Consider the following 120,702-nt stretch of genomic DNA (forward strand, 5'->3'; position numbering starts at 1 on the left):
CTGAAAACAAAGGTTGCTCTTCTAAAAGTGGTAGATGGCGCCATTGTCATGATCAAACATGCACCAACCCTGCTCTGCTGGCATCAGCCACCTTTAAATTGTTCAAGTTTTTCTCAGTTGTGGCTTACCAACCATTGCAAGGCCAAGTGACCAAAGCTGCATGCTTAATGTGTGGTATACTTTTCAACGTATTTTGACGAAAACTATTGGCTGTAAAAGATCTTCCGGATTATCCTAAACCCAACAGTAATTTTCCCTAAACACTGAGACAGCTACTCCTACCACTCTTCCAGTCTACAAATGTTTACTCTGTCACCCTGTAACACAATGTGATCTCCATCACTCAATATATGGTTTTCATCTTGAATCTTATTTTAATCGCTGTATAGGTTAGGTCAAATAAAATGTAACACAAGCCGCTGAATAAGAGTTTTTCCTTTAATGTGGGCATGGACAAGCACATACACAAAAGATACACTAGGTAATTAATAATTCACGATTTTATTACTTGATGTTGATAAATACCATGTTTGTATCTTGTAACCTATTCACTCCAATTCTCTGTGAACAGGTCTACAATTGCCATTTACAACAATGGGTTTGGACCAAACCATGCTGGTGAACGGGTTAAAAGACAACTAGACTATATACTCACATTGCTACAAATACACTATGCTATGAAAATACATTGTACGAGTTGCTTCATCACAAACGCAGACTACTGTGGCAAGCATTGAGAAAATGCACATGATGGACAAGATTTTGGTTGGGTTGTTTAGGTGAATAACAGAGGGACTTGAAATAGAAGATGAGTCTAATTACGACAATCACTGTGACCTTACACTACTGTTAAAAGCACAACCTCTTTAAATACAAATAAGTCCTTTCACATTCAGCATAAGCATGGCGCTATGTTTCTTAGCATTGTACTCTCAGGGCTTGTTGTTGCCTGTCCAGTTCTTCTTCTTGTACGAATGCAATCATATTGATACAGAGAGCAAAAAAGTACCTCATTGAAATATACATGTATTACTGAAATGAACAAGAGCAATGCAATTTGTTTTGAAATCACCATAAGATAATTCATTTTTGGTAGGCTGGACATCACCTACACTACATATGGAGTGATCTGCCTCATTCTAAATTAAATGGCAATCGAACCATTTGAATACAATACTGTCACTCTGACAAGGAGAACAAAGGAGAAAGAAAACACTGTACACTTCGGTATATAGGATGTGTGTAATTTAAAGCATTATCTGCAACAATGAGGACTTGAGCCATGAAAATGCTTAACTGAGTATAAAATTCATCAGCTTGTTGCAACTTCATAATAATTCACATTTATAATGTGCCATTGCTAACAGGAAATAACTTTTTAAAGCTATTGTCTTGAGTTCCTATGGGTTTCCCTGTCATGATTCCAGGGGTGGTGCAGCTAGCTGTAGTTTGAAGCTCTCATTGTGCAGTATGCTGTCTGAGCTGATGATTCCTCTCTGGGCTGGGTTTCCTCGATCTGTTCTTGACAACTCACACAAGATGGCCAGCTGGAACACAGAAATAAGTCCAGTTGGTGATGTGGTCTTTGGACATACAGGTACCACTAACAACAGATTTACAAAGCAACAATTGCATCTCTCCTGTATGTGCCTCCATGAAATATGGAAAGCTAGCTAGGCTAAAAATTCACCATTACCAATATAAAAACTGTAATATTAATAGTGAAATTGAGGATTAGTTTTGAAAATGCTGACATAATTTAAAGTCAGCCAGTCCAAATATGGTAGGTAAGGTTGGTTGAAACACTTTAAATTGGCACTATTCTGATCAGTGTATATAAGTTTTGAAATATCTATGGAATGGTGCTGTTGTTTTTTAAAATGAAAAACTGAATAAATAAACTGACTGTCAAATTTAATACTTTTAGTGTAATGAAATCTGTTTGGGTATGTCTGGAATACAGGGCAATCATCATCTAATGATACGATGGCAACTAATTTGGGATAATTGGATGGTGAAGTAATGTCGATTCAGGCTGCAAATATAACCTTATCTCCTTTTCTTTTTAAGTGACACACTTGTTTTTACAAGTAATTTGTAATATCGCAACATTCAGCTATAGTGCACCTTACACTTTTGAGAAATTTGAAAAATATAAAGATCCAATTATCCCAAATTAGTTCCAATCAAGTTTAAGACGGAATTCTTACTTACCCTGGATGGTCCCCTGGTATTTTTTCTGAGTTGTTTTAGTGACTGTTCCTGTGTTTCATCTAAGTGTGTTTCCTGAAAGAAAATATTCTACATACATATAACACATGCAAAACTCCAGTTAATATTTCATCAAATACGAAATCCAATTGGCACTTGTTGAGCTGACGACAAAAACTAATTTAACAAACAATGTAATTTCCACTCTGGTGATCACAGTGAAGGACATCAACTTCTTACGTGTTCATCTGTCTTCCCTCAGTTTTACCTAATTAGTATTCATATATGCAAATTATATTACATTAGTGCTGTTTGTGTTTGCACATCTCATCCTATCAAAGTTGCATATTCATGTACCTCAGATAGTGCACTGCATAAATGGTTTTATTTCCTGTGTTTTCAAAGTTAACTCTTTCATAAGCCTTAGTTTACAAACTTTGCAGATGTTGTTCAAACTATACCCCTAAAAGCACTCAAAATTGAGAAATTTCTGGTCAATCCAACATGCCAAAATGTCATTTTTTTTATAAATAAAAGAAAATGCCATGAAAGTAATTGTGCTGCTTTTGGTCATTCAACCCTGCCTTCTCCATTAAGATCCAGAATTACCATGCAAAACAATAGGGTTGAAACAAAATTAGGTAGAGTACGGCGGTGTAAATCACAGAAAGATTAAGTCTTCCAACCTGTGACTTTTTCTTCTTATCCCCTGCAACACCAGCAGCATTTTTACCACCAGGGGGTGACGTAGTTGTTGGTGACAGCTGTGTAAGGCTCTTCTTTCTATCCCTCCTACCCCCTCTTTTATTGGTGTTACACTGATAGCAAAACCAGTGCTGTTGCCCTTCGATCATGGTGCAGCTCCCCACTGCCCGGAGACACAGGAGGTGATACGCATGGCCACAACTGGAAAATTGGAAAACATATCAGTCATATAATACAACAGAAGGTGAAGTGAAACTGAGCGTTGTCTTTTAATGTCAGTGAAACTCTGCTCAATCTAGAATAAATGAGTTTTTGATGGAGGGTACTCATTATGATTTCTTTCCCTCTATGGGAAATGAAGAACACCTTAGACAAACAAACTTTTCACACTGCGTCTAAATTGTACATATTTGAAATAACGGCTTTTATATTGGGATCATGTATGAGCATAACCCGTCAGTCCAAGATCATGGGCTATTGCACTCTTGCTTTGGCTACCTTGATGGACTAAGGAATCGTTCAAATGTTCAAAATATTTTGGCTTTGGACTCGTGGAACCTGAGTACGATGTAGTGATCATCTTTTGGCTACTTGACGGGCTGGTGGTCCTGAAAATAATTTGCTCTCCCCAGTAGAATTCAAAATACAGTTTTGATTTTTTGTAGCTACCCCGTACACATTTCATCTATGGTCACGTCCCTACTGTATGTTAACCATACTCAATTGGTCAACATATATCTCTCTCATCGATAGACTCTTACCTGAAGACTATTATGTTTTCATCCTCTTCAGGGTACGTGTAAGGTTTGTTGCAGACATGACACACATCACCCTTTGGTACCATGCCCTTGTTGACAGACTGTTTCAGATTGGCTAGCGACCAGTGCAAATCATGATTCAGCAAACTATTTGTTGTTCTCAGCAGAGTCTGTGTAATGTCAATAAAATAGAGATGTCAACTTAATAGCATTAATCCATGGGTCATCAAACTTTCCATGATTTCTGATTTTTTTCCAGTCAGTTTTGTGATTTCTTAAAATTTCCTCGAGTCAGCCCTGTACCAATAAATGTAAATGTGTGATCGATCAAATTTTCCTGAGTAAAAAAACACAACCTTGAGTCGATAGCTGATCAAATAGCGCTGATCGCAAATGACGTCACTGTTCTCTCTCATTAATATGCATAAATAAACATTTGTCTGCATTTTCCGCATAAACGACGAAAATAAAACCTGCGAGTGTTAGAAAGGCTATTTAGCGTCACACTTATTCGTATGAATTGATGACTGAGACTACAAGCTGCAACAACAGCCGTGCATACAACGACAAAATTTGTCCGAATTTCAGCTTATTTGTCCGAAAGTCGCACGCGTGCAGCTATATTTAGTAACAAACCCGAAATCGCGATCAACGCTATTGAGCAAAGGCAACACTGGCACACAAGGAAGAAAAAACATGAAAACTCAAAATATTCGGAAATATTTTTAAATATTTATATAGAAACTAAATAGATTTAGATGTAACAATGTAAGAATGTCAAAATGTTACAATCTCTATTGTCTGTCAGAACACTTATGATGATGGGAGAATGTGCCTAAAGAGACTGCCGAGTTTAAGTAATATATTTTATGAAAACAAACTGAAAAATCTGATCATCTCTGGGACATAGGGATGTCTTTAGAATTTGACACAGATGACCCTAACATCTAACAGTCTGCAGATATGTTTATTTGACACAAGTTCATCCTCCCATCTTATTTAGAAATTTGTTGTCAAGCGTAAAATGTATACTGTTAAGTTTATCAGGTAGAAGTAGAAAACATTTTTGCGATATATGAGCTCCATTTATGGTTTATGTGGTCTGACTTTCAACAACAACACAGCAACTTTAACATGTAACCATGTCAGTTCATGGTAAATCACGCAGTAATTTGAATCAGTGACACTCATTTCTTCCACTTCCAGCTCACATTTCTCTTTTTCTACATGCAATCACATCAATGCAATTCAAATTCATTTGGCAAACATGAAAGAAAAGTATAACCAATATGATACTCACCCGTTCATAGTTGTAAGTGTCTAACATTCCCAGAATTAGTTCTCTCATGTCACCAAATTTTCCACTACTGTAGGTAGGATCCTAACGTGGTAAACAAAGCAGATTCATGGGGTTGGTTGAAACACTTTACATTACGACATAAAAGGAACAAATGTGTTACACTCTGGGCCTATTTAGATTTGGAGGTAAAATTGTATGCACAGTCCCAAATGTGTCCTATTGTCTTGCAGAAATCCCATGGCAATCCCACAGGTTTTTCTGAGTCTAATCCTGGTGTATTTACGGAACTCATAGAATTCCTGTGGGATGTTTTTGTAAGGAGAGAGAAGTTTGTAAGCTGATATTTTTCTATTGAAGCCAGATTCTATGAAATCATGTACAACTTTGCGGGAATTCAAATATGCTGCTTTCGTTGAATAATAACAGTTATTACTCGGCCATTCAGTTATTTTCAAACAAATTTTTCATGGTCATTTTAAATCCCATAGTGATAGTACCATGAAATTTTACTGGTGGATAAAATTGCATTACTATTTCTGTAAACAAGTGTGTCTGAGACAAAGTCCTGTCAAAAGATCCTGTTTTTAAGGTAGTAAGATGAATGTCAGATTGATACAGTTCAGTGACCTATTTTTTGAAATGATCATAACTTTGAGGGCAGTACCTGCATCGTCTTCTGAAGAATTGCTGGCAGTGCTATGTATCCCATCATGCTGTTCAACACATGCTTGGTCAATTCCTTGAACTCTGCAGCAAAAAAATTACACAGCAATTGCTTTGGTCACGGCACTGCATGTACAAATTCTTCAACAGTATTTTGGTTCAGTCATGCATGGTCACCCATCTATTCAGTATCTTTCAACATGTCAAACAATTTAAGTAGTGTCTTGTATCAAATAAAATTCATGAAAAATGGCCGACTTTGTCCCTTTAAATTGTGTGACTTTCACATGTACAATATGGCACTGGATTTTTCATTTTTGTGAGTATCATCATTAGATAAATATTAAAGGAGACATGATGAAGGAATATCAATATTGTGCAAATTCTTTACATTTGCAAATGAGCAGTCAGACATCCATGTATCCATTTTATTTTTGGAAGCTTGTCTTGACTTAAGATAATAAAGGGAGATGTACAAATTTTGACTACTGTCTCGTATCTTTTTAATACAAATTTCACCTTTGGTATTTCTGACACTTTCGCTCATATGGAGAGATCATTTAACTCACCATCTAACTGTGCATCTGGAATAGAGCCTTTGATTTTCCTCTGCGCTGCCATCATTAGGTCCAACAGTGGAAACCACAGACCCTGGTGATGAAAAGGATAGGAGATCAACAAGCATTAGACAAACTGAAAACAGTGATACGGCAAGGACGGCACCCAAAAAGTAACGGAAAATTCCATTATTTTCTGTGAGTTGTTTTGACAATTTTGCTGGATTTATCTAGGGTTCCAAATTACCAATTTCAGGAGTATATGCAGATTTGACATGTCACAGGGGCTTCAGATGTGACAAACATGTTTGACTTAAACTTGACATTTCACGATGGCATGACACATTTTGTATGCTGCAGGCGGCTAATTAATTTTCAGTGAGTTTCAAAGAGTCAATTAAATTTTTCCAGAACTCTCCTGAAGTGTATAAAAATTCCAGGAGTGTGCACATCCTGTGAACCAGTCTTTCCACATCATAATGTATCATCACTGTGATGGGTAGGGGGAGCTTCTGGATTTTGGCAGATGTCATCAACTGTACATGGTAACAACTAAGCCCATTAGTGAAAATTTGTCACTGAACAGATTGTGTTACCATTTGTATAAGTAGAGTGTATCAGCAAATTATTCATAATTAAGCTGGACTCTGATTCTGCAGACATTCATGATGTGGTGTGTTGATCATGTACATGGACATACTGTACACCTACTGTGTATGCCTTGACCATACGGATAGAGCAGAAAACAAGACAAATGTTTTTGACTTTCATCTACAATGGAATAAGATTTCATTCCTTAGTTGATAAATGTGAGTATAGCTGGATGCTATCAAGAACAAAACTTAAATCCAAATATTACAGCAATCATAGCAAGAAAAATTATATCAGCAGGGTTGATGTTACATACCTGTCTTTCAGTTTCATCAAGCCTTGGTGAGTTTCTCTGACAGAGCTGAACCAGCACCATTAATGATGCCTTGACTGCACTCAGAGATACTGCAAGATCTTCATATCCGAACAAAGAGAAGAAAATACAATAAAACATATCAAAATAAAATACATCAACTCCAGAAACACATTTAATTGAGTATCATCAATTCTAACTCTGCAGTGCTAGTGAGATGTGCCAACCAGTGTGACAGGGCAACCAGTGTGACAGGGCAACCAGTAAGACATGCCAACCAGTATGACAGGCCAACCGGTGTGACAGGTCAACCAGTGTGATAGGCAACCAGTGTGACAGGCCAACCAGTGTGATAGGCCAACCGGTGTGATAGGCCAACCGGTGTGACAGGGCAGCCGGTGTGACATGCGGCCCATGTGACATACCACCCGAGTGACATGCCAGCCAGTGTGACGTGCCAGCAGGTGTGACATGCCACGTGTGACAGGGCAACCAGTGTGACAGACCAACCAGTGTGACATGCCGGCCCATGTGACATGCCACCCCGAGTGACATGCCAGCCAGTGTGACGTGCCAGCAGGTGTGACATGCCACGTGTGACAGGGCAACCAGTGTGACAGAGCAACCAGTGTGACATGCCGGCCCATGTGACATGCCACCCGAGTGACATGCCAGCCAGTGTGACGTGCCAGCAGGTGTGACATGCCAACCAGTGTGGCATATCCAATTGGTGTGACATGCCAACTGGTGTGACAAGCCAACCATTGTGCATCATTTGTAAAAATATAATATATAGGATTTATTATGTGTAACATAGATATTGATGTGATCTGTACCCCTAGTGCATATCTGCTTGCTGACTGACATCTGCATTATGGTGTTTTGACCAATTACAGACTTGTTTGTAAGAAACATTATTGACCAATCACAGACTTCTTCACAAGAGTCCTTTTGGTCTAATCACAGACTAATTTATGAAGATGATGCATGTCACTACACATGACAGCAAGTTAAAAATTTCAACTTTCTGCCGAACACTTACCAGGCTTATCTTCATTATTTTGAGATGTGATTTCCGTAAAAACTCTCACTTTATTCTGTAAAGTTTCCAACATGATTCCGAAGGCTCCTTGGACATCTCCAGCTTTTTCCAATAGGTAGGCTGTTGCATTGGTCAGTTTGTATCTACGAACAATCTGAAATATAAGATGAGAAAACGATCAATCACATTGTATGATATATGACACATTTGCAACAGCATTTCATATCAAGCAGAGTTGTAAATTAATTTTTAGTAACCCTTTTCCTGCCAGGCCTGTAAAATGCCATCTGCCAAGTCAGTAAAATATGAGCTAAAAATGATATTGGCCCTCAGACCTTCACGTTCTCACCTACTTGGCATGTACTGTATGGTGGTATGTTACCGTTGGTTGAGTTGGTAAAAGTCATGTTTTACAGTATCTCTGTCTTCAAATTTTCAAGATTTTGTTTAAATGCAACATACAGGATGTATTATGCCATATTAGTTTCAACCAACTTGACCTGATGGTGACATATGAACTTGGCAGGATTAGGGTTAACTTTGCACTGTGAGAAAATGAATGTGATGTCCAGACAGATATGATATGGCAACTGTGTCTAGGATGAATCAATGCCTGTTACACACTTTCTCTACCAGACTTAATGGTATGATCCCATAGTTTTCAATAGGCTGGGTGAACCCATGTACTGGAAATAGGGGGACAAAAGGGTTACAAATATGGGGCAATCACCTGAAAACATTCACAAAACTTAAACTTACCTCTAATGTTTCTTCTATTCTATAGTTTTCAGTATTTCTGACATAGTTATAGACATTGTTGATGTGGTACTGACACATCAGTTCAATGTACTTTTCTTGGACTTCAGGGTCAATGATGGCCTGCTCTCTCACATATATTGCACTTCCCGATGATTCTTTGTAATCAAACACACCTTTGAGAAATTCGTACAGGACAACTTGACTCTGCAGAAAACAAAAATAAGACAAAAACCTGTTGAGTGTTTCCTTTCCTGTATGGTTGAACCCATTCATGAAGAAAGCTTTGTTTAGTCCTTCTTGTATGTGGATCTTGAATTCAGAGTAATTCAGCATGCCAGAAAATGCCAAGACATTTTGACCGGTTGACCTCGCTGTTAATTTTATGCAGGAAATTACAATAACAATGCTTGGTCGAATGACGCAGTGCCTTGAGGGTGGGATCGCCAGTGGTATATTGGGAGGAGTACCTTCCCGATGGTGATAAGTGGTGCAGATTACCGTCGCCTAGGTGACTGGCGTATACGCGTGCCAAAAGACACCTATGGTTGATTTCCTGTTGACCAGTCGGATGGCAGAGTTGCAAATACCTGGACTGAACCATTTGGTTTTTTGTGGGTGTCGGTGGTACTTTGACAATATAAGTAAAGATGCACATATATTGAGTTTATTGTCTTGTTTATGAGCGGCCAGTATTTCCAACAGCATAAATTATGTGCATTTGCCCTTGAAGAAATAAATAATTTTCGAATAAAACATCGCGAATGTAACTACATTCCTTAACCTCGACGTACACTTAAGTGCCCCAAAGAACCATGAAATCGCCCGACTTTCGATTGAAGAGATGAATTTTGCCAAACCGCGTATACAGAAAAAGTGGCAGATGACTTTATTTTTAGAATCATAGACAGTATAGCGAGATGCAAAAAATGTGAAACAGGCTCCCCACCTAACTATCCTAAATGTTTTTGTGTCGAGTTTGTGTTTGATTCGTTTCGAAAATGTGTTCCTACATTCTTATCCGATTGTTTGTGTTAATGAAATGTTTGTTTCGCTTTGGATATTTGTAGAGAAGTTTGGATTAGTGTGTACGGTAATGTTTTGTTTGTGTGGGGAAAGCTTATGGCGAGACGCAGCCGGACCTATGTTGTTACAAAAGTTGATAGAGTCGCCCTTTGACGCTTGCGTTTCGAAACCCGAGTGTGGTTTCTCATCAGTCGCAGTGTAGATTCTTTCCTTAGTTTGTGTTTGTGAAAATTTATTTTAATGCATTTTAGTGGTCTTGCTTTCCGAGTAGCGAGGCAAGTACATTAATTTTGGTCACGTTGTGAGTCCGTTTGGTGGTTCGGTTTGCTTGTTCTATATTTCTTTACTTCGGTAAATTTTGTTTTGACTGGTGTGTCTTTTAGATTTTTGCGGAGGTTTGTGAATTTTTAGGCAATAAGTACCACTGCGGGGTACAGATTTTATGTTTATTGGATCAAGATACTTACAAGTGTCCTGGTTGATGTGCTTGTTCTCTTTCATTTTAATTAATAGTTCGTTTACTTTGTTTACTGTTTGTTCTGGCTTGTTGTGTTACGTAATTGCCTTTCGCATTCGAGTACGTAATCGTTTGTGTTGACAATAACGAAAACCGACCCTTGTCGAAGGGTTATTTTCCCAAAATTTGTCCATTGTTTGCAAGCTGGTTTATCGCGATTCTTTTGGCACGCGACATGTTTTGTTTCCTTGTTTGAAAGGGTATCTCTAGAAGTGCGAGTTTAGAAGCTTCAGATAGCTTTCAAGTTTTTGTTTTTTGTTGTTCGTGGAGTCCAATTTGACTTTTCTTTGAATTGGTGTTGCGATTGTTTGTGTCTTACGATGTAGCGTAGTAACATTATACGACTTTATTTGTTGAAATCCTGAGGTGGTTTTATTCTGTTTGTTTTGTTGGTGTCCGAATGAATTTTAAGGCTTTTGCCTAGTACTATTTTTCGGAGTTTCATAGTTTGAGCGATGATAGGTTGTTGTTGAATTTCATGTTGTTGTCGGCTTTTCTTGGAAATACCTGATTTTCTGTTACGTTACTGTGATTGTTTATTTTGTATTTAATGTTGTGGTTCAGTTGTTTGTTATGTGTACGATTTTTGTTATTCAATGTGCTTGGTGAGTAGGTGTTTGCCGCCTTCTTGTCACTGTGTGTGCGTACATGGACAGTCTGCATAGCCCTTGCATGTGGTCTCGATTTTGATCAAACTTACAATTTAGGAGTATATATCAAAACTGATAAATGATTTATGTGATTACTGTAGCTATAGATAGGCTACATTCAGGATGGGCAGCGACGGGCAGTAATTAGTAGGCAAAACAGGTGGTTTTCACCGTAGGCAGAACTCGGTGCAATGATACTGAACATTAATAGTAAGCATGTCACTTGAAGGTAATGCTGTAGGTGAAACAAGGACTTCAAACGCATGATGGTACAAACAACACCACAAGTGAAACGTACACATAGAAATACACGCGTTCCTACGTTGTGCCAACCCGGGCCACGCGATTAAAATATGACTGATACTGCTGGATAGTGTTAATTGGGTCGGTAAACAGTCAATTAATAGTTTAATTGACTACCTGGGTGATTGGCAGGTCGTGTCCAACGACGCATATGCAAAGCAGGCCAAAAGACAAAAGCCCCCAAAGTTATTGACAGCTGGCCAGGGGTCACCATGAATACGTAATGAAGCTTCACTACGCAGAACTGCGTAGTCAAGCCCTTCTTAACCGGTCAAACCCTCTTGGCATTTTCCCTCATGGGCTAAAATAGTTTTAAGAATACTTCAAACTACATTATGTTCTGGTAATTATCCATTGCCTCAGTATACATTATGGTGTATTGTTGTAGATTTCCGTCAAAACACCTCACCAATAGATGAAAATTCTATCTTTATGACAATCAGAAGGAGCATTTTAGATCAAAATGACTAGAATGCAAATAACTCAACATGTACTTTTTTGAGAAAATGAAATTGAAGAATTCATTGGAGCAAAGAAAGTTCAGCATAGAATTCAGTGGAGTGGGGTGTAAAGTGGCTGTGCTCAGTGAATTTTTTACCATAACATTATCACTGTACATCACAACTCAAAGAACACTTTTTGAAAACCATCAGTATGTGACAATATGCCACTGAGCTCTGCCTTTATGATGATGTTTGATTTGCCCAATGAACATGCAACAGTAATAACACGATTATCATTCAATATTGGCTGCGACAAGAGTCTCAATATGCAATGGGTGGCATTCCAAATATCGTAACTTTTGGAAACCAATCTTTGCTTCTTCAACAGGACAGTCTTGTAAAAACTTCTGAGCTGTGTACTCACCTCTAATTTTTTGGCGATGTCAGTGATTGAGTGAGTGAAGTCATCCAATATCAACTGAGCGGTTGTTTTGCTGTCCAGCGTCACCAATTCCTTCGAGAGCAGATACACAACACATACAGTAAAATTCTTCTTGAATATCATGAACACTAAATGTGGCCTTTCACCCTTCCATCATCAAATTTGGAACATTCCTATTGTTTCTGAGGGTAAAACCTGGACCTCTACATTTGGAACTGGGGTGAAAGATTTAATTTTTGTGATAGCACTGTTAAAGTCAGAAGAATATGCAATTACGTAAATTTTACCTTTGGACAGGATGAACCTTTCATGTATTTGTTTTTGTTAATCATTTCAAATAACATAGGGGACTTAAAATGTTGCATTTGAGATGTGACACTGGTATTACAATTATGTTTTCAAGGTATCAATTACCGGTAAATCTTTTCAAAATATCAAAACACTGATCCAGCATTCTAGTACAACCCACTATTTGTCAGCCCGAAACCCCATGGGTAAACACACTGAAAGTGTTTTTGTTAAGGTTGATACTGAGTAAACTTTACCGGGGCTTCCCCGTCATATTACCGAAGTTCCCCATGCAATCACATAGCAGGCATCAATTTGTTCCCAACCAATGCTTGTACCTACGGTATGTTCTTAAACTGTAGTAAAATACATGAATTTACTATACATTTTGCAAAACTTTCACAAACTAATTGAACATTCTCTCTATCTTCCATTCTCTGAACAAGTAATACTGATCCAACATGCCAGCACAACTCACTATTTGTCAGCCCCTCATCCACAAAATAAATACATAATGTTTTTGTTAAGCTCTTTACCAAGGTAATGGGGTTTTCCAGTCATATTCCTGGAGTTCTCCATGCAATCATATAGGAGACATTCCCTTCGTTGCAAACTCATGTATGAACCTACGTTCCTAAACCTTTAACAAAAATACTGATGTAGTATACATTTTGTAAAAACTTCAAAAATATTTAAACTTTCAACCTCTATCTTATATTCTCTGAACAATAATTGTAGATATAGTACAATCACAGTACATTCTCACAGTACAATCTCAGTCCATTCTCACAGTACAATCTCAGTACATTCTCACAGTACAATCTCAGTACATTCTCACAGTACAATCTCAGTACATTCTCACAGTACAATCTCAGTACATTCTCACAGTTCAAACTCAGTACATTCTCACAGTATAATCTCAGTAACATTCTCACAGTACAAACTCAGTACATTCTCACAGTACAAACTCAGTACATTCTCACGGTACAATCTCAGTACATTCTCACAGTCCAATCTCAGTACATTCTCAGAGTCCAATCTCAGTACATTCTCACAGTCCATTCTCAGTACATTCTCACAGTACAATCTCAGCACATTCTCACAGTCCATTCTCAGTATATTCTCACAGTCCATTCTCAGTACATTCTCACAGTAACAATCTCAGTACATTCTCACAGTACAATCTCAGTACATTCTGACAGTCCAATCTCAGTACATTCTCACAGTGCGAACTCAGTACACTCTCACAGTACAATCTCAGTACATTCTGACATCACAATCTCAGTACATTCTCACAGCAAAATCTCAGTACATTCCTACAGTCCATTCTCAGTACATTCTCACAGTACAATCTCAGTACATTCTGATATTACAATCTCAGTACATTCTGACAGTACAATCTCAGTACATTCTAACAGTACAATCTCAGCACATTCTCACAGTCCAATCTCAGTACATTCTCACAGTCCATTCTCAGTACATTCTCACAGTACAATCTCAGTACATCTCACAGTACAATCTCAGTACATTCTGACAGTACAATCTCAGTACATTCTCACAGTACAATCTCAGTACATTCACACAGTCCATTCTCAGTACATTCTCACAGTACAATCTCAGTACATTCTCACAGTACCATCTCAGTACATTCTCACAGTACAGTCTCAGTACATTCTGACAGTACAATCTCAGTACATTCTCACAGTACAATCTCAGTACATCTCACAGTACAATCTCAGTACATTCTGACAGTACAATCTTAGTACATTCTCACAGTACAATCTCAGTACATTCACACAGTCCATTCTCAGTACATTCTCACAGTACAATCTCAGTACATTCTCACAGTACCATCTCAGTACATTCTCACAGTACAGTCTCAGTACATTCTGACAGTACAATCTCAGTACATTCTCACAGTACCATCTCAGTACATTCTCACAGTGCAAACTCAGTACATTCTCACAGTACAATCTCAGTACATTCTGACATCACAATCTCAGTACATTCTCACAGCAAAATCTCAGTACATTCCTACAGTCCATTCTCAGTACATTCTCACAGTACAATCTCAGTACATTCTGATATTACAATCTCAGTACATTCCTACAGTCCATTCTCAGTACATTCTCACAGTACAATCTCAGTACATTCTCACAGTACAATCTCAGCACATTCTCACAGTCCAATCTCAGTACATTCTCACAGTCCATTCTCAGTACATTCTCACAGTACAATCTCAGTACATCTCACAGTACAATCTCAGTACATTCTGACAGTACAATCTCAGTACATTCTCACAGTACAATCTCAGTACATTCACACAGTCCATTCTCAGTACATTCTCACAGTACAATCTCAGTACATTCTCACAGTACAATTTCAGTACATTTTCACAGTACAATTCCAGTACATTCTCACAGTATACAATCTCAGTACATTCTCACAGTCCATTCTCAGTACATTCTCACAGTACCATCTCAGTACATTCTCACAGTACAGTCTCAGTACATTCTGACATCACAATCTCAGTACATTCTCACAGTACCATCTCAGTACATTCTGACAGTCCAATCTCAGTACATTCTCACAGTGCAATCTCAGTACATTCTGACATCACAATCTCAGTACATTCTCACAGTACAATCTCAGTATATTCTCACAGTACAATCTCAGTACATTCTCACAGTACAATCTCACCTCTAAATGCTTGATGGCTTCTTGTTGTAGGGCGTCCTTCTCTTCCTGTGCGTAAAATCCCTCTGACATAATACCATGGATAAATGAAAATGCTTGGTGCTAAAAGGACAGCAAAAATGAGTCAGTCTTCTTTAAGGGACAATAGAAGCATTTTTGATGAAATTTCTATTTCATGTAAACAAATACATTTTTGTATTCTTTGCCCAAAGTATATAGACATACAGAAAGTACTACCATTTCCAACAAAAATGCATTGTATGTAATATCAGTGTTTCATCTAGATAGGAAGATGAGGGGATTACAGAAAGTACTACCATTGCCAACAAAATGCATAGTATGTAATATCAGTGTTTCATCTAGATAGGAAGATGAGGGGATTACCCCTCTAAAGACATTTTGGCAACCCCTAGTAATTTGTCAAGGGGGACAACCCCCATGAAATGGTGCCAGTCACACCTTAGAGACACAAGTAGAGCACATGAACTGGTGAAATCCCTCCTAAATTTTCTTGTAAAGGGGAAATGCCCCTGTTGATGCCATGCTGGATGAAACACTGTAATATGCAATGCTACTGTTGACAAATGAATTCTAGTTTAGACTGGAATCCGTTTTGTGGTACCAACGTTTGATAGTACACACATACACGTTGCATCGACAAGCAATTCAAGATGATCATAGAAGTGGGAGCAACAAGGAACTGCATTTTACTTGTAGAAAATAAATCATGGGAAAATACATCATTGGGGTTACATCTGATGGAGCCCTAAGATTTAATACAAATCTCCAGGGTGAAAGTTTAAAACTTTTGGTTACAGTTTGCTTCAATAACCAGTGATTAAATAAATCTTTCACCCAGCAAATTTTGGCACTACAGGAGCAAATGATTTTAAAATTCACTGATATTAAAATTCAAAATGTGTACCGCTTTCATAAAAATAACTGTTTCTATGGTAATTGATATTCCTGTTCTCAGAAAGTAGCTTCGAAAGAATTAGCTTCTGGAGAAACGTCCTTTCAACAGTTCAGTTCAGCTATGTCTCATGGTCGATTTAAGAGCTATAAGGAAGTTAATTACGCCTGTGTACAAGAACCACTTAGGAATAATGAGCTACAGTACAATGCAAAGCTTGTTTTCCACACTATATATTTTTTCACCTATTGCTTTCACCATGTACCCCTTGACCTCTGTAAAATAAAGTGGAAAATAGTTGCACGAAAATTGAAGACTGAGTATGAAATCACGTTTTATGTTATAGTTTGATAATGATTAAAGAAGTTCGTCCAGTATTTTACAACAGACTAGGAATATTGTAGTTAAGTTATGATGTCTATTAAAACAGCTGGACAATAGCTATTCTCCTTTCATACATGTATACTTGAGTTCACTCTGAACTTCTCTAAACTTTGTTCCTACCTGTCTGGCAGAATCTTTTAAATAGCAGTCTAGGATCTTGTAATACTGTCTCCTCTTGTCGTACAGCAGTTCACATACACGATAGCTGAAATAGAATGAGAAAAGATCAACTGTTGAAGATGTTGGAAAAATAGTAGACGTAATAAAATTGGGTATTACATGTACAGTATGTACATCTTACAGTGTGCCTTTTGAGCCAATTTGACAAACTACAGATGTAAAGCCCGAATAGCTGCAAATGTGTAACAAACCTGTCTAAAAATATCCTGTTTTTTTTCAAGAGTTTTCTTGAATAGGACCCATTTAAGACTGAAAAAGTGTATAAGACTGTCATAAGTGTTGAAGATGGCATGTAAATTGAAAGGTTTTAACATCATTTTAGATTTCCCGCCATTTTCAGACTAATCACGTGAAAGAGAAAATAAAGATGACAGCAACAAAATGTTGGCCATTTTGTTGCTACCAAATAGTAATTAAAGAAATACAATCATGAAGACAGTCATGCCCCTAAACGGGTGCACAGCATTAAATGGATAGAAATATGGTGGCAACTTTGAGTCACTGAAAAAATCTTATAGTAAAGGACTGACACGTGTGTATCAGAAAGCTGCTGGATAATGCTTTAAAGGCCTGTGTCAGGTGTCAGATTGTCTTGCCTGGAAATTTACTTACTAGATTACAATTTCAATGGAAAACAAAAGGCTATGACACCTTCATAATCCTCTTATAGACTAGAACAAACTTGATCCGGGGGATTGAGTTCCCTGCCTTTAAGCAGCCCGCTGCACAAGCTATTATTGACAGTAATAATGATGATACAAAACTCATTTATTCATGCCACAGGTTCACTTTCCAATCGTGAAAACAAGCATTTTCACTAATCAATTTTGTCTGAATACCCGATGCATGATGATGATACATCATACATCATGCCTTCGTACAAAAGATGAAGCTGTAACAAAAGACCAAATATATGAGGAAATAAATCACAAAACTAACTTGACTTCCTTAATACTTTAGATTATTTTGGTTAAATGAGGAACAATATTTTGCCCTTTATCTGAAGCAAGTATTCAAGTACAGTCTGATTTAAGATTATACCAAAAGACATTTGATGTAAAAATCACAGACTGACTCATGTGTCTTAAAAAAATAAAACCTTTTTGCCAACGCAAGGGTTGAATGTGAGGAAAATATTCACTTCTCTTTGAAACAAATTATTTACATTTCATGACTTATCTGATTTGAGGAATTCATCACGTTTGATTAGGCAAATAGGTTAAGTCAGTTGGGAAGCTTTATTTTTTATTTTGAAAGGAGTGAGAAACATCTCAAAAAAGGAAAAATTTGACAAAATCATGCTTGACTTTTAAAAGTACTGAAAAAAGTTTAAAGTCAGAGGGTATTTTGGTCCAGTCATCTGAAACGCACTCCTCTTTTTTCGTTGGATTAATATAAATGTGACTGCTTGAAAGAAAGAAGTTAAAAACAGCATCAGAAACATTTAGTCGGTCAAGCCTTCAAGGGCAGGAAATGTTAGAATTGTGAACAATCACCTGTATCTTTTCACAGCACTTGTAAACTGCCACTAATGCATGTATGCCCTGAGGCTCTGTCCAACCCTTTCTCTAGAAAGTGGGAAAATTTATGACATCATCCGGTCTGATCCATTTTTTCCACAGTCACTTCTGCATTTAAAGTGGGTAAACCCCTCTGCCTCACCTACTTAAGAACTTCATTCCCAATTGAGCAGAAAATTATTTTCTACAATACGTTTTATGGTGTGCGTGTGTGAGAGTGCCCAGGTCTCTGACCTCTGACCTGTACAATGCTTATTTAGTGGAGCATAGAATTTCAGAACCGCTTTTAACTTTTCTTCAAAATACACCTGCTAGAGTCAACACCTAACTATCATATACACTTCCTAAAATGATTTTAACAATCATACTCCTGTAAAGTTACAAAAGATTTCACATGTAGTGCATGCTGTTGACATTTGTCCTGGTATAAAATATCAAGGGGAGTATGGTAGTATACATAGTGTATTTCAATACGGCCAAAAAAACTCAGATTTTGTGACTAGAAAACTTAATTTCCTACCACTTAAGGCCTTTAGAACCACCATACTATACTGTCTGGTAGCCGGATCTCCAGAATGAGAAACACATACCATATTTTAATATCCACATAAACACCAATGCTCGACCAATTACCCACCCAAGCTTTCCCTAAAACTTTTCAAATTGCAGTGACGTTTGGGTAAGCACCAATCCTAACTTTTAAGGTTTTCAGGGTGAATGGAAAATAAAAAATTTCAAAATCATTGTAACGGTATATTTTTTGTCGTGCCAGTAATTCTCTTTTCACATTTGGTGGCCCTTGAAAGATCTGTTTGCTGTGTTTGACATCAGACAAAGTTTATGACAAATTTTGAATGTAGCGTATGTCACATTTTCCAGCCTTCTTTTCGATGAAAATGAAACTGATCATATTTGGTAGGGTCCAGGTAAGCACCCATCCCCAATTTCTGATGGAAATTAAATGCCCCAGACCCTGGTCTATTACACAGATAAATACGGTTAACGTAGAGGTGTACATTACCCTGACATTGGTATAGATTAAATAGTTCATGATCAAATTCAGTAATTGCTCTTTTTTAAAGCTCTTTGCATACGTCGACTTTTTATTTCCTTTCTGCCTAAATCATTTAAGAATGGACCATCATTCATGAAAATTTTAAATGAAATTTTATGAACTTTAGCTACGTCCCTCATGAAACTCTCACATAATGAAGTGATGGATTATTTCTCGAGAGAAGAATGCCCTATTTAAGAACTGACAGTACTACGCTAGCTTCATGCAAACTTCCTATTTTGACTATTGACAATAGCATAAAAAAATTATTGACTTTTCCCACTCAAATGTTGTGTAACAAAGACAAAGGAAGTAAAGTTTCAAGTAAGTGATCATCTAATCGGGAACTATGCTTTGACAGGCTGTCCAATCAAAGGGCAGTGACCTCATTGCAAAGGTAACATTACACTGCTGCCATTGGTGAAAAGAATACCATTGCATTTGCATGTATTTGCATATCAATAGCACTTCCCACAAAAGGACACAACAAAAGGAAGTAATGCTGCACTGTGTGCTTCAGGAAAGAACTTTCTCCTTGAGCAAAATCAACGATGCTCCGCACAGTTCCTGACCAGGCTGAAATTTGAGTTGGTCTTTGCAAACGGTGAAGTAGATCGCACAGTGTGAAATCAAAGGAAGACAGCTAACTTTTGGTGAGCAGAACTTTTACTTTCATGATTTACATGCAATGGTCTAGATTAAATATTTGGCTGTTGGTTCCTCTTTTTGGTAATGCTTGCAAGATCATTGAAAACATGCTGATGATCAAACAAATGAGATATTCAAAGATATATCCTGCAGCTCATTCTTGAGTGAAATATTTATACATTCTTGAAAGTTAAAATGTTGCCTTATTTAAAATGTACACTTCATAAGTAAAAGTCAACAAGCCACTTCAAAAATGACTGAGGGTAGAAGAGTGGGGGTTACAGTAGTAATTCTTTATGTGTCTTTGATCGGCAAAAGTTTTTATTGAAGTTGAAATTCTCTAGTTTGGATTGGTTGATTTTCCGTTAGGGATGTCTGTAGGAATGCTAGACAAGATTCACTTCACATTATACAGATACAATCTAAGTACGCACAATGCATTTCACATGCCAACGTTTTTTGAAAGGAAAAATTTAATGTTCATATTATGAGCAAGTTAGGTCGTTTTAACTATTTCAGCTATTTCATCTATACTCCTCAAATTTGATCACACTTGAGACAATTCCTACTTTCCCATTGACAACTGTAATACCTGAACCAGTGAGTAGTGGTACAATGCAAAACCCTTTCACCAGTAAATTTTGCTGCAATTCAGCACAACAGTAAAACTTCTATAAAGTAAGCACAGTGAACAGATAAAAGGGAAAAATTGACTGAAAAGACCTCAGTAGGCATGACAAAACTTTAAAAGATTTGAGACTTTAGAAAACTATGAAATGTTACAGATTTTCACTTTCTTTCATGAGCAGATGACCAGATCAATGATTTTATTTGGTTTCTTGCACATTTCAGACTGGCTTTGGCTACCATAGTTACAGGCTTTGCTGTCACATAACCTAAAACTTTATTTCATCAGATAGCTGGGCATGTTCAGCAATAAATATCTACCGGCATGTTTAGCCAATTACAATGAAAATGGTCAGATTGAATCCAATGGCTGAGTAAAAGGGATGCACACAGAAAAGTTTAAATTTTTTCAGCGCATAAAAATATCAAAGGAAGCTACTCATTTCACTTTTTTCCCTCTTTTCATGAATATAAGAGAAAATTCCAGACCAAAATATACTAAATCTGATTCATATCACCAAAGACAACAAAGTAAATTGAGATTTCGGCTGTACCACACAATGTGATGTTAAAATTTTGTTATGCACATGAAACTGAGCTACAAAATTTCTTTGAAAGTAATCTTTTGTGTATCTCATGATCAAATTGATGTAGATAATAACAAGTAGCCAGCCAAAAAAAACCTTGTAATCTAAGCCTGCAAGTATTAACAATGCTTAAAACCAATTTAAAACACAAAGACTACATGTACGTCTGTATATTTTCGGTGCCTGCCTACTCATAAAACTTTTCAACAATGATTGAATCAAAGACAGTCTTCTGCACAAAAGACTAGCAACATCAAAGTTCTATGTTTTCCAAATGCAGACTAACAACATTCATAAATATTCCTTGAAAGGAAAAAATTTCTAGCTTTTTATGATCTTTCCATAATTTTTACCTTCTCGTGTCTATTTATAGACAGAGAAGGTATTAGAGTTGAAAACCAATATGCTGCTGTCAAGAACTTCCGTCTGTCAAGACTTCCGTCTGTCAAGATCCGTTGACGTCATGCCATTGTGATGGGTCATATCATAAACTGGTGGGGGTGTTCATGGCTCAGGTTGAGGTGTGGGAGAACGATTTTGAGCTATGACAAAAATCAAAAGGGACTTAGCGGCATAGCCACAGTGTTAAGCCTTTCTCCAAGGTTTCTTAGTTGACTACAATCTATTACAGACTACTGAGCTGACGTTAGGGGTACTCACTTTGTGTTTGCTCACTCTGTGAGCGCTAGTGTTTGGTACTGAGTTGCGTGGATATCCCCTCATGGCCTCACGTGATCTGGGCCTGTTGCATAATCTGCAGAGATGATCATATGCCTCCGAGTCTGAAAACTGTCATTGTGTAAGCCTGTCGGCATTTTCCTTTTCATTTTTTCTCATTTAATTTTGCAAAATATCGGCGAGTACCTCAATATTTCAAGATAACCCTTTCTTCCCAATCGTTTCCTGGAGTTTCAGAGTCATATGAACGAAAATGAGTGAAAGTTTTAGACAGGAAAATCGGACGTCGGCCATGTTCAATGTTTACAGTACAATCAGAAGTTTACGTGGAGGAATTAACCAACAAACACAGGAGTTTTCATGATGCCCGCCCTCTAGAGGCAGACCCTCCTATATGAAGTACTACATTTGATGCTTGTGGAAAGCTTGACCACACAATGGAGCATTTAAACTTTTAGAAAGAACTGAATAAGAAGGTATTCAGAAAATGTCAAATACTGAGGAAAAATGCGCAAATATTCAAAATAAACAGGTTAACTGATTGGTCAGCTATAAAAAACAATGAAAATGTTTATGATCAAAAGTTTTTGAGATGCGCACATTTTAACAAATACAGAAATTATTAACATTATAAATATAAGACCAAACTATTTTTTCAGGGATGGGACAGGTTGGAAATGAGGGGTGAGAGACAAAGGCACTCCTATTGCTGCATGTGGATGCAGCCACACCATTTCATTTACAGCATACTTATTCACTGTGTTGTGTTCAAGTTCCATATTGTACTGACTGTCATACAAGGATAACATAAGCAAATCAAATCAAAGTAGAAAAGGATCAATGCTGTTGTGTGGATTTTGCTGAACATGGCTGATATTTCGCCCTATATATTTGGTATCCAGCAAAGGCATATTTTGATGTAAAGTCAAAATTAACACTACATTGCTGACAATATATTTTACCGTTTCTGCATGAATTTTTCTTTTTTAAATTATACCGTACTCGTCCGAGTATAAGCCCCTGCTCGTGTATAAGCCCCCTACTGATTTTAGAGGATTTTAGAAAATGCATTACATCCGTGTATAAGCCCCTACCCTAGTGTAACTCAAATACAGAAAGGTTAGGAGAGTATATTTGGTCATTTAACTTGGTAAAATTATTTTTAGATAATAAAGAAACCATTAAAAGATGTTAAAACAATGGGAAACTGGAGTTCCCTTGACAATATCGTAAGGAAAATGACACGTTTTCCCAGTACTATCTTGATTCTTTGACCCTACTCACCCCGTCGCCTAAATAGAATAGTCTCACTCACGTCCGCCATTGTTTATTTTCATTCACGGCCACGATGTTTTCATGCTTGAAACATGCAGCTTCTTTTGTTTGAAGCAATTATCCTTTCATTTGTGAAGACTTTTCCTGGTGACTATTACAATTTTCACTGCCATGTTGTTGTTTTCACAAGATGTAGACAGTTTGATATTGGAATATTGAGTTGCCTTTCCGTGTGGGCAATGCATGCCTCTTCACAATCACATTACTGTTGATCAGCAGCATACATGACGTCTTTGTTTCAAGTTTGGGTTTTTTTTCGACGCTGAAATTTCACCAAAATGTTACTTCTGTATTCAGAGATTGTACAATCAATTTCTTTGGATGTGTAAGTCGATTTTGAAAGCGATAGAAAGATCGAGTGGTGTTGAAAAAAATCGTGCATAAAATTAGCATAAATTAAGCGTCCATGCCAGATAACATGGGGTTGCTCGAGTATAAGCCCCTCCCCTAGTTTTACCGCTGTTTAGTGTTGCCGAACCGGGGGCTTATACTCGGACTAGTACGGTAGTATATTAGTACTTCAAACAGATTAACAGTTATCGTGATGTCAACCCATAATTTTACATCACAAAGACTGTAATTCTGCCAATTTTTTTTGTTTTTCAGTCATTTTATAAATTTTGCACTGCACAAGATGATTGAACAAATTGCAATGTTTGAATTTGTAAACTCAAAGAATAAAAATCCTTTGGTCACAAATTAAATTATTTTTTGAAAAGAAATTTACTCTTAAACACTTTTAGCATATATTCTTTACACGGTCATGTATTTCAAGGAAAATATGCCTATTAAAAACAGTAATTTCTTCACTTTCAATTTTTTTTCAATACTATGACAATTATCAGCCATGAGGTTATACAAACACAAGACCAGATAGGCGTTTTCATCATTTCCACAGGACTCTTTGGAAAATCCATTAAAAACAGTTAAAAGTGACTGGAAATGATCACTTGGTATACATTTAATTTACAGATGCCAGGTTGTGTATTTCACATGCACTCAGGTCAGTATGGAAGTGCGTCATTACTATTTTGGACTGTTAATTCTTATTTCTGAATTGTTTAACTTTTTCCACATTGAACTCTTTAGGCAGTTTATACTGTAGCTTAGAATTTTTTTGATTGATGTATTTAATCATCTTTTGGGTTCTTTGGGTCCATATCCCACCTCATGCCCCTACATCATCAACTATTTACCAACAACTCCATGCCAACAACCAATTACCTGACCTGGCCACACATTAGAGAAGGTACAGCGTCATTGACGGTATTTTTTATTCATCTAACATTTTTCTAATTCTTTTCCCTATATGTGAAGTACAAGTTATAAGCCTTGGAAATACAAAATACTGTGTAAAATAAGCGATGTTATTATTGACAAATTAGTTCTAATGCTCACTAAATTCATTTGTCAACAATCACATTGGAAATTACATACAGACTGAGAAGACAGTTACAACACTGTGCATTTCAGAATGATTTTCGGAGTAGAACAAGCAACTGTATTTCACAAAAAGAACACTTAAAAACTCTTTAAAAACATCAAACGTTACATATAACGGTGATTTAAATGTCACCCACAATAGCACTCGTCTAAAATATGCCGGACATTTCATTCGGAGTTCTTGAAGTCAATTTCTGCTCAGTGTAAAACCGTCACTATAAAAGCCTGTCATGATCGTATCCTGGCACATGAACTGATGACAATGTACTGTGAAGGGCTTTGTCCTCATATATCAGGTATAAAACACAAAGCTCTAAAAGCTAATGATTCATGCAAAAAGCTTGCTGCTATTGTTGTTTGCTCACGATTTTCTCATTTGCCGGTCTGATAAGTGACCATACACACTAAGTAGGGGGGAGTTGAGTTCTTTGTGCTCTCCAATTCAACCACACTGCGGTATGGTAGTCATGCAGATGGCATTAAACAATGAACAATAACCGCGACCTGAATAAATCAGGGCACCTTCTACAGACTAGGAAGTTCACAACTTTTGATGATCAAAACAATCTGTGAAAAATAATGACTTATAAAAGTCAGACCTGTAGTTCGACGGCTACTTAAAAAATTTGATAGCTGTGTTTTACTCATGTAACATTTAATTGATATAAATATAAAGTTGTTTGTCAATTTTGAGATTTCAATACCACATATCAATGACGGCAAATAATATCTTCTATTTTGCTTCCTTGCGGCTAGGGAAAGTGCTGGCTTTGCCTCAAGCTACTTGCAAAACTACTTGCCAAACATAAAACAAAAAATGACAAAATATGTACTGCCAATGATCCACTTTGATCGACAACAACCCTTTTGAACTTTATGAACCATTGACTTGTGTATTTATAGTTGAAAAACAAGATAAATATTACTTAATAAACTACCGGTATATTTTAACTTTAATTTGTTTGCCTTTCATTAGTGCTTACATTTGTATGCCTGGTACTGTGATAAGTTTTCTTGAAGTTTGTTTTCAGTGAACCTAACTGAGAATTTACGTCACTTTACATCAACATTCTAAATATCACGTTTCATGTTCCGCGTCTTTTTTTCAGAATTTTTCATTGTTGCCAAATAGGTCATCTCACAATGGCCAAGCAAAAAGTCAAGCACCTCTATCTGGGTTGGACATTGCTGATTGCAGCGAGTGTTACCATGGTGACAGCCTGTCCCGGTATGTGCACTTGTAATGCAGACACGGTCACATGCTCAAATAAGGATCTGACTTCAGTGCCGTCTGGAATACAGGATAATACCAGAACCCTGTATCTGACCTTTAACAACATCCAGATGGTACAGAATGGAAGCTTTCCAAGTTTGCCTGATCTGACCCACCTATTCATGTATAACAATGACATTGAGTCTATTGAAGTTGGCGCCTTTGATCAAATGCCTAACCTGCAATACCTGGGCCTTGAGCAAAATAAAATATCACTGATACCTAAAGGTTTGTTTGATTCCTTGTGGAACCTGGAAGCATTGTCGCTAGCTGGGAATGATATAAGTCATCTTGAGAATGGCACTTTTCAAAATCTGGTCAAGGTGCATACACTGGAGTTGAGGAGTAACAAACTGGCGACACTGACCCCTGACATGTTCCAAGGGCTCGACAATTTACAATTCCTGGAACTGAAAGGGAACCAAATCACTTATCTGCCACAGGGACTGTTTAAGCTATTTCCTCAACTCTCCAAAATAGACCTGTCTAAAAATCCAATACCTGCCATAGAGGAAAACGTCATATCCGGACTGCCTGGGCTCGGTGACCTGGTCCTGTCCGACATCCCAGCTTTTAGAACTGGCAGAATACCAACTGACTTGTTCACAGGTTTGTTCAACCTGACAAGATTGGATCTGAGTGCCAATCAGCTAACAAAACTACCTGACGGTTTAAAGCATCTTTCAAATCTGGAATTTCTAAATTTAGGCGATAACAACCTCACAAACATCCCTGACGATGCATTTGAACAGACAACAAACATAACTCATTTGTATTTGTACTATAACCATCTTAAAACCATACCGGCAAACGCTATATCCAAACTGACGAGTCTGCACACTCTAGATCTGGCTTACAGTTCAATCACTGAAATTCCAACTAATTCCTTTGTCAACTTTCCAAAGCTTGAAGTTCTCTGGATCTCACAGTGTAAGACTGCAGTAATCCATTCTGGTGCCTTTGATGGCCTCCTTGGTTTAAAGGGACTTGATCTGCGAGATAATATCCTGGCAACTTTACCCTGGGGAGTCTTCGACGATTTTCCCAATGATACAGACATCCACCTGGAAGACAATCCTTGGCAATGTGACTGTCGGCTTGACTGGCTGGCTGGAGAGACCAAAGTCAAGGACAACCCAAAATGTCAAACACCACCTTTGCTTCAAGCACAGACTATTAAATCTCTGAGTGCTGGTGACTTTCAATGCACCTTACCAGAAATAAGCCAAAACGTTACCAACTTGAGTGGTAATTCTGGAGACTCTGTTCATCTGCCGTGTAATGCCACTGGTTTCCCGACTCCCCAGTATACCTGGTATTTCCAAGATGGCAGTGTCATTGAACCTTCATCACAGTATCAAATACAGCCGGATGGATCTTTGTTGTTGGCAAATCCTACGGTCCAAGATACTGGATCTTACACGTGCAGGGTGTCAAACCCCGCCGGTAATGCAAGTACAACCATTTTCCTAGATATTGTACACTTGTCCATGATGACCACAACTTCTTTATCTGGTATGAAAGACACAGCGCCATCTTCCACAGCCAATGGGAAGTTCACAACATTTTCTGCAGCCAATATGAACGACACACTTCCACCAGTTGGCGCTGCAACCGAACCAGAAAATTCACCCTGGATGCTCATAGTGTTCATCACAGCGGCTGCTGTCATTGTCCTGTTTGTCATTTTCCTCCTCATGTACATAATGTGCAGGAGAAGAACGCGGCAAAAGTCAGGTGCTGAGCACAAAGATCAGGAGACGCCAGGCTTTGAGGCGATATCCACCTTGTCAAAGGTGAATGATAACACTACAGAAGAACACCTCAATAACTACACCGGCTCTGACAGCTTTGGCAGAGATCTGCCTCTTTTGCCGACTGAAAACGGCATCATTGCTCAAACATCCATCTCTGATGAGGTTGACAACGGATGCTTTCTTGATGACCACACCTACTCAGAGCTCAGAGGTAATCCCGAGAAAAATGATCATACGTATGACACATTGAAGAGCGATGGAAGAGGTTCAATTTATGAAGAACCTGTTAAAGTGGAAGGTGATACTGAGAACAGTGACAGCGCAAGGGGTGACAAACCCAGTGATACATGTATGCCAGGGGGGAAGAGTGAAGACACATTACAGAATGTAAGCAGTGACTATGTACCTATGAAACCTGTCGTTGATAACACTCCTACAGACAGAGACATGGACAAACATCAAGGTCAAATGAACATCCAGCACAGTAATGCTACACCGCTAAGTGAACATGGATTCCCTGATGCAACACAGAATAACAAAACAGCTGATCAGGTTATTCAAAGTTTGGATGATACAGCACCAAAACAGAACGTCGACAGCCATGCCATCATCACTGGTACAGAATCTACTCTTGACAACCATGGTGTCAATGGTACAGCAATGCTAAATGATGGGCTTACTGGACCTAGTGCCTTTGAGACAGGCTCTGGTGTCAGTGATTCTGTCAAACAGCATGATGGCAACAAAAGTGTACAGCAGGTACAAGGAGCTGTGGATGACAAACGATTCATTAAAAACCATGACAACCAGAAGACCAATCAGAATGGACACACTGCTATGGAAGGAACAGCAAATAAAGAAATAAGAGATGATCGTCTTAGCAAACTGAGAAACTCACTTTCATCTTTGTCACTAGATGACCTGCAGTTGAATTCTGAGAATGGGGAATACACGATCAAGGTGGGAAATGATTTGTACACACTTGTTCCCAGAGCAGCTAAGACCAACAAGGAGCTGGAGCAACAAGATGACCTCAAGAACCCTGACTCTACTGCAACAGACAAGCAAAACTTGACGCAAAAGCCATCATCCCGAGATGAAGAGTCTGGCAAAAGAACTAAGACAGCGCCCTCTACAGGCAACTTTGAGACGGTCGGAGCATCACAGCAGAAAGAACTCGGTGAAGATGTGGCACCACCTAAAGTCATGACGAACGACGATGGCAGCGTGTTCATGCAGATGGGGGATGGTGCCTTGTATGAAATGCTCCCAGTGTACACTGCTGGCGATGGAATCAAACAAGCAGCCATTGTAGTTCAAAACATTTAAACTAGTGGAATGAAGTCTTTAACCAAGGAATGATTCAATTTCTTTAAACAACGACTCTAATTAGGAATGATTCCATGTAGTGCCCATGGCCACAACAGCCATAAGAAAAGCATAATGCTACTCGAAGCATGGGGAGACAGCCTTTCCTGAACTTCTGCTCAGCACTTTTTATTTTTTGTCGCTACATGATGTTGATAAAGGTTCAATATACTAAGAACTTGTCAAGTTTTAAATTATTGCTTGTTTGCTCCGGTTTTCCATTGTAAAAACAATTTCAGTCTTTTATTCAAAGAAGAGAATCATAAAAAGCTAAATGAAATGCAGAAATTCAGAGTAAATGGGTGTAACTGATATTGTAATATTATTTTGGCTTTTTCTGCATTGAAAGTTGAATACCAAAGGCATAAACATTAATCCATGTGCATCAGTATATTTATTTGTTATAAACAGTGATAGTACATAATGAAAAGATTACATCATATTAAGTATTTGATTTAGATGTACCACTGACATAAAGCTACATAAACCATTTGTATAGCTTGTGTTATTTAGACAATTTTCTATTTTCAACAATGTACACAATAGCAGGAAAATGTGGTTATTACAAGTTTTGGCCTGACTGTATACTATGCAAGTTATATGCACACAAGTTTGCAAATTAAACATTTAATGTAAATAATTTGTTTAAACATATTCTATCGGATCAAAATCTTCACATCAAACACAACTATCAAATGAATGTTATATTATTTTTCATTTTAATATACAAATTGTATCATGCAAATATCCAGCAATGACTCATTATCATACATGAATATTCATAAATCACATATTGTGCAATTAACAATGTTTTGTTAGGACTATGGGCCACTATAATGCAACAATTAGAAGATAAGCATATATAGTGTAATATTGGAAAACCAAATACCCTCCTCTGCATATAAAAACAATAAAAATACACCCCTCCCCCTTGAACCTTGGGATACTTACTTTCAGATAACCAAAACACATTAAATTTCTCCTGCAAAATTTTATTTCAGAGACAAATGCAAGTCAGAGTTTTTTGTCAGCAAATACAAAATCATATGAAAAGAATACAATTTGTAAAACAATGTATATATACTAGAACTCAAAAGAACAGAGAAAATACAAAATTAATCAAGAATTTTTTGATATTTTGTTGAAAGACATTTCACAAAATGAGTTAGCAATAAAAAATAAAAGTAACAAACATATCTGTTAATTTTTGTTGATGTAAAGTATCAGGATATCATTAAAAGTACTGTAGTTTTTTATGTTACTCTGACTATCGGATATTATTGCACATATTCTGTCAATTTAGCAAAATTGGATGTCACATAATTTGAATAATCAATCTTTTTGTGAATATTTGATAATCAACTGTACATTTACATTTACCAATTGGCTGTTAGGTGAAAATATATTTTTCTGTCAATTTTATTATTTCTATCCAATTTTGAAAACCATTATAGTCAATATTCCAAAAGAACAGATCCCCATTATTAAAGTGACTTATGTTTTACAATTTGCTCTATTGAACTTTTAATATGATCTTTGATAGAAGAGAGTACTTGCTATACTTTGAATAACTTGTTTATGATCAGTTATTAATAATTGTCGATATATTTTTTAAAAGTTATAAATCAAAGTCCTTAGTAATGAAAATTTGTCTTTAATTCAATGTATTAAAATTTTAAAAACTTTAAACATGTTATTAAATATGAATCACTCTATAGGTCATAACATTTACATTTTCTTGAAAGGTTGAATCAATATTTGTCCATACTGGGTACTTTATTGCTTGTTTTAGTCCTCATTTTCTTTGTGATCTCTGATATATACAAGATACTTTACTGGTATAAGGACACTCCAATTTCATGTTTTTGTCGATGTTTTCAAACATGTAAAATTTGTACGGTTAAATATTAAAACTCAAGTTTTCAAAACGACTATAATTTTGTTGTTGTGTGCAAGTCACATACGTATCTCTCCATATTGGTTTGAATGTACAGCGATAGTCTTGTACACACAGTGTAAGATTTATTTTTCTGACACTTTGAACTGAAAAAAAGAATCCCTTGGAGTACTACAACTATTTCTGTATGTCAAATCCCTCCATTTTGTTTCACATTTATGATGCTTTCATGTTAAAAAGGTTGCTATGCTATTGCTGTAATGTCCACACATTGAGCTGTTCCTGGTACTTCACATCAACTTGCGATCTCAATTGCAACAAAATGGCTCTACTCAGAACCTACTTCATCTTTTTGCCTTACTCTCTGATACCCCAGATTCACATCAGCAACTGTAAATTTGACCTTTGACCCTGTTAATTTTAGCTTAATAGTTACAAAGCTGGATGGGACCAAGGTCAAACATTTAGGGTTGAGGGTCACAAGTGACGAAGACATTGCCAACAGCCAGGCAAATGAAAAAGAGATACTTACAATTTGGCACTTTCTGCAAGTTTCAACAGCTTGTGTTCATTGACTTGCTGTAGTCCGCCAGCATTGAGCAGTTCAAGCAGAGCCTGCTGCCTTTCTTCATGACGACTTTCATCATTTGGATTTGACAGAAACTCCAGGACCTGTCATCAAATGTCATAAAAAAACTTTTTGCTGTTACATGTGATATTATCGCAACTCTGTCTCCAAATAAGACACAAAGTCATTCCAGATATGTACAAAGTTAAAACGAATGCTCAACTATTTCTTAAGTCATCTTTAAATGCTGTTGTAAGGAGAGTCAGTCCAACTAATACAATTAATACACATTATCTTTAAAGTTAGCATGAAACTGCACAATTTGAATAAACACATCCAACCTTCTATAATGGCAAGATACCTATTTATAACCAAAAATAAATTATGTAGTTATTTCAAAAGTGTAGTTGTGTTACTTTGTCATGTTGTATTATGACATTCAAAAAGTTAAGCTTCAGAGATTTTGCTATAGAAAACAAACACTATGGATGGTGTTTGATAGCAGTGACTTAGAACTACTTGTGTGCATAGAGTTGATATATTAACTTGTTTGATGTCTCACTAACACTGTTACTCCTATTCTGCATGAGTAAGTCCACCTTTATGTAGAAACTGATAGGACTGTACCATTAAAAGGGGGTTACAGGGTTTAACACCTTCTCAAGTTAGTATTTGCAATTGAAAACCGATATCGGAATCATTATGGTACTGGATTGTACAGAATGCCTGTAAAGTCCCAACCCAGAGTCATTACTGTCTGATACCTACAGAACATTTCACACTCATACATGTATCTGTTATGGATGCTTAACAGAGTAACTTTCATTTTACCTGTTCAAACAGCAACCTGTTGACGATGATGCTGTTTTCATGTTTTGCCATCTGCCGAGCTAGGAATGTAAACAAGCATCCGATTTGAGTTGGCTGTGGATGAAAAACATTTTAACAATCAGTTTTGGATCAAAATGTCCAAAAGGCTGAGATAGCAGTGAGCTATTGATTGAGTGAATATGTGAGTTGATTGAAAAGGTTACATGACATGACTATGGTATATACATTCATATACCAAACCTGCATGGAATTCATTTTACTTTTGGTGGATGGAACAATGACAGATTTCAATGCAAAACCCTTTATACAAGGACAAATTAACAGGTTACCGTTTCTGTGTAAAATACATTGGGCCAAATATGGCTTATCTTTGAGTACTGTATGAACCAGTTTTCTGTCAAAGCAACACTTACACAAACCTCACATGATGCGAACAAAAAATGTAATGTTTTCTACACATTTACCTTTTTACACACAGGCACATATAAGATGCTATATCACTAGCTCATCATCACCTAGCATTGTGTAGCATGCACTGCATCAATTGGTTGATGCTTAAAGCCCCAGTATTTGTAACTTTTAACAATTTTTTTCATATTTTGATTAAAATGACATCCTCAGTATGTGAAAGTAGACCATAATTAATACTGAATCACATGGTTTGCATGCCCAGCCCGCCTCACGATTAACAGTACAAGGAGTGAAAAATGACTTCTTGTCCGGACCAGAAGTCAGCTTTGTTGACACACGAAACGAAACGTAATCACACCACCAGCATGCTCAACCACATCTACGCAAGTTCACTGTGGCGTCCGTAGAAACTATACGCTCTTCGAAAAGGTCTAGTCCATCGAAACAGGAGACTCAGTTAAAAACACGCGAAAGTTTGGTGAAATACCGGAAAGATGTAAATATGTAAGTGTTTACAGATTGTTCCGACTATAATGAGCCGTGCAAACAAACGTCTTGAACAGCCTAACTAACGACGGAGGCAGTCGATTGTAAGCTTCATGCAAGGCATTGCACGTTGTGACCGACGGTACGGAGTTCAAGTTTGCTGAATGAATTGAGAGAGAAAATTATACATGAATAAAAATTCAACACTTCACCATTGTAATCATTGAACTAGTCGTTTCTTCCATTATGGAGTATAATGAAAATTTCGTTGAAAACAAATGACGGGACTGATTCTGCTCCGTCTCCTCAAACGAAGTTTTGTGTACGGCCAGGCTACGCTGCAGGCAACACAGCCTATCAACTTCGCATATCGTTGCCGTAATTGAAAACGCTCAGAAAGGAAAAATTGTATCTTGAATGCAGTACAAAAGTCTTACTTATTAAATTTAAAAGTATTTCCAAATAATATCGAACGTAACGGGTATCTAATCCTCACAAGGACTACAGTAGTACAATTATCAGCTAGCTGCAATGCGATGGAGCTCCAGGCAATGTAGAAGTTCGAACACCAGAGAGATCGCGGCCTCACTGCAAAGTCGTCCCCTGCGCACCCGGCCCGATTCTGTTGTTTACATATTTTTGTAAAAAATTGATGATACATATATCTGACTTGCACAACTGTACAATTTGCTTAGAACTGTGATTTGGCTGTAGTCTACAGACGATCGGAGGGAGCCAAGGCAGGCCCAAAATTTGCATGGACAATGAATGCCCGGGACAATTATAGACGCAGCTCGAGAAAGTCATTCACATAAACCTAAATGAAGTGATCAATACAAAACTTTTAAACATCACTTGTTCTGAAAATTTATGATCAATGGTTCTGAGCTACGGATTTTACACTGCGGTGTTTGTTTTTTGTGTTTGGCCGGCCACTTGTCCTGTAAGGCTGTACTACATGGAGGTAGTAGACTGTACAAGTGCAGCGGGACCGGGCCGAGATTGGTGTGGGGCCTGCAGCAAGGTAAAGTTGACAGCGTCCATTGCAGAATGCCCGCGTGTTATCCTTTCGCGTTCGGGAGGAAATTTACTGCTGTATTCAGAATGCCTATTTACCAGTATAAAAGCTCAAAAACTGATGCATCAAGAGCCAAGAGTCTGTAAATTTCTTAGCAGTAGCTCCACTGTATTTTTCTAAATTTTCGCTGAGATACAGCCACGGCTAGCCGTGCGTATACTGGTCCCGATCGTTCTAACTCAGGCGTTCACAGCTGTTCAGGGAGCCATCATTATTTACGATCTGGGGGTCGGCGGAATTACATTAGAAACTCTGAAATTTTGAGTCACACCCCAGCCAACCATGACTTTGAGTAACCCCCTCTCTAACAGGAATTTTGTTTTACCTGAGCCCATGTAACAATATGTAGATATAAAAGCTCACCTAATAACCAGTCTCCGACCATAAAGTATTGTTACATTTGGATGGGTAGCATGTCATTATGGTATGGTTAAATGTCCAAATGGTTGTTGAACTCAAGTCAATTAAAATTATGCATGTCTATGATAATATAAAGGATGAATTCACAACAGTTCAGTTTTGCCCAAGATCCTGTGCACTTATAGTGATATCTGTCGAAAATATTTCTCCATGACCCAGCCCCTCCTTCCATCTCTGGTAGCGACTGCAGAAAACTACTGTGTGACATCATCATCACCACTGTCGATCCTCATCTTTACTGTCGCTGGTGCCATTGAGTACATGAACAATGATATCGTTCTCATTGTCACTATCTTCTCTTCATAATAAATATTGCTAGAAGTAGCAGCTACTTGTAGTTTTTTGCCTTGCTTCATCTAGTTGATATTTACTTGTTCTGCTAAAGTATTTATTTTCTCTTTATTTAATATGTATCAGAGTGAAATATCTATTGTCAACTAATCTTTATGTCATTGAGGACAGAGTAAGACAAAGGAAAAACATTTTGAGCACCCCCTCATAGCTTTCAAATTTTGAATGACCCCCGGCCCCAGGTCGTAAATAGTGACGGTTCCCTTACTTGCTGCCAAAGGCCATCGCGTTCACTGCATTCGACAGCCTACCATACATTGCCAAACTATGTTGCTTCGATTTCGCAATCACCTTGCCGCTAAAGCAACAATCAGCTGAAATTTATTACTTCAAGTTACTCAATTTTGATAGCTATTTGCCTACAGAAGTGAGCCAAGTGTATATAGTGTCGTCTTGATTTTACATCGGTACCCGGAGTTCTGAGTGACCAACTGCAGGGTGCGCATCGGTGCACTGCCGACTGCAGTTTGAATAATCCGTATATAACGCACACTGTACCAGAATAGAATGTCAGCCTCCTCTGCCAAAGTTCTGTATCCTCTGAAACACAGTAGCAGTACGTATTTGAATAGAGAAGAACAAACTAAAACCATTCGCAGGTCATTCAGCCGGTGACCATGGGCGATCACCCAGGCAGTGTGGCGTGGCATGGCAAGGCCCCAGGAATGTTGAAGGCTCGATGATGTCATCAGTATCGGCGTTCTCGATCACGTGCACAGCCTACAAGTTGTCAACAAACCCGCGCGGCAATCCAACTCGATCGGGCAATATTAGCATTTGTATGTCACTACAGGAGCACAAATCTGGCTTATTTCTTTACTGAACAACATTTCACGATGGATGTAAGAGAATAACATGTAATTTCGAACATAAAAAAAGGTTAAAAGTTACAAATACTGGGCTTTAAATAAGTGAAACATTAGTTCTCATTTAACCTGTTCACCTGAAATTCCCTGTGAACAGGTCCACACTGACCATTGATATAAACAATGGGTTTGAGCCAAACCATGGTCACTTTGGCGAATGGGCTAAACATATCAAAACTTTTGCCCTACATTGTGAAAATGATCAAAAGTTTGTCCTGCATACTCACTGAGAATCCAATGCTTTCCACCATGATTTGTAGCAGGATATCCACCACTCTCTGTCTGGATTGCACACTTAATGGAAACATACTGAAACAGATAAAAATAGATAGATAGGAGTGTACATGTGCTATTTACACACTGTAAAACAAATCACGGACACAGCATGAATCACACAATCTCCTGGTCCTAGACATGTCATGTTTAGTCCCAGAATCCCATAATTTTGGCATGTTTCAGGCCTTCATTGTCTTGAATCTCGCATATGATGTCTTTAAATATATAGCGACTAAACTTGAGTCGAAAATATACTGAAAAAAATGTACCGTTTTTTTTTGTCGGAGAACGAATATGTTTCAAAATGTGCTCCTGTACGACCATTTGACCCCTGTTTGCATATGTCACAAAAGTGCCCAACATAATTATTCAAATTTATCATTCAATCAAAGCAATGCATATGAGAATTCAAAAAACTTCCGCCCAGTGTATGCAAATGGTGTGTCATCAATAATCCCCTATTGTGTGCCCACGGTCTTGTAAGTTCCCGTTTAAGGCAATACCAGCTTGAATTCCGTCTAATCCTGCTACTTGTCAAGTGTTATTCATGTCAAATGTTATAGTCATTCAATACATCATGTCTATACAAAGACAAACATCATTTGTGCCAAACTACACAATTTCCAACTTGAAAGCTAGCCATGGACTACATGTACCAGGCACAGCAACTGACCAGAGTTTACACTTACCCCTCAGAAGAATCAAATTCAGGTTCTTCAAATGCCAGAGCCAGGACGTTAAGGAACTCTCTGGTGTCAAACTGCAACAGTGTTCTCAAGTACGGGTACACATGCTCCTCCTCGTTGTGTCCTTTGGTGTGAATTGTTGTGATACATTTGAACACCTAATGCACATACAGAAAAAGATTGAGTGGGTCATTGTGATAAGAAATTGAGTACAAAGGGATGTTTTGAGACTGACTCATGTTACTTGAATTTCATTTACTATGTCACATGACTGGTACATTTCAATTTGGAATGATATCCAATTATTTACACACAGATAAGGTTATATACATCATTTGAACCACAGGACCTTCCATTGTTTTTTACAAAATATTTTAGATACATGTATGATTGGGAAGTTTACTATTTATTTTCCTAAATAAGTACAGGATAAATCTTGGGTTTCTGAACATGCATCTTATATGTCACATACACTCAGTACAGGACAAGTTGATGACAAAAGAAACAGTTTGCTTCGTTGTAGGCCGTCCCTGATGTGCAGCTAGCTGGAAGGTTATATCTGATTGGTCGATTGTTACTCTTCAAAGCAACTTAGAGAGTCTATTGTGTATAATTCAATGGTAACAGTCAGATTCAGCTAACCAATTGGATAACAGCTTCCTTGATGCTGTACATTAGCCCTAGGCTGTAGTTGGATGTTTTAAATTTTGAACAGCATACACTTTTATCAAAAATTTCAGGTGTAATATTGACATAGGTGAATTTCAACATCTATGAGCACATTGCAGGAACTGGGACTGGGGCTTTTTGGATAAATTGGTCAAGGAAGAAGTTAAATTTGGAAGGTACAGAAACACTCACTGATTCTTTGACATTGCGTACGATGTCTTCCGGGATATCACCAAATGGGTAGGCCCTTCCTGCTAAACAACAACTGAAAAACACAACAGCAAGTTCAAAATTAAGTTTGCCATTTTCAAAATGTTGATCTTCTATAAACCTCACTGTTTTCACTTGTTGGTTTTCAAAGTCTTTACTTGGTATCTGACTTTTTTAAACCTTGGTTCATTGCCCAGACAGAAAGTCTTGTAGCATGTTCTACTTGTCATACCTGATATATGATGCACAAAGCATGCATCTTATTGATAAAATACACAGCTGAAACAAATACCACAATTCTTTTGAAAACACAGGAAGCACATTCAAACAATGCGTGATAGTATTCATTTGACTGCACTGGAAACAGAGAAAGTACAAGTGTTCCTTACACAAATTTTAGCTAGTTATATGTATTTTATTTTCAAATGCTCCATAACAATCATTTCCTTTCCAAAAATATAAATTTATGAAAATGAATAAATAAATACCGGTAGAAGATAAACAACATAGATTTTCATTTCGCAGGGTCAAAGTTCGATCAAAAGTCAAACTGACCTTGACATTATAACCATAACAGCTGGCCTTCAAATATCCTAGAATGGTCATGATCACTGTCATGTTATGTTCATATACAAATATGTTTTTATTTATATTTTTTGTCTAAAGTTAAGCCTACTTTCACATTATTGCACTTACAATATGATGTCCAATCACATTGAAATTTTAGTGGAATTTTTGATGAATTTTAATCTAACAAAAATAAATTTTTTTAATAAAAGAAATTCTAGATGAAATGTTTCTTTTGCACAACTTTCATATGATGTATAAGGCTACTCAGAAAGTCTAGGTACCATGTACACTGACTGCTATCCTCTAATCTAAAAGCAACAAATGGACACTATATTTTTATCCAGTTTTAAGAAGACAGGATGTAAAGAGCAGCATTTGAAAACAGCCCTAAAAATTTTGCAATGAGTCGATGAATGCCAGTTGTACACAGGTGGTTGACATTCGTGTACATGAACTTGGACAAAATAAAAGAACGTGATCACAGCTACAAATTGACGACCTCAGAGGAATATCAAGTAAATATTTTTATCTAATCCCTACTCATGTGACTGTTAAAAATATGCTGTTTGAGCTCATGGGACTTCAAAAAGAAAAAAAGTGCTGGCAGGTAATAAATACAGTTGGGTCTTTTATACAGAGCATAGGCCATTTCATTTGCAAATCCTGATCAAATGTAAATATGAATGGTGTACGAGTACCGGTAAATATTCCTTTTAACAGAAAATAAATGCACAATGCAATCAGAAATAAAGAAAACCTATTTACCTGATGTAAACAAGTAGCTTATTTCCTAGCTTTATTTGTTCATCGGTGAGTTGTTTAGAAGACGAAGTCGCTGCCTGTAGAACCCAGAGCAATTCCTCCAGTGGGGTGACGTAATCACCCATACCTTTGTTGTACACATAGAGGATAGCATCGTACAAGCCATGGGCCCAGCACAATGACACCACCTGTAGTGTTAGGTACATAAAAAGACATGGATGTTGCAGCAGTATAAAGAAGACCATTCTCACTATTGCCTCCGCTGCAAAATGCCAGAGACTGTTAATTGTGATATTTTTGCAGTATTTTGTTCTGTGTATCAGCAACAATTTTTTGGTCTACTCAGCAAAGGTCAAAATAACCAGAATTCTGCAAGTTTGTACGACTTGTACACATGTATATGATGTTTGCTGTTCGTGTTGTATTGTTGAGCAATAAATTCCCATAGAAAAAAATTCATTTGTAAGAAATTTTGGGACTGCAGTGTAAACTTTGCCCTTGGGATGATATTCAGCCTCAAAATTTCATTATTCTTTGTTTGTCTACACTGCTTCATTTTGAAACTAGTTGAAAAAATAACATTTTTTGCTTTGTGTGAAAATTAAAAATGACAATCATGTTTTTCTATGGAATCAAGAGGGGTATAAAATGGCAGCCATTTGAATTTCAAAGATCTTGTCAACTTGAAGTAATTTGCACTACAATCAAAAATTTGCATGGTAACTTTTTTATTTTAATCTCGATTGTGAACAAACATGTAGAATTCCTCGTCAAAAGACTATCAAAGTTAAAAACTTTCATTTTTGAGATGTTTGGTAACTTAGGCTGCTTTTATACAGGAAACGATTAAGGAATTACTCTACCTGATGGATGTCCAGACTGGAAACATTCATATGCACTATGCAAGCTTCCACATTTTGAAGCATTCCTTTGAGTTCATAGTGTTCCACAAACTCCTTCATGACGGTTGGCGTGATTGACACCAGTTTATCATTCAGTATGTACGGCTCCAAGCACTCCAGAAAGACACCCTTGGCAATCATGTCGGCACCAAACTTATCAAAGATAGTACTGAAGAGAATATCCCTACAATGATGGAAATATGATACCATGTTAAGGTAGAATGCGCCTCGGAGACAGCTACGTGAACTCTCAAATTTTTACGATTCTTTTCTATCTACAACTTGTGGGGGCTTATTTTGAAGCTCTTTGGGTAAGAAAAAAATTTGCCATCTTAGTTTTTTGAAAATCGATAATTTCACTTTTCCCCATAGAGTTAACACAGGGATGGCGGCCATTTTGAATTTCAAATACCGGTAAATGTTCAGTAATTTGGACTCCACAGATGCATACTGGGGCACTAACAATTTACTGCAAAGTAATATCAACTGGGTTTGTTTTCATTTGTTAGAGAAGGTGAATTCTAAAAGTTAGAATGGAGCAATCATAACAGAAACTTCCAAACAACATGATCTATTAGCAAAACCTATATCTTTCATTTGTGACACACAATGTACTATACCAAAATACAGATTACGAATACTCTTAAAATGGAGTTACTGATCTCAAAATATCTTGTTCAATGAAATCCTTAAAACAAATGTACTCGAGATCTTCCAATACAAAACTTACACAATCCATGGGAGTTTAATGTTGTTTACTTACGTCCTATCCAGTGTAAGGCAGTAATCTACACAAATAGGAACCACTTCCTGTAAACATTATAGATGTAAAAAACAGGATTTTGAAATACAGCTTTTACTTGAACAAAGAGAGAATCTTTTCAGATATACATGTACATGTATGTGGGAACAATCCTGTATGTTTTTTTTTTAATTTCATGCAGTCTCTAATCCACATGCAATTCATGTTTTTCACTTTTAATTTCACTTTCTATAAAACCACAGACTCTGGAGTATCAAGGAATGTAAATTGCAAATGCTTATTCATATCAGGTAATTACATATTGTCATTTTGGCCAATCAGTGAGGTACATTGAGATTTACATGTAATTTTGGCCAATCAGTCGGGTATACTGAGATTTAAATGTAATTTTGGCCAATCAGTCGGGTATACTGAGATTTAAATGTAATTTTGGCCAGTCAGTGAGGTGTATTGATAATTTGGGAATGTTCCTGGTAGCTCTTGAAATTTTGGATGGTAGTCATGGTGACTTGAAATTTTGACAATCTAACAATCATGAACGGAAATGAACACTGTTACAGAAAGACCAACTGAACAGATGAAAGGAAAAAAGATGGACATGTATACATGCATAACTACACGTATAAATGTACATGGAATATGATTCACAGTTCATGACGACGACTGGTGCTTTGACATATTTCTGAAAAATTAACGGTAAAAAGATCACACCTATCCTTGAATTATTTTGATGCAGAAGTGATTGATGGTGTATCATTTGAGAGCCATGTCTGTAAAATCACCATGGTGATTTCCAAGGCAATATCACTTTTATCACCTCACAATTACCGTACCTGGAAATGCCGTTCTAACACTTCAATGGTTCCTCTCTCTGGACAGTGTTGAGTCATTGATAAATCCACAAACGTAAATAATAAATCTAAAATCTGAAAAGAGACAAGTAAGAGTGAAAATTTCGATACAAACAGATTTCTACAGACAAGAGATTTAATCAAAATCCATTTACAAGCAGGCGTTAAAATCTTATAAAGCTAAGCACAGCAACTTAGAATATCCCTTGGTAGATAAAGTTAGAATATTCTTTGGTGAATTTTTGGGTTAAAAGACCTTTAATAGCTACAGCAAACTGACGACTATAGCAAAGACTACAGCAAACAGTTATTTCATAAGTACAATATGTAAACACGGTACCTCTGACGGTCTCACTGCTATACTGTATGTTATATACATGCATGGCTCATATTTTTTTGAACAGAGTTACTTGATTACAATAGTATTATGAGTTTGTGCATATATGTCTTTTTTATGTGCCAAAGTTATTTGTCAGAGAAATAAACACACTATCTATTCAGTTTACGTATATTAGTTAACCTGAATATCATTGATTTTGAGAGATGGGGCTTGATGGTGAAGGTTTTCACATTGCAGAGGTAGAGACAAAAATACCGGTATTGGCATGTTTCTTGTTGACACAGGGTTTGGTTTTGGTAGATTTCTCTTCACCTAAAAACGAAATTCCTACAAATGCAGTTTCATAGTTACCTTATCTGCAACCACTGCTTTTCTCTTTTGTTGGCTTCCAATGAGACCTTGGGACAAAAAGGAACAAGATTTCAATGTCATGTTATGTTACCACACCCGAATAATTCAAGGGTTAAACTACTGTTAATACTTTGCTAAAGGGAAGTTTAAGCTGTTCTCTTTCATTGTCAAAATTAATGTAAAGGGTTGCCATGCAAAATTGTGGCTTTGAGAAGAAAACTAGTTTAATCCTTTCATCCCCATTTCCATGTGTACAGGTCCAAGTTTGCCACAGAGAACAATGTTATACCGCCAATGATCACCTTTTTCTCTGTTAATTCTCTCTATTAATACTGTCATAAAATTAAAATTTCTGATTTTCAGAAAAACCTAGACGGTGTAATCTTTCTCAATCCCTTTCAAAATTATTCTACAAACTGGAGACTTCAAAATTATTGTAAGATTTCAAAATTGTTCACATTACTAAAATAAAACACACATTCAAGTCAACTTGAATTCTTTGTTTCAACTGCAAAGGTCAGATTTCTATAAAGGTACCTACAGGGATGATCATTCAAGATGGACAGTTGCCTATATGTTATGTTTACTTTTTTGTTCAGCACACATAAACTATGCAGACAACATTGTAGATAAAAAGTTATGGTTCCGTCTGTCACAAACGTCTGACTGGCATCCGTCTGCATACACTGCATTTAATTTTGCTTACCCAGAGTTTTGTCAAAAGACTCGGTTCTTTTTATATAACTATGTTATCTACACAATGTGAATGTGTGCTGCACAAAAAAGTAAATGTAACGTACAGGCAACTGTCCAGATTTTATGATCTTCCCTTTAAGAAATTACATTCCCATTGTTGAAACTGCTTCAAAGTAAAGTTCCTCTTTTGATTTAAAATCAGTGGCATTATTTGCCAGGTAGGAATTCGCAAAGCAAGCTTCTGAACTGTGTTTTGGTTCTATCTCTTGGTTAGCTCAAAACAAACTATTGATGGTACATGTAGCTTTGGAAAATGTAGGCGAGCAGCATTATTCTGGAAAATCCAAAGGGCAGGCCATCAAAGTTAATTTGTGATTGTCATTCATAATCCGAAGACAATGAAATGATGCACATAATGGTTACATAATGCTGCTAATGTTAAAGACACATTCATGTTCATGCAGGAAGGTTATTTACATGTAAAACATAACTTGAAAATATTGTTGATGGGAGTCATTCCAAATATGAGCAAACTCGTACAATGTCTTTCATTCTCTCTATCATTTGCACACTCATTCAACTCTCTCACTTTGTCCCATGTTGTCCTGCCTTGTCTCTCCATCTGTGTCTGTCTGTGTGTCTGTTGCCAAGTCTATCTCTTTTGTCTCTGTTTGTCTGTTTCCAAGTCTGTCTCTATATTTTGTCTCTTTGTCCATCCTCTCTCTCTCTCTCTCTCTCTCTCTCTCTTGTTAGTATGGAATATGTCATTGCAGCGCACAGACTCATGCTAAACATATTCAAATCCAATAAAAGTAAGTTAGCACAGGATGCTTCACAGCTATGGTAGTCGGCAACTAAAAACAAAGTCTCATTTGCAAACATTACTTTCCACAGAGCAGGGTGAGTATAAACACAATAAAAACAACCCAACCGTGCCAACTTTTTGGAAAAGATATAGCAAAACCAGCCTTAAAACTTTCACTTAAATATTTGCTTTCCATTTAAAGCATTATCGTACAAAAAATTCCCAAAATTCCCACTTAGGAAATTTCACACAAAATAATGAAGAGAAATCAAGGAAGCTAAATTGCTGAATCTCCAAATGGTTGGCAAAATGTGGAGGGTTATTTTCCCTGGATGAGGAAGGAATGAACATACTGGAAGTATGGATCTGTGATTGATAAGAGGCAAGCAGATATGTAGGATAGAGATGGCAGAAAGTGTACTCACGACCAATATTATCTACTGGGAAAAAAGTCACAGAAACCAGAAAAAAAATTATCAGGAGCAAAAAAAGCAGAGACACAAGAGTTGCAGCTTTGGTAGGTACAGTATCTTTTGAAGACTAAAACACTAGTCCTCATGATTGCAGATTGGTGATGCTTTTGAAATTTCATGCCAACAACTGTTTCATTATTTATTGATTTTCTCCAAAGCACTGGTTCACTTGTAAGCCAATATACTGTACAGCATTATTTTCATTGTCCATCCCTACTTTGAATATCATGTATATTTGAACTGAATTGAAAGTTGTTTTTAGGTACCATGGTGGCTATATTTTGTTTATCTGTCAAATTCGAGGGATACAGTTGAAATGCAAACGTTGTGTATCTTGTAACAGGAACTCAGTTTGTGTTAACTGTTATCTGTAGGAAATATGAATTTGAAGAGTTTTCAAAATTTTTTACATTAATCCACTGTGTTCATGAAATGTTATCTCAGCGAAAAGATACACTTCACTAGATTACTCTTCAAGTAAACTTTTTGGAAGAAGATGAAGAGCTGTTACTGAAGTGATCTGAAGAAAAATATGATTGGGACATCTACACAAATTTTGCTTGCACGTCATTTCTAACTTACGATTATGGCAGTGATAATTGCTGATAATAAACAAGGTACATTGATATATTTTTTGATCATTTCACTTATCATATATCTATATTTATCAAGTGATCATTCAAACATGGCCATAAATGTTGAGCAAACATTTGTGGAACAGACTGAATGCAAAGTCAAAGAGGATGTTAGGAACTTATGTTTGGTCCTACACAGACATTGTATACAGATGGCAAGCTGATGATGAAGTGACATTGTCAAATCCTGGCCATATGGATGTTTTCCTCAGTGTGGCTAAATACACTATACCAAACCTGCGCCACCATCACCATTATTACATTACAGAGGAATACATACAGACACACATGTCTATGGAATAAGATGATAAGTGTTTGTTGTGAAATGTGGTTGTCTGTGCGAGTTTCAGTGTCAAGGTGCACATTCAATGATTCCTGAGCAGAGTACCTTCAAACTTACAATATTTCTAAAAACTTTAAGTTGTAATTCAGGAATTTTTTGATATTTCTTTGTGTCAGCCATGTAACAGTATAATTAATGTGTAAAATGTAATTACTTCACAGAGAATTTTCCTCAGTCAGTGGTGACTAAAATCAGCCAACAGCGTACACTGTTCATGATTTCAGTAAAGAGTATCTTTCTTTGAATTATAAATGCCATTTTCATCACAAAGAGACTGATGAGTCTGGTGCTGACAACTGTGAGAATATGAAAAGGTTTTTTACGAAAGGCTCATGGCACTGTCAAAAACTGACAAAGTTGATGTAATGATATTTTTGGCATCATTAAAATTGTACTTGACATCAAAAGACAGGTCATGATAACATTTGGATTTCCAAAATTAACGCGCAAGCAATCACTTTCCAACCACAACACATCACCTGAGGGCAGAGAATGACGCAGGAATCATGTTTGTTGGTATATATACGGAAAACATCATTTCTTAGAAATGTATACTGGCCAGTAATGCATACATCATAATATTTCCTATGTTCTGTAGAGAACTGAAGAGCAAGATTATTGAAATGCATCACATGTAAAGACACACAGAAAGCAACTGCAATACTCACCTACAACTGCCTTAGCTTTGCCAGTGTAGAATGACAACGCTAATGTTAAAGCTTCTTTGAATTTGTTCTGTTTCACCAACAGATCTATCCTCTGACAACAAAATAAATAAATAAATGTTAGCTAATTGCTCAAATAAAGCAGTTCTAAAAGCAGCATTCTACAAATTTACACTTGTCTGGCAATTATTTCCATCTATTTAATAATTTAACCACTTCTACACCAATTTTTCCTGCTATCAATGTTTTCCATCTCAGCATTAAGCTTCTATTCCAGTTGAAGGGCCAGTGTTAGCACTGGCAGAAGAGTGTTATACCACAGTTGGTGTTAGCTCTCGTCCATCATTATATGAATGATGCATCAGCCTGACTGACTTACTTAAGTTAAAACAAGGCAGTATTGCTGAAGGCAATGAGTACTTGGGCCGAGATAGAGTAATTTTGAGGACTGTAACTACTATTCAAATATGGTCTTGAATTTCCTCCTGTCAATTAGGCATTTGATTAACTGGTTATTAAACGAAGCAATGGCATGACAACGGCAAAATATGTCTAGCAACTTTTGTGGAGTTTGAGGCAGGGGTTCTTTATTTATAGTGAAATTGCTTAAACTCCTTAAATATTCAAATTACAGCAAATTTCTTTTGTTCTCGATGGTAGATGTCTAATATTTAGATGGGCATATTTAGATTTCTACCCTATAGTTATCATATACCAAAAATCGGACATCCAGCTCTATTGGCTTGCTCAGAATTAGATATGCGAATAATTAATGAGGTAAAATATGTGGTGTCATAAGGTGTCCCATCATACCAAATATGAAGGATGTAGCACTTGTGGTTACTGAGTTGTGGACAAATATATATATTTGATGTCAAAGGTCATTGAGGTCACGTGACATTTTGTCAAAATAATTGTATTGCTAAGTTATTCCTAAATACCAAAAATCAGACCTCTAGCTCTATTGGCTCGCTCAAAATTAGATATGCGCATAATTAATAAGGTACAATATGTGGTGTCGTTAGGTGTCTTATCATACCAAATATGAAGGATGTAGCACTTGTGGTTACTGAGTTGTGGACAAATATATATATTTGAGGTCAAAGGTCATTGAGGTCACATCACATTTTGTCATAATAATTGTATTGCTAAGTTATTCCTATATACCAAAAATCAGACCTCTAGCTCTATTGGCTCGCTCAAAATAAGATATGCGCATAATTAATGAGGTACAATATATGGTGTCATAAGGTGTCCTATCATACCAAATATGAAGGGTGTAGCACTTGTGGTTACTGAGTTGTGGACAAATATGTATATTTGATGTCAAAGGTCATTGAGGTCACGTGACTTTTGTCAAACAAATTATATTGTTAACTTATCCCTATATACCAAAAATCAGACCTCTAGCTCTATTGGCTCGGTCAAAATTAGACATGGGCATAATTAATGAGGTACAATATGTGGCGTCATAAGGTGTCCCATCATACCAAATATGAAAGGTTTAGCACTTGTGGTTACTGAGTTATGGACAATAATGTATATTTGAGGTCAAAGGTCACCAAGGTCACATGATATTTTGTCAAAATGTCTGAGATATCTGCGTGAACCGATGGACTCACTGATGGACTCACGGATGGATATGACCCAATCTATAAGCCCCCTGGACTTTATCCGTGGGGACAAAAAACTGTGTCACTGCATCCTTTAGGCAATATGAATACGATGAGAAACTAAATTTTTATTTTTCTTGGCCTTATACATGAAAGTCTATGGAGAACTGCCTTATACATAGGAGTCTATGGAGGTGTAAACTAAAAAGTCCTCTAACACGGCCAAATTCGATCGCATTGTGAAACAAATTGACGTGCATCTGTATGGGGTTGGGTACTATTCTTGTGCAAAGTTTGAAAGAAATTGACCAGGGCATGTCTGAGATATCTGCGTGAACGGACGGACGGACGGACTGACATGACCAAACCTATAACTCCCCCAGGACTTCGTCCGGGGGCACTAAAAACAACGCAACAGTTATTACAGCTACACCGGCGGTAGGTTCATATCCAGAGCCCCGTACGGTCTGCCGCCGTCGCTTGAAAACAATCTCATAAACCTGGCCATATGGGCAACTGTGTGAGAGCAGCTGGATGCTTGACTTCCCGGAGAAGGCGAGCTGTCACGTTCAAGCTCAGGATTATTTATCGATCAAATATCAGTAAATTTACCTTACCTAGATGAAATTTTGTCTATATGCTGAAATTTCGCCGAAGTTTGACAAAATTTCATCGATTTTATAGGTTCATATCCGACATTTTTGAGTTTTGAGTGCAGACAGAAATAAGTTTTGAGGCAACATGGCTGCGACCCCATGTTGACCCCTAGCCCTGCGTACGATGCTATGTGCTACAGCTAACACACAGCATCGTACGCAGGGCTAGCGAGAGAGTTGCCGACATCGACGGTTATTTACGAGAAGTGAATAAAAGAGTCATTTTTGGAAGCGATCGAGTAGCTGAGGTAGGCTGGGATACGACTTGGGCCAAGAACGCTGAATTTCGGCAGTAATTTGGCTTTTTACGTCAAGTCCCAAAATGGATTTCAAGTCACCGACCCTACGTACGCGTACGGGTCTTTGCAGGGCTGTGGTGGGCGGGGCGATTAGCTGTAGCGGAACACACAGCATCGTACGCAGAGCTAGTTGACCCCAAGTGAAAATGTGTTCGCGATCAAATCTTCCTATATTTTTTTCAGAATTTCGACAAAATCATTGATTCTTACATCTTTTGTAAAATATAAAATATTAATATAAAAATGCGATGTGCCATGTCTCCAGATTTCTAAAATATTGTTCGTTGACCGTTCGACGGAATACTCATTTCGCAAACTTGTGACACAGTTGAAATTCAATACTGACCGCCAAATAATCTTAATGAGACTAATCATTCTAGACATCCTCCAAATTATCCAACCATTCGCGTTAGAGTTCAGCTCGCTTAGAGGATCATAACATTCTTCGGCCTTCGTTTAGATCGACCCTAATCTCTCCCATTTAGGAAATAAATACACAAGCTACCTCGACAAAACTTCGTGCACCATCCAGGACCAAACACACTACAAATCTGTCTTGACGTCATCATCTCCTTACATGGTAATCGGCATACCGTATTTTTTAGCAAAGGAGACACAGAATACGTCGGAGTATTCAGTTTCAAAACGTATTACATGTATTACATTGTGTGATGTTGTCAAAAAAAGGTAATGTTACTGCAGTGGTATAAATTACAAAACACAAAAGTTCAAATCAGTTTATTTTGGACTGGCTTTACCCAACATTTCATATTGTTTCTTATGCCAGATTTGACCACGTGCTTACTGGCGACCCCTTTACATGCAAATTTTGTGTCAAATGGTGTGTTCTCCTGGAAAACAAACGTACGATTTCTATATGAAGGAGGCGAAATTTGCCCTCAAAACTCGAAACCACCCCTTTATGGGGTGTACCTAGCTATTTTGAACGAGCTTCTCGAATCTGCAGCTCTATTTCGAAATGATGGTCTGGTTTTCTCAGCTCAAGGATAAGTGTTCTCCATCGCTGTGGGCATTACTATTCTCAACTGGGGGTACAGTTCCAGTCGTAATGTTTTTCATTGTGTCCGGGATATAAAACGTTTCCTTTTCACAATTTTACTTCGGTTAACACTAGTCCACATCTTGTCAGCGATTAAACATGTTTCAAGTTTAAATGTTAAATTCTGGTCTCGAGCCCTCTTGTTCGACCAAACTGAAATTACCCCTCCCACTTTGGCTCGTCCAGTGGTGTAGCAAGGGTCGTGCCATCGCCTAGGAAACGGAGGGTGCATTAATTGTTGCATTTCGATGCACATTTTGATTATATTCAGAAGATTTTGTGGCAAAAACTCAGATAGAGAAGCATTAATATTCACATCTCACTTATTCAAGACTGGCTGAGAGCAGCACTTCCATTCAGTTAACATCATTACGCCATTTATTATGCCAAGAAAGATGAAGCCAAGGCATTTTGCCCTCCCTGGTCTCAGCCAGGAATGGTTATACCTTACAGAGTTTTTTTCCCACGGAATGAAAACAAATGTACTTGGGCTGAGGCCCAAGTACAATAATTTCAAATATGCATTTATTTTTGCATTTAGTGATAGAATTTGACATTGTGTAAAACTAGGCCTCTTCCAACCATACAGTTATCAAATTTATGTAGACTACACAAAATATTTATGTATCATTCTGGAAGAACAAGAATTATCTCAGTGAAAGCTTCAAAAATCTCATCCATATGTACTTACAGGAGTATGAGTGATTTAATGCACCAGTGCTTGCGTAAGGTTTCATAAGCTCAGTGATAACAAACATGCCAGAGGTACATGTACTTGTTACTTTATATTTGCATAAAATATACGGAAAAGCACTCACCTCTTTCCATGTCCTCATAGTCATCACATGTACAGACTATAAGCAAACAGAAAACGACAAAACAAAGTGAATATTTCTTTTTACTGTTGTTTTTCACATAGTGACAGCCTCATGAGTGTGTTGATTATCATCATCTTAGGGGGTCTTTTCAGACACTTTAACAACTTTCAACCAATGAGATTACAGCCTTTGAAATGAGGCCTCCTAACTCACCTTGGTGCCAACAAACAGCAGTTGTCCAGTGTAGCTTACAATGGATTGGTAACAGGCATTCTCTGCAGCCAGTGCCTAGAGACAAACATAACATGATCAGAGGAAAGACCATAGCACAGAAGGAAAATTTTTGTCATTTGATGTGAAATCAATGCTTTGAGAAGTTCACGATATTACTCATCAATATAAGCAACTTTAATGTCAATCTTTGCAAGGACAATTTCACTTTGACAAATCAAGGGTAGTGTGGGTCAAAGGCTTTCTTTCAGTTTTGAGATTTGATTAATGTAAACATGGTGGGCAAATCCATTCTGAAGTTGATGTCTCATTACAAGACACTTTTGGAAAATGTTAAAATGTTGATTGAAAAGTCCTTGTAGCAGAACAAAATGCACAGAACAGGATTTACACTGAATGGATATTAGGTAAACGTCATAAGAAGTAAGCAGCTCACCAATGCTTTGCTGACATTTCCACCAGTTGCTAAGGACTTGAAGTAACTTGAACTATAGACCAATTCCACATCTACCAGGTCAATGACCTCTAGCTCTTCCTCCGTTCTGACATCAACCACGTGCAATCTTTCGGTGGTGTCCACGGTTACCAAGGTCCTTGAATTAAACCACTGCAGTTCATAAGAGAACAAATGTGACAATAGGAAAAATAATGCTGGTTCCAAGATTCTGTTTGCAGTAGTCATGCTGAAACATTTAGAACATCCAGTTGTAATATCTTGACCACAGTCAATGAGGTTTTTTATTTTCACTCATGTAATCACCTATTGCAGAAGAATTTATTGGTGCTAAAATTGTGTCATCTTGTCTGAATGATTAAAATCGTCTGAAGCCATTGCTCATTCTTCAAAGAATTTTAATATTATTATCATGACCTTTGAGACAAAATGGCATGGGATAATATGAGGTGGCCACCGTGCAGAACAGCAAAAGAAACTCCACTATGATGACTTTGTGACAGACAACCTTTTCATCAAAATCAAACAGCAATTATAGAATACTTACAGCAATACTGAGCAGCATGTACGGCATCTCAACTCTCTGTAACGGTGCAAACTTGATGTTGTTCACATCCTGACACATGACCTAGGAAGATATGGAAGTAGGGTGAACAGTACAGTTTACAACAACACTGATTGCTATATGCACATACATGTATAGTAGTTTACTTATAAAAATTTTAAACAAACTTGTTATCCATGCCTAATTTTGCCTTTTCATCAGAAAAATTTTGATAAGATCAACATCTTGTTGAATTACTTGTAAGAAAAGAATATTGAAATATTGTAAGGCTCCTTCCTGTAGCTCTTTCATTACTGTTTCCCATACAGGGCCAAATTAATATCATTGAATTATTGTCCATGCTGAGGCTTGGTGATGAGAATATCAAGCTGATTTTCAGGTCTGTTTAGGTTCACTTCCAACATCCAAATACGTCTGTTTTCTCTATTACTAACTATTTTCCATGATGGCTGCATTAGAAAAGGAAAATCTAACATTCTGAGCACCCAGACCACCAAACTTTGAGCCTGAACCAGTGAATTTGCCACTCTGAAGGTTTTATGAAGCAGAGGATATGGCAAGACCGAAATACACCGGGCCTACACAGAACAATTTTACAAATCAACATAATCCTAAGGGGTCCAGTTATTTCACAAAGCTATGACAGGCCCCCTTAGAGGACATGATTGTTTCAAAGCATAGATCAGGCTCAGTGTTCTTCAGATTTGCCAAGGATATGACAAAAAATACCTGCAGGACTAGCAGACTAGACTGCAGGACTGTCAGACACACATACTGTAAACTGTTACTACTTCAGGGACTGTACCATGGTATAAAGGTTGGCTCATCCCTACACTATATCGATAACCTTCAGATAAAGTTAGTACACAAAGGGTAGACACTTGACATATGATTTTTTTTCAGGTTTCTGTGCATTAATTAAAAGTAATCTTACCTGATAGAAGAGTATGGCATTGCCCCTGGCGAATGCCAAGACTGGGTCGATAACTCTTGCAGAGTCGGAGACTTGGATGATGACAAACTGCCAAGTTAGCAATGGCAGTGATGTGGGATCTCCCTGTAATGTATGAGTAAGGATTTCTGTCAGTGCCACTCAGACGCAAACAATGGCTGTGTATCAAGAATCAATGACACAACACTCTCAATATCAATGACACTTCTTCAATATCAGTGATGCTGTCAGTTTCAGTGACACTATACATGTAAGATATCGATGACCATATCACTCCTAAATATCAAGTATTAAAATAAATGGCTATGTATCTATGTATCTGTATGACACAATGCAAATATTGAAGATGAAGTAACAAATGACTAATATATATCACAGACAGAGTAATTGTAAATTTGACATTATTTCAGCATTGCATCAATTGTAAATGTGTTTTTCTCACTTTAACACATACAGGATCATGCACAGTTTCATACTAATCTTTCACACCATTTGCTTATCACTATTTGTCTATTTCTATTTAATACACAAACTTTACACCCTCTAGAATTATTGACAAATAAATTTTACCAATTTGGCTGCATACTACCAATAATATACACGTTCTGTATGCCAATAATGTTATTACAAAATTCAATTATCTGACTGTTGTTAACAGTGCGCCAGTGACAGCAAAGTTGTGACAGTACATGCAAAGCATTACATTATTTCAGGTGATTTGCTGGATGGGATTGGATGACAAGCTCTTCTCATGTGGTCATTTTCAGTTTACCAAAGTGAGGTTAAAATACTTCAATTTTCATATACCATACCTTTAAACTTTTTGTAAATAACACTTGTAGCTTTGGTCTTATGGTGACGATCAGTACCTGTAAGACACAAACACAAGTCACAGTTATATACTATGGCACTCACGCATTGTATTATGTCGAAAAAAAAAAAATGTGTGACAAAAGTTCAGTATCAGTATGACACGTATTGCAGTACTAACAATCCATTACTTCCAAGTTTGCAAATTTACTTCACATAAAAGATTTATTTTTGCATTATTTCTTGGTCTTAACATCTTTTCTTACCTTTGACAATTTGTATTCATTGTACTGTCTTACCTTTGACAATATATCCATTGTATTGTCTTATTCTTGGCAATGTAGCAATCGTATTATCTAACATTTGATAATGTAGCAATTGCATTACCAACTTTTGACAATTTGGCCATTGTAATTTCTTACCGTTGAAAATGTGGACATTGCATTGTCTTGCCTTTGATAATGTAGCCATAGTGTCGTCTTACCTTTGATAATGTAGCCATTGTATTGTCTTACCTTTGATAATGTAGCCATTGCATCATCTTACCTTTGATAATGTAGCCATTGTATTGTCTTACCTTTGATAATGTAGCCATTGTATTGTCTTACCTTTGATAATGTAGCCATTGTATCGTCTTACCTTTGATAATGTAGCCATTGTATTGTCTTACCTTTGATAATGTAGCCATTGCTAGCAGTGATACATCCTGCAAGGGATGGTCTTTGACTGTTGCATTCATATGCAATGGTTCAATGGTGCACACTTCACCTCGACTGGAAGATAAAAACCAACAATATTTCACCATTTCTCAATTTATTTATTTTTGGGGGGCGGGAACGGGCCTTATTCATTGCTTTCAGTTCATTTTTGTGTTCTTCAATAAATTTTATTTGCTCTATCATCAAACAGGTGAACACCCAATTACAGGATGAAGTACCCATAACCCACTACCAAATGGAGCAATGGGGCATGGGGCAATGGGCTCAGGGGCACAACACGCCATTGCTGATAGTGAGTTTGCTACTCTGGCCATATATCTAGGTCTTGAACTCAACATTCTTCAATTGTGAGACTTGTGCCCTTTCAATTTGGCCACGACGCCTCTCCAAAATGACGATACAGTTGTCATGCAACCACAAGCCACCAAAACTAAATCTCAATGTAATGATCAGAATTGGACAAGAAATAGGGATATGTTTTTTAATAGCACTAATCGCAAATGACATTATTTTTTATTATTAATATAAAATAAATGTCTGCGTTTCCTCAAGAACAATGAAAATAAAACCTGCCAATGTTACAATGGATACTAAAAGTCACACAAATTCATATGAATTTATGGGTCAGACTACAAGCTACAACAACAGCCGTGCATGCAACAACAAATTTGTCTGAATTTCAAGCAGTAATGTTTGATGTCACACACGTACAGATACATTTACTAATAAACTTGAAATTGCAATCAATGCTATTGTGACCATGAACATATTTCCATAGTTGATTGGAGAATATAAACAGCAATGCCAGGGTATCTTATGAATGTTACTTCCAAACTGTCAAATCCGGCATTCTTACCTTCCAGAAAATAAACACTTAGACTCACAGGATCTCATACCCATCACTCTCCTGCATTGAAAACAAAAAAAATTACTAGCATAAAACAGAATGCATGTACCAGTGATTAAATTATCTGACAGAATTCAAGTCATAATGGCAGTTTTTACAAACAACACGTCATCTGCTGCTATTTCATGGTGCAAAATCGTACAATTCAATGCTTTTGACAACAACAATAAATCAATATCACCATATTTCACATGCTTGGGAATACCGGACAGCAACATGAAAATTTCCTTCCCGAAAGGACTTGGCTTTGTAGGAGGCAATGCACTCATGTACCCATACATATTCCGGTATGAAGCTAAATACCTTGATTTAACCCTTTCACAAGGTAGAATGCGCCTCCGGGACAGATATTCAGATTCTAAAACTTTTACAATATCCTTTTGGCCTACCACTTGTGAGGGCTCACTTTGTAGCTTATGGAGTGAAGTTTTCACCGGTTAGTTTTGTGAAAATCAGGAATTTTGTTTTCTCCCATTGCCCATTGAGATAATACAGGGATGGCAGCCATTTTGAATTTCAAAATGTTGGTAATATTGAACAGTTTGTTTCTCTAGTACCAAAATTGGCAGAGTAACCTGCAATTTTTTTTCTTGATTCAAAAGAGAGTGGTTGAAAGTTTGCTTGAGAAAAGTTGAGCAAAATTTCAGGCTTTCATTTTCAAGGCACGGATTACCTTAACCTAAGATAACTGTCAAAAGGACTTATTACTGCCTCACTAACAATAAGCAGTGCAACAACAGTCTGAGAGTTTATCCTAATCTTCCTGCACTCACTTGAAACTCAATTCAAAGACTGAACCACCGCTGTCACTGCAAATAGCAAGTGTCGGGTCATCTGTAAACTAAAAACAATACGTATTTTTCAGTGACTTCCAAGGATATCGTTCTGTTTCACTCTCATTGATGAGAATTCTTTAAGCAGAATTCTTGTAAACTCTCATTTGAATCACTATCCAAGGTTCCACTCTAGGATGGCAAATACAGTACTATGTAATTGACAAAATGACTGAAAATACATGTATATCTGGGAAAGTGTGTTTCCCGGTTTCATCAAACTCATTCCCTCAAGACAATGTCAAACTTTCATCAGTATTCTCATAAAAATCTTCCTAAAAGAACAACGTTGGTGAAAGTTGTCTATCCTAAAAATGCCTAACTTTTAAATTAAAAAAAAATATGTCTGAATTCATTCATGCAATACCAATAACAACTTATACAATGATTTGTTACATGTATGAAGGAGACACAACAGTCTACAAGCATATTGGATAGCAGGTTGTTTGCTAAATATTCTTCAAGATTACAAAGTGCTTTTCTACAAATACGGAAAAGTATTTAGATGTGAGATTTTACCTTTATGTGTAACACAGCAGAGCCTGGAGGGTGAGCATCTGTTATTGTGCGCAATAGTTTGCCAGTTGATAAATCCCACATGGTGATCTGAAAAAGAGAAAAACAAAAGAAACATAATAAATTGCTGCAATGGCAAAAAAAAAGATGAATCCTTTTTTTTTGTTGAATATATTGGAACAAATCACGAACATGATTAATAGAATTCACCTACAGCAACATAACCTGCTACAATGCCTCAGCTTCAGTTTCAGTATCATATTTTATCATTCCTACTCATCAATTTGTCAAGCTAGCTAGTTATGTGTTGCAGTCACATTGTGATTACCTGTCCTTTGGCAAATCCTGCCAGTAATCTTGAACAATCATTGTTGACACACAGAGCAGACACGGCCCCGTACTGTGCACCAACAGCTGTACTTCCCAGACACCACTTCAAGGCCTGCTTGGGATCTACGTAAATGACAAAATTACATGATGTCAAACCAAAGTTCACATCAACAGCAACACTACGTAACATTCCCTTTAATCAGATCCAACTTATTATCTTGTGAATGAGAAGATATCTTAGCCATTGCATCAGATTTCAGAACCACATGTTCAAATATCAATCACAATATCAAAGAATATGAACTTTTTGAAAATTGTTAAAGCAACTCATGACCACAGATCAATGGTATCCAATCTTTCTGACTGATACAGCTGTCATGGAAACTGCACCTTGAGGGACACATAGGGTGCAAACCATGTTGAACTTACCAAAGACCATGATGAGACCATGTGATGTACCGATGGCTATCAAGGCTGATACAGCCATTGCTGTGGGCTTGCCTGCATCCACTCGGTCCTGGCAAGACATAATTCATGAAAATACATTTAATGTTTTGTAGTATTCCTTGATTATGGACAAGATATATTAACTTAAACTTTTAAAGTGACAAGTTAATTTAGATATTTCATGTTGTGATTCTCTAAGAGAAATTGTCATCATCTGAGAAGAATTTGCATGTGTCAAGAAAGGAATCTCCTAACTTGCCTGTTCACTTGGGATAGTTAGGAATAATGTGAAGATTTGATAAAATTAATGGTCCTACCTACAGTTTTCATAAAGCCAGAAATAACTTGACACTACTCTAAAAGAACTCAAGTGCACAGTACAGTGTTTTTGTTCCACAATAAAAATATGTCATGGTTAAACATCTGTTATCTACTAAAAAGGCAAAAATATCTTATAAAGATATTTCTTGAACTCACGAGAAGTGTGAAAACTCGACTTCTTCACAAATGAGATTATAAAGCTGGTTGTTTCCTTCATGTCAATGACCACTCTACTTACATTAAACATGTATTAACCTTGACCTCTGTTATAAAATATGCAGATCAAAGGGCTTTTTGTCTCTTCAAAGTGTGCCAGAGTGATGCATTCAACTCTGACAGGGTTCAAAACCAGTTTGTGCATGCCTACAGCCAAACACAAATACAGTGGTTTTGATATCATACTCACAGCAGCAGAAACTAGCTGGGAGGATATTCCTTTCAGCATGACATGTCTTATGATAGCTCCATGAGCCGCGTACATCACACTGCTCTTCTTTCTCCTGGAAAATCAACAGCAAATGAAAATGGTGAATTACTGATGTCAAACTGCCGGTTTTCCACAAAATGATCACTCAGAGTCAAGTCAAATATAGATTTAACAGTGCTCAAAAGTCTTCATTTAATCAAAAGTCTACACTAGAAAATAAAGAATGGGGGGGGGGGGGGGGTGTTGTGTTACACTTTGATACATGTGTACCCTTAAAGAAGAGAGGGCCCCATGCCCTGGAGGTTTGGATACTTACTGTTTGTGAGGTGACATCTTTTCTGAGACTGTGACACCAGAGTTTGAAACACTGTTGGGATCAATAGAGGGCTCCCCAGTCTCTGAGAAGAGGCCAAGTTCACTGTCATCCAACTCAAACACATCGTCAGGCTAGATAAAAATACAAAGAATCGGTGCAATAATGGTAAATGAGAAAATACTTATCTCATTCTCAGTGAGGACAATATGTGTAGTAATTGATGTGGTGTATTATCAATATGACTAAGTAAAGGGGCAGCATTTTCAATGTCATCAATCATAACAATGTAGCACCAGTATTACTGTACATAATGCACTTTGCAATATTTCATCTAAAGTTTGTATTTACAACATATTTGAAACATCACACGAAGAAACCTTCTGACACTGAGCTTTCTCCATCGATAAATTATTGTTGATGAAGAACTTGAAGCCACTATTTTTTAATATTTTAGTCAAAGTCTGCTTGTCCTCTTTTCTGTTGTTGAAATCGTTGGGGAAAACAATCCAACAGTCCCCTAAGAGGGAATTTATAAGAGGAACTTCTTTCTTTTACTAGATTATCACATCCTACAGTGTAATTTTCATCTGCAGAAAATAAATCTATTGGAACACATCAAACCTCTGTAACATTTGATAATGAAGTAAATTGTGCATTTCTGAAAGTCTTGCGTCAAGTCCCCCATGGCAATCCCTTCTCTGTGTATATTTACCATTTCTCAGATACAACTGGACAAAACTTTTTTTGTAAAATTGCATATCAGATATCAGGGTAGTGGTCACTGAAAACATGAGATACACTGTAAATTACTAGAAAATGAGAAAGATGTTAGAAATTGATTCTAGATAGCAAGTTGTTCATATCTTTTGCTTTCATACATGTATGAGTGCACACATACAAGGTCAGCAAGGCGGTTCAATGATCCACTGAAACAGTACAACTTGTTCCTTTTGTTCTGATTTCATTGCAATTGTGTACTGGTATTCACACAAGAGAAATACATACTTCATTTAGGATTGATTCCAAGGTTGGTACATCTTCCACTTCCGGAATATCCAAATCACTATCATCAAACTGGGAAAAAAAGAAAATGAATGTTTCAGTGAATTAGTAGATAATCTATTGACTTCAAAAATAATAATGTAATTTTGTAATTTATTAAAACATGCATAGTTTGAAATTTCATAATGCCACGGTCCCAGTTTATGATCCTGCAAATATAATTACATGTTTCTTATTGCATGAACTGGTGCATGCTGCAAATATACAAGCAATGTGCATATTCTCATAATGAAATAAGCACTGACTTAAACAAAAGTAATTAAAATTTAGTGACCATTATAACACAACCTGTTTGGTTAGCAGTGCACATATGTGCACCTCTGCAAACATGAAGGGCAATATAATACAACATGTTATTCAGGGTACGATGTTGAGTAATTATACATTGTCACCTATTCGAAGTTTTCACAGCTCTGCATGCAGGCTATGCCTCTAATCACATGTGGTTGGGGTAACTGATCAACTGGACCCCGCGTCAACTGGACCCGGTCAACTAGACACTGTACCCAAGTGAACTGAGACCTTGCACCCAAGTCAACCCGACCCTGTGGTTGGAGGTTGAGCCATGAATGTGGTTGAGGGAGGCATAGCCATGAACAACACACAGACACACTCACAGAACAACCATTGTCCATACACGATGAACTGTTGCAATACATATATATCTTTTACTTAATAATGAAACAGTAAAACCCCAAGCTTTCACTTCTGATCAGTACAATCATAGGTAGTGGAGGAAAAGATATTTCTCCCCCAATCTCAGAATGTAAATTTATTAGTGTATATGTTTTACAGTAATGCTATGCGGAGAAAGCACGTGCAAAGATTCGGGGAAGTCTTCTCTCACTTTATTGACCTCCCAACTTCCTTCAATGACTTTCATCATAAACAATAACGTTCATTAATCAGGCGATGGATTTCATGATGATGTAAACAATCCTGACAGAACGGAGGTGTGCTGAGATCCCCCATTCAAAATCAAAGCAAAGCACGCCCCCTTCACAGCAAGCTAGTGTCGGTCCAGACACAAAAGACGACAGAGTTTGAGACTGATCTACCTAGCACAAAGTCTTTTCGTTTAATGAGATGTACACCTACCCCTCCAAGAGCTAAATTTAAGTCAAGAGAGTCGCCGCCGGTAACACTAGCCGTCGCAGCTAATGCACTCTCCAAGCCTTCCGCCATTTTCCTGACTCAAAGTGATCGGCTGAGGGCGCTACACATCCGTCTGCAGTCGTTTCCCTTGAAGTAGCTGACGGACGGTCGTCCTCAACAGGAGGCTACAGCACGGTCACTCCTAAAATGACTGCATCGAAACTGAAGTGATTACGAAGCCTAAACTGATGTAAAAACTGGCTGACTAAGACGAAAAAATTTTCAGCAAATATTAACAGAATAACAGAGTTGCTTTATTGCACTAAATAATTAATTCATCATCACCATCATCATCATCATCATCACAGATCATCATCATTATCATCATCATCATCACCATCATCATCTTTATTACGCAATTATAATAAATGTTTACAGTTCAGAAATAAATATACATCTGTACTGTGGTGAAGGGTAAACCGAAATGGAAACGGAAAATAGCAAATGCTAGTCAAGTCCGTAATTCGAAGTTTGCTTATCCTAGAAGCTTACATAAGAAGACATATATAACAGATAGATCAAATTATTTGTGTACTTTAATAGGCTGCGTTCACAAAAAACGGTGAGGGACTGGAGGAATTCAGGGGGTCGATTTGGGGGGGGGCAGTGCGTGGAGGGGGGCTGAAAGTTTTGCACTGCCTATAGGGCCCCCGGGCCTATATAGTTTTGTCAGTTTTGAACAGCATATGTCTCGTACTTTTGAGTACGTCACTTTGCTCAGTTTTTCACCATTTGGCAAAATATAGCCAGGAATTCAAAATTTACGTACCCTTTCATGATTGTCATCTTGTGTGCTCCTCAGCAGGTGCCATTGACCTTGCCAGAGTTGGACTAAATCAAGTCGGCTTACACTGATAAATCCAAAAAATCCACTGATGCGTTTAAAAATGAATCAGTTTAAGAACTTACCTTATAGGAATATTGCTCTACAAACTGTGTCGAACATCTGCGAGCAGAACTGCCCAATACATGTCTATTTTTTCTTTGCGTGCATCCTTCATAAGTATGCGGCTATATGATAATTGGGGAGGGGACTTGAAAAATTTTGATCACATAGACGGAGTGTACTTGAAAATTTTTGAGGATACTGAGGGGGGTATCTGTAAAAAAAAATAAGATTTCAATAGCGATTCCTCCAGCACCCAATCGGGTTTTTTTTGTGAACGCAGCTTTAATCTTTGCAATCGTTGAAGAATCAGTGGAGAAGACATCATTTTAAGCTAACACTTTCAGCAAGGGTTGTCTTCATTTCAAAACGATACTTTTCTTTCAGTGACGTACAGAGAGGTCACTCGAGATCATGAAGTGATGATATGTGATAAATTGAAAGTTTTTGAGTGGTAAAACAATATACAGTAGTTACTTATAAAACGCAAACAGTTAAAAATATCATTGAATAACCTTATTGCAATCTTATGACGTTCTCAAACTGTGGTCATATCATCGCCACACTCACTCATACATACGACCCCGGGCATGCGACTCACTTATTCTATTCTCTCATTCCAGGTTTGATCGTGATCGGGACCAGCTCATGGGCTCCAAGTTTTTGCTTCTTCCAGTCCACTGGACTGGTGAATTATTCAGCTGATGACTGATGACTGGTTGGTTTAGGGTATGCTAGTGGTCTTATTTTGCTACAAGCTTGTAGGCTTGTGGATCTGATAAATGACCTGCTTATCCCTGGCATTTATTTGTTCTAAATCATTCGTTAGAATTTAACAAGCAATTACTATGGTATCGATGTCGACAACATATGCCGTAGCTGCTGAATTAGAACACTTTTGTGTTCCATGTGCATCGAAGCAAATCGACTATATTAAGTCTTCATCAATGAGCGTTCAATTCACCACAATTGTATGTTTAAATGCATTCGCATTTGTCTTCTTTGTCTTTACGTTGTTGTTTTGTCACCGAGTTCTTTGTCAATGTCACCGGCTGTAGTTTGTTCATTCGTTTTAAGGCCATCCAGATAAATGTCACGTTGAATGAAGTGACGTGTGAGTTAGACGATTTAGGTGCGGGATCAGGTGACGTCTCACCTTTCTCGATCTCTGTGTGTGTGTGTGTGTGTGTGTGTGTGTGTGTATGTATGTGTGTGTTGGTATTGATGCCGTGTGTATGTATGTATGTGTGTGTTGGTATTTATGCCACGTGTCATCATAGAAAATAAAACCGGCACAGTTTTGTCAGCACATATATAACAAAGATATCTATTCAACCACAGGTCACATTCTTGTCACTGTTTTGAAACGCAATCTTCCTGCTCGGACAAAAGAAGGGCTGACTATTTCTAAAAAATAACTGCCTATAAATATTTATGATAATTACTCTATTGTTATGTATTATTGATGATCGTCAAAAGAATAACAATGCACAACTGATATTCATTAATTTCAGAGACATCGTATCGTTGCTGGAAAAAATCATTCTAAGAGATCATACTATTCTTTTGAAGAGTTTACTCATGTCTGATGCACTCTACTTTGGCAAAACAATATACTATGTATATAAATTGCAATATCACTGGAGGCAGCGCTAGCTTTTACACGTTTGTTTTACTATTGTCCTGCATTGTAGTGAGGTTGTTTTGGTCTGTTTTGTGATCTTTTTCCTATGGGCGGTTTTTAACCAGTCTGAAATAAAGTGAATAATATTAAGAGCTTATCCACAATCTTGCCTCGTTTGTCGAATTTCGCTGCACATTGATATTGTTAGGGTCTACCGACAAAGTTGTTTGTACCAAAAACTGTCCGTAAGTAGTTTTTGGTCGGACGGACGGGCGGGCGAGTTTCCTTACACAATAAGCAGCCGAGGATATTTCTCTCTTGCATGCATAAGTCCAGTGCGAAACTTGAAAAAGGCTTCATTGGTGGAGAGGTGTGTGATCAAGTTGATTTCAAGAGCGGGTTTGGCGATCGGGAGAGTAAAAACATTCAAATGGATAGAAGTATTGGGTTTTGCAGGTGTTATTACAGAATGAGGGATTTCGTGATGGGGAGCTTGGCAAGAGGAAAATAAGTGGCCGGCGCGAGAGCCGAAATGTTCCAAATCTTAGACAGTTACGAACACCTATCATTATCCTCTTCAAACCTTGGTTTTGTTCGAAATACGTAAAAATAGCATATCGACGTCGACGTGTAAAACACATTAACAGCTGCATGGTCACAATTTCCTAAAATAGACTGGTTTGCTGTCCTTGAAATTGATTTATGATGACAGCCTCTAAGTTCTCTCAAAATGGGAAAAAAGATCATTTCGGGCGAATTTATTGGGAAAGTTTATTTGACAAAACAAAATGCTCCTGTAGGACTATCACATGATCCGGTACCGGATCACCTTGTGCATAGTAGAAAACGAACGTGTTGTTCTGTAAATGTGTTCCGAAAAGACGGGCTTTCTATCATATTTTTCGCACATACACGAGTATGGTTAAGTAAAACACCCATTTGATATCACAGATTATGTTCATCAGAAAGAGTGTTTCGAACATTTCAAAAACGGCTTGTCAGATCTTTGCAGCAAGGAGTAGTCGTGACCTTCACTGCATTCAGTCTCTATGCAGAATCTATAACCTTTTGATATGACCATCCACGGTACCATTGTTTTTACACACATCACCTTCATCCATCTACACCAAAATAAGAGCTAATTCAAGGGCATGGCCTTCCAATAGGATATGTTGTGTACGACGTCTTGTTGTTGACCAATGAACCGTACAACAAACCACTCTGATGTCACACAAGTTATGCATCAACTATCTTCGCAAGGTCTAAAGCTTTCACTTTAACTCATCTGAAGAGTTGAATTACTGTCCCTCCATGATTGGAGGGACAGTGGTCGAATGGGATACCTAAAGGCGCCCTTCTCAATCCTTGATTCTCGATTTTATGGGTGTGTGAAGTTCTCGTTTCAATCTTTGGTCAAAATTGAAGCTTTTATCCACGTGAATTTAAAATCAGTTCCTTCATGATGAATCTGATAATCATGTGTGCATTTAGAGGCAGTTGCAAAGTTTACCATTCTGTTGATTTCGAGACACTGAAGTCGATCGGAAGTTATGGTACACGCAAATTAAATCATGCACCTACCACAGACGTGGTCGCCACCATGATTAAACCTAGGGGGCGTTCAGTCATTAGGGCCAGGAGTGGGCCGGCAAAATCTAGGGGGATCACCTTAAATTTGAAAACTGCAAAGGTCATGTATTTTTCAAACAGCACAGAGGGGGGTCACATCCAGTCAAAAAGCAGTTCCAGTGTTAAAAATATTCTGGGTAATAAACATGATTCTCTGCATGATTTCATTCTCTGAACTTGGAAGTCATTTCACTGTAGATCTGAGGAAAGTATAATGTATTATCTGTCACATGAACATCTTGGCCCGGCAATTCTATACAGGCTTGACTTCGTGCTTGTCTTCGCTGAGGGCAAATTAACAATTCCTCTAAGCCTTTGGCTGAGGTAAGGCAATGGTTAGGTGCAAGCTATATGTTAAGCTGAAACCTGGCGTACATTGAAAAGTTCCCCTTGTGCTGTTGCATCACTACCGTTGATATCTGACCCGCAGTTTTCAGGAAAAAGTACAAAACTTATCTGGATAAATAAAATACAAAGGCTGGAATATAAATGAAAAATTTCAATGACTTTGGCTTTATGTCAATTAGCAATATTAGTAAGAATTGCATAAATATCCTTTTTGTATTATAACTCTTAAAATAAATATGAAATACGTGTATATACTCATCTCAAGCTTTCAGGTAGCATTATTGTATTGTGGCCAGAGTATTCCACTAGAGAGCATGTTCTTTATCAAGCACTGCTATCGTAGCTTATCATGATGCTTCTTATCAATGGAGCAGTGGGTACCCAGGCCTGTATTTGATCCCTTCGTGGCCTTATATTCTGGCATTTTGGTGATATTAGGGAATTCAAAATGCAATATTTTCCCCTGAAAAAATGGATCTATGAAAAAATGCACAAGTTCCCTTGGAATGAGGCCCGATGGAAATGTGGCTAAATGGTTACAGACTTTTCAATCGACGTGGTTGACGTATATCATCAGAAATGAGAATGTGTAGTCCGAGAAGGGATTACGGAAATATAGCCATGTAGATTATGGTTCAATCACGGCCCGTTTGGTGGAGGGACTATGGTTCAATGTCTGTCGAGAAGTACACGATATGTACATTATATATACAAGAACTGAAGAAATCATTGCTCCAATTCTCTGGACATATAAATACCAAAATAGAACAGCAGACTGTCACGTTGGAAGTTGGCTGTCGTATAGGTCGTGGGGTGAAGGCGACTGGCCCATACCAGCCAGTAACTGCTGCGCGCTGAGAAAAGCCAAGCGACTGGTGCCAGTCTGAACAAATCCTTAATTCATCACAACACCAAAGGGAGCAAAGGAGAAAATCAAATCAGTTACCTGTGATGTACTCAGGAGAGAACAGTAGAACATGGGAACTCAGAGAAAAATCATAAATCATTTGGAAACAGTTCAAAATACAGACAGCATGGACAGTGACAGTGACATATCAGACTCAGAGCTTTTTGTGATGATGTTGTAATCCATGAAATTGGCAGCAGCACAAGTGATAAAGAACTTTTTAACCTTTCGAGACACAGTATACAGTGTATACAAGTTCTGGAAGAAGAGCAGGATCTTGGAAAAAATCTCTTTTCCACTGATGTTATATTGTGTCTGCACCGGTAATGGCCAGTGTTATAATTTCAAAATTGGATCAATACTTATTCAAGCAAGGGGGTGGGGTGGGGGTTATGAAATTTTGTGAATTTTTTTGAGGCAATGGGTATTCACTTATTTTGACTGATGCACAAGAAGAATTTGCCGCCCCACCCCCGGCCATAATAACTGAACGCTCCCTTAATGTATTTTAGCAGTTTGAAAGTCTTCCTCTCAACACGACATAAAACCGCCGAGAAAAACTCTCCGACTGCCAATTTCAGATTACGAACTCTTCCCTCCAGCTGCCCTGTCCATGACAAATTATTTTACATACCCAGGCAAACCCCTTGTAGTATTGTGCACTCCGCCCGCCCGCTGGGCTCTTTGTCGAATTGCACACGAAAGAAACTGAATACGTTTTTTTGCCAACAACTTAGCCAGCTCCCCCTCTGACCTCAACAATATGATGGTTGAATAGTGAAAAGTACCCAAAATACAGCAACTGTCTATTTCTCCTCAATTCTCGTATACGAGTGGATATTGTGGGTGGTGCTGACTCCCCTCCCCTTTGTACCGTTTTTGTTGCGACACTGGGAACCTAATCCCAGGGGTCTATGACCTGTAGCACAATAGCGGGAGGACATCCCAAACACAAACCGATACCCCATTGAGGATTCCGCGTTTGTCGTCTGCCGCCGTCAACAAACAAAATAGAGTGAGGTACTCATTTTAGCTTGATGGTGTATTTCAATAGCAACAAAAGACGGTTAACAGGTAAAGAACTGTTACGTCACCCATGTTGTATGTAGTTTGGCTGAAACGCGTTCACCGTTGATGCAGGCCACGCATGGAGGTAAATAAGACCCACTATCTTGCAGGCAATTTTGACGTCCCACAAGAAAAATTATGTGTTAAAAGTCATAATCTGTGGCCCAAATGGGCAACAGCGCGCTGTCAATAGTTAGGTACCGCCGGAAGGGAATATTGTTCTCATCTCTATATTCATTTTGACTTGAAATGGAACTTACAGTAACCATGGATCCATGCAGCATGGAGTAGCTACTACCTCCATGCATGCAGTAACTGATTGATATCGTGAAGAAGTCTCAGAATGGGCAAATTTTAACAATGCTATTAACAAGTATATACTCTTACTTAATTTTCTCTGTAAAGAATTTTTCTAACGTTCACAATAACTCGTTCATACAATGGGATAGAGTATTTCCACAGAATGTGCAGTGTGTTGCTTAGTGCATAAAAGCGTACACCACTAGGGTCCTCTAAAATCAAACAGTAGCATTGAAATACACGAAATTCAAAGCAATGAGACGGATTAGTTCTTGCTGGGCAGTATGTGCTTCAATGTCCCGCTATAGTTCAAATTCACCACAGACTCGATGAGATTTTAGACGAGTCAGTTTCCCTTTTTTAGTTCAATCCGATTCCTTGAAGAAAATACCAAAAATCCCAAGCCGTCTGCAAATAAACGGCACAATACATGTCTACACGTCCGGGATGTTGCCAGGACAACCCAGCATGTGGACATGGGGGGCGCGATCTTCAACAACATGTTAAGTCATTTGCGCATTACGTAACGCATTGACCGGGCCCGAAATGTCTGCAATGACTCGCTTAGGTAAGTTATTTTCTTAATGGGGTTCCCCTCCATGAGGAAAATTTACTGAACAGTAAGCAAAGTGATTGTGACAGAAAATGAGTTATTTCACCAGTTGTAATTACTTAACTGTATGGACATAACTTTTATACCGCTTATACAGTGAATGGTGTTTGCAATCTCCGGAAGGGTTTGTACAGTGTACCTGTTCCAACAATGGCCATATTGACCCCTGTTGAAAAAAAAAAGAATTGTTTAATAACCTATGATCAGCGTTTTCACTGACAGTAACAAGTTCTCGCGAAAGAAGTCCCTGAAATGGTTCAGAAAGGTCGTAAACCACACAATAGTTTTTTTAACTCTCTGCGCACACGCCCGCATTGTTTTGTCGTACAGAGGAAGCCAACAGCTGTCGGATATGTATGCTCTAGTTGAGGACCGCTTTCTCCAATGCTAAATGTTGTGGTGTCGTACGTTTTACCGGCATTGTATTTTCCATGGTTTCAACGCTGTCTCTGAAACGGGAATAGATTCCTGAAATGCTCAAGATTTGGCGCACATACAAATTTCATGTTCACTACTACTTTTTAACTCCTCCAGAACGATCGACAAAGCTGACTTCCCTCCCAAATCTATGATATTACCGGAAAGAGAGTCTATTTCTACAACACAATGTTTCGATGGAGAGTGAGATACCTCAACGTAGTGGCTCTCAGTTCGTTGGCCAGCGTCGGCTTTGTACTGCTGTGGCAGCACCCGGCTTTTCAAGAGCCAGACATTTCGCAGCACGGGTACCTCCAGAACACAAGGTGAGTTTACCCCAGATCACTGTCCCATGGCTACAATCACTGTACCTTACTGCTTGGACCCTAGAAAAAGGATAATGTCCATTGAAGAGGACGTGCATCGGAGGCTATCCATCACATTTTAATTGTGAAAATTTCAAATGCTATTCAAGCATGCCGAACGACGTTTGTGTTCGACAAAAATAGCGAATGTCTGACACGCAGCTATGGCGGGAAGCCCAGACTTTAACTTTTCAGTCCCTCATACATTCATCAGAATACATGATTCAAGCCCCAGGCAAATAGGACAATATGGTCATAATGTGACACCGCACACAAGTCGATACTCGTATCAGTTAGGCCAAAAAAATAAATAGTTTGTTTCTCATCCCCGCGCGCGTCAATGTAGACCCGCCGCGCCAACTTTTTTTTTGCATCTCAAGAGGGAACGGAAAAAAAAGAAAAAAAACTAAGAACAAATTAAACCGTTCAGATCATACCAAAGCAACACAAATATTTTATGATATACAAAACTGAACTAGACAGAACATTGAACATCACACAGTGCTGTAACATTCCATTCAGAACTGTACACTATGTCATTGAAAGCTATCAAAACTGCATTCTGCACTAATAGTAAAAAAGCAGCACTGTTGATATGCTAAAAATTGCTGTGCATTTATCTCTGCATGCATTCCTATGTTCTCATGTTGTAAGCGCGTTGTTGTTGATGGTTGAATAAAAAAAAAAGTAGTAGCAAAAAAAAAAACCGCGTCACCGCATCAATTTTGCAAGATGCCTAGGATGAGAAACAAACTATTTTTTTTTTTTGGCCTTATAGGTAGGGCATTTTTTTTGATAAATGAACGAGACCCATCAGACGTCAGTCTCGATGAAAATTTTACTTGTCAAACGACAGCAACGATTAACAAAGTATGAATAAAAACAAAAACAACAACGGTCCCTATACGGGGTGTGCCAGTGAGGCCATGACTCAACCGAGTTAGAAGCGTCCGAAACCGCACCTACACCGGGCACACAGTTGGCACGTTGGTACGTATTGTACACGTTACATATCATTGTGTTTTACGGTTACAATTGTGACCTTTATGAATTATGAGGATGGTTTCTCCGGTGAGAATGAAATTTGCCCACAAACCGCAGACAGGCGAATCGGTCTTTTTCCCTCTCAAGTGTCTACGACCAAACACAATGTACAAACAATATTCGATCAAAGGGAGGCGGCAAAAGTCAGCAGCTTTGTCAATAATAGATGAGAGTGTTTGGCGTAATACCCATACGCCTGTCCTTGAAAATCCACACCGAGGCCACCGTTAGCAGATCTATGTTTATTTTTACCATGCCACTCACAATACGAATAATTTCTGTACAAAACACCCGTAGTTATGAAAACACCGCATTTCTCTCGCTGAGATATTCCGGTTTTTACACCCTAGCTGTAACATCTTTAAAAACTTGCTTGCGGAGTTTATCACCCTATGTTCTAGTCATGTACACACAAGAAATTCTGCATTGATGTTGAAGTTGTCGTAGTGTGAAAATGTTAGACTTACCCAAAGTCTGTGCAGTGTCTTTAGGGAGCATTCGTTTTTACGGGGGGAGGGTCGGTAGAACTTGAGCAATAAATGAAATGTAAAAAGCGACCTCCCCCTCCAAATCAAATTTCTGAAATTTGACCCCCCCAAAAAAAATCATCAGATTTGATTCATTAACCCTTCGCACCCTGTGGCCCTGGGCTGAAAAATTAGGCCCTTCAAAAGTGTTTGCAAGGAAAAGAGTTACCTACCCCAATTTTCATGCTCAAAAACACAGCGACCCTCCCCCAGATGTCACAGTCCGTATCAATAATATCTTAATTGACTTATTATTTCCCATTTGACCTTTGAACTTTCAAAGAATCCTTTTTGAACTTTACAAATAATCACTGGGTGAAATTCCAATATCATATTGGTTTTTCAGATCTGCTATTTCAAATATAATATTCTCGTCACGTATATTTATATCAATTGTCAAACTTTTTTAAAGCACAGATTTTAATAGCCAGTTAGCATTGTAAAAAATATATTCAAAGTTTCCTCACATACCACAATCTAGTAGAGAATCAACATCTTTGGTGAAATTACAAAATCAAATTTCTTGCACACACATGAATTTATAATCGCCCTAGTCTGATCAAGTACACTAATATCCATAATTAAGAGTCTATAAATACACAGATTTAGCTAGTTCCGTATCGGAAAAAAATTATTCATAGTTTCTTCATAGACCAACATATATAGTGAATCAACATTTCGGTGAAATTCCAAAATCAAATTTCTTGCTCACACATGCACCGGTAACTACCCTAGTCTGATCAAGTACATTAATGTCAATAATCAAGAGTCTATAAATACACAGATTTAGCTAGTTTTGTATTTAAAAGAAATTATTCATAGCTTCTTATACACTACTCATAGATTATGTATGAAGGACCAAGCAACATTTTGGTGAAATTCCAAAGTCATTTGTTTTCCATAACTCCATACAAACCTTTGTAAAATTTGACCCCCTCCTTCCAATCATTGATTGTAAAATTTGACCCCCCTAAAAACACTTTCATAAAAGTCAACCCCCTGATTTCCACAGACCCCCTCCCTATAAAAAACGAATGCTCCCTCAACGATATTCTAACGGAGTTCACTAAGTGAATTCAGCATACTTTCGCGTTGATGATCGGGTTATCACAAATTTAGCGAGGCAGTTAACTACCGCGTACGCTGGAGCAAAGCTATAATAAATAAATAAATAAATAAATAAATAAGTAAATAATAAATAAATAAATAAATAAGTCAACGACTTGTGGGCTTATTTGTGAAATTGTAAGCAAATGTCCACTACAACTATTATATTAGTGATAGCTAGCGCTGCCCGAGATCTAATTGACGACCAACAACAATAAATGCTCCGTGTTTTGTCACGTTTTGTGGGGCGGGGCGGGGGGGGGGGAGTCGCGGTTCATGAGCCCTCCCAAAATGAGCAGAGAAATGTGGAACTTGAAGGTTAGGACACACTTTAGGAAGGACGCTGGCAATGTTGCAACTATGGCTTTCTTTTTAGTGTCGGTAAAAACATTGACGAGATTTAAACACCCACAACGTTTACAGCATTTAACTTCGCCGGAAGAATACGGTTCTGACCCAATCATCGTCCGAACATGCTGACGGCAACAAACGGATCGACTAGGGACTTGTAACAAACTGCTAGTCGGCAGTCAGTTCACATGTACAAATACACTTAAACCGGGAAAATCGCTGTCACGTTTGCTCAAATTTTAATTATTAATTATTATATTCATATTTTCTAGGAAATGAGTACACTTTGTACTCTTTTCTCTTAAATATCAGGAAATGCAAATTATCAACCTTGCCACTTTAACGCATTCTGATAATATGTATCGTCGTTGTTTATAAACGGAATCTTGTCCGAACTAAAATTCAAAATTATCAACATTATAACAGGGTATTAAACAAATTGAGGGTGTATCGAAAAGTGATCATTTCGACGTCACGTGACCTAGGGATTACGATGGGCAAATGTGTTTTACAGACAGAACAAATATATTGAAAATTCATCAAAAGTTTGAGCTAATGGAGCATTAAAGGGAAGGGTCGTCGGAACTGCGCATGTGCGACTTTCTTGTTTACAAACAATGTATTTCATGCATGATATCTAGATGCATCACGTCAACATAGCTGCAACATTTAAATTTAACGATAGTCATCGTTAATAAGCATGTTTTTACTTTCATTAATCGCCTACGTACCCTAGATACAGTGTTGATATCGGTCGTAGGGGTCCCTGGTAATCTTTGAGCAGAGTTCCGACGACCACCTCCCTTTAATATAATTACCCATGATGTCGAAAATAAGCAGTTCCATAAACTCACAAAATTTCGTGATAATTTTGCATGAAAGTCGGTCAACAGACGGTATGCAGTTTATTGCATCCTTTCTGTCAGAAAGCGTCAAGAGATGGCGTCCTACGTTGCTCGACAGAGTGCTATCTTCTGTCACAGACCCTAAGGGCTTGTGGTTCAGGTTATTTCGGAGTTAGTAGGTGACCAGAAAGTGAAACACTAACACTTTTTCTCAAACTTTAATTAATGAAACTTTCAACACTACTCTTACCAACTCAAGAATAAAAAGCAGGGGTCACAGAGCAAGTTTTGGTACGGGAGAAACAAATTACCTAACATTTACCGATATGTGAAATTCAAAATATGAAATTCAAATTAGAACAGTGCTTTAATATATTCAGAGTCCCGAATATCTATCCTCGATGCGAATTCTGCCTTGAAAGACGCACAAGAGCCTAGAAAGAATGTATGCGCATGCGCATGGATACTATTAGTGCAAGATAAACGGCACCGTGAATTGAAATATTCTTAATCACCGCTCCCTGCATGCATTTATCGACAGTCCACGTGATGCAATAAATGAATCGAGTTGTTACATGTTATATCGACGATGTCCGTCCGTATCCCCATCAAATCAGAGTTTATAGAAGCCGCCCGAGAAAAGGAAAATCAACTTTGTCCATTTGTTATGTTTATTATTCGCCAGGTTTGTTGCCAATGCAATAATAACGTAGTTTGGCTAGTCCAGATACACATGTGTCCTATCATTAACACGATTGGAACTAATTTGGGATGATTGGATTTTCATATTTTTCAAATTTCTCAAAAGTGTTAGGTGCCGTATAGCTGAATGTTGCAATATTACAAATTACTCATAAAAACAAGTGTGTAATGTAAAAAGGAAAGCAGATGAGATTACATTTGTAGATTAAATCGGCATTACTCCACCATCCAATTATCCCAAATTAGTTCCAATCGTGTTAATTGGTATTTGGGACGTCGAAGAACTGTGTTTACATATCGTTGCCATGAAAGCGAATGATGCGGCATGTTGTTGTTTATAACATACATATAAGAATTGAAGCAGAACTAGAATAATTGCATATTTTGCCTAACTAACGGTAGTGGCATTCGATAACCTCGAAACCCAAGCCTCCGCCATTCTTTGAGATACACAGGCTCACATGCTTTTAACCAAACAAATGTTATTTACAGATACTATGGGAAAGACGGGCAGAAAGCTGGGACAAAGCTATGTTTATTCATCAAAACATTTCACATACAAAAATCAGTAGCGGCCACAGCATGATATCAGTTATGATGATTATTATTGTCTGCAGTATGTCACGAAAAAGATGTGAAACCTAACTTATTAATTGCTGCAATTTACTTACAGTGTCGTAGTTACGTTTGTGTAAAACTAGTCTAGCTGGATCATGAATCGCTTTGTTCCTTTTCACTTCATCGTTTTTTTCTCCTCATCCTCGCATCATCATCATCATCATCATCATCATCATCATCATCGTCGTCGTCGTCGTCGTCGTCGACGACGTCGTCATTTACAGCAACAGCATCCTCATTATCATGCTTCTGCTCATCCTCGTTTCATCAAATACATTATCATCGCCACAAGTGTAATGACTTAGGCTGCGTTCAAAAAAAATGGTGGGTGGGGGGTTGGAGTAATCGCGAGTGAAATCTTACTTTTTCCAGATCCCCCCTCAATACCCTCAAAACTTTCGTCTATATGATCAAAATTTTTCAAGTCCCCCAAATTATCATATAGCCGCATATTTATTAGGAATGCACGCAGAGTAAAAATAACCATGTATTGCTTAGACTAGTTCTGCACGCAGATGTTCGACACTACCTCTTATCAGCAGGTTGTAGAGCCATATACCTAGGGCAAGTTCTTAAATTGATTCATTTTTAAATGCATCAGTGGACTTTTTGGATTTATCAGTCTAAGCCGACTTGAGTTTATCCAACTCTGGCCAAGTCAATGGCACCACCTGAAAAACACGCAAAATGACAATCATGTGAGAGTATGCAAATTGTGAATTCCTGGCTACATTTTGCCAAAATGTGAAAAACGGAACACAGTGACCTACCGAAAAAATATTTTTTTACACAAGTACAAGACATATACAACTTAGATGCTACTTATAAATGTTTTACAAAATTGACAATACTGGAAGCTTAAAGTATTCCATCAAATAAATGTTTTCATCTCAGAAATTTTAGGTGTAATAATGGCAAATTTGGTAAAAAATAAATGATTTCATTAAGTCACAATTTTTTTCATTTAAATTAGAGTCTTTACGGTTCAAAGGTTTACTTTTGTGTTATTGTACGATGAGATGTGATAATTTCATTCACTGCATCGGAGACAAGTCCCCCTGGAGCGAGACTGCATGAACTTGAAATGAATGGTTTTATATATTGATTTTAAGTGATTTGAGAAAAACTGGGACTTTTCATTGTAGATTTGTTTAATATCAAGCATGGTGACCCTATCTTTTTTCTCTTATATTTGATTATTCTCGTATGCCAGAATTCAAAAATCCATGGTAATTGTTAAGTCTCCTAGTCTTCTATGTGTTGCTCTCTGGCCTGATCTTGTTTACAAGTACATGTATGTTTCACTGTCATTTGAGTGTCCTATGACCAAACTCTTCTTAAACTACATTAGACATCAGCGCTATCACTATCACTGCCGGTATGCAGTGACAGTGACACTGCCCGTAGGCAGTAGCAGGGCAGTAGCTATATTAACTTTGTATTTTTACAATATTTTTGTTCAGTTTATACAACTGCGTTCTTGTTCTACTCCCTACAGCATATTGAGCTGTCCAGTATTCAGCTTGCCAACACAGCCTACGTGTACCGTGCATTTGTATCATTGACAAATAACTTTCAGTCTGAACTCTAATTCAATTATCACTTCTATTTAGACAAACGGACTTTGTTGACAAACTGAATATTGTGTTTTTCAGCATGCTGTAGAGAGACACCAAGAAACTGTATTTGATACATTGCATAGAAATATTGAAAAAAAATATCAACAGTTGCAACTCCTGTCCCATTACAAGGCCAACTTGTTGTTTTTACGAAAATGTAATGGCATTCATACATTTTTAGATTTTTTCGAGATTAAAGTCATAAAATGCGACAAAACAGTTCTAGATTTTGTTTAATTACATTGTATTACTAACATTAGAACCACTGGACGATATAAAAATGTTGGGAGCCAAAATATTTTCAGGTCCCCCATAGGCAGAGCAAAACTTTCAAGTCCCCCCTCGACTAACCCAAGAATTTTCGAATCCCCCTGAATTTATCCATCGCTCCCTCACCATTTTTTGAACGTGGCCTAAGTGCAATTATTGTTGTTCTCGACGTTTGTCCTGGAGTGCTTCATTGATGCTTACACTGCTCATATACTTACTTAGACAAACTGCTGTACGGTGAGTTTAGATCTGTGAATTTCCTTTGAAAAGTTCTTTCACTGCATATATTTGATTCTGCAGATACAGATTGCAGTCACACGGACATCAGAAGAAAGCTCTAACCATCGACGATGCCGACCAACAAAAAGGAGATGCCCCGCAGCCGTTGCAGGACATAGAAAAACAAAAGAAAAGTAGCCACTATGCACAGGTGGCGCACGCAATGCAACCGCCTCAGGAGGATCTAAAGTTCCTTCCAAATGTCCAAAGGCAGGAAATTGGAAATATTCAGCCACCAAAAACACAACCAGAAGTCAATCAATATGTACAAGTTCAACAACAGCAAGGAGCGGGGTCGTTATCGTATAAACAAGTATATGACCAACCGCAGAGACAATCACAGATGAAAGATATGCCTCCACAGCAGAGACAATTACAGGGTCAAGTTCAACTGCAACAAGTTCAAGGTGTGATGCAGTTGCCACGAGGACAACCCGAGGACACAAAATTGTCAAATGTTCCGCAACAGGGTAATACCAACAACCTGCCGCAAAAACCGCCCCAAAATAATGGTATGCCGCAGTCCCTCAAACAACAATCCCAGCACCCATCTCAGCAGCAGTCGACCAATCAGATCAATGGAGGAAAGAACATAAGTGAGCGAAAACAATCACAAATTTTTCATCAGGGTTTAGTCTTCAACGCAATTGCGGCCGACCGATTCCTCGACCAGCTTAGACAAAGTGAATCCACTGATTCCAACAACATATATGTGGCCAAACGGTTTCCATGGGTAGTCCGCAACAACTTTCTGCCAAATTTTTACACTAAAGGGAGAGTTACACAGGGAATTAATAAGTCAAACTATTCACAGTCTTCTGTGGTATTTGTCCACAACCAAAAGTCTGGGGGCAGCACTTTAAAACTTTGCATGGAAAACATAGCAAAGGAATTTCACTTTCGAAACATGGCCGTTGTTTGTGATATTAATTCTGGCGATTACTACACGAGGATGTCTAAGATGGGTCGCCATGATCTTGTAAAATTCCACTCGGGTGGGCACTCGTTTCAGACTTGCAACTACGCCAAAAACCCGTGTGCGTACGTAACGGTGTTGCGAGATCCCTATGAGCGACTGATATCTTCATACGAGTACTGTAAAGTGCGCAACGAATTGCACTGCCAAATCTATGACGCAAATCAGGTGTCAGTGACGCAATGGGCTGTCTTCCAGGGCAGTTTCTTCTTTAGGCAGTTGCTCTACAACTTCGAATTCTGCAAGCAACAGTCAGACAACGTGATAGAAACTCTGCGTTTGAGGAAAGGTATGACCGAACAGCCAGCCGACATACCTTGCTGGTACAGAAACGAACTTATACTCAGCCAAATTATGAACAAGGTCGACAAAATGAAAGTTTTACGGTATGTGCTGGATCACTTGGAGGATTGGTTCGCTGTCATCGGTATCATTGACGAATACAACAAATTTCTCAGCATGCTAGAGGGCGCCTTCCAACTACCCTTCTCACAGTGCCAGGACAGTGTGCTAAACTATCACCCGTATGACGCTGAGGGGGAGGGCGGCGGCAAGGAACGCCAAAGCATTGTCAACTCACTCAAACAACAGCTGATCAACGATCCAGAAGTGCAAGAGGCTCTTTATTTTGATCTAAAAATTTTCGAGGAAGCCCGAAAAATTTTTGCAAGACAGAAGGAAGCATACGGCAGCAGTTGAGATGTTCTTGAGGTTAACCAGGGGGCGACCTCATCTGTTACAAAACCAGACATTAGAGTTTCGTTTAGGTCGGTAAGAGTGAGCTTTTATTAGTTTCTATGAAACTGAACTACAGCTTATTAACCGCTACTAAGTGTGGTACAGTGATGTGTAAACTTCACGTAGAAATCACCATCAGGTATGCAAATGGAATCAAGAGTTGGGAACAATGGGATATTGCCATATAACACAACTTGATGAGAAGGGGGGAAATACTTTAAATTCATGGTCAAATGTGTCAATCGAAGCAGTTGTTACACAATCATTTTGCGCTAAATTAAGGAAATCATTTAATTTACTGTAATTGTCTTCCAAACTTCAGTTACCGAAAATGTAGGTACACTTAGGTCTATCATTATGTGTAGTGTGTATAACTGCACAAAACTTCAACGGCGTCCGGGTCACAACACGTTACTTCAATGCACAATCCTAGCGAGCCATAACCTGCCAAAATGTGGTAATTTACTGATGTTTTGGTATGTCAAACGATACCGATCAAAGATTGACTACAAACGATAATTTTACATGCATCTAAAAATCAAGAGACCCGTACAAAGCAATATGTGTTTAATATAGCTTGATGCAAATCACAGATCTGATCGTCGAAGTGTAAAATATCTCAGACTCTCTGTGATGTCGGGGCAAAAACACATACGTGCACATGCTAATTGACCAGTGACACGCGCCACCTTCAAGCTACAGGGCGTTCACTGATCATAGACAGTCGTCCCCGGGCACCTGACTTTCCATACACTTATCTGAACGTGACTTCGACGATGAACAGCATCACGTGACCCGAAAACGTCGCACAAAATTTAAATCGTAAAGAATTACCAAATTAATCACCAATCGTGTTTTCCCGACGTAAGCTTCCATGTAGTAATGTGTGCCATGTAATTCATTGACTTTTTCAAGTGTAAATTTTAATTCTATCAATCAGAGTTGCTGTCTAAGTACCAATCATTCGATGAGTTTTGTAGTACTGCCTATTATCTTTACTAAAGTAGAACAAGAAATCATATTACTCCAGATAGGGAGTACAGCACCGATGGTGAAAGAGGCGCCCTATCCCAGAACATATTCGAGAGGGCAGATATTTGTGGCAAGAAGAAGTGAAATTTTGGTATCCAAATCAGTTTTTCAGTTCACAGCATTCTTTTGAACGGACTGACAAGGCCAGTTCTATGGAATTAATTTACTTCAGTGCAAATAATAAGTGTAATCAGCAGCGGACAGAAACAGGTCACAAGTTGAATGTCTATGTTAGACACCTGTGTGTGCCACATTTCCTATCGGAAATTGTATTTACTGCAGGTTTTAATTACCTTGTTTGTCTAGGAACTTCAAAAAGATTTGAGTTTTGAATGACTATAAGTATAGACAGTCACTTCTACTGTCTATGCTATAATGTATTAAGTAATCGCCAGGTATGATGAACAGAGAAAAATTTGCTTTCTATCTATAATACTGTCAGTATTTTTGACTGATACTCAGTCTATTTTTTCACGAATAAATGTCATACATTGACAAAAATAATCAAGCGGAGTCATGTTTGTTCAGTATTTCAGTATATTATCCAGTAACTTCGGAAGTAGTCTGCATTTCCTTATAAAGAAACTTGTTCACACTGTAGTCTGCCCTTCTCTAGTTATGAATCTTTACTCCGGTGCTATCCAATTATCACTTTATTGAGTGTAACAGACCGAGTGCAGTCTCTGTTAAAAACTTATACCGCCTTGTTTTTGACAAGGCCTCAATTTCGTCGGAAAATCGGTACCTGCATCGCAAACAGTATACAGTTCCTTGTACACACGTGTAAGGTCAAGTTCCTTAAAGGCCCAATAGCTGTATCTTTGAGCATTATTTTTGTGATTTTACTTCCAACTAAAATATTGTCGTGGGAATGTATACAAGTATCATAAACTGTCCACTGGGACTGCATGTGCAATCTTGAGCAAGATAAATAAACGTTTGCCCAAACATGAAATGGCGCCCTCATGCCCGTAAAACAAAGACACTGTATGTCGTGCATACATGCATTGGAATCTTCACAGAAACAACAGAGTAGTCCAATATAATGCATAGTACTGAATATTTTCCACTGGGACATCATATGCTTTGTTTTCTTTGTAATATTCTCTCTCTCTCTCTCTCTCTCTCTCTCTCTCTCTCTCTCTCTCTCAATGCAATATATGTATACACACACACACACACACACACACACACATATATAATATATATATATATATATATATATATATATATATATATATAAACACATTGTACATGTACATATATCTAATTTAAAGGGACATAAATATATATGTACATATATTAAAACAATATAGGCAATGATTAACAATAAAACAAACCAAAATAATTTTAGAAGCAACCAGATGTAACATGACGGATACAGTGTATTGCTCTGCCCTGAAGAAAGGGTACACTTCTTGAAGGTGAAAAGCAGGAAGTGAACAAACACTTTAAAAATACTTTATCAGAATCTATTTCTCAGAAAGTCTAAAATGTACCACAGATGTCAACGCCATTACTTCACGATGCAAATTAATTTAAATGCGATTTTGACTCATGATTTCGTAAAATTATCATCTTATAATCTGTATATATAATAGTCAGAGATATTTTTTCCTGTTTTAACTCTATTTATTGTACCACAAAACACCTCTTTACGTCAACAAATGCATGAATCGCTAAAAAAAGAATTCGAGTTTGATTCGTTCTCAACTTCGGCTACACTTGTTCAAATAAATCTGGGCTATGAGTTACCATTACTGAGGATGACGTCTACCTTTGGTGTAATCTATCTACGCTAAAATCTTGCTCTAATGTTACACCCGGATTCTCCACCGTGTATTACAATTCAACATCTCTTATCAGGAAATACCGCTAACTGGCCAATATATATATGAAGAGAGAAAGCAAACGAAATCCGTCTTACGTGAATAACCTCGTCATCAAAGGAAATCAAATCGCTGTAATAATATTCCGTAAAATGTGTACATCCATCATTACAGTGTATTCGGTGAGGGCACCATCCCTACTTCGGATAACAATTCTGTAGATTTTTTTTCGATCAGATTAGGCACCTTGTCACTTAGCAAATACATCGCATCGCAGTCAAAACCACTCTGCCAAATAGCCTTAGTTAGTATGTGTTGCCACTTTCATTATACCGAGCAAAAACCTCGGTTTTCAAATCAAGAAATATAATTTGTCGTCGTCTTGCAGGACGTAATCACAGGCTGAGAGTCAGGAAAACATTCTTTGAAAATTTCACGAATTTTGATGAAGTTTTGACTACTTTTGTTTTTAATATTTTTGTTATTTGAATGATAGTACTGCCGCCTTGGCTATAGTTACACCAGTTACACCTTGGCTATAGTTACACCAACTCAATTTCAAGTATGTCTAGTACCGTATTGCTAACGCTTCAACGCAAACCACAAAATGACCAGAAACAGTTGTTCCAAATATTAATATAAATCAACTTTTGCAAAAAAGATTTAGACAAGGATTGGGGTTTTCATATCACTAAACGGTACCTAATAATATAGGCAGCGAAATTAGTAGGCTGGCAGTTAAAATTGTCTCCTTGACGAGGGCGTCAAGATTTACCATTTTCCAACATTTTCCTGTATAAAGGGTGAACAGACTCCAACGTTTCCAACCCCAGTTTAAAATATGCCTACAGCAGTACTTGTAAGCTTATTTTTACAAACAAGAAAGTTTTGATGATGAAGGGACCTGTAAACACTGTGAAAAAATGGTAAATTTGGAGAGCCAACCTGTTACACCTTGCTCACTTGCTCATAATGACGTCACCATGTGCTCAAATGTCGTTTCCCTTGCGGGTTTCGTCTACAATATTTTGTGATGCAAACTATTAATATAATAATGCTAATAATCACAAACAGAAAAGCTATCACACCGACGATGGTAGCCGTCTTGTCACTTGATTCTTCTCCAACAACCTCTGAAATAATAAGAAAAAACAATGATGTGACCTTTGAATCGTCTTTTGTTGGAATAAGGGTAAGCACCCGCCCGACAAACACATTGTTAAATTAAGGATGAATTACACGAAACTGTATGATCTTGCTATAATATATTCTCTAATATGAGTCAAAGTGCTACCAACGCCAAGTGAAGCAGTAGGTGTTCCTGAAACAACATATTTTTCACAAAATATGAAATCCAAACAAGTGTTTCCTTTCGCTTCACATTTAAACTTTCGTCCAGTTCCGGGAAACAAACGTACAAATATGAAATCGAAGAGTTTCATGAATGAAAATTCAAGGCAAAGTAGAAGGAGAATTAATTCTATTAGAAGAACGTTAGGTTGAGTCGTTTTTCAATTAATCTTTCAGAAGTTTTGAATTTGTCTTTTATTTTTTTCATCGTGTTTTTGATATTTTCTCTTCCTTCAAAGACTAACATTAATACAATGAAAGAAGCTAAACAATACCTTCAACTGTCACGAAACAACTTTGTGATCGTGGATTAGCTTTGTCATGGCTACATCTCCAAGTTCCTTCATCTTCTGACGTAACAGTTTTTATCAGTAGGTTGTATTCGCCGATGGAGAAATTGCCGAAGACCTGACAGTTTGGAAGGAATGCCTTGTCGCCCTCTGATACCTTACGTGTTTCCCCATTTCTGGTTGTTCCCATCTCGGTTTCGGATCGTCTTCGTCCAGGCCATCCAACCGACAGAATAGAACTACTTCTTCACCCCTGGTGACATTTACATCTTCTGGAATAGTCTGCCATTCAGGATTGGCTGGATGAAGTAATACGACAGATATGTCATTTATGGTGTTTAAAATTTTCAAATTCTCTCATCTCAAAAGATGTCTTGATTTGAGAACCAAGTGCGCGAGCACATTAAAATGGTTCACGTATTAAGCCATTACAGAGCTTAACTTAGATAGCGATGAGAAATATAAAACATTTACCTTTCACGGTCAAGATAGCAAATCGAGTGTGGGGTTTTGCTTGAATTTGAAGACACTGCCAAGAACTTCATATTCTGACGTCACGTTCTTATCAGGAGGTTATATTCTCCCGCGGAGAAGTTGCCGAAGACCTCACACTGCGGAAAGAATGAGTGCTCGCCCTTCGATACAATTTGTGTTTTACCATTTCTTTTAAGTTGCCACCTCGGTTTAGGGCCATTTTTTATCCAAGCTTTCGAACCAACAATGTAGACATACGTCATTCCCTGTTGTCACTTTTGCATCAGTTGGCCATTTGTACCATTGAGGATTGGCTGGTGGAATGAAAAATAAAACGTAAATTTTAGCTCAAGTCACTAAAGAAAGAAAGAAAGAAAGAAAGAAAGAAGAAAGAAAGAAAGGGAACTCCAAGAAAAGAAAGAAAGAAAGAAAGCCGTATCTAGCAAGAGGTTTGTGTGATCTACTTGAATAATTGTTGTATCATCAGACAAAAAGCTTTTCATTTTCTGTGACTACAATTCTCTTATGAATGTTGGTTTACTTACACTGACTTGTGATTGCACTTGATTGATTCATAGGAGACCAGCAAGGCTAAATTTGGAGTACATAGAGGCTGACAAACTCAGACTGTCCAATTTATTTTAGTTATCTTACAAATTTGCAGTTGACAAAAGATACAATAGAGGAACAACGTTGCGTATGGTGTGAAGCTCACACATGTGACGAAATTTATGCAATATTTACAGGGAACTCTCATTGATAATGATCAGGTCTATGACAGTGCTGTGTCATTTGAAGGTGGGCGCCAAATTCCAGACAAGACCTTCGATATATATTTTAAACATCAAAATGGCACATGTTCATGGCTAGGAAGTGCAGTGAGGGTGGGACAGCGGACGTGACCCACCACGGCTCAACTTTTTCATAAAAATTCCTGCACGTATACGCACCGGGCGCACGCGCCTTATTTGTAAAAAAATATAATTTCTTGTGTTCGTAGTCAAAAGGTTGCCACCCTATGCGTCATCGTATCGCTACACCGAGGAACGAACACCGTGTTTAGCTGTGTCACTAGAGCTGGGTCACAAGTTTCGAATGAACCACGAATGTATATATACTATGTTCAGTCTTCGCTAGGTCTTCCGTCGTTATCCCACCGAACTCTCAATCCTCACGTTTTCTTGATGCCCAGACCGGTATTTGCTCTCTTGTTTTTCGGCATTTCTCCAATAATATATGATGGGAGCCAGTTGCTGCGAAGTTCTAGCCTAGGACGACTTTTTCTGTGTATTGTTTGGGATCTGTGTCTTACAACACACGCCCAAAGGAGTCTTAGGGTAAAGGAACAGTTGGTCTCAATCATATTGGAGAAATTGCCGACAAAAGACGGCACACAAAGTCGCACGAGGCAGATTGCAGACGTACGTAAAATTTTAGCTAAGCGTTTAGTTTTGATGATCATCTGCTACGATCATCTGTAGAACATGAGCAGTGATTTAGAAGCGACAATGACAAGACAAACGTACTCCCACGTAGAGACCGTTGCCTCGGATGTGATCTCTCTACAAAGTGAGCAGCTATGGCGCGTAATGCATGCCAAAATTAACATCCGTTTTCTTACACCACTGACCGAATGTTTCCACTAGTCATCCACATTCGACTTGGCAATTTCTGAACCCACTCACTGAATTATTCAAGTGGTTACGATTTCTGAACTCACTTACTGCATCCTTCACGTGGTCAGCGATTTCTGAACCCACTCACTTACATTCAAGTAGTTAGCGATTTCTGAACCCACTCGCTGAATTCTTCATGTGGTCAGCGATTTCTGAACCCACTCACTGAATTCTTCATGTGGTCAGCGATTTCTGAACCCACTCGCTGAATCCTTCAACTAGTTAGCGATTTCTGGAATCCACTCACTTACATTCAAGTGGTTAGCGATTTCTGAACTCACTCGCTGAATCCTTCAAGTGGTCAGCGATTGCTTAATAACCAACTCACGAATCCTTTAACTACTCGCCTTCATTCCTCTAGGCACCCTAGCAGACTTAATATATTTTCTATCATAATCCGCGTCACTCAAAAAGAGACCCGTCAAATTCACTCACGGATTCTGAAGGTGGCTGACCATTACGCTAGGGGGTCTTTACTAAAGCTTGTAAGATGTGACCCGGAAATGAATCTTACTGAGTAAAGATACTTGTCGTGAATTACATTATTGATTTATATTTTATTGCAATATGTTATTATTATTGTTTACATTGTTATTCAGTCATTTCCTGTTCAAACCAGTAGTGTTCTAGTATTACACGCGTTCCTGTGGGAAACTGATACAAACTTTATGGACCAGGCCATTCTAGCCAATCACAACGCAGCCCGCTAAAATTGTTTGTCCTACCGAGCCTATAGCATATAAGCACGCATGCCATGTATTTTTGGGCACTGTCAGCGTGAGCGTGAGCGAGAGAGCACATGTAAGTCATGTAACAGTACTGCAGTCAATAAACGTGCGTTCCCAGTTACAGTTCAGCCAAGTGTCATTGTCTTGTATCGTCACCCACTCATTGCTGTGAAACGAACCCCCTTCCATTGTGGCTCACCCACAATTTGGTGCCGAGACCAGGATCACAGCCAACCATGCCGACTTTACAAGCTCTACTGAAAAGACGAGAAAAGGCAAAATTCCTTCTCATCGGACATCTGGAACCGATAGAAGATCTCATCAGACGACATGACACTACCACAACCAAATCAAAGGATTACCACGAAATCATCACTGGGAAACCCACACTCGATCGGAAACTTGAAATCCTACTGACTGTCTGTCAAGAACTGTACGATCAATTAGACATTTCTCATGCAGAATTCGGAACTACCGCCGATCTCGAACGAGCTATCTCCGCCCGATGCTCAAGCGTCGCCGTATTCATTGACACAATCAAAGCTGCTGAACAGGTACGTACCACCACCGCACAACAAGTCAACACCATTGATACCTCGCAACAACCGATTCCCACTCAACAAAATCGACCAGCTACTCCATACAAGACTATACAACTACCAAAATTGGAAATCCCGATCTTCTATGGAGACTACAGACAGTGGAATCAATTTTTCGATAACTTCCGGTCCGCCATCGATGACAACGAACATTTGTCAGACGTGCAGAAATTCGTATACTTGCGCAGTTTCCTCGGAGGTGAAGCCAAACGTACTATCGATGGATTCGCGACCACCAACGCAAATTACGCTACCGCTGTCAAACTACTGAAAGAGAGGTATGGTCGAACTCAACTCATTATCAATGCACATATGAGATATTTGTGGGAACAACCACCCCCTTCGAACAATCCAGAAAGTTTGCGACAATTTCACGATGAACTGGAAACCACGATTCGCGAACTCAACGTCATGGGAAAGAATGAAAACGACTTCGGCGAGCTACTCATCCCGATGCTGCTCGAGAAATTACCTAAGGAATTCCAAATGCAACTTGCACGCGGTCGCGACGACGATTCGTGGACTCTATCGGAATTAACCAAAGCCATGACCAAGGAAATTCGCGTATTATCAGTCGGAAGTAAACTCTCGGATTTGTCTACGGTTGATGGAGATACTACCCCTACGGTTTCTGCGTTCTACACAAAACTGCTCGCGGATCTAACCACGCTACCACTGGATTTAACCGCCGGAAATCGCATACTACTACTCCCGCGAAACGATCGCCACCTACTCAAAGAAAATGCGCGTTCTGTAGCGGACAACATTCTCCGAACAATTGTATCAAGATCTCCGAACCAAGTCAGAGACTGGAAATTGTCAAACGCGATCACTTATGCTTCAACTGTCTAGGTAAACATTCTGCGAACTATTGTAAATCCAGATTCACTTGCCGTGTGTGTAAACAGCGACATCATACCGCCCTACATGATGACAGCAAGGTACGTTCAAGCTCTCCAAACTCGGACTCAAAAGCTAACCAGGCGAGCGTCAACTTCACACACGCGTCACGTGATTCGACCTCTACAAAACACCCGTCTCCTCCTCGCCGCATACTGTTGAAGACTGCAAAAATCCGCGCCAGTTACAGAGGTAAAGAAGCCATCGCCAACGTACTATTCGATGAAGGCGCCGACCGATCATTCGTTACCAAGCGATTTGCCAAATCACTCAACGCAAATGTACAGTAACACTGAACTTTTGAAGCTGAAATCGTTCAACAACTCGCAAGCCGACTACACGTCCGTTCCTACCACATCACTACAACTACACACGCGATACGGCAAACGCGTACTCATCGACCTCTTGTGCGTAGAGGAAATATCGGACAATTTGGACAATAATGTAACTTCTGAAATCGCGAATCTACGATACTTGCAAGGACTCCCACTCGCACATCCCATTTCTGACGAGTCTGTGATATCGATCGACATATTAATCGGTGCAGATCGTTATTGGGATTTCATCGGTAATCGCGTTGTTCGTGGACCGGGACCAACAGCTGTGAGTTCATCATTTGATTTCTACTATCTGGACCACTACGTCACGGAAAACCGCGTTCGGCTCAAGCACAGACATTTCACATCACTACCCTGTCTCCTGACGACGAACTTCTGGACAAAAACGTCGCTTCGTACTGGGATCTGGAATCAATTGGGATTCGCGATACAATGAACAGTCCCTAGAGAACTCTACGTCCGACGAACAATTCAAACAATACGCTACAAATGGTTTGACCGAAGAAAACAACAGATTCATAGTCAAACTGCCTTGGAAATCGAGTCATGATCCACTACCCACGAACTATAACATTGCTCACAACAGAACACGTCACATGATCCAGAAATTACCCCGTGACATTGTTTACATATACGATAGAATCATCTCGGAACAGCTGGAGTCTAACTACATCGAACAAGTGAATGAAGATGATAACACAGAAGGACATTATCTTCCGCACAGAGCCGTGAAACGCGACAGCGACACTACGCCAATACGCGTCGTCTACGATTGCAGTGCAACAGGTGGGCAGGTCAACCCAGCTTAAACGACTGCCTCGATACCGGTCCATCACTTCTCAACGATCTAACAGCGATCTTACTACGCTTTCGCTCTAATCCGGTCGCATTGACAAGCGATATTGAGAAAGCTTTCTTACAAATACGCCTTGCACCCCGATGATCGCAAATACACCAAGTTCTTATGGCTATCAGATGTGAACGACGTAAACAGTGACTTTGTAACGTATCAGTTCAGTTCTGTGCTATTTGGAGCAAAATGTAGCCATTCATCCTGAACGCAACAGTCAAAACATTGGTAGATGACAATACCGACTTGCCAGCTGCAACTGCTAACAATCTACGCGACGATATGTACGTGGATGACGTCATAACCGGATGTCGCGATACCTCTGAAGCCTCACAATTCTATGAAGACGCGAACAAACTATTCGCTACTCGCGGTTTTAATCTTCGATCATGGTGCTCGAACGACCCATCTATTCGACAAATCGCCGCCAAAGACAACAAATTGAAAAGTTCTTGTACTACCGGAACACTCGGTATGAAATGGGACGCCAACAGAGACTCGCTCCATTTCAAACAGCTCGATTCGCCTCAATCGGCTCGCTTACTACGAAACGCAACGTTGTCAGCTATTCAGCCAGTTTGTATGACCCACTCGGACTCTTGTCACCTGTACATATTCGTGCATAACTACTTATACAGAAACTATGGCAGCTCGACCACCGATGGGACACCCCATTTCTGCTGAATTACGCGACACATGGTCAACAATCGCCAATGACCTTAAGGAGGTCACCAGCATCGATATCGCACGACGCTACTTTCCTCGAAAAACTGAGAGTCTGACATTGAGATACACGCATTCGCCGACGCATCCGACAAGGCCTATGGAAGCGCCGTCTACATCAAATCAGGGGATCACACTACGCTTGTTATGGCAAAGACGCGCGTCGCGCCGATCAACAAACAATCACTAACGCTACCCCGGTTGGAACTCATGGCCACGGTAATTGCTACAAGACTCAGTAAATTCGTTACCTCAGCCCTATCAACGAAGTATAACATTCTACGTAACGTGTTGTGGTCAGACTCACAAATCGCGCTCCATTGGATTAACGCGCGCGGTAAACCAGACGTATTCACAACAAATCGCGTAAAGGAAATTAATAGCTTCACGCAAACCTACAAGTACGTCCCTACAGCTCACAACCCCGCAGATTTACTGACTCGCGGAATTACTCCTGATGAACTACGCAACTCATCACTATGGTGGGAAGGCCCTGCTTGGCTGAAAACAACGATAGCTGGCCCGTATGTGAACTGTTTGATTCTGAATCTGAAGCGAACATTACAGCTAATCACGTATCCTTGGCAACGTCTCCTCCAGTGGAACCAGTTCACGGATCACTACCCACTGCCTACGCGAAACAAGATACCGCGTCTACTGCGGACGTCACTACAGACAAATGCCAGGATAAGCATGACATTCCTGTCGGTATACAATATGCCATGGACATCAACCAATACCGCGATTATAACCACTTGCTACGCGTATCTGCCTACGTCCTACGCTTCGTACGTCTGCTGAAGAACAAGGAAAAATGCAAACAAACATTACCATCAGCTACCGAACTCAACAACGCTGAACTACTATGGATTGCTCACGTCCAACGCGAATACTATGCGGACACTATCACTTCGCTCAGGAACAATACCAAGAAATATGGAGCTTTGAGTAAACAGCTGAAACTCTTTATTGGAGAAGATAGCTTGCTTCACACTGGTGGACGTCTTCACAATGCCAAACTCGATTATTACGCCAAACATCCTATCTTGCTGCCTCGCGAACACCACCTGACACGAATGATCGTGCACGATACACACGTTCGCTTGAAACATAGCGGTCCCCAGTCAACGATAACCGCTCTGCGAGAAAGATACTGGATACCCTCGATTCGACGCATCGTAAACAACGAACTGAACAAATGCGTTACATGCAAGAGAGTCGACGGACGTGCATATTGCAAACCTCTCACCGCGCCTCTACCTAGATTTCGCGTGATCGAAGTGCCACCTTTCAATGTAACCGGCATCGATTACACCGGCGCTCTCTACGTCCGAAACCCAAACACAAGCAACGCATCTAAGGCTTATGTATGCCTAATAAGTATTCACTTGCGCAGTGACTCGTGCTGTACATCTTGAGTTAGTTCCTGACCTGACCGCTTCATCGTTTATACTCGCATTTCGCCGATTTGCAGCTCGTCGTTCAACTCCTTCTACACTTATCTCTGATAATGCAACGAACTTCATATCAGCGGCAGATGAACTGAAGGAAATCATGACTAACCCTGAAGTACAGACTATGCTAGCAGATCGACGCACCGTATGGAAATTTATCCCGAAACGTGCTCCATGGTTTGGAGGATTTTACGAGCGTATGATAGGAATCACCAAAACCTCCATAAAGAAAGTACTTGGAAAATCATGTGTAACATTCATCGAGTTAGAAACCCTACTCACAGAAGTGGAAGCCTCTATAAATGATCGTCCACTGACTTATGTATCATCTCACGTTGATGATCTAACACCGCTAACTCCGTCACAACTAGTCAACGGAAGGAACATTTCCGGACTGCCTTACGCACCTCCTAGCGACCCCACGGAATATACTCCGAATGTTCGTAATCTCAACCGTCGTTGTGAACATTTATCATCGCTTCTACGCACATTCTGGAAACGATGGTCTACGGAATACTTAACCGCTCTCAGAGAACGACACTTACATACGACGGACGGTACCAAACATAACATTGTGAAAGTTGGTGACGTCGTACTGATCCACAGCGACGTGGACAAACGCGTGAACTGGCATTTAGCTAGAGTTACACGTCTACTACCCGGTGAAGACGGAATCGTACGCACCGTTGAAATCAAGACCAAACTGGGAAAAACAAATCGCCCAGTCACAAAGCTGTATCCGTTGGAGACTAGCGGAATCCCGTCAACAGCTGATCTGACGTCACGTCCAGTAGGGAATCCCCCCATCGATGGTGACCCAACTCAACTACAGAACAACACGGATGAAGCCATACAAACTGAACGCGCTCGTCCGACTCGCAAGGCTGCAGAAGTAGCCATGCAGAAAATCAAACATTGGACTTGTTGATTTTCGCAACCCTTGAACTCATTGAGTGAACTCAAGTTTTCAGTGAACATTGAACACTCAGATATTATTGTGTTCGTGTTACTAACATTGCAGAGTTATATTTCCATGATCGTTAAAAATATAGAATCAATAATCTTGGAGTTCTTTCTCGCGGCCGGGAGTATGTCGTGAATTACATTATTGATTTATATTTTATTGCAATATGTTATTATTATTGTTTACATTGTTATTCAGTCATTTCCTGTTCAAACCAGTAGTGTTCTAGTATTACACGCGTTCCTGTGGGAAACTGATACAAACTTTATGGACTAGGCCATTCTAGCCAATCACAACGCAGCCCGCTAAAATTGTTTTGTCCTACCGAGCCTATAGCATATAAGCACGCATGCCATGTATTTTTGGGCACTGTCAGCGTGAGCGTGAGCGAGAGAGCACATGTAAGTCATGTAACAGTACTGCAGTCAATAAACGTGCGTTCCCAGTTACAGTTCAGCCAAGTGTCATTGTCTTGTATCGTCACCCACTCATTGCTGTGAAACGAACCCCCTTCCATTGTGGCTTACCCACAATACTGTTTGATACTGAATCGCATGGTTCGCACGCCCAGGCCGCCTCACAAACGTGTACAATTAACAGTAAAAGGAGTGAAAAATGACTTCTTGTCCGGACCAGAAGTCAGGCTTTCTTGACACACAAGACGAAACGTATGCACCACCGCGCGTGCTCAATCACATCCACGCAAGCACAGTCCCTCTATGGATAGAGGGACTGTGACGCAAGTTTTAATTTGTTTTACAGTGGCGTCCATAGAAATCTATTGTCTTCGAAAAGGTCTGGTCAATCGAAACTGGAGACTCAGCTAAAGACGCGCAAAAGTTCGGCGAAATACCGGAAAGATATAAATATGTAAGTGTTCACAGATTGTTCCGAATATAATGAGCCGTGCAAACAAACGTCTTCAACAACTTAACCAACGATGGAGGCAGTCGATTGTAAGCTTCATGCACTGCATAGCACGTTGTGACCGACGGTACGGAGATCAAGTTTGCTGAATGAATTGAGAGAGAAAACATATATAAATAAAAATTCAATATTTCACCATCGTAATCATTGAACTAGTAGTTTCTTCCATTATGCAGTATTATGAAAATTTCGTTGAAAATAAATGACGGGACTGCTTCTGCTCCGTCTACTCAAACGAAGTTTGGTGTGCGGCCGGGCTACCCTGTATGTACAGGATAGGCAATGCATGTACAGCCCATCAACTTCGCATATCGTTGCCGTAATTGACCAGATATGAACTGAAAATGCTCACGTGTTTCATTATATATTGAAGTTATATGTAAATTTGAACCTTTGCCACATGTTTTTAACTTCATTGAAATTATTATGATCAACATAATGAACAATTATCACCGCCGATTAATTCTAAAAGGTCATGAGGTATACAAATATGTAATTAGCTGAAATAAAAATATTAAAGTTATTTGACTGCTCTTATTGTATCACCACTTTATATAGCAAGTGTAATTACCGTTGGCCAAGTCCTTCAAGCCATATATGCTGAGCTGTGAAAGCTCATTAGATATGCAATTATAAATTAGCTGACATGAAAATGTGAAATGACTTGGATATTGTTTTAACCTAGTACCTGGTATAATCATCAATGTACATAGCATGTTTTGCCAACTTTGATCAAGTAAATCCCGGTATATATCCCTAATAAGCAAAGTTCATTAAATATGTAAATTAGGAATTGGCTTAAGTAAAAATGCTTAATGATTGTCAATAATGTTGTATCATGGTATCTGCAATATGTGTAGCAAATTTTGTCAACTTTGGTCAAGTCAATTCAGATATATATCTCTAATTAGGAAAGATCATTAAATATGCAAATTAGGAATTGACTGAAGAGAAAATGCTAAACGACTTTCAATAATATTGTATTATAGTGTCTTTAATGTACATAGCAAGTTTCATCAATTTTGATCAAGTCAATTCAGATAAATATCCCTAATTATGAAAATTCATTTAATATTCAAATTAGGTTTTGACTGAAGTAAAAATGTCTTTTGACTTTCAATAATGTTATATCACAGTATCTTTGATGTATATAGCAAGTTTCAACAACTACAATCAAGTTAATTTTGATATATATCCCTAATTGGGAAAGTTCATTAAATATGCAAATTCGGAATTGGCTCAAGTAAAAATGCTTAATGACTTTCAAAAATGTTGTATCATAGTGGCTTCAATACATGTAGCAAGTTTCATCAACTTTGGTCCAGTCATTTCAAATATATACCCCTTATTAACAAAGTTCATGAAATATGCAATTAGGAATTGGCTGAAATTAAAACGCTTAACGACTTTCAATAATGTTAAATCATAGTATCTTTAATATACATACCAAGTTTGGTTAATTTTGATCGAGTCAAATCAGACATATATCCCTAGTTAGGAAAGTTCATTAAATATGCAAATTAGCATTTATCTTTCATATCACCCCTTAATGGTTCCCACTGCTGATATATCTTGGTGTGATCAACATTTGTAGCAAATCTCATCAAATTGTGTGTAGTCGTTTTTAATGTATATCCGTTTTTTCTAAAATCATTAATTATGCAAATGAGCAAAAAGTATGCAAGCCACACCCACCAAAAACTAATCAGTTCTTGCCATTTGCTAACTGGATATATGTACCAGATTTGATTCTGATCTGATAAGCCGTTTTTGAGATATCGGACCAACAGACAGACAGACAGACAGACAGACAGACAGACAGACATCGCTGCGACATATGCTCACGTGTGTAAACACGTGAGCAAAAAATGCTCAGAAGGAACAAATTTTATCTTGAATACAGTATAAAAGTCTTACTTAGTAAATTTAAAAGTATTTCCAATAATATCAAACGTAACGGGTATCTAATCCTCATAAGGAATACCGTAGTACAATACCGTCTAGATACGAGCACAACATTAGGCTAATGGCGCCAGGCATGGTAGAAGTTCAACACAAGAGAGATCCCGGCCAGCCTCACTGCAAAGTCGTCCCAGTGCACACCCGGCCCAACAGCAAACTAACCTCTTGGTTTGATTCTGTTGTTTACTAATTTTTAGTAAAGAATTCATGACACATATATCTGCACAATTTGCTTAGGCTGTAGTCTAGAGACGTTCGGAGTGAGCTATTGCGTACCGCTAAGCATGGACGTAATATTCAGTCCATGCATAAGGCAGGCCCACAATAACGATGATCGTGTTGGTAAGCAAGAGAAAGCACCTTATCGATACAATCATGATAACTTGCGATTGAATGCAAATTGTACACTTATGTCACCATTTTGCTTTATCAAATGGCCTCAAATGTAAGGCTTTCGTGTTAAAAGACTTTCCTCTCGTGACAAAAATTGTGTTCTCCATATATAGCCTTGGACCCACGTGTTCAATTGACAATTGAATTGCTGACATCGCTTGCTAAAATCCTATCGCTGTTTCATAATAAACAACCAATGAAATCGTGTTCGCGATCTCAATTTTTCACGTTTTCGAGACTCAAACTGCCCCCCTAAAATGAATTCGAGAACATATACAAACAAAATTGCAGCTTCAAACATACAACAACACGAGGTGTGCGGATGAATGCTCCCCCAAGCAGGTGTATTCGAATCCCACTCCAAATGAACAATTTTTCTTCTTTTTTCTCTTTCATTCTTTCCGTTATTTTGTAATTTTTCTCTTCTCGTTACAGTCATTGCATTTTGACAATGTCCGCTGATCTTTGATGGAGATTCAGAACCTTAAATTTACAAAGTATCATGCCTTTAGCTATAAGGAAGACAAGTGCGCGGATACACATTAAAGTAAATTTGCTTGCCCGACGACGCATTAACATTACTGTTTTTTGCTGTGTTTGATGATCGTTAAAAAGGTTCATGATCGTGTCAATTGTAAGATTTTCCCGCTTATTTCACGATCATCGTGCAAATAGGCGGAAAATGCTTCCTATACACACGATCATCGTGTCAATAAGAAAAAACAGACACACTTATTGACACGATGATCGTGTCGATAGGTAAGATAAACCATGTTATTGACACGATCATCGCGTCGGTAAAGCATTTTTTGCCTATAGACACGATGATCGTAAGAAAAAGTGCGAGTTGACTGGTACCCGGTTCAGAAATCGCTAACCATTTGAAGGATTCAGTGAGTGGGTTCAGAAATCGCTGACCACATGAAGATACGAATTCAGCGAGTGGGTTCAGAAATCGCTAACTAGTTGAATGTAAGTGAGTGGATTCAGAAATCGCTGACCACATGAAGAACTCAGCGAGTGGGTTCAGAAATCGCTAACTAGTTGAATGTAAGTGAGTGGGTTCAGAAATCGCTGACCATTTGAATGTAAGTGAGTGGGTTCAGAAATCGCTGACCACGTGAAGAATTCAGCGAGTCGGTTCAGAAATCGCTAACCACTTGAATGTCAGTGAGTGGGTTCAGAAATCGCTAACTAGTTGAATGTAAGAGAGAGTTCAGTTTTTACGGCCGGGGGGCCGGCAAAATCCAGGGGGGGGGGGTATTGTAATTTTGGAATCCGCAAAGGGGGGTCATCGCTTTTTCAATGGTAGGAAAGGGGGGGTCACCACATTTTCAAAAACATAATACCTACAATAAAGTTCACTTTATGCCATGGCCATGATCGACCCTCCTTGCCCACTACAATAAATTGACTTTATCTAAAGGCCCAGGTCCCTCTTAAGGGGCGGACGCCTGTGGTGGCCAACTCCGATTAGGTTTATTTCATGCAATGGCCATGGTCGACCCTCTTTACCGGCGGGCCGCCTATGGCGGCCCACTACAATAAATAGGTTTACTTCATGCAATGGCCATGATCGATGTGTGGCCCATGACCCTCTTTACCGGCAGGCCCGGACTTTGCCAACCCACTACAATAAGCAGCGGGCTGTCTTCGGCAGCCAACTCATATTACAGTAGAACTGGTTAAGTGCCTATCTCATCTTTGAAAGACCATTTACATGCTCGCGACCCTGAATGGTAGCACTGAGACAAAAAGGGGCATTTGCATAAAAGTGTGATGGACATAAGTTGTCCATGGAAATGAAGTTAAAAATTGCCTTACAGTTGTTCTAATTAACAGACGTTTGCATGGATGTGGCTGAGAAGTTTGTGCACTGGCATCTCTGCTACACGGATAAAGTGCGCTGCGTACCGGAGTTCAAATCCAAACCGTGCGGGTAAATTTGACATATGGGTTTTGGTTATTTTTCAGCCGGGGGGGGGGGGGGGTCATCAAATTTTTTCGTCTGACAAAGGGGGGTCATCTTTTTTCACGAAAAATGCAGGGGGGTCTATATTTTTTTGAACACCGGCGACAAGATTTTGCCGCCCCCCCCCCCCCCAGGCAGTAAAAACTGAACGGTCCCTAAGTGAGTGGGTTCAGAAATCGCTGACCACTTGAATGTAAGTGAGTGGGTTTAGAAATCGCTAACCACTTGAATGTAAGTGAGTGGGTTAAGAAATCGCTGACCACTTGAATAATTCAGTGAGTGGGTTCAGAAATCGCCAAGCCGAATGTGGATGACTAGCGGAAAAATTCGGTCAGTGGCATGCATTACGCGCCATAGAGCAGCATTCGAATCGAATAAGTTTCTATACTTCAGAATCTTTTTAGTTTGGAATATGCGTATTGTCGTACTTTTATGGGCGACGAGCAAAGCGGTAGGCAACTCGACTTGCAGGCAATACGGTTGCCTGCCGCGTTCCCTCATTTGTATGATATCATCGCGTCGCCCGAGGAGGTCAGGCGACGTCACCTGGAAAAACAGTACAAAATGTCAGTCCCCAGGGGCAGGGGCGGGGGTAAGGATGTCTTGGCCTCAGCACAGGGTTCTTCTGGGTATGATTTATACATTTGACTATGATATGTATTGTCAATAAAGAATACTGCCAACCTTTGGAGTCTCAGTGGTCTAATGTTAGCACTGGTTTTGTAACGATTTCTTTTTCTCCTTCGCTGTGTCACGTATTTGTCCTTTGACAATCTTACATGAAGTTTTGTCACTTTGTTGCGTCTATTATCTGAAGAGTTTGATTGCCTAATTCACCAAAGTAAGCAAGGGTAAATTACTAATCTGTGGACGCTGTCACCAGATTATCACCGGAATAACTTTGACAAAGTCATCAACGAACGCACCAGCAAATACTTGTTCATATTGTATGATCTACTCTTTCGTAAAATAATGGGAGTTTGACCTTGAAAAAGCGATTAACAGTGTACTGAGGACCCATGAAGCGTGAATTTGTACATCAAAATGCGACGAACAGACACCTACCTGGATCAGGAAACCGCTGGGACGACTGCATTGCTATTGAAAGCCTCGATGATGAGGGAAAACGTATCCTGAAACGACAACACGTATACAAAAGTGACTTAACAGCTTACCGGGCCAGGAACAGCGAAAGATAACAGTTTTTCGGAAAAATCGAGACGTTTGGAACATTGTCCGCAATTTGGCAATATTAATTGCATTGCTTTCGTTGCGAACGGTGTGGGCGCGTTACGTGAAATTTATCCATGCAAAACCACATGTTGAAAATGGGCAAAACGCCGGTGCAAAATGCAGCTTATGCATCACTTTGTGGCTGACGTTTCCGATGAAGGTTTCGTGTTTTGCCTGCATTTGTGTCAAATTTGTGCGAAATGATTGTACCGTTGCTGCGGCTGAAGCACTGGCCACGGATGAAGGTTTGTTTGCACTCATGATGCAAATTCTATCAATAAATAGACAGTCCAATCAGTTTACATTCGTTACAAAATAGCGATTCGCAATAGTTCAAGTGATATTACGATACTACATATACACACACACTCGTCAACGCATAAACAATTGTCAACCCACCCATAACACTACTGGCCATGTGAAATCTAACGGCATTCTGATGGGGTTGGCAAACAGGCCTGCGTCCGATACGGGAATACGAAACTGTTATTACCAAGAACTGGCGTTTCAGCTTCACCGAAGATGCACGCATCGTCGGTGGATATTTGGGCTTGGCAATTTTTCAGGCAAACTCGGAAGAAGGTCCTGCAAGGCGACTCGCACGTGTTGGCCGACGGTGATCCGCTGCAGCACTGACCACTAACGTTCTGCTTGGTCGTTCGCAAAAGACAAGAGTTTGCATTGGAAAATCGAACCCGGCACCTACGGATACGAAGGGCACCAACAAGAAGAGCGCGTGAGATGAGATGCCCACGTTGGTTTGAATAGGCAATGCCAATAGCACTATGCTGTGTCGTACACTGTACTGTATTTACACATGCCACACACACATATACACATTCATAACACATACGTTATTTTATCCAGAGCTCCTCACCTGTGTTAAAACTGACAATAGACACACACAAAGCTAATAGTCCCGAACTCCGCGACACAACTAATCCCACCATGGTTGTTATCGTTCGCGGTTCGATCTGTTCTAGACTCTCCGATTTTCCTCTAGCCAGCCTCGCACTCGATCCGGGTAGCTGACCCTTTCAAGGCTCCACCTTCGCTGGGGTGATTGGCAGCCAAAGCAATGATACTGGAAGCGGACTTCTGGTCGTGGTGAGTTGTGGATGAGTGTTGGCAATTTGTAATTTGGATGGAAACTTTTCGAAATATCGCCGAACAAAGTTGCGATAAGGGTGCTGTCGGGCGTAACGTGGACGCTATTCTACGCATTTTCCATAGCTGTGGTGGCGGGGTTAAAATCGTAAAAGTCAAAACCAGCCCGTAAAAGGCAGGAATCCCGTCTGAAAACACCATAGCTGCAGCTACAACGAACCTAGGTTCGCATGGTTAATAATTCATGACGTTGGCGACGGCAGGTTCGCTGATTGGTCAATCATAGTATAAATCATGTAAATAGACATTTATACTCGGCCTGATAAACTATAGGCCTTTATCGCTGATTGGTCAATCATAGTGTAAATCATGTAAATAGACATTTATACTCGGCCTGATAAACTATAGGCCTTTATCGCTGATTGGTCAATCATAGTATAAATCATGTAAATGGACTGATAAACTATCTGTTACACCAGGGCTTGCCTGAATGTTACTGAAGTGTGCAGGCTAGCTTATAACTAGGGTTTGTGGAGTGGCCGAGGGGCTGTGGTCTGGCCGACGGACTTTCCTCGACTGCGATGTCTTCGCTAGGTGACTGGATGCCATACTTTGTGAGTTCGAATCCCATCGAAAATTTACTGAATTCAAATCACAGTCGTTTGTGGTTCGATCACAGTCACTCGTGAGCTATTCAGCTCTGGGACTATTCGCCCCATAGACGTGTGAACATAAGCACACGACTCGTGAGCTATTCAGCTCTTGGACTATTCGCCCCATAGACGAGTGTACATAAGCGAGAAAAAACCCTCGCTTTTGTACACTCGTCTATGGGGCGAATAGTCCAAGAGCTGAATAGCTCACGAGTGGCTGTGGTTCGATAGACAGCGATGGCCGCTGTGCTATGCAATAGAAATATAGGAAGTTGCGAAACAGAATGGCCGCTCACGTATCGCCGAGTTTGAGAGTTCGCCGAATTTCCCTCATACAACTTACTCAATAAAACAGCAACGGTGCATGGTTTTCAATACATCTCTGAATTTCTGCTAACCTTTTTGCGTCTAAGTAGATGTGTGCATATTCTGTTGCGATTTCCAACGGGACCCGGTTTTCAACCCCGGCTTTCAACATGGAACGGCTACTTTCTCACAACAGCAGCGGGTGATTTGAATGTGAAGGCGCTGTGATGGAAGCCAGTCGTCGAAATGGACATATTACGAGCTTCGGAAGGAAGATACAAAATGAAAGTCTTGACTTAGTTCAGGAGAGAATTTCCTCGGGCACTGTATTGAGTTCAAATCTAGCCTGAGCGTCTCGTGTTCGGTACAAGCGCGCACACTAGACACAAACAATAAGGGGAAAGTCTAGCAAATAAATTATAGTCTCTAAGGACGGCAGAAGAGGAGACACAGATGAAATACATAGATATTATTCCCTATTTTTCTTCGTTCAGCGAAGGAAAATACGAGTGACGTAATGACCGTGTCACCACGAGTCGAAGACGAGCGGTGACAAGGTTATTACGTCACGAATATTTTCCGAGCTGAACGAAGATATTATTAGGGAATAATATACTTATCACATGCACAAGCCAATAATTCGTTATTTTTTGCAAAGTAAAAGAAGTTTTCCATGACGATTCCGCGTTTAAACTTTTGAACTACTTTAGGAATACCAATACGCAGTGCGCAATTTGTCAATCATTTCCAGTCGTCCGTTGCGTGAGCGAGGAACACGGCGTACACGTTCGTTGGTGTATGGAGCAAATGTCAGACGAGCTCTCGGTCTACACGTACCATCCAAAAAGTTATACACTATTTCAAAGATGTCATAGGCCTAGAAATTTACCTCAGACGAAGAGACGCTTTTCGGGAACAAACATCGAGCGGATGAAAAAACAAGACTCTGTTCCAAAATAGAGTTTATTTCTAAAACTTCGACGTTTCGATTCCACACAGGGAATCTTCATCAGGAATCTAAAAAACAACAAAATTACAGTAAATATGGGACTAGTAAAAAAGAAAATGAGCAGCACTGGCGTAAAACCATTTAAAAACTATTCGAAAAACTGAGTTGTTGGTTTATAAAAGGAAATATAGCTAAAAATCAATCTGTACAGACGAGAAGAAAAAGGTTTTGAACTTACAAACAGAAGACGAGTGAACACTCAGTCTAAAAGTAGCGATGTTGACCGGCCGGATCGTACAAAGCCAATGGCGCGAAATACAATGAAGGGAGGGCTCCCCAGAACAAACAACTTACAGACATGAGGAAAGGACTCCCTAGCTGTAGGTGAAGCGGATGTGAAAACCTATAAGAACTGTCCTTTTTTTACCGGTCCTTTTTATTGATGCCGTTGGGTGACAGAATATGAAAGCCCGTAAGGGACATGTTTGAAAGCAAAAAATAAAAAATTATCTTGTGCTCACGAGATAGTTTCTCGTGAGCACAAGATCTTTTCTTGTGATCACAAGATCTTTTCTTGTGCGCACGAGATCTTTTCTCGTATGCACGAGATCTTTTCTTGTGATTACGAGATAGTTTCTCGTGCTCACAAGATGTTTTCTTGTGCGCACGAGATCTTTCTCGTAAGCACGAGAAACTATCTCGCGAGCACAAGAAAAGATCTTGTGATCACAAGATAGTTTCTTGTGAGCACAAGATAATTTATCGTGCTTTTGTGGTTGGCCTAGGGAGTAAAATTCCAGGCCTTGCATTTTGCGGCCATACAGTTTAAAATTTATGTATCTAAAGCTCAGAGGCAGTATATGACACTACAATTTCAAATCTCATGCCAATTATATAATAAACGGAATCAGCGATGTTTTAATGATCTGATTTATACTCCCACTTGTCCAAAATTAGGTTTGGATGGCTTCTAAATTCGACTTGCCGAGATCAACAATAATACTTTATCAATCACAAGTACATTACTGTTATTAGTTGATAGTACTCTATTCAGTAATATAATGTGCTACCAATATTTGTATATTACTTTTACTTTGATCAATGTCAACTTTAAATTGTATATGTTCATTTTTACACAATGTTACATGATCTTATCGTATAGTGAACATTGAAAGTGTGATCAAATTTAGCATTTATTTGTAATTCATAACTTTCAGGAAATGAATAATTCAATATTCAAGTTTAGTAATGTCAACATTTTTATAGCCTAAGTTTTAACTTTATCGCTGATCCATCAACTAGGAGATTAGCCATTTGTAAAAATCAAATTTTCAAAATTCTGTAAAATATTAGAATAGGTTGATACTGCTGTGAGGATGATACATTATGGTCGAAATTGTCTCTCTAACAAATTTAATCTTAATTATGGTTATTTCTCGATTTTCAATTTACATGAAGTAAAAAGTCAATTATTCTGTCATAATTTTGTCTAGGCCTATAATCCCTTGACAAAAAGACCAACTGTAGTAAAATTATAGAAAAATATTTCGACTTGTGCACACAAGAAAAGATAATAAGCAAATGATACACTATCTTGAGATCACACGAAATTATCTCGTGCGCAGAAGAAAAGATCTCGTGATCACAAGATCTTTTCTTGTGCGCACGAGATCCTTTCTTGTGATCACAAGATCTTTTCTCGTGCGCACGAGATCTTTTCTTGTGCGCACAAGATCTTTTCTTGTGATCACAAGATCTTTTCTTGTGATCACGAGAAACTATCTTGTGATCACAAGATCTTTTCTTGTGCGCACGAGATCTTTTCTTGTGATCACAAGATCTTTTCTTGTGCTCACGAGATCTTTTCTTGTGCTCACGAGATACTATCTCGTGAGCACAAGATCTTTTCTTGTGCTCTCAAGATCTTTTCTTGTGCTCTCAAGATCTTTTCTTGTGCTCACGAGATCTTTTCTTGTGCTCATGAGAAACTATCTCGTGAGCACAAGATCTTTTCTTGTGCTCTCAAGATCTTTTCTTGTGCTCACGAGATAGTTTCTTGTGATCACAAGATCTTTTCTTGTGCTCACAAGATCTTTTCTTGTGCTCACGAGATCTTTTGTTGTGCTCACGAGATACTATCTCGTGAGCACAAGATCTTTTCTTGTGCTCTCAAGATCTTTTCTTGTGCTCTCAAGATCTTTTCTTGTGCTCACGAGATCTTTTCTTGTGCTCATGAGAAACTATCTCGTGAGCACAAGATCTTTTCTTGTGCTCTCAAGATCTTTTCTTGTGCTCTCAAGATCTTTTCTTGTGCTCACAAGATCTTTTCTTGTGATCACAAGATCTTTTCTTGTGCTCACAAGATCTTTTCTTGTGCTCACGAGATCTTTTCTTGTGAGCACAAGATCTTTTCTTGTGCTCTCAAGATCTTTTCTTGTGCTCTCAAGATCTTTTCTTGTGCTCACGAGATCTTTTCTTGTGATCACAAGATCTTTTCTTGTGCTCTCAAGATCTTTTCTTGTGCTCACGAGATCTTTTCTTGTGCTCACGAGATCTTTTCTTGTGCTCACGAGAACTAAGACTGAGTTTATTATGCCATAGAGTGGAGCAAGAGGACCAAAGCACTGCGGCAAACACCAAAAGAAGTGACAGCTTCCAGTGTGCGATGTCTGTTGGGATATTGGTCAATTATTGCTTTGTTTCACACCTTGCGTTGCACTGTACTGACAAACGAACATACGAAACGTGTACAAAAGTTAGAGTTCCGATTTTGTTGCAGATGTCAGTTTAATTTTCGTTTTCGTGCATTAACAGTAATCGCCAAACTTTCCAAGATATATAGTTTTCGTCTTCCGCCATTTTAATCTACAGCATACCGTGACCATGATAATAAATTCACTACTAAGGTGTCTACTATGGTCGCCTCAAATTATATCAAACCAAAAATAAATGCATGGGTTTCTTTCCGATCAGTTGATAGACTGTATCCTCTAAATAATTATTGCAAATGAATTAGTTCTTTGCCACTACGTAAACACATAAAACTCGTTCTTTATTTTAAAGAAAACATGTGTTACAGTCAAGGCCATTATTCTTCGGTGGGGCAAGTTGGTAATTACCTACCAATTTAGCTAGGGATATTGCAATATACCAAGGAACTTCCTAAGCCAAACTCTGTTTTCCTATCTGCAGCAGCAAGATGAAATCTAAACAAACACAGCGGGTAACAAATTTACAGCCACCAATGGTGATCTGATACCGGGATGAACCATAATGTACTCCACTGTCCGCTTTATGTTTCAGTAATTTAGCTGGTCAGACGGAACTTTGGTAGTGATTTTGTATGTGTGGCTCAGTTCATCGTGTAGTATGTTGAACACTGTTCTGATTGCCGGCTGGTTAGGTACAGTACAAGTATTCTACTGAAAAAAGTATTTTGTCAATATTTTAACGGCTGCAATCAAAGGTTTCTTCACCCACAAAAAATTAAGCACCTAGTTGTGCAGGTCATGTCAAACTTTTTGATTGTGGCCTTCCAGGATGTTTTGGGCAATGGTACTGAGAATGAGATGGGCGATGACATGCTGAAGTGCCGTCTGTGGTGCATTTATTCTCTGAGCGATATTTATCATAGTTTCAGCTTCATGTAGCTTCGTACAATTTTGTCATCCTGTCTCGAATTTCGATGAGCTTTCAAGACAGACTGTAAAGTTGAATTTTTTGAGTCGCTGATTGCTTTTGAATTAGACTCCTGTGAACCACACAGTAAAGACCAGCTTTTGAAAGATTAATGTACATGGGGTGATCTCAAACTTTTGTACAAAATACCATGTTTTGTAATGATGTTACTTCATGCAGCTTTTTCAAACCTAGTTATGTGCAATATATATCAAAAAGAAGACAAGGCACGATATGATCTCTTAGGATCATGTTTTATTCCTTGTAGTTTTCATTCCCCAATCCAGTCCCCTTTTAACGAACCTACATGAAAATGGTTCATCCCAGTTATCAGATCACCATTGCTGGCTGTAAAATCTCATTACCCGCTGTGTTTGTTTAGATCTCATCTTGCCGCTCAGGATAGGAAACAGAGTTTGGCTTAGGAAGTTCCCTTGGTATATTGCAATATCCCTAGCTAAATTGGTAGGTAATTACCAACTTGCCCCACCGAAGAATAATGGCACTAACTGTAAACGTAATATTACAATGTCAAAGTTGGAACCTTTCACACGGGGAACCACTGGACATTGTACACATATTTAAGATATGAAAGAGTAAAAATGTTTACTCTAGCAAATGTGTTAATTTCTTGTTTTGGGAAAATGCAACACATACTCAAATGTTATACTAAGGACAATAACATCATATCGCAAAGTCCAACAACCAGAACATTGTCATTGAATACTGTTAAATCTGGTAAAATCGAAGGTAAACAAAAAGAAATTATTGGCTTCATTGTTGGAGTTATCGAAATAAAAAAGCTAAGTGCTGTAACACATGTCATCGTTTATAAATACTGACCATTGAAAGGTAACTGTGATCAAAAACAAACTTCTTTGGATAGCATAACAAATAAGCAAACAAGACTAGCAAAGATTATCACTAGTAAATCTTTTGTTTGTAAAATGACAAATTTTAGAGCACAAGAAAAGATCTTGAGAGCACAAGGAAAGATCTTGAGAGCACGAGAATAGTTCTCGTGAGCACAAGAAAGATCTTGAGAGCACAAGAAAAGATCTTGAGATCACAAGAAAAGATCTTGTGCTCACGAGATAGTTTCTTGTGCGCACAAGAAAAGATCTTGAGAGCACAAGAAAAGATCTTGTGCTCACGAGATAGTTTCTCGTGAGCACAAGAAAAGATCTTGTGCGCACAAGAAAAGATCTTGTGCTCACAAGAAAAGATTTGTGTGAGCACAAGAAAAGATTTCGAGAGCACAAGAAAAGATCTTGAGAGCACAAGAAAAGATCTTGATGAGCACAAGAAAAGATCTTGAGAGCACAAGAAAAGATCTTGAGAGCACAAGAAAAGATCTTGTGCTCACGAGATAGTTTCTCGTGCGCACAAGAAAAGATCTTGAGAGCACAAGAAAAGATCTTGAGCTCACGAGATAGTTTCTCGTTATCACAGAAAAGATCTTGTGATCACAAGAAAAGATCTTGTGATCACAAGAAAAGATCTTGTGCTCACGAGAGAGTTTCTCGTGGCCACAAGAAAAGATCATATGCGGACAAGAAAAGATCTTGTGATCACAAGATAGTTCCTCGTGATCACAAGAAAAGATCTTGTGCGCACAAGAAAAGATCTTGCAGTATCAACCTATTCTAATATTTTACAGAATTTTGAAAATTTGATTTTTAACAAATAGCTAATCACCAAGTTGATGGATCAGGGATAAAGTTAAAACTTATGCCATGAAAATGTTGACAATTATAAATTTGAACATTGAATTATTCATCTCTTGAAAGTTATGGATTACAAATAAATGCTAAATTTGATCACACTTTCAATGTTCACTATACAATACGATCAGTTTACATTGTGTAAAAATGAACAAATACAATTGAAAGTTGACATTGATCAAAGTAATATACAAATACTGGTAGCACATTATATTAATGAATAGAGTACTGTCAACTAATAACAGTAAATGAACTTGACTGTGTGATTGATAAAGCATTATTGTTGATCTCGGCAGTCGAATTTAGAAGCCATTCAAACCTAATTTTGGACAAGTGAGAGTATAAATCAGATCATTAAAACATCGCTGATTCCGTTTATTATATAATTGGCATGAGATTTGAAATTGTAGTGTCATATACTGCCTCTGAGCTTTAGATACATAAATTTTAAACTGTATGGCCGCAAAATGCAAGGCCTGGAATTTTACTCCCTAGGCCAACCACGAAAGCACGATAAATTATCTTGTGCTCACAAGAAACTATCTTGTGCTCACGAGATAAGTTTCTCGTGATCACGAGATACTATCTTGTGCTCACGAGAAACTATCTCGTGATCACAAGATCTTTCTTGTGCTCACGAGATAGTTTCTCGTGCTCACGAGAAAGATCTCGTGCGCACAAGAAAAGATCTTGTGATCACAAGAAAAGATCTTGAGATCACAAGAAAAGATCTTGTGATCACAAGAAAAGATCTCGTGCGCACAAGAAAAGATCTTGTGATCACAAGAAAAGATCTCGTGCGCACAAGAAAAGATCTTGTGATCACAAGAAATATCTTGTGAGCACAAGAAAACATCTCGTGATCACGAGATAGTTTCTCGTGAGCACAAGATAATTTTTTTATTTTTTGCCTTCAACATGTCCCATATGGGCTTTCATAGAATACCTAGCTTATAACTGAAATGAAGTTCAAGCTGTTTTCTTATTATTTATCTGCTTTTGAATACACTTTGCAAAGACTAGAGAAACGAAATTATTGATGATGTGCCCGGGTTCATGAAAGTGGTGGGCTACTAGAGTATGTTTATGAGTTCTGATACTGTATAAATGTTCATTAATTCTAGTACGGAGTTCACGTTTCGTTTCGCCTGTATATAATTTGTTACACTTATCACAAGTAATGACGTCGATGATATTGCGTGTATTACATGTTACATGTCCGACAAGAGGTTGAGATTTTCCAGTGAGTTGGTTGGTTATTGAATTTTGTTTTGTTTTCAGCATGTGGGGACATGCTCTACATTTGTTGCAGGGTGTACAAGTACCTGGTTCTGTGTCGTTCTGTGTAGATGTTTTAGTCCGGGCTTTTACCAGCATTTTCTTTATGTTTGGTGGTTGTCGGAATGCTACTGCAACAACAGGTGGTTTGTCAAATGTAACTTTTGTCTCTTGATTTGATTGAAGGATAGGCCAATGTTTGTTGATTATGGAGGAGATGCTGGGTAGTGACGGGTGGTACGTCAGCACAAATTGAATCCTCGTAGGCTGGTCAGTGTGTCTATTTTTTGTGTACGTAATGAGTTTTTCCCGGGAATGATTTCTTGCTTTGTTGATTGCAGTGACGATTGATGATTGCTTGTAGTTTCTATCTGTAAGATGTCTATGTAGGTTCTCAACTTCTTTATTGTATAGATCAGTGGATGAGCATATACGTCTATAGCGAAGGGCTTGACCTTGGGGAATTGATTTAAATATGTGACGAGGGTGACACGATGACGGCAAGAGGTAAGAGTGTTTGTCCGTTGGCTTGCTGTAAACCGTAGTGTGTATTTTATTTTCCCTGATCATCATCTTAGTGTCCAAGAAGGAGATTTCGGTGTCGCTGTATTCAATGGTGAATTTGAGTGATGGATGGATTGAATTACAATATTCGTGGAATTGAAGGAGTTCTTGTAGAGTTTTTAACCACATGAAACGTATATCGTCGATGAATCGTCTCCATTGCAATGGTTTAGTGGGATAATTAGCGAGTATTTGTTTTTCAAGTTTACCCATTTTTATGTTCGCATAGGATGGAGCGACTTTACTTCCCATTGCTGTGACTTGTATTTGTAAAAAGTATTTGCCATCAAACTGAAAGTAATTTCTGGTGAAGATAAATTCTAGCATTTCTGGGATAAGCTGTTGGTTGGACGGTGATACATTGTTGTCAGCAAGTGCTTCACGTACGGCTTGAATTCCAAAATCATGGGGAATGTTGGTATACAAGGCTGTTATATCCATTGTGACAAGGATGGAATTATCTGGCGCAATGATGTCACGACTGTCTTTTAGATGGTGGGTAGTGTCTTTCAAGTATGACGGCAAAGATTTGACAATAGGTTGAAGAACATGGTCGACATATGCTGCTAGTGGTGATGTCAGGGCTTGGCATTGCGGCATTTCGGACGGAGTGGTGTGTTCTCTTTATGAATTTTCGGAAGGCCATAGAAATGTCCCGGTTTTGGTTCCCTTGGAATGAGTTTGGAGGCAATGTCACGAGAGATCCACTTATTCTTTTCCCATTTTCTTACCTTATTTTCAAGTTCGCCGATGTATAGATCAGTGGGGTCGTGGTCGAGCTCTTTGTAAAATGACTGGTTTTGTAGATGATCATTGCATTTATCGATGTACCATGAAGTGTCCATAACTACTATCCCACCTCCTTTATCTGCAGCTTTAATTGTCAGATCTTCTCTATTAGTGAGTTGTTGAAGAGCAATTCTTTCGTCTTTGCTGATGTTGTCATATGTCTTTTTCCAATTTTGGCTGTTCAGAACTTCATCTTCAACTGCATTGAGGAAAGCTTCCAGTGTTTGATTTTCATTCGGAGGTGGATTGAATAAGAATTTTCCCTTTTAAAAGGACCAGGCGAGAGGTGTGATGTTGTTTGATTATTTTCATTGTCTCTGTACATATATCGAAGTCGGCATTTTCTTTTGAATTGAACAAACATCGACTGAATCTCTACGGCGCGAACACTGTAAACGTCGCGCCTGACCCTGGTTGCAATGCTTACGGAACTCACGGTAACGCGACCAGCTTCGAGTTCGTTGTTTCCGCAAATTATTCACGTAATTCCTTCGGAATATACAGGCGGTACACTCTTGTGTTTATATTGTTCGGATTATTATTGTCGTAGTCTGTGAAAATATCGATTTCATTACATGACTTTTGGAGGCCTTGACACCGCACTTGACCCCCTTGTTGCAGTGGAAACCGTATGTCTACCGCATGAGAGTACACAGTGCGTCGAAAGTTCAGGCGTCGGCGGGGTCTATACGAATACGAACCCCCATGCATATTGGCGACAAAACTAAAACACGAGGGCTCAAAAATTTGCCTAGTTGATGTATTTTGTCAGACTCTAATAATCATGACTAATGTTTACGATATTTTCACGTCAGAAACATTTTGATCGTGGGAAAAATACCGGCCGCCATGTTGTTTGTTTACATTGAAGAGCACACCGAAGATCGACGCAAAAAAGGTCCGAGGCACCAAAATTGATGACATAGACGCGGGTTGTCGTGACGTAGAACGACCAGAGAATAAATCCGTATTTTTTGTTCGGAGACGACAAACTTGGCTTGTGCATGTTATAAAGCATTTTATGCACTTTGATAGGGATTTCTCTTTAAAATATATCATGTGATATGATGCTAAGATGAGAGATACCATGATATAGTATATATTATTGCCTGAATACATGGGTTTATGTGCCCGAGAGGTGAAAATTTGCCCGACGCTAGGAGGGCAAATTGTCTCCTGCTGCAAGGGCAATAATATTTTTATTACATGCCTCTTCACAGTTAATGCTATATGACATTTAGTTATATGCAGGGCATTTTCAAACAATTTTGCCATTATCAACCAGCATCAAACAGATTTTAACAAAAGTCAAAATAGCAGTGCGAGCATGGATATATAACATCTAGCGTTAAGCGTCTACTTTGACATCGAAAACGTCGAAAGGCATCACCACCGACCGGGTAACCATGGAAACCGGTCAGTATATCGTTCACCGGCCCGCTGACATCCCGGGTGTTCCTATTCAAATCATTTGAATTGTACATAGTTAATATATATATATATATATAATATATATATATATATATATATATATATATATATATATATATATATATATATATATATATATATATGTTCCTATTCAAATCATTTGAATTGTACATAGTTTTATATATATATATATATATATATATATATATATATATATATATATATATATATATTATATATATATATATATATATATTCTTCAGTCTTTACTGGCCCTCTCCTCGTTTATTCCTTCAAACCCTCAACCCTCAAGCTTGAGGTGCCTATGCCAGAGATATTCTAGTGTTTGACGGCAATTTTTGCAATACAATGGGAACCAGTTGCAGTGGGCCCATTGCCTAACACTCCCCAATAACTTCCTAACAATCCCCAATAACATACAGCCAAAGAAATAGTTTGGCATCCGATCCGCAGCTTTTCAGTTTGTCTCCATCTTATTGCACAAAATACCTGCAAAACACACAACACAAAGTACATGCGAGGCAAATTGCTGACGTTCCGATAAATTAAATTCAGCTTTCATTTTATAATCTTTCGAAAACACCAAAGAGACGGCGGAGAAAATAAGCACTGATTATACAAGCGACAACGACCAGACAGATGTACAAGAACGTTTATTTTAGTACAGAGCGACATTCGAATAAATGGCTTCTTTGGAGTTTTGAATATCTCCTGGCATAGGCACGCGAGTTGGGGACACCAACCCTATCGCAAACACGGCACTGTCAAACGATGCCAGCACTGACCAAGGTTTTTTTGACAGGCGACCCATGGAAGGAAATGAGATGGGCGACGTAACAACATGACAGTGACGTCGTACACCTATGGTCTACCTGCCATGTCGGACCAGTGTACAACACGTCTGTCTGAGTGTGAGCTGATGCCGGAATGGCTCTTGGGAAGTGCATGAGTCTCGATATGGCGATTGTCATTTAGCCTCGACCTTGTCTTGGCATACCTATGGACCTGCCTCACAGGGAAGAGAGAGAAACCATTTTATACGACTTAAAGGCATGACGCCCGGGGGGGGGGGTACTCCCATAGAAGGTAAACGGGTATGTGCCGCCCGAATGGGTCACTTTTTCGCGGAAAAAATCCCTAAATATGGGTCGATTTTCATTGGAAAAATCCCTAAACAGGGTCGGAAACAGCGAACGTCCCTAATTTTTTACATTGATTAGAATAACGGTATAAAATCCTCAAGACCCATCCCTCGGGACGGCCGCGCCGACCGTGATAGGCGATGCGCGTATGCGGTGATGTGGTGACGCGACTTTCGATTGGGAATCTTTTCTGCAATGATGTGGCCCAGGTTGACCCCACTGAAAGACTGTTACTTAGCAACCAATGTCGTCAGTTCCTGTGCGTCTGATCCTTGAAAGTCATCTGCCATGGCGGCTTTTGGTGCGGGAGGTGTTACTTGTTGCATTCACACATTTTGAGGTTAGGGTTCAAGTGTTTTTCAGAAAATCCCCATAGTTTAAGTTATCATAAACCCCCGGAAATAAACCTTGATCTTTTATTCAAATGTTACAAAACAGTACGAAGGGGATTTGATTTCATTGATATGTTGTCGTCTGCATGGCTTCCTTGGCATGACTTTCAGTCACACATAGCCGGAAAGATGAAATGTGCTGTGCCGAGCGAGCTCAGAGGATATACTGTGCAGTTATTGTGATTTTGCATATTCTCAAAAATGATTCAGGCTACACAGTGAAAATCCATTTCTTTTTTTTGATGACTGGTGGAAATGTGGGCTTATATAGCACAGTGGCAATAAAGACATTGCATGCATGATAATTAAGGGACTGGTCAGTTTCTTAGGCCTAGGGGGCGGGGGCCGGTGGATTCATAGGGGGTCACCCTGTTTTTGATTTGCATCGTCGTAAACCACGCGCCTCTTTACGGCAACAGCTTGAGTTTTGCGTAGGTCAGCGGAGCGGAAATTATTGCTCTGGCTCACAAAAATGTTGATTTGGTGATAGGGGTCACTATGTTTTTGAAATGCCAAATAGGGGTCAGTGTGTTTTTGGATTTTGCTACGGACTCATAATTGCGTTAAATGCATCGCGTCAGCCACAAATTTCATAATTCAGTTGCATTTTTCGGCACGCCCGTCGGGCGCGCAACTTTAATTATCAGACATAATTTTCAGCACACCTAACTTAAAGATATCAGACATACATATATCAAAGATATGTCATATCTGTATGTTCAATATTTTTCAGTTGGCTCTTTAGGCGCATTACTTAATTAATATATCAGACATTTTTCAGCACGCCCTTCCGGTGCATGACTTTAATATATCAGACATAATTTCAGCACACCGAACTTAAATACTAGTATATCAGATATACATATATCAGAGATATGTCATATCTGTATGTTCAATATTTTTCAGTTGGCTCTTTAGGCGCATTACTTAATTAATATATCAGACATTTTTCAGCACGCCCTTCCGGTGCATGACTTAAATATATCAGACATATATATCAGAGATATCAGGATGTTTCATATTTTTCAGTACGCCCTTCGGGCGTCGTACTTTAATAAATCTGAGATATATGTCTGCGATATCTTGATGTTTGCTAGGTGAAAGTGTACCATTATGAAATCTGCAGTGCATATGAAAAGTATGACCAATTCATGACAAATTCTTTTGTTTTGTTGTATGTGAGCCACGTCTAAGACACACAACAAAAGTACTGCTTCAGTCTCAGCTAAATGTCCAAGGAATTAGTGAAATGTCACCTCAGATGCCACCAGAGAACACCATTTCCAGTCAAAAATTTCATCTTTCGCCTTGCGAGAGGGGGACACCCCCCTCTCTCGCTCCCCCCCCCCTCGGTCGCTTCGCTCCCTCGCAGTCCACCCGTCCACTTTCTTAAATTACCTGGCTACTTTTAAATATAAGGACAACACTTTCTGAGTATAAGTTACATGAACCTCTGAATGTGAGCACATATGTAAGTTTTAACCAGATAAATGATAAAGTGGTGCCACACGCAAATGTGGTCGCCCCATGTGAATTTCAAACAGACAGTGAAACCAGTGCATAAACCTATAAGAATTTTTACAACCAACATGATTCCATCCGATGGATCTCATGGGGCTTAATATACTTCACTGGGACAAGGTATTCTCGATTTTCAATGTAATATGTGAAGTATTGGAAAATTGTGGGAAATTTAAGATTAACTTAAACTATGTAAAAATTCCTGGCTGTTTGATAACAAATTATTGTTTTCATGACAATGCTAGGTAATATCACTTTGGTAGAAATAGAATAATATCTGAAATTATTGGAAATATTTGAACTTGAACAAATTCAATGACATTGCAGCCCACGGCCCTTTAATATTTTGTTTGCTAGTATTCTACTTGACAACTGGTCGGCTTATTTTGTTTTTTGCTCGCTGCATTATTCCCTAACTATGGGTCTGATTTTGACAAAAAGTCCCTAACAATGGGTCTGTTTTTGACAATACACATGGGTAGATGTTTTAAACTTGGGCCGCACACCCCCCCCGTATGAAAATATTGAGAGTAACCCCCCCCCCCCGGGGCATGACGTGACGAAGAGATGCTCGTCCCAGCCCACACAGGCCTACGCCTGTGTTCTGTTCTTTGTGTAACTGGTGACATTGATCCCTCAGGGTAAATCTTGCGTTTAATAAAACAAATTATGACTGCTACTTTGCTGGGCCAGCCTCGCAGGTGAAGGTGTGGAGTAGTGTGTTCTACATGATTGACCCATAAGTTATGGTCGGAACGCACGTTCGCTGAATGATTTTGTCGTTTTCACAGCGCCCTCAACGGCATCACAATTTATACCCGGAAACAATGTGCTGTTTTCGCGCGTAATTATTATAAGCTGTTTTATATCAAAGTGTAGCTGTGGAAACGCAGCTATCTGTTGGCGGGGTAGCGTACGTGCGTCGCTGAGTGGGTCATCAAAAGGTCCGTGGCAGGCCAAGGTGACCATTTGATGACCCGCATATAACGACGCACACTCTCCCGCCAACAGATAGCTGCGTTTCAACAGTGAATTAAATAGCTGTCATCAGTACAACTAAAAATGAATTCTATCGAAAAGATTATATGTTTTTCTACACATAAATGATTTTTTATGCGAAAATGGCGATAATGTTGCCCATATTATAATTCTAATTTACTGACTTACGGTCACAGTAGATTGAAAGAAAATCGTTCTTCCGGTATTTTCTCAACTGCCGCATTTTAATATAAAAATGAATTTTTTGCCTTTGGAAATGATTTGTGCAAAATTTGAACTATTTTGAAATAAAGTAGAAATTTTCGTTTGCTACCCCCAGAGGTCAGCGCGAAAATCGCCCCTGTTTTGCACCCGGTGAAACACGTCACATTCCACACAGCTGACTTTACTACGATGCATTGGTGACCGTCCGAGCGAGCCTGGCGCCTTACCACAGGGAGCTCTTCCTCCTTGTTTGTGCGTGTCTGTGTTTGTTTGTGTGTGAGTGTTTGTGTTTGTGTTTGTTTATTTGTTATTTTTAATAAATAATGGCGAAAAGCTGTTTTGTTTATATTTGTCAATAAAGAGCAGTTTATTTATTTATTTGTTTGTTTTTTTGTTTGTTTGTTTGTTTGTATTTCCAATGGTTAAGGTTAGGGTTAGGCTTAAGGTAATATGCACCTCGAAAGTGAAAGACTTAAACTTTTGCTCAAACTTTCCTCAGTGAAACTTTCAACCAGTCTCTTACCAAAGCAAAAATAAAAATCAGGGGTCACCGTGCAAACTTTGGTACTAGAGAGACAAATAACTTGCGATTTCTCGATATTTGAAATTCAAAATGGCCGCCATCCCTGTGTTAACTCTATGGGGTAAAAATAAAATTTTGGATTTTCGAAAAACTAAGACGGTGAAAACTTTCTTTGACCAAGAGCTTCAAAAATGAGCCCCCACAAGTGGTAGGTCAGAAGAAAATTGATAAAATTAGAAGGCCCGAATATCTGTCCCCGAGGTGCGTTCTACCTTAAGTTAGGATTAGGGTTAGGGTTAGGCTTAAGTCACTCCCTCTATATTACCAGACTGGTAATATAGAGGAGTGACTTAAATCTACCCTAGCCCTAACCCTCACTTAAGCCTAAGCCTCACCCTAACCCTAAGCCTAAGCCTAATCCTAACCATCGGAAAAACATATAACAAACAAACAAACAAACAAACAAACAAATAAATAAATAAAAAGATAAACTGCTCTTTGTTGACAAATATAAACAAAACAGCTTTCCGCTGTTATTTTTGTTATCTGTTATCTGTGGCCTTACTAGAACTGCAAATCGGTCACTTATCAATGTATTTGACCATTCCACCGTTTTTGCAAGATCTCTGACTCAAGTTTCTTAGTTGTTGTTCTGTTATATTATATCTGTAGCCGAGATATTGAGATATATGAAGTTCAATATCTAGAAGACATTACATATTAGATTCAATAAATTTAACAAACAGGAATCATACAATATTTGACAAACAATTTATGTGGACAGAGTCGGTTGGTTTCATTTGAAAAATGTCAACAATACGCAGGGAGGAAATTTTAATTCCCGTGATAATATTTCAATATAAAACTTCCCAAATGCAAGTAAAATATATTCGTGCATTGCCAAGAATTTTCCATAACAGATGCATCTTTGAAGTTACGGTTACAGGTAATTAAATTTTTTCCTATATGCCCGTTGTGAAAAAATTGGCTGTATTTCGAGTCCTCGCATACTCCCCGACATTTTACTTTCAAAGACACTCCTTGCAGTAAATGTTTATTTGCTTTAATAACTGCCAATGTGATACTGTACAAGACACGGCACAACAGCTGTGCGTGTGGCGATGCTTCAAACGGAATCCAGTGTACAGTATTATTTGCCCGATCAACACAGAAAAAAATATGCAAAACTTGCAACCTGAAGAAACAGCGACTGTATGTTCGGCCGTGTCGATTTGATAAAAGCAATTGTTTTCGCTATTAATATCGCGTTCTGCGAAAAAAAAACATCACGCAATAGAAGGAAAACAAAAGAAAAAAACAAAATCGTGGGGAGACAATACAGTTTTAAAGGTTGGAGTCCTAACAACGAATCAACATATTACTTCTTTACGGCGGAAAAGTCATAACGTTTCATAACAAACAAAGCAATTAAAAAGTCGTTAGGTTAGCGACTGTACCCCTACACTGTAAAATAGCGGACGCCAGACGCGTCTTTACGCGTTCAAAATGTAGACGTCGGTGTTCAAATTTGAACTTCTAGTGTTCATATTGTGAACACTAGTGTTCATATTATTAACAGTGATGTTCTAAACCTGAACACGGAGTGTTAACAACCATCTCCTTCAAGTGTTCAAAAACTCAGTAATACAGAAATTTTACAATACTACAAAACAATTGACAATCTTTAGTGTTTTTCACTTTACTATGGCAATATTAAATTTACTACTGCATTGTTGTCCGGCAAACGTACACTGATTTTGATGTAACGAATTTCCCACTTAGTGAAAAATATCTCCGGTCTAAAATTATTGAAAGTATGTTTGTTCTAAAAAAGGAAGTATACAAAATAATTTTACACGTTTATTACGGTTAAAATTTTGAAATTTTGAAAAGAAAATCAGATAACCACCCTGAACGCTTTAATTTTAACATCGGCGTGCAAGAGGCGTTCTACTTCTAAACACTTGGTGTTCAAGTTTGGTGCCTTTTCTTATCCCGTCATGCATCAAAACGGAAGTTGCGACATTTTTCTTGTAAACGCACGCTGAAGTCGTGATCGTGCGGAAACTAGACCAGAAGGGTAAGTTTTCTCTCCAAAATAGTAAAAGGTGTTAAATTTTGATGCATCTGTATTATTATCCTTTGAAATTATTTATAAAGTAATTTGGAATAGCTAAAATATGAAAATACGTGAAGAAACCTGTTTTACTTCAGTGGCAGGTATACCATGCACTGGCTGTGAATACGCAGCGTTGTTTTGGGCGATGGCGTATCGATCGCACTCGGGTCAAGGGTCATCACCACACAACTGTGTCGCGATCGATGATCCTTGATCCGAGAGCGATCGATATGCCACATTACCGCTGCGTAATCACAGCTAACACATGTCTTTTAGTAATCACAATCGCATGTAAAACATTAGTTAAACATAGCAGAGTGTACACTCTATTGTTTCAGTATGTGAGAGTTCGCTTTAATTTTTACTTTTCATAAGTTGATAACAAGAACAAGCCAATATTTTGTAACAGTATCGAAGAGAGGCACTGTATACCAAAGTCACCCCTTTCCTTAATCTAATAAGGCTACCTTGTCTTTTATTTAAAGTCTCATGTCGCCATATTACCTATTGTTGCATTATTTTCAGGATGTGAAAAGTTGGATTTACCTGGTAATCGAAGAAAACAAGCTTGAGAACCTCAGTTCATCTCTAATGTAGATTTAAACTTTCGAGGGTCAGTAACTGAATTTTGATAAGTTTCTGTATTTTTGTTCTGAATTTATCTAAGCTTTGGTAGAACGCTATGGTCAATTAAATGTTACCGGAGAATAAGCTTTCAAATACGTTAAGTCTTCTTCATCAGATGCAAGGTTGGAATGAAGAATTAAAGCTGCAAGCGACAGAAAATTCAGAGTGAAAATTTTCACTCTGACTTTTCTGTCGCTTTCTGCTTCAATTCTTCATTCCACCCTTGCATCTGATGAAGAAGACTTCACGTACTTTGAAGGCTTATGCTCTCGTAATATTTAGTTGATCATAGCCTACTACCAAATCTTACTTACTTTGTATTGTAGATCAACACGTCTTTTGTTCTCGATTTGTTACTGTTTTTTAGCTTTGCCGTTAGCGACGCGAAGAGCTTATCAAATAGATGAATGTGTGGCATCGTTCTCAAGTTTTACATCCCAAGCTTTTTCTTCAAAACCACCTTTGCGATTCCTCTAATATTTGGAGTACAGGTTCCCAGGGATTACCCTAATCATATATGTTCAAGTTATTATGAAATACGCAAAATTGTATTTTTGAGGCTAATTTTACTATTTTTTGGCAAAAATCTTCTTTTCCTTTACTGGTGGTTTGACGTCTTCAATATTTGGTAAACATGTCCCTAAGAATGTCCTTCGTCAAAGTTGTGCTAGTTGTGATGAAATATTCAAGTTTTTTTAATGGCAATTTTTGTTTTTGTCAAAAAATCTTTAACAATCTTCAAAACTGCTAATTGAACAGCTTTGATATTCGGGACATAAGTTTCTGCGTATAGCTTTTTTCAGATTGATCAAATTATGCAGAAATATTGCTATATTGGTGTTGGAATGGCTACTAGGTTGTTGCCATTGGTTTCAGACTGAAGTTTCCTTTTATAAGTGAATTTTAGTAAGGACTGAATTTTCCAGGTTCAACAGCAAATGCTTATTAACACACAGAAAAACTTATCAAACGAAGTCAAAATTAGTTAATGTATTTTTAATTTCTGAGAAGTAGAGTTTTGAAATGTCACCCATTTATTTCAAGGTTTATTTAAAGATATTACAAACAAACAAACCTTTGTTTATGAAGGACTTTGTTGGACAAGGAAATAGTTTACCCTGCCAAGGACCCACTTTCCCCACTTTCTGCATGTTGTGCCCTACTGTGACACTTTGACAACTTGACATGTTGTGTTTACTTTAGTGTGGACAACTATATACCATGTGCACCAGAGAAGCCTTGACCAACTTCTTTTTCTTCAAAATTTACAATTGTCTATACAAGAGGAAATGTCTTTAAGAAACCATCTTACAAAATGGAGTATGCATTTCATACATATACATCTTTTCAACACAATAGGTATGCCAAATTTTGAGCTTTTTCAGATGATTTTTGTACGTTTTAAACAAGTATGAACATAAAACGTAATCCACAATATGGTGATTTTTATTGCTTATGTTTTGATAGGAAGGTGTTGACACTATTGGTTTTTTTCCTCTGACAAACTTTACATACAAAGTTGCAATGTTTATTTGCCCATTTTACAGTAAATTATTGTATTTTACTCTAGAAATATATCGTGTATTTTTAGAATAAAATAATTTTACTATATATCAATTGTCTGTAATGTTATTTCAAGGCTTGAACACCCCTGAACGCCCAAAATTAAAGGTGTTCAACAAGCGCGCATCATGTGTTCTAGCCTTTAACACACTTATCGTTGAACGGCGTCCATGCGTTCAAAAAGTGTTACAGCCCTTTGAACGCGTAAAAGCGTTCAAGTTTTTGAACATATTCCCTGTGCAACATAGTGTTCAGATATGGAACACCATGGTGTTCAATATACTGTCTGATGAAAACGTAGCGTTCAAAATCTGCACACGTGTGTTCAAAAATTGAACGTTGGTTGAACACGTAGTGTTAAATTTCTGAACGTCTAGAGGCGTTCAAAAAGTGTTACAAAAAGGCGTTTAATTGGTGTTCTATCCTTGAACACTTAACTTTACAGTGTATGAGTTTACAAAAAAATAGCCATGTTCGAGAATAGTTTCCGACAAACCAAAATACAATATGGCATACGTATGATAAGACATGAACGAATATTTCTGTGATACTTATCAGTATCGGCTTTTCAGTCAGTAGCTTACAGATGCAATTCTAACTGGCCGTAAAATAAAATAAAAGATAAGAGTAGACCTAGCCCTGCGTACAGGTCTGTGTGTTCCCGGCGTTATACGGCCTCCACCACAGCCCTGCAACGGTCTATGGAGATAACTGGGGTCTCTGCGGCGAGATTCAAAATGGCGATCTCCATGGGTAAACAACTTGTCGAGTACGTTATGTTTCAGAAAACGAGCGGTTTTGGACGTTAGGAGAAGTTAATCGCATCTTTTCTGGGGTCGGTTAGGAGGTAAAGGTAGGGAGGGAAAGGATTTTGCCCCGATAGAGCAGAATTTCGGCCAAAAAGACCGTTTTTTTCGTTGCGGTCCGGATCCGGACCGCAGAGACCCCAGTTATCTCCATAGAACATTGCAGGGCTGTAGTATAACGCCGGGAACACACAGACCTGTACGCAGGGCTAGAGTAGGCCCTATTGCTTTCTCCTTTTTTCATAATTCTAATCTGGATTCATCTGAATGAGAAAGCTTCTAGTGGTTCGACTATGTTGAGATGATTTGGGTTCCTATATTACAATACAACCAAATGCAGTGTAGTCTATATTTGGCAAATAAATACGACAATATAATCGCTTTGTTAAGGTCAAACCTATTATTGTACGAAAGATTATATAATAAAATATAGATCATCAGGAATGAATCAAACATTGATTTCGGGGCAAATTTCTGCGATTTTTGTCCATTGTACCACGACTCTCTTGAATCGGAGAACACCAACAAGCGTCAAGTATTGAAGTCTGGCGTCTACAGTGACATGTAAAAATATTTTATATTTATTACATTGTAAATGAGACTTGACAACCGGAAAACTAGTACCTGCAGAAGCCTTAAAAAGGAGTGTCGGAATATATAGGGATGTTGCAACATAGGGATGTCGCAACATGGGATGTTTGAGCTTAGGGCGGTCACCACACACTGCTAGTGTCGGTGATGGCGACCGCATTGGCAAAACGCGAGAGACTTTCAGAGACTTTCACGTCTAACGTAATCACACAATCTTGGTGATGGAACTGGGGCATAATACCTTCAGCTCTGCGTGGGAGGCTGGGTGTAATCGACTATAGGCCACGGCCTCCCACCACAGCCCCGTTTCGCTGCCGAAAACAACCGATTTTTAATCCAAAATCGTGTCGATCTCAGTTTTCG

General features: G+C 38.6%; 5 protein-coding genes across 8 annotated transcripts; 4 read left to right on the top strand and 1 right to left on the bottom strand.

The window, feature by feature from the left end:
• Positions 1 to 484: 484 nt before the first annotated feature.
• LOC139143620 (vacuolar protein sorting-associated protein 8 homolog) lies at positions 485 to 60,526 on the bottom strand. 2 transcript variants are annotated; one of them, XM_070714109.1, is made up of 41 exons: positions 60,369 to 60,526; positions 59,214 to 59,282; positions 58,209 to 58,339; positions 57,872 to 57,965; positions 57,127 to 57,214; positions 56,696 to 56,820; positions 56,371 to 56,457; positions 55,792 to 55,859; positions 54,968 to 55,018; positions 54,063 to 54,165; positions 53,395 to 53,451; positions 52,565 to 52,687; positions 51,613 to 51,693; positions 51,048 to 51,218; positions 50,594 to 50,668; positions 50,381 to 50,416; positions 45,938 to 46,028; positions 44,172 to 44,255; positions 42,318 to 42,364; positions 41,609 to 41,701; positions 40,776 to 40,822; positions 39,974 to 40,196; positions 39,114 to 39,298; positions 37,761 to 37,833; positions 36,903 to 37,057; positions 36,165 to 36,246; positions 32,326 to 32,418; positions 31,459 to 31,598; positions 16,680 to 16,764; positions 15,266 to 15,364; positions 12,260 to 12,349; positions 8,900 to 9,103; positions 8,141 to 8,294; positions 7,102 to 7,199; positions 6,207 to 6,288; positions 5,639 to 5,721; positions 4,975 to 5,055; positions 3,678 to 3,844; positions 2,898 to 3,117; positions 2,215 to 2,286; positions 485 to 1,547 (listed from the first exon to the last, which is right to left on the bottom strand). In XM_070714109.1, exons 1-41 carry the CDS (start codon positions 60,453 to 60,455, stop codon positions 1,416 to 1,418), a joined length of 4,326 nt encoding a protein of 1,441 aa, XP_070570210.1. In that variant the 5' UTR covers positions 60,456 to 60,526; the 3' UTR covers positions 485 to 1,415. The 2 variants fall into 2 exon arrangements, with proteins under 2 accessions (XP_070570210.1, XP_070570211.1); XM_070714110.1 differs by lacking the exon at positions 44,172 to 44,255.
• On the top strand, positions 19,787 to 30,973 carry LOC139143622 (uncharacterized). 2 transcript variants are annotated; one of them, XR_011554644.1, is made up of 3 exons: positions 19,787 to 19,966; positions 25,741 to 29,824; positions 29,896 to 30,973. XR_011554644.1 is itself a non-coding variant. In XM_070714111.1 (2 exons), exon 2 carries the CDS (start codon positions 25,775 to 25,777, stop codon positions 28,988 to 28,990), a length of 3,216 nt encoding a protein of 1,071 aa, XP_070570212.1. In that variant the 5' UTR covers positions 19,787 to 19,966; positions 25,741 to 25,774; the 3' UTR covers positions 28,991 to 30,953. The 2 variants fall into 2 exon arrangements, 1 of the variants encoding a protein (XP_070570212.1); XM_070714111.1 differs by having other exon boundaries at positions 25,741 to 30,953.
• Positions 60,527 to 67,291: 6,765 nt separating the features above from the next.
• On the top strand, positions 67,292 to 79,194 carry LOC139143603 (uncharacterized). 2 transcript variants are annotated; one of them, XM_070714069.1, is made up of 3 exons: positions 67,292 to 67,755; positions 68,335 to 68,543; positions 75,966 to 79,183. In XM_070714069.1, the coding sequence occupies exons 2-3, from the start codon at positions 68,407 to 68,409 to the stop codon at positions 77,617 to 77,619; spliced, it is 1,791 nt and encodes a 596-aa protein (XP_070570170.1). In that variant the 5' UTR covers positions 67,292 to 67,755; positions 68,335 to 68,406; the 3' UTR covers positions 77,620 to 79,183. The 2 variants fall into 2 exon arrangements, with proteins under 2 accessions (XP_070570170.1, XP_070570169.1); XM_070714068.1 differs by lacking the exon at positions 67,292 to 67,755 and having other exon boundaries at positions 68,084 to 68,543; positions 75,966 to 79,194.
• Positions 79,195 to 88,926: 9,732 nt separating this feature from the next.
• On the top strand, positions 88,927 to 89,865 carry LOC139144374 (uncharacterized). The gene has a single exon (XM_070715076.1). The coding sequence runs from the start codon at positions 88,927 to 88,929 to the stop codon at positions 89,863 to 89,865; it is 939 nt and encodes a 312-aa protein (XP_070571177.1).
• A 136-nt stretch (positions 89,866 to 90,001) lies between these two features.
• On the top strand, positions 90,002 to 90,829 carry LOC139144376 (uncharacterized). The gene has a single exon (XM_070715077.1). It carries the CDS (start codon positions 90,002 to 90,004, stop codon positions 90,827 to 90,829), a length of 828 nt encoding a protein of 275 aa, XP_070571178.1.
• Positions 90,830 to 120,702: the final 29,873 nt, after the last annotated feature.

This window comes from Ptychodera flava, chromosome 11 (assembly GCF_041260155.1).
Source record: "Ptychodera flava strain L36383 chromosome 11, AS_Pfla_20210202, whole genome shotgun sequence".
NCBI lineage: Eukaryota > Metazoa > Hemichordata > Enteropneusta > Ptychoderidae > Ptychodera > Ptychodera flava.

What these genes read in the sequence shown, in the direction of transcription:
- LOC139143622 (XM_070714111.1), top strand. Translation starts at nt 25,775, where the DNA reads ATGGCCAAGCAAAAAGTCAAGCACCTCTATCTGGGTTGGACATTGCTG.
- LOC139143620 (XM_070714109.1), bottom strand. Translation starts at nt 60,455, where the DNA reads ATGGCGGAAGGCTTGGAGAGTGCATTAGCTGCGACGGCTAGTGTTACC. An exon ending in TGCTGTTTGTTGGCACCAAG is followed by an intron (nt 50,417 to 50,593) that starts GTGAGTTAGGAG and finishes GTTTGCTTATAG; the next exon opens with TCTGTACATGTGATGACTAT. An exon ending in TGGAAAGCATTGGATTCTCA is followed by an intron (nt 32,419 to 36,164) that starts GTGAGTATGCAG and finishes TTTCATCCACAG; the next exon opens with CCAACTCAAATCGGATGCTT.
- LOC139143603 (XM_070714069.1), top strand. Translation starts at nt 68,407, where the DNA reads ATGTTTCGATGGAGAGTGAGATACCTCAACGTAGTGGCTCTCAGTTCG. An exon ending in GGGTACCTCCAGAACACAAG is followed by an intron (nt 68,544 to 75,965) that starts GTGAGTTTACCC and finishes TTGATTCTGCAG; the next exon opens with ATACAGATTGCAGTCACACG.
- LOC139144374 (XM_070715076.1), top strand. Translation starts at nt 88,927, where the DNA reads ATGGTGGGAAGGCCCTGCTTGGCTGAAAACAACGATAGCTGGCCCGTA.
- LOC139144376 (XM_070715077.1), top strand. Translation starts at nt 90,002, where the DNA reads ATGACTAACCCTGAAGTACAGACTATGCTAGCAGATCGACGCACCGTA.